General features: G+C 43.5%; 1 protein-coding gene across 2 annotated transcripts; it reads right to left on the reverse strand.

The window, feature by feature from the left end:
• Positions 1 to 3080: 3080 nt before the first annotated feature.
• Positions 3081 to 70963, reverse strand: LOC149450477 (cell surface glycoprotein CD200 receptor 1-A-like). 2 transcript variants are annotated; one of them, XM_089691878.1, is made up of 6 exons: positions 70778 to 70963; positions 24314 to 24619; positions 20341 to 20586; positions 13754 to 13844; positions 5346 to 5406; positions 3081 to 3263 (listed from the first exon to the last, which is right to left on the reverse strand). In XM_089691878.1, exons 1-6 carry the CDS (start codon positions 70827 to 70829, stop codon positions 3174 to 3176), a joined length of 846 nt encoding a protein of 281 aa, XP_089548004.1. In that variant the 5' UTR covers positions 70830 to 70963; the 3' UTR covers positions 3081 to 3173. The 2 variants fall into 2 exon arrangements, with proteins under 2 accessions (XP_089548004.1, XP_089548003.1); XM_089691877.1 differs by having other exon boundaries at positions 20332 to 20586.
• Positions 70964 to 108209: the final 37246 nt, after the last annotated feature.

Genomic DNA, 108209 nt, shown 5'->3' on the forward strand with positions numbered 1-108209 from the left:
ACGCAGCGCTTTACATATATATTGTACATTCACATCAGTCCTTAACCCTCAAGGGGTGCACAATCTAAGGTCCCTAACTCACATTCATACATACACATACTAGGGACAATTTAGACAGGATCCAATTAACCTACCAGCATGTCTTTGGAGTGTGAGAGGAAACGCATGCAGGAACAGGGAGAACATGCAAACTCCAGGCAGGAGGTGCCATGGCTGGGATTTGAACCAACGACCCTAGTACTGCCAGGCAGAAGTGCTAATCATTTAGCCACTGTGCTGCCCATTTATAATTCTACATGAATACATTTCTAACACATCACAGTGTACAGTACAATATAATTTTTCAGAAAACTCTGTACCTTTATCATAAAAAGCAATCATAGTCATTTAAACCCCACTCAAGAGGAACATCCTGGGAGATAAATTCAACGTTTCATCAGTTTAGGGAAAAAATGTCCTTGGTCTCCTCTGAGCCACTAATCACTACACAGACTGTTCATAGAAACTTTCTTGCATGTTGAGAGGCTACTGAACTGTGAAATGCAACATTTGTACACACATCCACTATGCATTCACTGGGATTTACAGTGTTGTGTTATCTATGGGCTAGCTTATTAGACCAGAATGGTCCCTGGATGATGCCTGAACAAAGATGGCTCCATCTTTCTGAAGTGAAAAGCAGAAGAAGTCATCATCATGGGAAGTACTGTGATCTCCGTGAGAGGTAATACATACCTGAAGCAATAAATGGGGAAAACACTGTTCCCCCAACCAGCCACCATAACATGTGAGTCAGGACTGGCCTCAGCCTAAATGTCTCCACCAAGGAAGGACGCTCCCTGATGTGTTTTGTCTCACCCATTGGGGTTAGTTATAGTCCTATGACTAATCCCTAGTGAGTGGGGTGAAATGTGTCAGGGGGCAAGGTTTGTTGGTGGAGACATGTAAGCTGAAGGTGATCTTCACTCACATATTACGGTGGTTGGTCGGGTTGGTTTCTTCCATTTATTGCACACATCACCTTAGAAGGGCATAATGACAACCTGTACCCCTTCACCTGTGGATCAAGGGAATAGAATCCCTGGCTTTGTACGGCCTTACAAACTTAGTCTAAGGTCGCAGTGACTACATTGGAAGCAGATATAAAGATAACACCTCCTGCGCTCTAGGACTCAAACCAGAGGTGGAGGAATCGAGGAACCTCAAAACAATTTTGCCAGTGCATGGAAGGATGTGCAGCTCTACAAGGCTGGGGAAGCCCGACTGATACTGTGAAGTGAAGCAAAAAGAAAGAGTGCACCAACCTTGCGCTTTAGCTCAGTAATTTAGTGATTTTATTTAATAAAATATATATACTCACAAACAAGGATGTAAAGCAAGCATTACAGATCCTCAAAGGGACAGGGTAGTGTAGAGCCAAGGTAAGTCATGTCGCGAGAGTAGACTTTCAAAGTGAGGCTGATGCGTTTCGAAGGGAGACCCAGTGACTACATATCTGGAAGTGGTACGTCTAAACACTATTTAGTATGGATCCACATCCACACTGAGTACAGATTTGGCAGATCCAGCTCATAAGCTTTGTTTTTGATTGCATTCATTAAATCCCAGATCCAGTCAATATTTTGGATTTAAAAAGAGCTAGAGCTTATTGGGGAGATTTCCCCTTATTTACCTTCCAGAACAGGAAGTGACAACCTCCTCCCCCCCCCCCCAACTTCTTGTATAGGCACTGCAGCAACAGGAGGTGAGGGTAAATGTCCACAATGAGTCCACCTACAAAAATGGAAAAAATTATATCCCCCCAAAAAATTAGCTGGAGTCACTGGTAAATAAAGATATTAATAAAGAACCATTGTAGCTTATAGTGTTATTAAACCTACAACAGTAAATCAGTCTGTATATGCAGTAAAGCATGCTTGTTATACTCACTGTGGAGCCTAAAGGGTTAATCATCTGTATTATTATTTTTTTTCATGTAAAGCAGGTCAAGGTTAGAACCCCCTTCAGCTTTACAGTAAATAGGGGCAGGACTGTGGATAAGGGGGTACCACCAGTCCTCCTGTACGGGGCCCAGGCCAGCAAGGGGGCTCAGGCAGGATAAATCGGATGTGGGCAAGGAGGGTGAGCAGCATATTGTGGTGGGCAATTACTGGAACCAATACCCTGTATGGCTCTCTCTGCAGCAGCTGAAATCTGGCTTCCCCACATGGAAGAAAAATATATTTGAAATATATTTCCCAAATATATTGACATATATTTGAAATGCTACAATTTTGGCCATATTCAATATATTTCAAAATATATTTCAATATATATATATATATATATATATATATATATACACCTTAGATTGTACACCCCTTGAGGGTTAGGGACTGATGTGAATGTACAATATATATGTAAAGCGCTGCATAAATTGACGCCGCTATATAAGTACCTGAAATAAATATATAAATATATATATACATATATTTTGAATATAGCCAAAATTGTTGCATTTCAAATATATGTCAATATATTTGGGAAGAATATTTTTAAAATATATTTCAAATATATTTTTCTTCCATATGTGTCTGCTCTCCCTCCCGCTGGCTTTCAGCTGCTGTAGAGAGAGCCATACAGGGGATCAGTTCCAGTAATTGCCCCCTGCCACACCCATGACCATCCCTGTACACCATACGTTTCCCCCTGCTGCCCAGGCCCCCCCCAGTGTGCCCCCACAGCTGCAGTGCTGCTGGCTTCCCTCCTCTTCTTCCCACTGGCAGCTGCAAGCACACAATAGGATCCTTCAGGATGGAGGGTGGGGGAAGGGTCCGGTAAATGTGTCACATTTACCAGCCCCTTCCTTTCCTGAATGAACACACCAATCACTCACTGTGTTCATTCATAACTGAAGCATTGTAGAATGTGTTTTTTTTTTTGGGGGGGGGTGACAGGCAGACCCTGTCAGCTTGGACTTCCACCAAGTCCCGGACAGACATAACCCCATCATGGGTTATAACCCTGCCCCACTCTGTCATAATCAAAAAAAGTTTTGTCTTTACTCTACTTTAATGGTTATCTTATGGAAACAAAACAAGTTTTAAGACAATGTCAGAATTTTTTTATTAATATCTCTAATATGTACAATTCTGTTCAGTTCATCCACAGTCCATTCTCCTCATTTCAGATGTTTAATTTAGCCGCGTCACCTTTAAAGACCCCCAGTACAAAACGTTCTCCCTCTGGGTATAGGTGGCATAAGGCTCAAATTCCTGCGTGTCCTGCAAAGAGAGGGGCAAAACGTTTACACAATGGTTTTATTTACAGGATGTACAGAAGTTGTAATAGTTTACAGAAATCATAAAGAGCAATCACCACGGGAAATGAGACTTTAAATGTACCAACGAGGACAAATGCATTTAAACCTCACATATCAACATACAGTGCTGTCTCCAAAAAATAGTAGTTAAAAAGAAATGGTTGGCTCAATGGTGACATCTTGGTCTACTATATTGTGTGTGTGTTTCAATGTTTGTTTGTACTGCTTTTCGCCTTGTACACTGGGGACGACTAGTATGGCCATTCTGGACAGGTACAGTATATACCACAGGCATTACTCACCTGCTTGGTCTAGATGTAAGCAGGGCTGGTGCTAGACTATTTTGCACGCTAGGCAACACCAGCTACTTGAACCCAAGAAGGATACTCCTTCTTCACAGATTGGTTGAAACACGGCTTACATGGCACCTCATTGTCTGGATACCCCTTCTTCACAGATTGAAGCATGGCTTATGTGGCACCTCATTGGCTGGATACTCCTTCACAGATTGGTTGAAGTATGGCTTACATGGCACCTCATTGGCTGGATACCCCTTCTTCACAGATTGGTTGAAGAACAGCTTACATGGCACCTCATTGCCTGGATACCCCTTCTTCACAGATTGATTGAAGCACGGCTTACACGGCACCTCATTGGCTGGATACTCCTTCACAGATTGGTTGAAGTATGGCTTACATGGCACCTCATTGTCTGGATACCCCTTCTACACAGATTGGTTGAAGCACGGCTTACATGGCACCTCATTGTCTGGATACCCCTTCTTCACAGATTGATTGAAGCACGGCTTACACGGCACATCATTGGCTGGATACTCCTTCTTCACAGATTGGTTGAAGTATGGCTTACATGGCACCTCATTGGCTGGATACCCCTTCTTCACAGATTGGTTGAAGAACAGCTTACATGGCACCTCATTGGCTGGATACCCCTTCTTCACAGATTGGTTGAAGCATGGCTTACGCGGCACCTCATTGGCTGGATACCCCTTCTTCACAGATTGGTTGAAGCATGGCTTACGCGGCACCTCATTGGCTGGATACCCCTTCTTCACAGATTGGTTGAAGCATGGCTTACGCGGCACCTCATTATCTGGATACTCCTTCACAGATTGGTTGAAGCACAGCTTATGCGGCACCTCATTGTCTGGACACCCCTTCTTCACAGATTGGTTGAAGCACAGCTTACGTGGCACCTCATTGGCTGGATACCCCTTCTTCACAGATTGGTTGAAGCACAGCTTACATGGCACATCATTGTCTGGATACCTCTTCTTCACAGATTGGTTGAAGCATGGCTTGCGCTGCACCTCATTGACGGGATACCTTTTCTTCACAGATTGGCTGAAGTTTGCAGGAGATGGCTTCAGCTCCAGCTAATATCATCCAATCCTGTCTGGGGACAGTGACGTCAGGACCCAGAAGTGATGTTTTACACATTGCTTCTGGGTCATTCAAGCGAAGTTCTGGCCCCCGCCCCCTCTCGATCCAGCGATGTGCACTGGAGTCTTGGCTATCCCGGGACTCCCTCTGCTCATTGGCTGCTGTCAATCAAGCCAGTGAGGCAATGAGAAGAGAGAGGAGGCAGGTCAAGCCGCGGCTCCGTGTTTGAATAGACACACAAAGCAGTGGGTGCCTCCATAGCAAGCTGCTTGCTGTAGGGGCACCCAACAGGAGGGAGGGGCCAGAAGTGCCGGCAGGAGACCCAAGAAGAGGAGGATCCAGGCTGCTCTGTGCAAAACCACTGCATACAGCAGGTGAGTATAGACATATTTGTTTTCTTTTTTTGTTTGTTTCTTTTTTTTTATTTAAGATTTACAGTCACTTTAAGCTAGATAATGAATTTCTGATCATGGCAAGAGAGATCAAAAAATTTACTTCCTTTCCAGGATTCTCATAAAATACACTAAAGTACATTCTGGTAAATCTCTTTCACCTTAGTCAGGCTGATAAAATCTGTAACAAATGGAAATGTTTTGCAAACTAACTTGCAATTTCACTTTCACAACTATCAATTTACCACATACCTCTGCAAAATAGTCCACTTGTTGCGGGGGAGAAGTGCTAAGTGACTTTTTGGAGCACGATCTGCAAATAAAATCCAGAATATGAAATGATTAATTTCAAGAGAACCATTAACGGCTTGGTTTCTGCAGGTCAAATGCAGCCAAATATCTTCTTTAGGCCCCATTCACATATGAGTGTAGCGTTTTCTGCATTTTGTTCAGACGTTTTGAGTTCTGGTGTGTTTGTATTAGCTAGTTAAGAAGAATTGAACCTTGGTCACGTGACAAAATGTGCGAAAGCGCATGAAAACACGCAATTTGTGCATTTCCATGTATTTCTATGGGAATAAAATTGCGCCAAAAACTCATCAACATGCTTGAATGGAGCTACAAAAGTAGCTCCAAAACGTTTTGAGCTTCAGGGGTTCTGCTTCTGTATTGCTCTGTGAACCATCTCCATAGAGCAATATTGATTTATTTCTCCCTGAGCTATTGTAGCTTCAAGCTTTGTGCTACAAAACACTCAGGTGTGAATGGGGCCTTAGTCTTGGATAGGGAAGGGTTGGAACCCCTGCTGGCATTCTATTTGTCTTCTGTTGGGAGATTTATTTTCATTTTTTCTTTGATGGGTGTCAGATAGGAAAGGAAAAGTAAATCTCCCCAGTGGAATTACAGATGGCAACAAATACATTTTTCTCTAGCTGATGAGTCTGTATACCCATTGGGGAAATTTCCCTACAATTCCTGTTTAGGGGATGGGAATCAGATAAAACAGAAACTAAAAAAAATATCTCCTCAATGGGGGCACAGACTAGAAGTTATTCAACATTTTATTGAGGTTCCAACCCTTCAAAAACTAATCATAATTTTAAAAAAAATTAGGCTCTAGTTCTTTAATTAGTATGATTGTGTAGGCTTACTAATAAATTCCCCCATATTTACTTTTATGTTTTTTGTCTGAGCCTGACACCTTAACTGGAATGTGAGTCGATCCCTAAATGTATGTAGCGCTACCCTCATAGGAGCCACTGAATTTGAATTGGGTCCCCCTAGGCAACACGCATTTTACACATTTTCTCACAGAGTTTCTCTAACAGTCCTTGAGCTTGTTTTTATTGAGGGTTAATAACTTATCATAACACGGTACAAAATGCAGATCAAAATTCAGCAACAGTCCCTTTAAGGAGTTCCCTTGCTGTATCTCCTCAGACCCCAGATGAACCTCTCCTCTTTCACCCAGCTGTCCTGAGTGTATCCCTGGGCAAGGAATTCCAAGATCTGCAGTTAAGTAGTCCCGGACGAGAACTAGCTGGGTATTGCACCTGACTGCCCTCTGCCTTCTCTGGCCCAGAGGGTGTCGAAATTCTCACACTGTCCTGTCCTGTTAGCTTGCTGGGTTGCAGCTGCTTTCAGGTCTTAGGCTTGGCTGGCTCCTTCCCTGCTGACAGGTTGTCCTCCCTAGGAGATGGTGGTACAGTGGAGATCCTTCCATCCAGCACCAGCCTGTGGGTAGGTTCCCCTCCCTGGGGCCCTCTCCCAGACTCCACACTCCAGCACCTTCCTTCAGGCCATCTTCCACCTGATTTCCTTGCTGCTCAGGCTCTTCTACATTTAAGGGTTACTCATGGACATCATGCCTTGCCTCCTGGGATTGGCCAAGTTCCCTTAAACATTCAAATCTAGACTGCCTCCCCTCCTCCGCTCCTCCTCTAGAAAGTTCCTCCAGTTTATAGGCGGGTGGGAGGGCTCCAGAAGCCCTGACCTGTAGAGCCTATCAGCCTGTCCTGAGTTAATCTTTCTACCTCACTCCCAGGCTGCTCATCCCAGGCTTCTAACAAGCCTCTGACTCACAAAATCCACTCACTAAACTAGAGGGCGCTACATCTGGATAACATTACATTTTTTTTTAATTTGGATGTCCTCAACTGACTCTGAATTTCATGGTTATTTTTGACAGTTTGGATTTCCAAAAAGCTTCTGACAGAAACAAACCAAAGGCTGCTCTAAAGATTGTTTCTGACTTTTCTGCTATTGCCTTGGCACTCTTACTCTCTACTGGCATACCCCAGGGTTATGTCCTGCGGCCCCTTCTGCTCATAATCTATGATCTAATCTTCTTCCTCTTGATCTCATATTTCATAAATGTAACATTCACTTCTATTGCTACGCAGATGACACCCAGCTCTATCTGTCCACTAAACCTGCAGCCACCCTTCCACCTAAATCCCTCGCTGACTGTTTACAGGAAATCAAATCCTGGCTCTCTTCTAACTTTCTCAAATTAAAAAAATTACAAAACTGAGGTTCCCCTCATTGGTATGTAATCCACTTTGCCAAAGCTTAACAGTTTTTCAGTTAATATTGATAACTCTACAGTCTTTCACTCCTCTCAGGTAAAGAGTCTGGGTGCCATCTTTGACAGCACTCTATCTTTCCAAGCTCGCATCAATAATGTTACTCGGTCAGCATATTTCCATTTACACAAGATTAACCATTTCCACCCGTTCCTCACAGTCAACAGTACTGCCGTTTTCATTCACAATCTGGTCACTCACTGCACAGATTACTGCAATTCCTTCTCTTTGGTCTCCCTCTCAAGTCCCTCCATAAACTGGAACTGGTTCAAAACTCTACTGCATCACCAGAACCCACTCATTTAACCACATCACTCCTATCCTTCAGCACCTCAACTGCCTTCTGGTCAAATATCGTATTGATTTGTGGATTCTGTTGCTTACTTTTAAGGTCATCCACAACCTCGCTCCTCTGTATCTTTCTGAGCTCCTGCACTTCAACGGATCCTCTCGCACTCTTACGTCTTCTTCTTCCATCCACCTCAATGTTCCATCCACCTGACCACTATCGGACTGAGGGCCTTTAGCCGATCTGCCCCTCGACTTTGGAGCACCCTGCCACATGACACCTGCAACATTGACTTCCTACCTTTAAATCACATCTCAAGACTCATCTCTTTAAGCTAGCACACTCTGTCTGACTTCATTCATTTGTTTTGTATTTAATGTTTATGTAATGTATATTTATTTACTTTTTTGTTGTTCTGTTGCTATCGTTGTAATGTGCCCTTGGGTGTTTTGAAAGGCATCAATAAATAAAACGTATAATTATTATTATTATTAATATTATTATTATCTTCACTGCCAATACAGCCAGTCACCACCCATCTATCTTAGTATCTGCAGTAGAATTTTCACTTAAACCACTGGGGTCATTTGAAAAAATGCACCCAGTGGTGGTCAGGATCACCCCCTTACAGGCTGCTTAAAAGATCACTGGCTGCCAAATGGAATTGGCCTGGAATGATGCAAGCACCATCAGAATGGAGGTCAATTAGACACAGTTCAAGGAACCCCTAGCAACCTCTGGAGCAGACATTTTCAAACCTCCTGTTTGAAAATGGCTGCAATGGGAAATTTGAATGAGCATTCCTACGAATTTTCATTCAAACACTGTCAATGACATTGGCTGGATTGTGGGAATGTTGCTTGCAAGCCTAGTGTTGCTACCTGGTTGTGGAGAGGACATCACTGCAGCTGATATCATTGAGCCCCAGGCGAAGATAGGGAGGAGAAAAATGATCATCCCAGGGGCGGACTGATAACTCATGGGGCCCCCGGGCAATAGGAGATCATGGGGCCCCTGTGTCCTTGCCCAAACTAAAAAAAGCCTATGAAAAAGGTAACAGGGGCATCTCATGGGGCCCCCTACTGACCCCGGGCCCTCGGGTAGTGCCCGAGTTTCCAAATGGTCAGTCCGATCCTGGATCATCCTATATGTTATTTAAAGGAACAGTATTGCTTGGTTGGGACACTGTTAAGGCAAGTATACCCAGGTTCAGAGGCATTTAAATTTGAGAACTCCAATAGGGGATGTGGGCCCAGACTCATGGGCCATTGGGAGAGGGTTTGCCAGAGACTGTTGGACCTCTACTTTTCATTGCTTTAGTCAGGACCCCCCTTAGTATAGGGATTAGGGGAAAAGTCATTGGTCCACCTGTTATTTACTGTATATTTGTTAAAGTGTCTATGATTGCTCTTTTGGTTGTTGATTTATTTTGTGTTGTTACAATAAATATTCACCCTTCGGCCTTGGTGTTTCAGAGTGTGTGGCATTGATGAGAATGTCATTGACATCCAGAGTCAGGGGATACTACATAGACCGGCTTAAACGTCAAACTGTTGCTTTGCCAAAAAGACTCACTTTAAAAAAATTTTAATCTCTTTTGGCAACCCAAAGCTTGGTCTATGCATGGAAAAATAGATAGTAGAATCAATTCTCAGGTCAGTTATTAATATTAATAACTGGTTAACATCAATTATCAAAGTGCTGTTTACAAGTAAAAGTTACTAAAAAAACATTTTGTATGTAGCACTACCCCCTTTGGGGCTGCTGGATTTGAATTGGGTCCCCCTAAGCTCTGCATGGCCAGACAACTCATTTTACACATCTTGCACACTGGAGTATTAAGAGGTTAAACTTAGATGGAGTCAAGAGGTACAGTATATGGGATGCCCAAGGAACTGTAGAGCTCGAAGACAACTCCTGAGAAATTATGTACAAAAATGTGGATAGTAACAATCTCTTCTTTAAAGAGCACTGAAGGCTCTTTGGTGTACTGTACTTCCTCAGACCCAGGTTATTCCTCCTCTTCACCCAGCTGTCTGAGGGTATTCCTGGGCAAGGGGGCCCAGCAATACTGCCAATTTAAAACAGTCACAGATGAGAAGCTAGTTGGGTATTGCACCTGACTGGCCTTTCCCCTTATCCTGCCCAGGGGATGTAAGTGTACTCACACTGTCCTTTGCTCTCAGCTTTGTGGATTGTTGGCTACCTGCAGACCTTTCACTGGGATGGCTCCTTCCCTGCTGCTCAGGATGTCAAGGAGATGGTGGCACAGTGGAGGTCCTCTCTTCCAGCAACCTGCCTGTAGGTAGGCCCCTGCCCTGGAGCCTCATCACAGGTCCACACTCCAGCCTTCCTCACTCCATGTTCCACCCGACACTGACCACTGCCCTCTAGGCTCTGTGATATTTGAGGATTATCTTGGTCACCATGCCCAGCCTCCTGCCAGCGTATTGGCCAAGGTCCCTCAAATATGCAGATCTGGACCTCCTCCCCTTCTGTTCCAGAAAGTTCTCAACTTTCTAGAAAGGTGTGGAGGGGGCTCCAGAAGCTCTGATCTGTTAGAGCCTCCCAGCCTGTCCTGAGGGGACCTCACTCCCAGGCTGACTCATCCCAGGCTGCTACTCAGCCTCTCTCTAAAAAAAAAAACATAGCTATCTAACCTAGAGGGAGTTACATGTCATTTAAAGTGGTAATAAATGTAATACTTAAAAGAAAGAAAAAACTTTTCCCCTGCAAGGCAATGTCATAATGTGCTAGTATGCATTGCATATTAGCACATTATGTGAAATCTACCTTAGCCCCTTCCCGTCTGGCCCATGCCAATAAACAGCCAGACAGGAGCGTTGCCTATGCGGGGTGATGTTTCTAAACATCCCCCTACATCCATTGCCTATGCGCACTCCCTGGGAGCGTGCAGCACCACGATGTCCCGATTCATGTGATCATTGATTGGTCAGTCAGTGATCACATGAACAGTAGTAAACAAGATCACTTACTGACATTATTGTTTACTACTTGTGAATTCTGTGAAAGATCACAGAGGTCACATGGTACAAGGCTATTCACAACAGCCTTGTACCATGTGACAAGCTCTGACCAATCACAGCTCACACGGTAATTCTCAATGGCAGGTATGCAGCCAGAGAGAAGGAGAAATTACTGCTTTTACAGCAGTGTAAAAGAAGAAAAAAAATCTTCATCACTCCTCACAAGTAGTATAGTGTCACTATGGTGACACTGTAATAATAGGGTGACGGTGTGTAAAAAAAAAAGTACATAATTATATATATATATACAGTTGGGCAAAAAAGTATTTAGTCAGCCACCAATTGTGCAAGTTCTCCCACTTAAAAAGATGAGAGAGGCCTGTAATTGGCATCATAGGGAGACCTCAACTATGAGAGACAAAATGAGAAAAAAAATCCAGACAATCACATTGGCTGATTTGGAAAGAATTTATTTGAAAATTATGGTGGAAAATAAGTATTTGGTCAATATCAAAAGTTCATCTCAATACTTTGTTATATATCCTTTGCTGGCAATGACAGAGGTCAGACGTTTCCTGTGTCTTCACAAGGTTGGCACACACTGTTGCTGGTATGTCGGCCCATCCTCCATGCAGATCTCCTCTAGAGCAGTGATGTTTTGGGGCTGTCGCTAGGCAACACGGACTTTCAACTCCCTCCAAAGGTTTGCTATGGGGTTGAGATCTGGAGACTGGCTAGGCCACTCCAGGACCTTGAAATGCTTCTTACGAATCCACTCCTTCGTTGCCCGGGCGGTATGTTTGGGATCATTGTCATGTTGGAAGACCCAGCCACGTTTCATCTTCAATGCCCTTGCTGATGGAAGGAGGTTTGCACTCAAAATCTCATGATACATGGCCCCATTCATTCTGTCTTGTACAGGATCAGTCGTCCTGGTCCCTTTGTGGAGAAATAGCCCCAAAGCATGATGTTGCCACCCCCATGCTTCACAGTAGGTATGGTATTCTTTGGATGCAACTCAGCATTCTCTCTCCTCCAAACACGACGAATTGTGTTTCTACCAAACAGTTCTATTTTGGTTTCATCTGACCATATGACATCCTCCCAATCCTCTTCTGGATCATCCAAATGCTCTCTAGCAAACTTCAGATGGGCCCGGACATGTACTGGCTTAAGCAGGGGGACACGTCTGGCACTGCAGGATCTGAGTCCCTGGCGGCGTAGTGTGTTACTGATGGTAGCCTTTGTTATGATGGTCCCAGCTCTCTGCAGGTCATTCACTAGGTCCCCCCGTGTGGTCCTGGGATTTTTGCTCACCGTTCTTGTGATCATTTTGACCCCATGGGTGAGATCTTGCGTGGAGCCCCAGATCGAGGGAGATTATCAGTGGTCTTGTATGTCTTCCATTTTCTAATTATTGCTCCCACAATTGATTTGTTCACACCAAGCTGCTTGCCTATTGCAGATTCAGTATTCCCAGCCTGGTGCAGGTCTACAATTTTGTTTCTGGTGTCCTTCGACAGCTCTTTGGTCTTCACCATAGTGGAGTTTGGAGTGTGACTGTTTGAGGTTGTGGACAGGTGTCTTTTATACTGATAACAAGTTCAAACAGGTGCCATTGATACAGGTAATGAGTGCATGACAGAGGAGCCTCTTAAAGAAGAAGGTACAGGTCTGTGAGAGCCAGAAATCTTGCTTGTTTGTAGGTGACCAAATACTTATTTTCCACCATAATTTTCAAATAAATTCTTTCCAAATCAGCCAATGTGATTGTCTGTATTTTTTTTCTCATTTTGTCTCTCATAGTTGAGGTCTCCCTATGATGCCAATTACAGGCCTCTCTCATCTTTTTAAGTGGGAGAACTTGCACAATTGGTGGCTGACTAAATACTTTTTTGCCCCACTGTATATATATATATATTAAAAACAGATTTTGAAAAATTACAATTTTTTTATTAAACTGATTTGGGGTATTTTTTTTTTTTTAACCAAAAAGATAACAATATATTTTGGCCAAGATTATGAAGAAAAATTATTTATGTGCAAAGAAAGAAAAACACTTTTTAAAAAAACATTTTGGTCTTTTTTAATTTATATAGCAAACAAATAGAAATCCCAGTGATGAATAAATACCACCAAAATAAAGTTTTATCTGTCTCAAAAAAATGCTAAAAAATTTCATATGGGTACAGTGTTGCATGACTGCGCAATTGTCATTCAAAGTGTGATAGCGCTGAAAGCTGAAAATTGTCCTGGACTGGAAGGGGGTGAAAGTGTCCGGACTTGAATTGGTTAAAACTAAGTCCTACAGTGGTGCGTTGTCACCACTGACAGCGCTTCCATCTTCACCCGCTCCTTCTTCCAGGTTTGCAGGCTCCAGCAGCTTAAATGACTGAGTCATGACGCATTCGCACAGGAGTCACTTTTTACGGCATGCGGCTCTGAAGGAACTGCACAGGCATGCCATTCCTTCAGAGTGCATGTGTTGTTGCTGCTTTACCAGTAAATATTTCCTAAACAGCTCACATATAGGCAGGGGCGGACTGACAACTCATGGGGCCCCCAGGCAATAGGGGATCATGGGGCCCCTGTGTCCTTGCCCAAACTCAAAAAAGCCTATGAAAAAGGTACCATGGGCATCTCATGGGGCCCCCTACTGACCCCGGGCCCTCGGGCACTGCCCGAGTTTCCAAATGGTCAGTCCACCCCTGTATATAGGAGATATTTGCAGTACCTATTGTAGGCTTACCTGTAGATAAACAGTGAAAAAACAGACTTTATTACCACTTGAAGAAATACCTGATTTTTTTTTGGTTCCAGTAGACGATACACAAGGCAGAGATGAGAAGGATGGCAATGCCTACAAGGATCCCGATCAACATCCAACTTACTGTAAAGAAACAAAATTGTACAATGATTGACAGATGATAAACGGAGAAAGTCAAAGTCAGGGAACTCAAATCTCAAGTGCCACTAAAAGGGAATTGTTTTTTCCTATAAACAACTGGTTATGTGTATTTTGCTCTCAGGAATTAACCACTTGACCTCATGATCAGGGTATTTTTTGCTATTCAGCACTTCTTTTTTAACTGGTAGTTGCACGGTCATGCAACACTGTACACAAATTAATTTTATATAATTTTTTTTCACACAAATAGGCCTCTGGACCAATTGGGTCTGCCTGTCCGTTTATCAAGCGGACCCAATCGGATGCTCCATTGCTCTCTATGGAGCGGTGGGTGTAAACAGACATGTGTCCGTTTGCACTGGTCTACATCTGATCCGACCCTGTCTGCTGAAAACAGACAGATTGGGATCTGTTTCCCATCCATCTGGGTGATCAGATCAGATGAGAGTCAGATGGAAACACAGGCAGCCCATTTCCACCAATAACCCATAGAGGACAGGGGGCTGTGTCCATAAGAGGAGCTGACACGGACCAGAAATGCCCGTAGCAAAAAAGAAAGAAAAAAATGGCTCAGGGCATACATGACTAGGCCCAGAATGGGGAAGGAGGAACAGAAAGGGTTAAGGCAGATCCAAGGGGTTTGTTTTTGATAGTGGGGGTATTTGGTTGGTGGAAGGTTGAGAGTAGGTGGGGTTTCCTGCACCTTAGGGTGGGGGGTTTCAGTGAGGGGGCGTCAGTTTGAGCTGGACGTCAGGAGTGAGAGCTTCCCTCCCGCCCTCCCTGTTTTTGGTGAGTATTGGGTCCCTCCAGGTAAAAGTGGGTTATGTTGGTTCCTGGGCGGTTGTTGGTCTTTGGAGGCGGTTCTTATCTTGGAAGGTAAAAACAATGGTGTGGGACCCATCGGTGGTATGGGATGCCCGGGGACATTCCCAGCTAACCAAGGTTTAACTGGAAGGTGGTGGTGCTGCACAGCGGACGGTATGGTTGTCTCCGAGCTGGTTGGTTGCGGCCGGAGGCCTAGTGTATATGGTTGTCCGCAGGTGCATTTCGGATTGTTTGGGGGTGACTTCGAAGACCAACAACAATTCTTTGGGTTTCTGTTATAAGGAATGGTTGGTGTATTTAAATTTGTGTTGTTAATAAAAAGCCATGTTGGCCATTTACTCCAAAATTGGTGTCATGTTTTTTGTAAGTATAGTTGGTTAAGGGGAAAGGGGGTTTGTACGGAACGGTCATGGTGGTAATGGGGAGTGGACAAGCCTATCTCTGGTGCAATAGTCATGTCATCCGCTTACTCGGCGGGGATCAGTGGGCAGGTCCCCCGATGAACTGCAGATCTGCTGATGGGTCCGCCCCTTGTGAAAGCGGCCGTAGAGCTTTTGGTGGTATTTGATCACCACTGGGTTTTTTAATTTTTTATATTTTGAAAAAAACAACAATCTGTTATAAATCCAATAAAATCAAATTTCTTCATAAATGTTGGCGAAAATGTATTCTGCAACATGTCTTTGGTAAAAAAAAAAATCCCAAGAAGTGTACATCAGTTGTTTTGTGTGATAGCGTCTACAAACAATGATACTGGAATTTATGCAGCTATGACACCATACTTGTTATGGAGTGATCAGTGACTAAGGTATACATACATGGATCAATTTTCGAAATATTTTTTCATTCGAAAATCGGACCTAAGAATAATCGGCCGATTTTAGCTCTGTTAGTAGGGCAATGTCACCGGCCAATTTTTGTGGTTCCTCCCCATTTTGTTTATTGAACATGCTGGAAAATTCATGAAAAACGACCAATTTTCGAAATCATTGGTGGCACAATCGGATTACAGAATGAACAATGTTTTCGATTGAAAAATCATTCAGAATTCGACCCATGCATGGCCTGCGTTACTATATAGTGTGACTGTGAAATTGCGGTGGGCAATCTGGCACTAACAGACACTGGTTGGGAGGGTCACTAACTGACTAGCTGACACTGATGTCGCTAGTGACACTAATACAGTGATCAGTGATAGTACTGTACAATGTACTCTGTACTAATGACACTGTCTGGGAAGGGGTTAACATCAAGGGGTAATCAAAGAGTTGACTTTGTGCCTAACAAGTGTAATGTGTGCTGCTTTTACTTACTGATCTGGATGCTTTTTCTCCCTGCTTTTCAGGGAGAAGAAACAGCCAGATTTCTGTTCTCTGTACACAGAACAGAACTCTATGTGTGAGATCTGACACAGCCAATTAGCAAGTTTCAGCAAACTCATTGGCTGAAATCTTCCAATAAACTTGTACTGTGTCCAATCAAAGCATAGGTCAGCATGGGCCAGCAAGGGGCATACAGGTGCATTGTCTGGCCTGCCTGTGTTGCCTGTTTGCATTAAATCTACTGTGGGCAGGTAACAAGTACTTAAATCAGAATCAGAATTTTTGTTGCCCCACTGTGATGGGAGTGACTTTGGGTGGGGGGCCCATGGAACACAGTTCACTTCGGAGGGGTGGGGAGACCCCTGTCCCAGCTCCCCATATCCCTCTTATGTGTAAGTCACCCTGTGCCTGTTAGGGGTACAGGGTGAAATGTCCTGCTATTGAGTAGACATGTATAGGGGGGGGGGGGGTTGTTCATTGTTTACTGCCAAGTGGTTGTCCCATTGTTCTATTGTGTCTTGCTTGTGAGCAAACTATTATGGGATGTATGTGTTTGTGTATTGGCTTGGTGGGAGGTGTCAGCTGTGTGTCTCTTGTTACTAAATGTATTGCCCCGCCCTGTGTATATATCTTGTGTCTGTGTTAAAATAAAGCAGTCCATTTCCTGTTTTATTACAAGTCTGGTGCTGTCTCGTCTTGTATGGTCAGCGGTGGTGTCCGTGGATCTGTGTTCGGACAGGGAAGCGGGAGTCTAACGGAAATACCCTAGTGCAGTCGGGGTCCGGTTCTGTTACACCCACTATGTAATACAAATGACAAATACATTTGACAAACAAACAAAATAAGTTAAAAAAAATATACAAGTAAAATAAAGTGATTCAAAAAAAGGTTCTGTGTTTAAATTTCATCTATAAAGTGTCAGAAGCAACCCTTCACCATCAGATCTTGATTGGATATAAGGCTTGGTTCGCATGTATACATTTTGCGTTTGATGCTTTCTCCAGTGCTTTTTGTTTTGTGTTTTTCTATAAGTGCTTTTGACACGTTTTTGATGCATTTTTACCGCGTTTTGCTCAGCTCTTGTTTTTTTTTGTTGTTAAAGTGGAATCTGTTTTGTTGCTGGGCAGAATAAAAATGCAAAACGCAAAACGTATCAAAAACACATCAAAAACGCACTTCAGCAGCTTCTCCATTGAACTCTATTGTAGCAAAAACGCTGCTTTTTGCTTTTAAAAAAGTCCCTGACCCTTTCCAAAAATGCAGCAGCTCAAAAAAAGCATTGTTGTGAACATGTTCCATAGGAAACCATGTTAAATGGACTGTAGTGCGTTTCTGCAAAAAGCCTACAATTTTGAAAGAAAAACCCTAGATTTTCGACATTTTGCTATTAACATCTTGGCGCTGACCGAACGCAAATGTGTGGCCTCCCGGCATCTGGGCCTAGACGCCAAGCAGCCGCACATTTGCGTTCTATTAAAAAAAACATATGTGCTGAGAGCGCGCACCCTGCGTACTCCCAGCACACATGTGCGGTACTCACAGAAAGGTCTCGATCTCATCTTTCGATCGGGACTTTCCCAATCATGTGACTGCCGTGACGGCGTGTCACAGCGGTCACATGACCCTAAACCTGGCCCCACCTCCCAGCTTCTAAAACCCTTGAAGGGCCGGGAGGCGCCAAGTGGTTAAATATGTCCAGTAAAAAAATTTTGAAAATCAAATTATGCCATTAATTTAGAATAAAATATATTCTGCTCCATGACTTTGCTAAAAAAATAAATCCCAATACGTGTAAATTAATTGGTTTACATGAAAGTTATAGCGTTTACAAATGTCGGTATATATATTGGAATTTTTTTTTTATATACTAGTAATGGTGACGATCAGCGACTTATTGCGGGACTGCGGCAAGCATTCTGACACGGGGGGGGGGACTGACTAACTGCCACTGACATCCCCAGTGACACCAATAGAGTGATCAGTGCTAATAAAAAGCACTGACATTGTACTAATGGCACTGGGCAGGAAGGGGTTAACATGTGGAGCGAACAAAGGGTTAACTGTGTGCTGTGTTGTGTTTTACTGTGTAGACATGCTGCTTTGTATTGCAATGCTGATACACAGCAGCATGTCCTTGCTGACAGGAGAGAGACCGGTGTTGTTTATAAACAGGTCTCTCCCCTGTCAGTGATACTCGGCGATCGCTGGGTGTTGGCGGGGAATCATTGGCTGGGATCCGGTGATCAACAGCTGTAGCCGCCAATGACGGCGCAGGTAGGTAGGTGCGCACGCCCCCTACCCAGAAATGCAAAATTACTTATATATATTTGCGCAGCCCTGCTGCCGTGTATCAGTATTTCTGCTAGGGCGGTGGGAAAGCGGTTAATGGATGTTGCTTTTAACTTTTAATTAGTATGACCATTTGGAAACTCAGGCACTGCTCGAGGACCCGGGGTCAGAAGGGGGCCCCATGAGATGACCCTGGTACCTTTTTCATAGGCTTTTTTGAGTTTGGGCAAGGACACAGGGGCCCCATGATCCCCTATTGCCCGGGGGCCCCGTGAGTTGTCAGTCCGCCCCTGTTAGTATGACATTATTGGGTTATGACTTTTAGCCCGGGTTCACACTTCTGCGGTGCGACACAGCACATGTGATTTGCACAGGAACCGCACCGCATTCCTGTGCAAATCACATTCGAATTCTGTGTGGTGCGATTTCAGCCATACATTTTGTATGGCTCAAATCACACAACATCAGCACCAAAAAGGTGCAGGACCCTTTTTTTAGTCTGTACTAGAATGGGATCGCATGGGTATTCACACCCATGCAATCTGATTCTGCACATCGCAATGCGTTTTGTGAACCGATTTCAGGGTGTTGTTAACCACTTTAAAACCGGGCACTTTTCCCCCTTCCTGCCCAGGCCAATTTTCAGCTTTCAGCGCTTTCACACTTTGAATGACAGTTGCGCGGTCATACAACATTGTACCCAAACTAAAATGTTATCATTTTCTTCACACAACTAGAGCTTTCTTTTGGTGGTATTTAATCACCGCTGGGGTTTTTATTTTTTGCTAAATTAACAAAAAAAAGACTGAACATTTTGAAAAAAAACACGTTTCTTTGTTTCTGTTATAAAAATTTGCAAGTTTTTTTTGTTGTGATTAGCTGTGATTGGCCAGGGCTAATCACATGACACAGATGGGCTGTGATTGGCCAAGCCTGTGCATGTGATCGCTGTGACCATTCACAGCTAGACATCTAGACAATAGCTAAAGGAAGCCATCCATTGTATACAACTGTCATGTGACCCGCTGTGATTGGTCACAGCAAGTCACATGGTACTGGCAACGGGGCCGGTACACAGATCTGTTATTGGCCGTGTCCGAGGTACACGGCCGGTGACAGATCTCGCCACAGCGCAGCCTTGTGGGCACACGCAATGCGGGAACCGGGAAGGACGTCATATGACACCTTACCGGAGGGACGAGAGGTTCACCTGGCCATCATTTGACTATAGGCCAGGTGGCAACTGGTTAACATACACACCCACAGCAGCTCGCATGAACTGGGCGCGAATATGATGCGGTGCGAAATTCGCACGCAAACCGGAGTGAATTCCGCCCCGCATCAGTGTGAACCCGGGCTTATGGTCAAGTGAGTGGCAGCTTTAGTCACTGTCCACAGGTAAGGAGGAGAAAAGCTTCATTTCTTGGGTTTGTAGGAACATGTCTTTGATTTATATGTGCTTACCGATCAGAGGCGTCCCTAGGGTTGGTGTCACCCAGTGTGATAACACTGGGTGACACCCCCTCCAACCATCCCCGCAGGATGGATCGGATCTGCAGTTTGAGCATAATGGATCAGACTCCGATCCATTATGCTCCCCAATCCGCAGATCCGATCCATCCTGCGGGGATCGTCAGCTTTCTTTACAACTTACCATTTCGTGGAGTGGGTCCAGTGTCACCCCGTATAGGTTGCATGCCGACAATGCACGCAGGTTGGTTCGGATCTGTGGATTGAGCATAATGGATCATAGTCCAATCCATTATGCTCCCCAATCTGCAAATCTGAACCAACCTGCGTGCATCGTCGGCTTGCTTTACAACTTACCTTTTCGTGTAGCGGGTCACCCCATGTGGTAGGTGTCACCCGGTGCGGCGCACAACCCCTGCACCTGCCTCGGGACACCACTGTTACCGATGTCACCTTTTATTGAAAAGGACAAATCATTTACCACGTTGGTGATGGAATGTGAAGGAAGAAGGCTGGATTTCTATGCCTGTTGGGGAAATCTAACATTCTTAACATGAACTCACCAGTTTTACCTTCTGATATAATAGACTGGCTCCAGAGATTCTGAAATGTGGGATGAGACACAAGGCACGTCACATTGCCTCCATCAGACTTATATGTGCTGGTCACTGTCCAGGTGTCACCCGAATCTTTAACTTCACTTGTGTTTATATTATCTGAATGTGGGATCCAGGAGATCTCTGCAGCCGGGAATCCACCAATGGCTCTACACTCCAGAGATCCATTACTGTTTATATGCAGAGACACAGAGGGCTGAGCTACAGGAAAAAAAAAAAAAAAAAACATTAATAACAGTCCTCCAGAGGATTTCCTGACCAGGCCATTTTTTGCATTACAGCATTGCGTTATTTTAACTGACAATTGCGTGGTCATGCAACGCTGCACCCAAATTAAATTTATGTCATTTTTTTCCCCACAAATTGAGCTTTCTTTTGGTGGTATTTGATCGTCTATGCGGGTTTTTATGTGCTACAAAAAAAATACCAACAATTTTAAGATAAAAACTGTATTTTTGACTTTTTGCTATTAAATATATCCAGTAAAAAAAAATTTAAAATAACATTTCACCATAAATTTTGGCCAAAATGTATTCTGCTCCATGTCTTTGCGAAAAAAAATCTCAATACATGTAAATGAATTGGTTTATGTGAAAGTTATAGCGTTTACAAATGGCGATATATATACTTGGCTTTTTTTTTTTTTTAAACTTTTGCTAGTAATGGCGGCGATCAGTGACTTATAGTGGGACTGGGGCATTCTGACACTGGGGGGAACTGACTTGGAGTCACTGACATTCCCAGTGACACCAATACAGGGATCAGTGCTAATAAAAAGCACTGACACTGTACTAATGGCACTGGGCAGGAACGGGTTATCATGTGGGGCGATCAAAGGGTTAACTGTGTGCTGTTTTACTATGTTCTGTGTTTGTGCTTCACTGTAAGCACACTGCTTTGCATGGCTGTGCTGTGCAGAGCCATACAAAGCAGTGGGCAGGAGCTGACAGGGAGGAGAACTGTTTTGTTTACAAACAGTTCTCCCCACCATCAGAGATGCTCGGCAATTACTGGGCATCGGCGAGTAATCACCGGCTAGGACTCAGTGATTGACAGCTGCGGCCGCGCATGTGGGGTGCGTGCGCGCCCCCTACCCGGAAATGCAAACTCATGTATATATATATATATATATATATACATGATTTTGCAAACAGCTGCCGCTCTGTAGCAGTATTTCTGTTATGGGGAGGAGCTGAAGCAGTTAAAGTGTTACTAAACCCCGGACCCTGCATTCACAATATCCGGTCTCCCACAGTACACACAACATGGAAACGCAAATATTTTAGTAAATATAAACTGCTAAATACCTTTTTTCATCAGCAGTTAGAGCAGTCTTGTGATTCTATCAGTGTCCAGCTGAGCACTGGTTAAGGCTTATAGGAGAAGTTTTCTTTCATTCTCCCCTGATTGTCCTAAGAAGCTGCATAACCTCCGACCCTCTTTTTGATTAGCCCTGTGCTGATCATCCTTCCAAAGGAAAAAAAAACCTCTCAAGCAATACACACCAAACTGAGCATGTGCAGAGTGAATCCACATGATATGTCTTACCAAGAGATAAGAGGGGGGACACTTGAAGAAGGGGAGGGGGATCAGAGAAGACAGGATGAAACAGCGTTTTCACTCAATGCAGAGGATTAACCCCTTAGGTTCTACAATGAGTATAACAAGCATGCTTTACTGCATATACAGACTGATTGTACTGTTGTGGGGTTAGTAACACTTAAATTAATTAAAACATTTATTGACTACATTATTATTGCTGCTAACCAGGGGTCTCCAAACTATGGCCCTCCAGGTGTTGAGGAACTGCAAGTCCCATGAGGCCTTGCAAGACTCTGACAGCCACAGGCAAGACTCCCAGAGGCAGAGGCATGATGGGACTTGTAGTACTTCAATAGCTGGAGGGCCGTAGTTTGAGACCCCTGCTGTTAACAATGGTGTATCTACAGAAATGTTCTGGCAAAAATAATGGACTGTGTCCTCTTACTGCTACCAACACCCTCACTGCACTCCTCTGGGAAACCTTGCCCCCCCCCCCCACCTCCTCACCCCTGTTTCTGTGTTTCAGTCAGCTTAAAGAGTGACTCCACTTTCATGAGGGAAAAAATAGCAAATAAAATAATAATATAGCATATACAGCTGTGACACAAGTCATATTGTAATTGAATGTTATTAAATATTACCTTTCCTTTTCAATCTGCAGCTCTGTAATTTTCGGTAGAATGTAATATGGCAACCTGGAGGTGTTCTGTACACAGATGGTATAAAGAACGCCCCCCTGAAATGTAATTTCCTGCTTGTGTGATTGGCTCACAGATTTTCCCAGAGGTCTGCACTAAGATACATGTCAGATTTTGGCATCCCCTGCAACAAAAATGTCATTTTTGGTGAGATAATCCCAAAGGGAAAACAAATCCAAAGAGATGCAGACCCTGCCACTTTCCTCATTAGAGCTTTGTAAGTGCAGCAGCTGATTGGTAATTATGAAATCACTCCCATTCACATTCACTTTACACATGGATGCTGACAAACAGCTATTTCGTCAGAATAGCAAAAGGTAGAAATCTGCAACAAAGTTTGTTAAAATCTGTGCAATGTACATACTGTAGATCATCCAGACGGGAAAGTTTTTTTTTTCTCAAAAATAGTGGAGTTACCCTTTAAAGCAGAACTAAACCCATCGATTTAACTGTTTCCCGAAACGGTCACAGTCAAGGCCTGCAGTGAATGACAAGGGTCACAAATGAAAATCAAATTGAGGCTGAGATAGCAGCTTCCTTGGCTGTAAAGGATAGGAGGATTTATTTCCTCTTTAACCCTTTTGCTACCAGAGCCGGTTTTGAATTTTTTTAGCACACATTTTTCCAGACCCAAACATGATATATTTTCTGAAAGCAGACACCTTAGAGAATAAAATAGTGGTAGATCCAATTGTCAGGATATTATCACAAAGGTCTAGGGAATGCAAAAATTCAGTAAAAACAGACTAAAGTCAATTTTATGGCAAACAAATGCAATACATTTCCCACATTTTTGATAAAAGATGAGATTGCGCCAAGTAAGTGACATTCCAAACTTTAAAGTGTTACTAAACCCACAACAAAAATAAATCAGTCTGCCATTTGTCAAATTTATTGTCAAATTTATTTCTATGTAAAGCAGAGTTCCAGCTGAAAAAAAAAAAAGTTAGCAGCTACAAAAACTGTAGCTGCTGACTTTTAAAATACAAACACTTACCTGTCCCTCGGTCCAGCAGTGTCCTCACCATGATTGGTTTTACCAGATATGATTATATTCATTTGTCCAATTACTTTTGGTCCCTTGAAGGCGGTGTGGCTACTCTTAAGAGCTGTAATTCCTAAACCCTTCCTTTCAATTTGGATGTACATACCCTCAAATTAAACCCGAGACTGCGCACTGTCAGCCCATATCCATTATAGAACTATAGCTTGAATATGTTTTGGTAAATACCTGAAGAATCTGTGGCAAAATATATATGAACCTAACTGTATGTGTATGTATGAATGTAAGTTAGGGACCTTAGATTGTACTCCCCCTTGAGGGTTAGGGACTGATGTGAATGTACAATATATATATTTAAAGCTCTGCGTACATTTTTTAAGTACCTGTAATAAATCATAATGAAAAATGGAACATCAACATTTTTTTTTTGCTTGCACTGATAGAATGATGGAAGTCAGCAGAGCTTCACCTCATTCATTAGGCTCAAGGGAACATTCCATTGCAAAGTGTAATTCCCTGCCTTGGGAATGAACAGCATATTTGCCTTGGGGAAGAATGGACCCTACTGTCTTTAATTTGCTCTATACATTTTGTTAAAAGTGAATTTAATTGTGTATTTTTGCTTGAATATTTGAAGGAGCGACTTTGTTTTTTGGAAAAGAAAAATTAATACGTTTCAAAACACCTAATACTTGTAAAATAGTTGTATAGATGAAGGTCCCTCTAAGAGATGACAGTTCACAGGTATAATTTCCTCCATCAGATATCTGGCTGTCCTGGATGGTCAGTGTTATATTGGTTCGTGTCATTCTTGTACTGCAGTTGCTGTATATCTGTGATTCTCCTTTCATGTGTGGACCATATGAGAATAAACACCGAGAATTACTGATGTGATGGATCTTCCATATAACTCCCGTTATTTGGTCTCCAGAATCCCCTCCACATTGTAGAACTGTAGAATCGCCTCTTCTCCCCACCACAACACGAAGATCTGGAATCCAGAAAATATCACAATCATTGTGTGTTGAATCAATCAATCACGTGTAATCACATATTCTAGATATTGATATATACCTATACCTAGAAAGTATCCCCATGAAGGTCTACAAGGCTCAGTTCACACTGATATAGTGCGGATTTGCACCTACTTCTGTGCACACGGATTTTGATGCGGTGTGGGAAACGCACAGAAATAGCTGCAAATTCCGCACCACATCAAAATCACACTCCGTTCATGCAAACCACTGCGGGTATGCAAGTTAACCCATTGCTGCCCGGCCTATAGCCAGATGGCAGCCAGGCGAACATGTGAATGCCTATGGTAGTGAGCTCTATAGGTCCACAGCTTGGGGTTCCCCAGGGCGCGGAGTCTAAGCCCCAGCCTGCTTGTTCACCAGGTCCCCTGATGGCGGGGATGGACTTGCAGCAGGCTCGCGGCCCCCAGGTACACCCAGCTGAGGTGGAGGATACCGCTAGCGGGAGCAGGGTGCAAGGGAGAAGACACAGGGAATCCAACGGGCAAGCCGAGGTCAGGACAGGCATAAAACAAGCAAGGTCAGGAACTAAGCCGGGGTTGGTACACAGATAGACAACATAGGAGTCACATTGGAAACACACGGGAGCTCCAACAACACGAAGTTGCTCAGGCAAAGTGGGACAGACTGAGCATGTCTTAAATAGACAAGCCAGCTAGCAGGCGGGCCAAGAAGTGATTGAAGGGAAGGACATAAAACCCAGAGGACAGCAGACGATGCCCACAGGTGAGCACAGACAAACACACATGTGAAGGAATCAAGAGCAGCAAGGAGGTAAGAGTAAACACAAGAGGCTGCAAGCTAACTTGTGACAGTATCCCCCCTCTTACGAGGTCTCCCCACTTTTTTAGAGCCAGGCTTAAGGGGAAACGTTTGATGAAAACAATTCTACCAGACGGGGTACAGAAACTTCAGTAGAAGGAATCCAACACCTCTCCTCAGGACCATATCCCTTCTAGTCAATTAGATACAAGAGCTTCCCTCTGCTGAACTAAGAATCCAAGATTTGCTTGACTTCATACTGATCCAAAGTACTCGCTATTGGGGAAGGATGACGATGAGGACGGGAAAACCTGTTGATGATATACGGTCTCAGAAGAGAAACATGGAAAACATTAGGGATTCTCAGATGTGAAGGGAGGTGAAGTTTGAAAGCAACAGAATTGACCTGGCGGAGGATGGTAAACGGACCAATGAAACGAGGAGCAAATTTCATAGAGGTATAGAGATGGATATTCTTGGTAGAGAGCCAAGCCTTGTCACCAGGGAGAAATTTGAGACTCACCTGGTGATAACAATCTGCAGCTACTTTGTAAGCTGACAGATGTAAGTTGTTGGAAACATTTGCCTCAGAAGGAGTAAGAATAGGAGAACATACAACAGGAACCTGGGCTGGAGCAGATAACACACAAGAAAAACACACAAGAGCTGCAGGCTAACTTGTGACAGAACACCTCATCCCTTTGGGTGGATGCCATATGCCACGCTTTTTGGAGCGCGCATTGCACGTGCCCGCAGGGCCGCGCTGTGGCGCGATCTGTCACCAGCCGTGTAGCTCGAACACGGCCGATGACAGATCTGTGTACCGGCCCCTTTGCCAGTACCTGACTGACCAATCACAGCAGGTCACATGACAGTTCTATATAATGGATGGCTTCCTTTCAATTGTATATAAGTGTGTCTAGCTGTGAATGGTCACAGTGATCACATGCACAAGCTGGGCCAATCATAGCCCAACTGTGTCATGTGATTAGCTGTGACCAAATCACAGCTAATGTAAGGGACCACCCGGCGGTACCACTAGCACTCCACTAAATAGGCGTTGCCAGAGCACGGAGTCTAAGTCCCAGGGTGCTTGTTCACCAGGGCCCCTGATGGTGGGGATGGACTTGAAGCCCCCCGAGACCAGGTCGTGACTACCGGGCAAACCCGTTAGTGGTAGTGGTATTCGCCGAGGGCTCCCGCGGGGAAGAGCCTGATATGAGGAGGTCAGAAGACCCCACTGGGAGGGATGGACGGATGGATGGATGGCTGAGCAGGTGCGAGGTCAGACAAGCCGGGTCGGTAACAGGGAGGACGGTATGGTACAAGGCAGCGGGCAGAGAATAGTCGGGTCACACGCCAGGTCAGCAACAGCAGGTCAGATCCAATAGGGGGCATTCAAGAGAGAGGTCAGGCAAAGCAAGGGTCAGGGCAGGAGAAATACAGCAAGGTCAGAGCACAATCCGGGTCAGCAACTTACAATTCACAGGTTCACAGGATACAGGATACAGGTAAGACCAGAAGGCACTGAATGACAGCTCAGGGCCATTTAAATATCCCGCCCTGCGCTGCCATTGCCCTGCGCGAACTCGAACGCCGCGGCCGGCCCGGACCTAGTGCCCGAGTCCCTGCACAGGGCAGCGCACTGCGCCTGCGCCGGGACCATCACGGCGGGGATTGAGGAGATCCCTGACATTGCCCCCCCCACGTGCAACCTCCGGATGCCCACCCGATCTCTCCACCACGGGTGATCGCGAAAAAACCTCCGGACAAGTCTGGGTGCATGGACATTATGGGCAGGTTCCCAAGAATTGCCCTCAGGGCCATAGCCCTTCCATTTGATTAGGAATTGGGTCTGGCCCCCCCTCCTTCGGCACTTCAGGATTGTTTCCACCTCAAATTCTTCTTCCCCTTCAACCGTTATGGCCTCCGGAGGTCTAGATTCTCGTTCAGGGAAGGCATCTGGGACCACTGGCTTCAGCAGGGACACATGGAAGACTGGGTGGATTTTGAGTGTGTCAGGGAGGACAAGTTCGTAAGCCACCTCGTTGACCATCCGCTTAACGCAAAAGGGTCCTATAAATTTAGGGCCTAATTTCTTTGAGGGGCAAAGCATCTTTAAGTTGGATGTAGACAACCAAACCTTCTCTCCGGGTCGCAACACCAGATCTCCCCTTCGTCTCTTGTTAAATTCCCTCTTGTAGTCTTCTTGGGCCCGAATGATGGCTTCCTGTAGCTTCTTGTTGTTCGAGGAGAAGAACGTCAATGTATCCTGTGTTCCTGGAATTGGGCATTCAGGGACCAAGTCCGGGAGGAAGGTAGGGTGAAACCCATAATTGGAAAAGAACGGGGACTGCCCCGTTGCCGAATGGCACGCGTTGTTGTACGCGAATTCCGCCAAGGGTAGAAGTGGTATCCAGTCATCCTGAGCAAAAGATGTATAGCAGCGCAGATATTGCAGAGACTTTCTGAGGGTCCATCACGACCCCCGCGGTGGAGATAATCAGACCCAGAAAAGTAATGCTAGACTGTTCAAAGCAACATTTGTCAGCCTTGGCGTATAAGCCGTGCTGCCGCAACCGCCCTAATACCCTTGCTACATGAACTCTGTGCTCCCCCAGAGAAGGTGAAAAAATCAAAATATCGTCTAAGTAGACGATAACAAAGACATCCAGGAAGTCCCTAAAAATGTGGTTCACAAAGTGTTGGAAAGTGGCCGGTGCATTGCACAGACCGAACGGCATGACCAGATATTCGAAGTGGCCAAAGCGGGTGCGGAATGCCGTTTTCCACTCGTCCCCCTCCCTTATGCGAACCAGGTTGTATGCTCCCCTTAAATCCAGTTTCGTGAACACCACTGCAGCCTTTAAACTCTGAAATAACTCTGGTACCAATGGCAGGGGGTAACGATTTTCAATCTGTAAACACCTGTCCTGTAATACGTTTACAGCTTGCGTAAAGGTAGCCAGGTGCCTACAAACTTCCTCCAGCGGGGAGGGTCCTCCTCGAGGCTCCGTCATGGCCTTCTGGTACTGTAAGGGACCACCCGGCGGTACCACTAGCACTCCACTAAATAGGCGTTCCCAGAGCATGGAGTCTAAGTCCCAGGGTGCTTGTTCACCAGGGCCCCTGATGGTGGGGATGGACTTGGAGCCCCCCGAGACCAGGTCGTGACTACCGGGCAAACCCGTTAGTGGTAGTGGTATTCGCCGAGGGCTCCCGCGGGGAAGAGCCTGATATGAGGAGGTCAGAAGACCCCACTGGGAGGGATGGACAGATGGATTGATGGATGGCTGAGCAGGTGCGAGGTCAGACAAGCCAGGTCGGTAACAGGGAGGACGGTATGGTACAAGGCAGCGGGCAGAGAATAGTCGGGTCACACGCCAGGTGAGCAACAGCAGGTCAGATCCAATAGGGGGCATTCAAGAGAGAGGTCAGGCAAAGCAAGGGTCAGGGCAGGAGAAATACAGCAAGGTCAGAGCACAATCCGGGTCAGCAACTTACAATTCACAGGTTCACAGGATACAGGATACAGGTAAGACCAGAAGGCACTGAATGACAGCTCAGGCCATTTAAATATCCCAACCTGCGCTGCCATTGGTGCCCAGCGGGCGGCCGCAGCTTCTACTGCGCATGCGCGAACTCGAACGCCGCGGCCGGCCCGGACCTAGTGCCCGAGTCCCTGCACTGGGCGGCGCACTGCGCCTGCGCCGGGACCATCATGGCGGGGATCGAGGAGATCCCTGACAGCTAATCACAAAAAAAAAAACCTGAATTAATCAATTTCATTCAGGTAAATGCTTGCTTATAGCAAAGTCATTCTTTCATTTTATTGAATGATTTATTGAACATTTTTTATATTTGATTTTTATTTTTTATTTTTTTCGCTATATATCAGATTGACTTTGTCCTTTATTTTCACTATAATATCATTCACTTATTTTAGCGCTGCACTTTCTATATATTTATCAAAAAGGAAAGCAGACTGCAGTGGACACAGAATCAACAGGTAGACACCAAGCAGACACCCCAGCAGCCTCCCTGGCCCTCTCCACCGATGTCAAGGGCCACTTCTGGCAGGACCAGGCTGCTGCGGCCCCCGACAGGACCCCGCATAGCATTACCACTGCTCGATCCCCGCATCACCCGTGGACGTTACCTCGTGGCCTGGCGCAGCCGCACAGCCCGAGGCTCAGGCGCCCCAGGTCTCCACCCGGGCAGCAGTAAACTCCTGAGGCTCTCTACAGCGTCCCCTGCATCCGAGTAAGCCATCTCCATCTCCATCCATCCTCATCTCCACCCCGGCGGTTTTCCCCGCGGACACCCACGGCCGTGTCACCAGGGGTCACCCATGGTCTGGTGCGGAGATTCAGGCACCCCGGCTCTAACTGGAGATTTAGGCACCCTGGCTCGAACTGGAGTGGGCCCATCTCCACCTGAACCCAGCAGATGAACCCGGCCTGGTGAGACCTGCCACAGCCTACCACGATGCGGCCTGACCCGGACCTGAGGCCCTTCTGTCTACCCCCGATGAGTACAGATGACATCCATCCCTCACTGCCCCGAGTCAAATTTTACCTTACAATCTAGAACTAACACAAATTGGAACTTGTAGCTTGATTCCAACTATGCCACTACTCCTCTACACCGGCATTGGGCGCCATAGATCCCCTGGGGCCAGTACCACCCTTGACCACAAGACACGTAACTGAACTCTACCGAACTTAAGCACGAGAACTCTAGCTGCAGGGAGACACAACTACGAAAAACTCCACTGCACACCGGACCATCTGCAATCAAGCACCCGGGGAAACTCTTCTCCACATCTGACTCCCACTCCGTTTACCTTTGGAAATGCCTCCTCTACTCATCCTTTTCATATTCCTCTCCTGCGTCCCAAAAATCTCTTTTCTCTGTCCTTCTGCTCCACCCAAACAACTGTACATCTCACCTTCACTGCTTTCATCTCCCTACTACTGCTCTCATCACCTCCTCCTGATACTCTACTCTCCTGCTGACCCGAACACCAGAACTGGAAGACATACACGCTCATATACATCCCACTCCCATGCAACCTTTCTCACCCTTCTTCTTTTCCTAACCTCTGGGGATATCTCCCCGAACCCTGGTCCTCCACTACCTCGCCCACACACAAGACATCCTCTCTCTTCCGTGAACTGCCGCAACCCCCTCAATCTTATATCTGTCCCCCTGCTCCCCAAAACCACCCTCTTGTTCTCATGCGCACTCTGGAACGCTCGCTCGGTCTGCAACAAGCTCAACTCCATCCATGTCTCCCGCTCCCTTAACCTCCTAGCGATCACCAAAACCTGGGTCCAAGCAACAGACTCTGCCTCCCCCGCAGCACTCTCCTATGGAGGCCTCATCTGGACCCACTCACCCAGACCCAGCGGTCGGAAAGGTGGTGGGGTTGGTTTGCTTCTGTCACCACTGAGCACCTTCCGAGTCCTCCCTAACCCTCCCTCTCTATCCTTCTCTTCCTTCGAGACCCACTGCATCCGGCTATTCTCCCCAATCTCTCTAAGGATTGCAGTGATCTATCGGCCTCCTGGACCCGTGTCCCGCTTTCTTGACAACTTTGCCGCCTGGCTACCCTTCTTTCTCTCCTCTGAGCTACCCACTATCATTCTTGGAGACTTCAACATCCCTATCAACATCAATAACCCGGCTACATCCCAACTCTTCCACATAACCTCTTCTTTTTCACTAGCACAGTGCTTACAGTCCTCCACTCACTCTGACGGGAACACTCTTGACCTTGTCTTCTCTCACCTTTGCACTCCCTGCAACCTCACAAACACCCCCTTTCCTCTCTCCGATCACAACCTCATCACCTTCTCCGTCTCCTCATCCTCAAACACCTATCCCTCCAAACGGCAAATAATAACCAGCAGAAAACTCCGGAACTGGAACCCTGCTCCCTTCCACTCTGTAACTGACCAACTTTACAACAGCATCCATCCCCTGACCTGGCCACCACTGTCTACAACAACTCGCTTTCAGCCGCTCTAGACTTGCTTGCACCCCCAACAACACGAAGCATTAGGCCCCGACCGATACAGCAGACCGACCACACTAGAAACCTAAAACGACATAGTCGTGCGCTGGAGCGACTATGGCGTAAAACCAAATCCCAACAAGCATTCACCTGCTATAAATCTGCCTTCTTAATGTACACTTCATCCCTTCACGCTGCCAAACAAGCCTACTTTGTTACCCTCATTAATACCTTCTCCTCCAGTCCTCGCCGGCTCTTCTCCACTTTTAACTCTCTACTTTCTCCACCTCCACCCAGTACCTCACTTACCACCCACGAGATTGCTAACCACTTCAAAAACAAGATTGACCCAATTCGTAGGGACTTCGCCACTGCTCAGACACCCACCCCACTTAGCACTCCTCACTCAATAACCCCCTCAACACTTTGCTCCCTTGACCTCACTAACACCGAAGAGGTCACTAAGATTTTCTCTGAAGCCCGCCTCACCACCTGCCCCCTGGACTCTGTCCCCTCACAACTCCTGCGGTCCCCCTCCTCTTCCATCCTATCCTTCCTCACTCACATCTTCAATCTTTCCCTCTCCACCGGTACTTTCCCTTCCCCTCTAAAGCATGCGCACATCACTCCCATACTTAAGAAACCCTCCCTGGACCCCACTGACCTGAACAACTTAAGACCCATCTCCCTACTGCCATTAACCTCTAAACTCTTAGAACGCTTTGTCTACAATCGCCTGAGCTCCCATCTCACCGACAACAACCTTCTCGACCCTTTACAGTCCGGCTTCCCCCCCCTACACTCCACCGAAACTGCCCTACTCAAGCTCACCAATGACCTACTAACCACCAAAACCAATGGCCACTATACTATACTCCTACTACTTGACCTCTCTGCGGCTTTTGACACGGTTGACCACCCCCTCCTCAAAAAACTGCACTCTCTTGGCCTCAGAGACTCCACTCTCTCCTGGTTCTCTTCCTATCTATTGCAGTGCTCCCTCAGTGTTACTTATAACGCTGCCACCTCCCTTCACTCCCTCTCTCTGTTGGAGTCCCTCAAAGTTCTGTCCTCGGACTCCTCCTCTTCTCCATCTACACCTCCTCCCTTGGCCAATTGATAAACTCCCATGGCTTCAACTACCATCTCTATGCTGATGACACACAAATCTATCTCTCTACCCCTCACCTCACCCCCTCAGTCTCCAATCGCATCACCAGCATACTAAGTGACATATCGGAATGGATGTCACTCCACTTCCTCAAACTCAACCTTTCCAAAACTGAGCTCCTAGTATTCCCCCCATCCCGTGCCCCCCCCGACTTCTCCATCAAGATCAACAACACTATCATCAGTCCATCCCCCTCACTACAGGGTACTAGGTGTAATCCTAGACTCCAATCTGTCCTTTCAGCCCCAGGTCCCATCGCTGACAAACTCATGTAGACTTCACCTCCTCAACATCTCCAAGATACGACTGTTCCTAACCTTGGAAACCACTAAGCAATTCATCCACTCCCTTATTATTTCACGCCTTGACTATTGTAACTCCCTCCTCACTGGCCTACCTCATCGCAGGCTATCTCCACTCCAGTCCATCATGAATGCTGCTGCCAGACTCATTCATCTTACTAACCGCTCTGTATCTGCAACCCCTCTCTGCCAGTCCCTCCACTGGCTTCCAATTGCCCAACGGATAAAATTCAAAACACTAACACTGACGTATAAAGCTGTTCATAACACTGCCCCTAATTACATCACTGACCTTGTCTCTAAATACCACCCAAACCATACTCTCCACTCCTTGCAAGACCTCCTACTCTCTAGCTCCCTTGTCAAGGGCTTCACCCGTCCTCTGGAACTCCCTACCCCAATCTATCAGGCTATCGCCTACTCTGCTCACTTTTAGACGCACTCTGAAAACCCATCTCTTCAGGGAAGCCTACCCCGCCCCCAGCTAATACTGGAATCCTCTACTCTTTCTACCACTCCATCCCCCACAGCTAATTACCTTTTGTAACACTATCCCCTCCTTTTTCTTTATGTGCATTGCCCCTTTCACATGTATTCCAAGTGTAGGGAGCTGCTGTTTCCTGTAGTGCCTGTATCTGTATGTATCGCCCTCCACTAGCTAGGATGTCAGCTTAAATTTAGTTGCTGGCTTCACTGTAGCCATTGGAGTAGTGATCTATTATTTTATCTGGTCAAGGCTCCCTAATCTGGGTGTTTGATTTTTCACCATCTGCTTCTGGAAGAAGCTTCCAGAAAATAGGGCATGGAGAGTCAAAGTCCAATATGAATATTTTTTATGTCCCAGCTGTTCTGTCTCTCCAATCTAAGCATTGAAAGTGTGATCTCTGTAACTTACAGTTGTCATGAGATAGTGATAACTCCAATCTTAGTTGAATAACACAGGCAATGATTCGATCGGATGACACCTTGTAGATCTTGTGAAGTTTATTCCATAAACTGAGAGAATTTTACAACAATGAACATCGGATAGGTCAAAAGATCATAATGTGATCTGTTTCCATAAGACATGAGGCATGAAGCTGAAATGCATTTCTGGGAAAGAGGGTGGGCTATCTATACAGCAAAACTAAACCAGAGGAATGGGAGGAGCAGAGACAAAATACAATCAACACTTAAAGGTATATGACAGTCATGTGAAACATGACACCAGCCAATCCCTGGAAGGAGGCATCCAGAAGCTGTCTGGGGAGGTGTCAAATGTTTGGGAAGCCTTGCCGGAGAGTTCCTCCTCTGCTAGGAGAGTTTTAGTTTTCCTGGGACTGCTGCCCCTGGGAGGCAGCTAGAAAGAAACAAGAATTGCAGCCTGGGCCATGGTGGGAGCTGAGCCGAGGGCCTAGAGAGGATTGCTAAAAGGAGTGTTTTCTGGGGAGCAGTGCTTTGAAGCTCTGGTCTAAAGAAGGGTTTCTTATCTCCCTCAGGCTGGATTCACACTTGAGCGTAGCGTCTATGAGCATTTTTCGTGTGTTTTTGCTGCACGACTTTTGCACGTTTTTGCGTGCTTTAATATAGCATTTTTCAGATGTTTGTGAGCTTTTTACAACTTATTTGAGCCTCAGGCGACTTGGAGTGGAGATATGAACCATGTCAAGTGAGAATAATTATTTTTTTTCTTCTCAAGCATTTTGGAGCTTCAAGCTACAAATTGCTAAGGTGGGAATGGGGCCTCACTGAGGATCTACTTGTGGAAGATGGGTGGCGAACATCTCCTGGGACATTGTGAGAATGGACTGATATGATCATACTGTCTTGTTTAGACTTGTTTATTTAGTGATGTGCCTCATATAAAGTCCCTCCGGCAAAATTAATTGTGTTGTGCAGTGCTAACTTTTGTGATCTGGTGCACCACTTTTCGGCACCAGATCACAACCCATTCGTTTTTTGAGGATTACCTGATGTTGGGACTTTAGCGTGTACCTGCTGCTACAAACATTTCTGTTAAGAAGCTTGTTCTCCTGTTGATTGCTACTATTGCTTTGAAGTGTCTTGAAATCCCTCTCCTGTTTCAAGTTATTCAGCAATAAATTCTAAAAAGACATCCTCTAGACTGAGCCTGTATTGTCGGTGTGCTTGGAACTGTGCTTGTGGATGGAAGCCTCTGTACTATTGTGGGAGAATCGGAGATATCCTGAGCGGCCCCTCTGCAGGAGGGAGCTACATGTAAATAGCTGTTGTTTGGCAAGCACTTGCTTATCACGGAGTTAGTTAGGCAACCCCTCTTGCGGCCCTGCCCACCCTATACCACTGGCTGTCTTCAAGCCCTTTGCTAGAGCACAGCACCATTCCCTGCATGAAGAGAATGGAGACTGAATCTGTTCCACTTCTCATCCTAGTCCATTTTCTCACCCCACACTCCAGCTCCCAGCATGGAATGCTTAGCAACATTGCCAGTTGGCCATGGAGCTTGGGGGTAGCGTCAGGTAGCCTAGAGTTCTTCAGATCACCAATGTTGGATGTCTGGGCACTGGAGTGGTCACCGCTGCACTAGATGGGGAACCATGAACACCTAGGGAGGGGCTGTCCCCTTGGAGGATACAACTAAATTCTGGACACCCACCCACCTGTAGGAGGGCACACTGGCTGGCACTGGTGGTGGCATGGACTGGAAAATCCAGGAGCTCTAAAACTATGTATTGCAAAAAAAGCATGGCTTGAAAGGGGCACACTGGGACTTTGAATGCTATCATTAGCGGAAAGCCAAAGGTTTTCTATACCTAGTGGTGGGGGGAGTAGATAGGTGCAAAGTGGCATGCAGGGGCTTGCAGTATATATATATATATATATATATATATATATATATATATATATAGGTACACATGCACACTCACCGGCCACTTTATTAGGTACATCTGTTCACTTGCTTGCTAACACAAATTTCTAATCAGCCAATCACACGGCAGCAACTCGAGCAAAACCGAGCATCAGAATGGGAAAGAAAGGGGATTTAAGTGACTTTGAACGTGGCATGGTTGTTGGTGCCAGACTGGTTGGTCTGAGTATTTCAAAAACTGCTGATCTACTGGGATTTTCATGCACAACCATCTCTAGGGTTTACAGAGAATGGTCCGAAAAAGAGAAAATATCCAGTGAGCGGCGGTTGTGTGGAGGAAAACACCTTGTTGATGTCAGAGGTGAGAGGAGAATGGGCAGACTGGTTGCTGTGACATTCAGATGGTAGGGTCAGATTTTGGCGTATATAACATGAAAGCATGGATCCATCCTGCCTTGTATCAATGGTTCAGGCTGGTGGTGGTATAATGGTGAGGGGGAGAGTTTCTTGGCACTAGCAAGGTGGACCTAATAAAGTGGCCAGTGAGTGTATATCATAGAGTTTTAAAACGTGCAGAAACTGTTTGAAGAACTCTTTTTTCTCTAGTGTTGGAGAAAAGTCAAATCTAAGGGAAGTTACTGCACAGATGCTGGAAGCGCAGTAAAAGATTTCGGACTGTAAACTCAGAGGAGGCCACCATCAGGAAGAGGTATATGGGAACCTGAGTGGAGAGATTGTAGTTTAGGTTACATTAGGGACTGAGGATTTGTTTTTCTTTTTTAAAGGTGGATATCCTTAAGCAGAACTAAATACTCTCTCCTCTGCTTCTTCTTTGCTATTTTTTTAATTGTTCCCCTACTACCATTCTGTCATAGGCCACAATGACATGTCCCTCAACCTGCAGCTTCCTGGAATTCTTGCATCTTACCTCCCAGGGGGCTGCAGAATTGGCACACAAATCTGGATTGGGCAGTTTGGAGAGCAGGCCAGGGGTGGGGTTGGTGCGTCATCGGAGCTGGTTGTCTATACCTGGAAGAGGCAGTCAGCTAAAGAGAACCAAGATGACGGCGCAGGACCCGCTGTGTGACACCTGAACAGTGGATTGCAATGCGACAAAGCTGGCTTTGGTGTGCTGGTAAGTACACTGCTAAAAAAAATTAAAGAAACACTTTGAAAACACATCAGATCTCAAATGGGGAAAAATCTCATGCTGGTTATCTATACTGATGTGAACTGGGTGATGTGTTAGGAATTTAAGGATGCCCCATCGTTTGAGGGAAATGAAAATTATCAACCTACAGAGGACTGAATTCAAAGACACCCCGAAAATCAAAGTGAAAAAATGATGCAGCAGGCGAGTCCATTTTGCTGAAATTTCATTGCAGCAACTCAAAATGGTCCTCAGTAGTCTGTATGGCCCCCTTGTGCTTGTATGCATGCCTGACACCGTCGGAGCATGCCTCTAATAAGAGGATGGATGGTGTCCTGGGGTATTTCCTCCCAGATCTGGACCAGGACATCACTGAGCTCCTGGACAGTCTAAGGTGCAACGTTGGATGGAACGAAACATGATATCCCAGAGGTGTTCTATTGGATTTAGGTCAGGCGAGTGTGGGCGCCATTCAATGGTATCAATTCCTTCATCCTCCAGGAACTGCCTGCATACTCTCGCCACATGAGGCCGGGCATTGTCTTACAACAGGAAGACCCCAGGACCCACGACACCAGCGTAGGGTCTGATAATGGGTCCAAGGATTTCATCCCGATACCTAATGGCAGTCAGGGTGCCATTGTCTAGCCTGTAGAGGTCTGTGTGTCCCTCCATGGATATGCCTCCCCAGACCATCACTGACTACTCACGACCAAAATGGTCATGCTGAACCATGTTACAGGCAGCATAACGTTCTCCACGGCTTCTCCAGACCCTTTCACGTCTGTCACATGTGCTCAGGGTGAACCTACTCTCATCTATGAAAAGCAGAGGCCAGTGGCTGACCTGCCAATTCTGGTGTTCAATGGCAAATACCAATCAAGCTCTATGGTACCGGCAGTGAGCACAGGGCCCACTAGAGGACGTTGGACCTTCAGGCCACCCTCATGAAGTCTGTTTCTGATTGTTTGGTCAGAGACATTCACACCAGTGGCCTGCTGGAGGTCATTTTGTAGGGCTCTGGCAGTGCTCGTCCTGTTCCTAGTTGCACAAAGGAGTAGATACCGGTCCTGCTGATGGGTTAAGGACCTTCTATGGCCCTTTCATTGGCCTCCACCTGTAAAATCATTCCTGTTTTGGGGGTCGTCTCATTTTTGCCCATCTAGTGCACCTGTTGTTAATTTCATTAACACCAAAGCAGTTGAAACTGATTAACAACCCCCTCCGCTACTTAACTGACCAGATCAATATCCCAGGAGTTTCATTGACTTGATGCTAGACTCTGATTAAAAATTGTTCCTTTAATTTTTTTGAGCAGTATATATGCTTTGAGGAGAACACAGCAATACAGGTAAGTATAGAAAAATCATTGGGGTTAGTCGGGAGAGTTAAGTTACGCTTTAAACACTAGTTAAGTTTATTGAATATAATAGTAGGGTTTGTCAATGATTGCAATACAGTATATATTTATATTTTAATCATGTATTTCAATAAATGATGTTTTAATTTTAAAGAAATTATCTAGGATTACAATAATTTTCATGTTGTGAAGCACCTTTAACCACTTCCTGTCAGGCTGTTGTATATAAACGGCCGGACGGTGGCAGTGCAGGGTTGGGTGGCCATTTATAAACGTCCTCCCCGCACCCTGCTTGTGCGCGCTCCCTAGGAGCGTGCAGCACCGCGATCCGGTGCCGTTGTGTCCTTCGGACACAGAGGAACACGGATCGTCGGATGGGACCTCTGTATGAGGTCTCGATCATGTGATCATTGATTGGCCAATCAGTGATCACAAGCAGAGTAGTAAACAAGATGTCACTTGTGACATAATTGCTTACTACGTGTGAAATCTGTGAATGATCACAGAGGTCACATGATACAAGGCTATTCACAACAGCCTTGTACCATGTGACAAGCTGTGACCAATCACAGCTCATTCAGTAGTTCTCACTGGCTGCAAGAATGCAGCTAGAGAGAAGGAGAAATTATTGCTTTTACATCCTTTATGGGTGTAAAAGCAATCAGTAAAAAAAAAAAAAAATCTTCATCACCCCCCACAAGTAGTACAGTGTCACCATGGTGACACCGTACTGCTAGGGTGACAGTATGTAAAAAATAATAATAAAGAAAAAATAATATTAAAAAAAGTAAAAAAAAAGTTTTAAAATTATAATTTTTGGTTATAAACTAACTTGGGTTATATTTTTTTTAATAAAAATATAACGGAATAAATTTTGGCCAAGATTTATGATGAAATACTATTTATCTGCAAATTGTATAAGAAAAACACTTTTTTTCAAAATTTTTGGACTTTTTAATTTACATAGCAAAAAAAAATAAAAATCCCAGTGGTGAATAAATATCACCAAAATAAAGCTTTATCTGTCTCAAAAAAATGCTAAAAAATTCATATGGGTACAGTGTTGCATGATCGCGCAATTGTCCTTCAAAGTGTGATAGTGCTGAAAATTGGCCTGAACTGGAAGGGGTAAAAGTGTCCGGACTTGAAGTGGTTAAAGTCCCTTCATTTTTCAAGATATCTATTCATTAATATGGGATGTAGGCGCAGACCTCCATATAGCGACAGCCCATAATACCAATCTATATATTTGGTATTTATTCTCCTGTTACATTAGTACAATATTTGTTAAAAAGGGCTGATGTATAAGGTGTCTTTAAATTCTGGGGGGGGGGGGGGATTGGGGGTTCTACAGGCAGATCCCAGCCTCATCTGGAGGTTCTAGACTCAGTTTCAGTTACAGTTGTTGTACATGTGTTCTGCTGCAATAATGAACCCCATGGTGTCCCTGATACTCAGGAAATGCTTGTAGCTCTTGCAAGCTGCATTTGATAAGTGAAAATTAATTTCTGTGTCATCCTGAATCTAGAAAACAGAGGAGTCCCCTTTGTACTGTTGCCTACAGAATGAACTTTTTTCAAAGACACCATCACACTGAACCTTCACATCATAGGAACTGTAAAGTCAAGAAAGAAAAGGATGTGTAAATGCTTGTCATGTCTTCTACTGACTCAGAACACTTTTTCATATTTCCTACCTGGGACTTCTGCTTTCTATTTCAGTAACCATTTATGCACATCAGAGAAGGCATAATCAGTCTTTCACCTCAAGTACAGGCGTACCTCGTTTTACGAATTTAATGCGTTCTCCGGGACATTTCGTATTGCGATCAATTTGTAAAATGACATGCGGTTTTCCCATAGGAATGCATTGAAAACCAATCAATCCTTTCCGGAGGTCAGAAAAAAAGTAGAACAAAAAGTTTTTCATCTGTTCAGAACTCTTTATAAAGTGCACTGTAACTGACTCCCGGTCACCATATAAGGAAATGAGGGGGTCAAGGTAGTTCTTTTGTTCTGGGAGGACGTCATATGATGTCCTCCCACTCTAACCGCGCATGCGCGGCTCTGGGGGCACGCAGCACAGTGAACGGTGGTGTGCTGTGTCCCTTGGACACAGCAGATCACCAATCAACGGAAAGAGCTGAAGACGTCAGCTCGGTCATGTGATCAGCTGTGTCCAATCCAGGGGCAGACTGACCATTTGGAAACTTGCCCAAGGGCCCAGGGTCAGTAGGGGGCCCCATGAGATGCCCCTGGTACCTTTTTCATAGGCTTTTTTGAGTTTGGGCAAGGACACAGGGGCCCCATGATCCCCTATTGCCTGGGGGCCCTATGAGTTGTCAGTCCGCCCCTGGTCCAATCACAGCTGATCGCATATAAATAAGGAACTGTTGGTTATCGGCATTTCTCTCCTCTCGAGCGGTCACGCTGACAGAGGAGAGGAGAGGAGAGCCGGTAATCGGCATTCCTCAGAGGGGACATGTACACTGATCATCAGGGCACTGATAATCAGTGTGCCCTGATGATCAGTGTAGCCCCAGTAGTGCCACCTGTCAGTGTCCATCAATGCCAGCTGTCAGTGCTCATCAATGCCACCTGCCAGTGCCCATCAGTGCCACATCAATACCACATATCAGTGCCTACCAGTGCACATCAATGCCACATATAAGTGCCCATCTGAGCTGCCTTTCAGTGCCACCTATCAGTGCCACCTATCGATGCCAGTCAGTGCCACATATCAGTGCCAGTCAGTGCCGCCTATCAATGCACATCAGTGCTGCCTATCAGTGCCGCCTGACAGTGCCAATCAGTACTGCCTATCAGTGTCATATATGAGTGCTGCCTTTCAGTGCCCATCAGTGATGCCTGTCAATTCCTATCAGTGCCACCTACTAGTACCTCCTCATCAGTGCCCATCTGTGCCGCCTATCAGTGCCCATCAGTGCCGCCTATCAGTGCCCATCACTTCAGCCTCATTCGTGCACATCAGTGAAGGAGAAAAATCACTTATTTACAAAATGTTATAACAAAAACTAAGAAATGTTTTTTTTTCTTCAAAATTTTCAGTTGTTTTTGGTTTGTTTAGTAAAAAATAAAAATCCCAGAGGTGATTAAATACTATCAAAAGAAAGCTCTATCTGTGTAAAAAAAAGGATAAAAATTTCATATGGGTACAGTGTTGCATGACCGCGCAATTGTCATTCAAAGTGTGACAGCGCTGACAGCTGAAAATTGGCCTGGGCAGGAAGGGGGTATAAGTGCTCGGTAGGCGAGGGGTTAAAGGCATAAATACTGTAAAGGGACATGATTAAAAATGAATTCGTAAATGCATTGAAAACCAATCAATCTGTTCCGGAGGTCAGAAAAAAGTAAAAAAAGTCTTATTTGTTCAAAACTCTTTGTAAAGCGCACTTTAAAGGCATAAATACTGTACAGGGACATGATTAAAAAAAATTGTACATGCATTGAAAACCAATTAATCCGTTCCGGAGGTCAGAAAAAAGTCAAATAAAGTCTTCTGTTGAAAACTCTTTATAAAGTGCACTTTAAAGGCACGGGGCGGCGCTATAAACCTCCCAGGCGCAATGCATGCTGGGGAAACTTACTTCGTATTGTGAAAAAAATTTGTAAACCGAGGCATTATTTTCCATGGATTTTCATTCATAAACCGAAAATTACGTAAAATTAACCGAGGCATTTGTAAACTGAGGTACGCCTCTATATGTAAACCCTCACCTTGTAAAACAACCCATTCAGTTTAAAATAGAAATGGCAAATCACTTGTGTATACATATAAAAAAAAACACTATAACTACCTTTTTTTTCCTTCCTTTTTGATCACATACCCTCGGTTCTCAGCTGCATGAGGATCTTAGAGAGCTGGGGGAGGAGAAACAGCAATACACTAATCTTCGCAGTGAATGGCTGTGCAGTGCAGCCAGAAAACTGACCACGCTGAGATGGATGTGCTCTACTGCCTAGTGAGGTCAGTTTTTAATAGGAAAGCAGAGGGACTGGCAGGAACACCAGGGATTTCACACAAAGGAAGCAATAAAAAGAGAACAGGAGACTTTTTCATACAAGTACATGCTACAGCAGGCACATATCAGGAATGTGAAAGCCTGGGTTGACATATTCTTTAGGTAAAAAGGTGAGGTTGTATATGTGAAAAGAAAAGTCCAACTTTGCGTGTCTAATCTGCATCTATGTCACACGTTACTTTTCACTACTACTACTCCTTTCATGCTACTTTATCTCTATGTTGATGAGCACAAGAGCACCTGAATATGTGCTTAAAGTGGTAATAAACCCAAAAGAAAACATTGATTATGTTTCAGTTTACCAATTCTTAGATGTAGTGGCTGTATTCATTTTCTTTTTTAGGTTTCCTTTCTTCTATTTTCATCTGGTGATGCAGCCAGTAAATCTGTTCTTTTTCAAAAGAATAAGCTCTCCAGCAGAAATTTATCAGTTACAGGGATGAGACAAACCATTTACCACTGACCACTGCGGTGCTTACAATGATCAGCTGTTATGTATTCATTTAACATCTTTATCATGAAAGGAAAAAAAACTGTTTGCCGTAACTGAGCTTGAGTTTGGCTTCAATTTGTTAATGTATCTAAATCTGCTCGTATATTTTACACTCCCCTCCCCCAGATTAACAATGCTGCTGTCCTCTGTGCTCCCTGTGCTCCTTCATCCAGAGTTGGGGTGCTCTAATAGAGGAGGTGTGTTACTGGCCAGATCACCTGGTGAAAAAAGAGGGAAAAATGGTCCAATAAAAAAACTTAATGCAGCCACCACATCTAATGATTGGTAAGCTGCAATATATATAATTTTTGGTTTTGGGTTTAATATTACTTTACCTTGAACAGAAAGTCTACAATAAAATCCATAGCCAAATAGGTCCATGTGGACGAAGAAGGACAGCAGGCTTGGATAGTTGAGTCTTATTACGGGCACAGGTCTCAGAGACATCAACAAAGTCTTGAGTGCCAGAGTGAAGGGAAGGCCTTCAAAGGTCTCTAGAGACAATCACAAGAGTCTGCTTGAAGCTGGGGTGTCCAGCAGGTGAATTATGGATTTTCTGCAGCACTTGAAGGTGCAAAGAAAGTGGGACAAACAGAAGTCTCAGGAGGATAGTTAGTGGAGATTTGGTTAAAACAGGTAATAACATTTCGGAGAGTTTCATTAAAGTGGAAAGGAATAATATGTTCCATTCATCTCCCTTTTTAAGTGGACTGGCTTATAAATCCCTCTCAAATCAAGTTTAGTGAAGATTTTTAGCACCCTGAATTTGAGAGATGAGTTAGGTGATAGGTAGTGGATAACGATTGAGAACAGCAATTTTATAAAGTCCACAGTGGTCAATACAGGGTCTGAAGCTTCTATCTTTCATTTGCACAAAAATGAATCCAGCCTGTAAATGGGTTAAAATAAGCTAGATAGGCACTACCCTAGATGGGAGGGTTGGGGTTAACCTAGATCCCAGGTTTTCGTTAGGCAGGATCTTTGGGTTCAACCCACTGCTCCTTTGGTTATAAAAAGGGACACAATGTTTTACAATGGTATGTTTTGTATTGCCTGTTGTGATTTGACCCGTCTGCGACACGGGAAGCGCCTTACCTTGTCCGACCTTGGATTTCCATCTGTACATGTATCGTTATGAATGCTTTCTTCTAATAAAAATCTTTTTTGGAAAAAAAAAATAAAAAGGGACAGTGGTTCTAAGCCGAGAGCCCAGGGGAAAAAAAGAAGAGGACAAGCAGCTGGAGAAAGAAGGAGGTTCCTTGCAGACCCCCTGGAAGAGTTTGAGAGCCTTGCGGCTGTTCCATCAGCATGTTCTGAGAGATATAAAAGCCATCCAGCTTGGGGTTCGACCCGAAGTCACTGTAAAATGCCACTTTTGGGACCTGGATATGCAGAGACTCTACCTTTGCAGGTATACCGGGACAGAACTTAAGCTTGAGTTATGATTAGGGATTAGGAATGCAGAATATGACTGTTCTGTGGGGTCGTTGGACTTTGTATGGACTATTCAAAGTAAAGTGTTGAAACTTTGCCTTCTGCCTGGTCTTAAGTCACTTAAAGGAGTGTAAGTAACCGGCACAGTTCTACTTTGAGTGTTCAGTTTGGGTCACCAGCACATGGGGTATGAAGGGTGAGCATGTTAAGAGTCATCGTAGTGTGAATTATACATGTAGTTGCAATGAGCAACGAAGGTACAGTCAGTCAAAGCAGCCTGTCTGAAATACCTACCTGTCATAGGTGGAACTGCATCTAGCTACAAAGGAGATGTTATTGGCACCTCCTATGCTGAATTCTGCCATAGCAATCGAGCTCCCCTGCAGAGGTCTCCAGAGGTTCAAGAGATACAGTTAAGTGCATGGTGGAGCCCACACTATGTGTATGGCGGAGCTCCATGCTGCTACTAGGACAGGTAGTAGGAAAACATTGGACAGTTGGCTATGGTCAGTATTCGGCATGGCCCATCTAATTGCAAGTTACCGTGGGAAGATGTACATTTACCTGGGGCCTCACAGTTAACTGAATAACAGTGATAGTGTAAAAGTGCTTTGTGTTGTTCATCTCTAAGTGTCAGAGGCCCGCCTTGAGGTTGAGTATTCCCTAACGGCAACCTCAGCCTTGTCCCAGGGCATTGATGAAAACGGCATGAGAAGCAAAGGTACCCCATGTGTGTTGAAAGTGATCCGGTACCTATTGTAGCCCAAAAGAACCCAACCCAGGGGTAGTCCTCTGATGTGGCCCAGACCCAGTTAATGGGGAACACAGAGGAAGGTCCATCATCAGCTACCTACCCCTCGCCCTACCGACAAGCCCCTGTAGGTGAAGTGGAAGGGCATACAAGCTCTTTTTCCAGGTTTTCCTGAGTACCGTATTTTTCGCTCCATAAGATGCACTTTTTTCCCCCCAAAAAAGGGGGGAAAATGTCAGTGCATCTTATGGAGCGAATATGGAGCGGTCGGTCCGGTATTTCCACCGCCGCCATGTCAGAATACCGGGCCGGCCTCTCAGCTCTGCAGCGGGACCTTATGGAGATGACTGTTGACATTTGGGGAGGTGGGGAGTGGGTACCTGAATTTGACAGATACCCGCTCTTACTTCCGCGGAGTTGTTCTTTGATCTTACCTGTTCCTCTATCCAGCTGTCTTCCCGGCTTCTGTAGTGTGGGCGCTGGGCATGACAGCCGGGTGCCAAGTGCGCATGCGCAAGAAGCGCTGCTTTTTGTGAATGGTAAGGCGGTACCTGGGACACATGACAGATCCCAGAAGCCGCCGGACCAATCACAGCGCAAGAGCTTCTCGCCCATGCGCACTGGGCATCCGGCTGTCATGCCGAGCGCCAACACTACAGAAGCCGGGAAGACAGCTGGATAGAGGAACAGGTAAGAGCGGGTACCTGTCAAATTCAGGTACCCGCTTCCCCCCCTCCCCAAAGGTCAGCAGTCATCTCCTGTACTGTGTCCGCAGTCTCTGGTCATCCCTGTACTGTCCGCAGTCTCTGGTCATCCCTGTACTGTCCGCAGTCTCTGGTCATCCCTGTACTGTCCGCAGTCTCTGGTCATCTCCAGTACTATGTCTGCAGTCCATTAGTTCAGAATTTTTTTTTCCTGTTTTCTGCCTCTAAAACTTAGGTGCGTCTTATGGAGTGAAAAATACGGTATATTCTTGCATGACTTTATTCTCAGAATTAGAGAAGGAAAACATTCTGTCACAGGTGGACAAGAGTCAGGCAGAAGTACAATAGCACAATTGTAATTGCTGTGTGGGGGAAGAATGCCTTTGGAGAAGACATCTTGAAATGCAGAAGAGTAGGAAGGCAGATCTTTAAAGCGGAACTACCCTGCATCACTGCAAACAAACCAAAACTCTATTTAATTCATTTTTAGAGTCCACCCATATCATTTCTGCCCGTGGCTATCTTGAGTAACGGCATATTATTCATATAGCATTTACTTCCTGGAATCCATCTACTCATAGATCAGGTATGCAGGCAGGAGTGTGTGCTTATCTGAGACAACCCCTCCTTCCCTCCCGAAGACTCCTGGGATTTATTACATCATTTGCCTAGGTCTGGAAACTAGGAAGTAATTGAAGAACTGTTAAAAAAAGGTAAAGCAAGTATATATGTTATACTTTCTTATCTATTAATGATAGCACTATAATAATCATAATGCATGAAGGTAAAAGAGCTGGAGCCTTTAACCATTAGCCGCCCAGCCTATAGCAGTTTGGCGGCGGCAAAAATGCTTCACCTTTCTGGGTGCACGCCATTTGGCGTGCTCCCGCACATGCGCAGTTCACGCAGTTGCAGAGCCGCGTACTTCGGACACGGCCGATGACAGATCTGAGTACCGGCCCCCGTTGCCAGTAGCATGTGACCTGCTGTGACCAATCACAGCAGGTCACATGACAGTTGTATACAATGGATGGCTTAATTCATGCCATCCATTGTATACTAGTGTCTAGCTGTGAATGGTCACAGCAGGTCACATGCACATGTCATGTGATTAGCTGTGGCCAAATCACAGCTAAGCACAAAAAAAAAAAAAAACCTGAATGAATCGATGTCATTCTGGTAAATGCTTGCTTATAGCAAAGTAATTATTTGCTATAAGCAAATTGTGTAAAAAAAAAAAAATACTGATCACTTCCCCAAAGTAGTACAATGTTACTATGGTAACATTGTACTGCTTTGGTCATAGTAAAATATGAAAAAAAAATCTTAAAAAAAAAAAAAAAATGTAATAAAAAATTAAAAATAATAATAAAAAAAAAAATATATATATATATATTTTTTTTTTCATACTGTCACCAGTCAGTGTCCCTGATCACCACCATGCCAGTTATATGATGACGCTGTACTGCACTGGTGACAGTATGTAAAAAAAAATAGTGAAAATAATTTTTTTAATTTTCCAAAAAATTATGACAAAAAAAATACAACTTCAAAAAACTCGCCATGCCTCTTATGAAATACGTCGGACTGTCTACTTTGAAAAAAGGGGTCATTTGGGGGATATCTGTACTGTTCTGACATTCTTGGACCTCAAGAAATTAGATTGGCTGTCAGTACTTCAGGATTGATCAATTTTCAGATCTATACCATAGTTTGTGAACTCTATAACTTTCCTACAAACTAAAAAATACATCCTAATTTGGGTTATTTTCACCAAAGACATGTAGCAGAATACATCTCGGCCTAAATTTATGAAGAACAATTATTTATTTACAAACTTTTATAACAGAAACAAAGAAAAATGGGGTTTTTTTTCAACATTTTCGGTCTTTTTTTGTTAATTTAGCAAAAAATAAAAACCCCAGCGGTGATTAAATACCACCAAAAGAAAGCTCTAGATGTGTGAAGAAAATGATAAAATTTTAGTTTGGGTACAGTGTTGTATGACCGCGCAATTGTCATTCAAAGTGTGAGAGCGCTAAAACGTGAAAAATGGCCTGGGCAGGAAGGGGGTAAAATTGCCCGGTATTGAAATGGTTAAAACCACTTTAAGATTTTACTGTCATATTACTTAATGAGTCATCTCAGTAGCATCTTTGATCTCTGCTTCTGTTTGTGGGATAACATACCTATAAAACATACTGTGTGCAAATATATATATATATAGAGAGAGAGAGAGAGAGAGAGAGAGAGAGAGAGAGAGAATGAATATGAGTTGGACAGGCATATGGAAAACCAGGTTAAACCGAAAACAATCCCTAATATGATGTTGGAACCCCTTTGGCATCCAAGAATGCCTGAATTCTCCTGGAAATTGACAAATATAAGTCTTGTATGGTGGATAATGGAATCTGATATCACTTAATGCAAAACATATTCCAGTTTTCGCAGAGATGCTGGAAGTGGAAAATGAGGCCAAGCCTTGTTCTCCAAAATTGACCATAGTGGCTCTATGGTAGTGAGGTCTGGCAAATGCTGCTGTCAGGGAAGGTGTGAGACTTTACCTGCATGCTTGTCAAACCACGATTTGACAACACCAGCTGTGTGAATTGGAGCATTATCATCTTGGTAAGTGGCACTGTCTTCAGGAAACCATGTCTGCACCATGGGGTGCACATGGTCAGCCAAGATTTGTACATAGCAGTGTCTCTACCTTTCAAGGTGATGATGGAGCCTGCAGAATACCAAGATATGGCTGCCCAAACCATAAATGAGCTGCCACCATGCTTTACCATTGGCAAAGGACAGTCCTGATCGTAAGCTTGGGATTGTGTTTGCCACATGTAAATACATTCGGTGGTTGGGAACTGTGTGAACCTCTGAGAACCATTTTCTTATTCCAGGTCACAATCCTGAGCAATGTTCTTTTGTCTGTTTCGGTCAGTTGACTATGTGGATCGTGCTTATGCTTATCAGATGACATTTTCCCCAAAGCTGTATATGCCTTCATGACCTTTGATACTGTACCTTGCAATATGGTAAATAAATTTGGCAACTTCAGTCACAGAGACACCAGCTAAGCGGCACCAACAATTTGCCTTCTTTGTATTTCAATAGTTTTTATTAGTTTTAATCAGTATAAAACAGAGGCGACAAAACATGCCCCCACAGGGGCTATCAATTGCACTGAAAAACATAATAATAAAAGAAAAACAGTGCTCTAACTTCAACAAGGCAGAAAGTACGCCCACGCAGGGGCTATCAATGGCACATAGGTTACAATGACGGTAATGAAATTCTAACTGCAATTAAAGGCAGCTGTCCACTATCACCCAAAAAACTAACAGAAATGGAAAGAAAGAAAGAGAAGAGAAATAAGAGAAAAAAAAAAAAAAAAAGAAAGGAGAAGAGGGGGGCAGAGATCCAAGAGCGCCACCATCAAACGCCAGTGCCTAACGCCATTACATCTCCATACTAGCCAAAGGAAGCGTGGGAAAGGCATATTGCAACCATGGTTCCCATATTTTCGAGAATTTACATTGGGAGTCGTTGCATATGCTCGACATCTGTTCATTAAGCATCATATTGGTCATACGATCCAGCACCCCCTGAAAAGGGACAAACAAACTCTTCCAGGCCTGAGCAATTGTTCTGGTGGCCGACAAAAACAAATAGGACGCCAGCTTTTGCTGATGAGCCAAGAGACCCGGTATGGGGCAATGAAGCAAGGCATACCGAGCATCCCGGCGTATGGATAGATGAAACAACGTGAAAAGGAGGCCAAATACACGAGACCAAAAACGGACCAGTCTCGGGCATGACCACCAGGTATGCAAGACATCGCCACGATGGCCACAACCCCGGAAACATCGATCACTACAAGCGGGATTAGCCTGGGCCAAACGAGCCGGAACCCAATACCAACGAAACAATACCTTATAGGCTGCCTCCAGCGTGGTGGTATTGAATGAGCATTTAGCTATGAGTGACCAGGTCCTATTCCAGTCCTCCGGATCCACATCCACTCCCAGGTCACGCTCCCACTGAACAACATATAAAAGAGAAGTATGCGACGAGCGTCTGTTCAAGGTTGCATAAAGAAGGGAGATAAGGCCCGGGGCGCCCGGGCGCTGCTGGCAATTTGCCTTCTTTGAAGCTCAGTAAGCTCTGACATGACTCCACATAACTAGCAGCGCACGCTGTGAATGACGAAAGTGAGGCTTCCCGCCTGTTAGCTAGGTGTCTCATCACACAGCGAAAGCAAAAGAATGTTACATCACCTCCGCTATCAATGCGTAACATGTCATCACTTTCACACCGGCAAATCATGAAGTGTTTCCGTATTTTTGTCCAACCCCCAAAACAGTGCATTCTTAAAGACCTCCTTCACTTTTTTCAATTTTGTTATGTTGCAGCCTGATACTGCAGTTGTTTCAATTATTTATTTTTCTCATTATTCTACATTCAGTACTCCAATATGATACGGTGAAAACAGAAATTTAGAAATGTTTGCAAATGTATGAAAAAGTCAAAAAGTCTGCAGTTTATTACATCCTGTATTCAGTATGCTATGATTGTGATGTGTGGTCTGGAGATGTGATTATAATTGAGGATTTTAAATGTAAGGGATAGGTCCTAAAGTACGTAAGCAAAGTTTTTAGTAGACATCTCTTACATCGATCTTCCTCTTCTTCTGCCGCCTCTCCCCTCTGCAGCTGTTATGGGCAGTACCAGCTGTCAGAATAACAGTTGATAATTGCTTTGTATAACTCAAAATGCAGCCGCATTAGTCTGCACGTGTCATTGAGTAAATACAAAGAATTAATTTATTGTTTCATTGTATTTATTATTTCGATCATATGTAGCTCAAAACTGTGACGTCTGAAATGCACATAACATCACTTCACAACCTTAGAAGTTACGTTTTTATAAAATAAAATAGATTTCTATTTAAACCCCAATAACCCTTAGTTAACCCTAATCAGCTCTGATAAGGCCTTACCCCCCTTCTTCTCCCCTTAGATAATATTTGCTGGGGATTTCTTTATTTATAATATATATATATGTATTGATCCAGCCCTCAAAATCATAGGAATCCCCTCCATGGACACAGGTGTATAAAATCAAACACCTAGGCATGCAGACTGCTTCTACAAACATTTGTGAAAGAATGGGTTGCTCTCAGGAGCTCAGTGACTCCAAGCGTGGGCCCGTGATAGGTGGTCACCTGTGCAATTAGTCCATCCGTGACATTTCCTGGCTATTAAATATTCCACGCTCAACTGTTAGTGGGATTATAACAAAGTGGAAGCAACTGGGAACAACAGCCACTCAGCCACCAAGTGGTAGGTCACGTCACATGACAGGGCGGGGTCAGCGCATGCTGAAGCACACAGTGCGCAGAAGTCACCAACTGTCTGCAGAGTCAATAGCTAAAGACCTCCAAACTTAGTACGGCCTTCAGATGAGCACAACAACAGTGCGTAGAGAGTTTCATGGAATGGGTTTCCATGGCCGAGTAGCTACATCCAAGTCTTACATCACCAAGTTCAGTGCAAAGCATTGGTGTAAAGCATGCCGCCACTGGACTCTAAAGCAGAGGAGACGTATTCTTTTGAGTGATGAATCACGCTTCTCTGTCTGGCAATCCGATGGACGTGTCTGGGTTTGGCGGCTGCCAGGAGAACGGTACTTACTGACTGCATTGTGCCAAGTGTAAAGTTTGGTGGAGGGGGGATTATGGTGTGGGGTTGTTTTTCAAGGGTTGGGCTTGGCCCCTTAGTTCCAGTGAAGGGAACTATTAAGGCGTCAGCATACCAAGATATTTTGGACAACTTCATGCTCCCAACTTTGTGGGAAGAGTTTGGGGATGGCCCCTTCCTGTTCCAACATGACTGCACACCAGTGCACAAAGCAAGGTCCATAAAGACATGGAGTAGTCAGTTTGGGGTGGAGGAACTTGACTGGCCTGCACAGAGTCCTGACCTCAACCCCATAGAACACCTTTGGGATGGATTAGAGTGGAGACTGCAAGCCAGGCCTTCTCCCCCGACATCAGTGCCTGACCTCACAAATGTGCTTCTAGAAAAATGGTCCAACCTTCCCATAGACAACCTCCTAAACCTTGTGGACGGCCTTCCCAGAAGAGTTGATGCTGTTATAGCTGCAAAGTGCGGGGCCAACTCAATATTGAACCCTACGGACTAAGACTGGGATGCTCCAACAAATACCAGAAACCAGCGCTCAAATCTTCTTGACGCACAGAAAACACAGAATCTAGCACTCCCTGAGGTGCCATCCTTGATAGAGCGGGGAATCTTGACACGGGAAAAAAAGAATAAAACTCTCCTCGTGCATAACCGTGATATATAGGAAATTTACTGTAAAATTACAAATTTATAGTCACAAACCAAAAAGGTCATAAAAACAGAGACAAGGAGCCAAAGATGACAATGGCGGACAGCGGAGGTCCTTGGGTATAAAGTGCTAACACGTTTCGGGAGTTGAAGAGTCGGAGAGTGCGCCCTGTTTTATTTTTTTTTTCCTAAGACTGTGTTGTGGACCTTTTGAATTATGTCTCAAAAATATGACTTTATCAAGACATAATATTATATGACAAACAGCTCAGTATAGCCGGATGCTAAGAGTTAATTTTGTCTTGGTTGAACCCTCAAGGATTCTAGTTAAGAAATGGAGAATGGGGGAAGTGAGTCTTTTCCAAGACAATAAGACTGTTTGGACTGTCAACAAGGACTATTTGTATATTGAGGTTGAGAAGAATGCATATACAGAAAGTCAAACAAATAGCCAGATAGGACTTCGACTTTCAAACATTTTAACAATAATGAGACGGGAACTCAACTGGTTGAAAGCTTAACCAAAACTTGCAGAGTGTGATGAACCAACAGACCTCTGAAACTATTACAATATACTATTGTTCACCAAGGGTGAAAGCATTAACAGTTGTTTACCATGATTCCAATACAAGAGCCAGGCAAACAAAGAGTTTTTCCCTACACATAAAAAATGTTGGTTCTAAAACAAAGAGGTGAAATTCAGGACATTTAAGCCTAAAAATTGACTGTATATAATTACAAAGATATATTACAAAAACATATTATAAATAAGATGTTATAGATTTTACACACCACTAAATATTCAGCAATGGGAACTATATATCACTAACTTGAGTATTGAGATGATGGGAAGTAAGATGTATTATAAACTAGCATTAGTTACATGTCTTATCAAGAAACAAACAGGATGGTATTTCAAGAAGGAATAACTGAATATACACCTATATTCCATGGTCCCTATTTAGAATATTATAGGTATGATCACTTATATCTGGAAAAAGACGTATATTTGATTCCTGAAATTACCTTAAGATTCCACCCAAGGTGAGTCATCTCAAATACTCAAATTGTTCTATGATACATGACCGCCACCTGGCGGGCAGGTGAGAAATAGCTTATGTACACACATTTCTCAACTAGCCAATCAAGAAGCCTGGTGGGAAGGTATCTTAGAACAATGGATTAGTGGATATAAAAGCCCTTGTACCTTTAACAAAAAAAGGAACCTCATGAAAAAAAAAACCTCATCAGAAGACCTCATCAAGAAAAACTCATCAAAAGAAAAGACCGCAGCAAAAGAAAACCTGACTGAAGAAGATCTCTGCTGAATAACTACTCTTCCATCTTTTCAAACTTCCTAAAACTTTACTAAATTTCTAAACCTCTATCCTTATAACTTCCTACATTCTCCCATACTAAATACCTATCACTTGCCCTATAATATCAGTCTAAAGGCGTTCCACTGCCAGCTAAATCCACGGGAGAGTTGCCTAGTCTGAATGCCGGGTGCGGTGAGATTGTTTATTTGATTTTGTATTACCTATTTTCTCTGTTGTGTGGAATCATAAAATTACCTTAGTGTATCACAACAATATTGGGTAGTTAGATATATGTAGAGAGATCCTGTTTTACTGTTAAAAATTGTTTGTTGCCATATTAAAAATTGTTTCATATTTCATAATTTATTGAATATTAATAACCAGAGTATCATATATCAAGGGCTTGCTTCTTGCAATCCTATGGCCACGGCTTGTGAGAATATAACCTTTGAGATATTCGAAATTATTAATTATTAATAAATTTAATAAATAATCAGATCATTTAAAATTGTGATATTGATGTAATTAGTTAGAAACCTTATTATTGTGTTTTACATTGGTAGGATATATTTTTGATTGTGTGTACCAATGTTCATTTATCACCAGTCTTTTGCGTTTCGTGTTAATATATATATAATTTTTGTACATAAATAAATTTTTATATTTATCTATTATAAGGCAAATTTTGTGTGTATGGTACGAAATCATATTGGCTAAAAGAATTCAAGGTATAATAATAAGTGGTGATCAAATTATCAAGGTGTCCAAATTATTGGTTTACTAAATATTTGCCGTATTTTAACGGCTGGAGGCACTGTAATATTTCATCTAAGGGAAAGGGACACGCCCTTTATAAATAAAATATATCCTTACATAAACCACCACAGGATAAATTTGGAGGCGCTGCTGAGAGCCATAGAAATCGTACCATAATACAAAACGCACTGGTGATTGTATATTTGTACACTTTATCAAACATATATTTTGTATCAAAATGGCATCCAGTAATCACGGATCCACCTCTTCCAAGCATAACGAGGAAAATATGGCGGCTCAAGGCATTGAGCAGGAAGCTATGAAGCCAGCTCGGAAAGCTGCCGGTGCTTGGCAGAAGTATGTTGAATGTGAAGTAATAGATTATCTCCGCAAGAGATTAAGTTTGGGGGATAGCAATAATGAATTTGTGGATGAAGAGAAAAAGCAGGCTATGAGTACCTTTGAGGACCTGTTCAACCAAAAGGGCCAGGTTGTTGGGTTTTTAATAGCATTTGCTGGAGCAGAAAGTGATAAAAGCCGTGACAGACTTCTCCTAGAAGCTTGGCCCATGTTATGGTTTATGACCGCTGGAGCTGCCCAGCGGACCATGACTCTAAGGGAGGAGTTGTCAGAGGCCCGCCTCTTGTTAGAAAGCAAAAATCAGGACATTGAGTCTTTGAAAGGGAAGCTTGGTCATGCCGGTATTCGTTTAGACGAATCCCAGAAATATTATGATAGATTGGTCGGAGACTTTCGAAGTGCTCAGGACCTGTATGAAAGAAACTTTCAGGAATTAAAACAACTTCAAGAGAAGTATCAGGACTTAAAAGATGAGGTGGAGTACTTCAGATCAGAGAGGTTATCTCCTGTCAAAATTAAAGTTCACCCAGGGGATAAGCATGACCAGTCAGAACTTACCTTGATAAAATCTGAGCAGAAAACTCTGGAGGAGCAGATTATGAGGTTGACGGCCCAAATAAATTCTGGGGTCCAAAGACGGACCAACCCAGTCAAGCCAGAGGCTGATGAGCGGAGATACCCGCATCACAGCGAAGTATCTGATAGTGAGGCAGGGTCAGAATATAGGTCACCTCCTAAGCTTTTAAGATACACTCCAGAGCGCTCAGAAGGAAAGTATGAGGTTTCATATAGGCAGGAAGGGAAATCCCAGTGGTCATTCAGGAGATATGACACCCCAAAGGTCATTAAGTTCCTGAAGGACACTGTTCCTATGTTTTCTAAGAAAGGGTCCCTTGAGATCACCGAACACATGAAAACATATGAACAGACGTTAGAGATTCTGGGCATTAGAGATGACCACACAAAAATAGAATTGCTGCCATGGGTGTTTGAAGAGAAATACCGGCAATTCTTTGAGACCTTGAGGGCCTATTCCAATCAGTCCTGGAGAGAGGTTAAACATAAGTGCCACATGGAATTTGGGCCTTATAAAACTGTAACCTCTGCCAAGGCTGCGGCCTACAATTTAAAGTGTGGTCCTCACCAAAGCCCTGCAGAATTTCTGGCTGTCCTCAGAAATGCCTATTTCCTGGCTGAAAAGGATCCCAATCCTAACCAGCCAGAATTCAAGACACTATTCTATGAAGCATTACCTGCTTACATAAAATTGGGACTTGCAAAGGATTACAGAAAGGGATGCTCTCTTGATTGGTTGGTGAGAGAGAGTGACTATTTATTCTCGATCCAACAGTCCAGTGAGGGCGGGATAAAAAGAGAACCTCAAAATAGCCCCAAGATAGTAGCAGCCACTACCGTTTCCCCTCCAAATCCAAATTTGCAGGCAGAGAAGAAATCATATGCGGAAGTAGTCCGTGGGGGTAAAACCAATGGTTCCCCTAGATTTGTACCTCAAACCCAGCAAGTGAAGGAGGTCCATAACTTTGCACCCCAAAACCAGTGGGTGAGAAAGGATAGACAAAAGCCAGGGAACTACGGTAGTGGAAGTGAGAAGAATAAAAAGTATGGTAAGGGTCAGTATAGTGATAAGAATCAAAGGAGTCAATGGTATCCTCGGAGGTTCTATTATCCTCGCCAAAACCAACATGGGAATTTTTATGGGAACCCCAATTTCAACAGGAACCATAATTACAATAAGAATCCCAATTTTAATAAGAACTCCGACTTCCAAAGATTTCCTCCACGCCAAGAACACCCTCAAGCTCAAAGGGGGGAAACAGTACCCCAGGCTCCCTTTAATAACAGGGAGACCCCAAAACCTCAGAGAGAACAATGGCGTCGGGACCAGAGCAGTAGTTCTGACTCTGAGTCTCATTACCAGTCCCGTCCAAAATACAAGCGTAAGTATAGGAAGAGGGAGAATCAACAGAATGACTCCTCTGAGCGTATTGGACAAATAGAGGTACAGGTCAGCAAAATGGCTGAACAAATGGACAGGCTTGTCACTCAATTTTCATCCAATCCTTTTTTAGGAGCAGCTCCTGTGACCAACCAAGGGTCACAGAATTAACAGGCAACCAAGCCTTAAACCAACAGGGGAGAACACATGATAGGAGATGTGTGCCCCGTCCCTGACACGCCTACTAATGGAGAAGCTAGTTCTCAGGCAAAGGGGGACCATTTGTTGGTTATTAATGATTCTCCTGCTTTTCAGTGTCCATCTATTGCCCCTAATATAGTCGCGGCATCGGAAGTCGTCGGGATTGACAAGCCAGACGGAGCGCCAACTTCTAGTTGTGCTTCTGTCTTGAGACAGTCCAAGAATCCCACCAGGGAGGATAAGGGTGATGTGTCCACCACATGCGGTGAGATAAGAGCCAGTCATAGGTTATTGAAGGGCCCACAGATCTTCAACCACACTAATTTCATGTGTGAGCTGACTGAATCTGATGGGAGATATTATGCCACAGTACAGGTGCAGGATGCCAGTGATCTTTCTATTGTCGGCCTAATAGACACTGGATCCCAAGCAACCATCATGTCACAAGAACATTTTGATAAAGTGGCGAATGTCATGCCCACCAAGCCGAGACTTAAAAGCTTTGACAGCTCATTGATTGGTGTAGGTGGAGACCCTTTACAAGTCATGGGTACCGCCTGGCTTAAACTGAAACTGGGTAATAAGGAACTGAGACACCCCATCATCATTGCTAGCATCTCCCAGCACCACATGATAATTGGGATGGACTTCCTAAAAAGGCTGAACACGATAGTTGACTGTGTGAACCAAGTACTGTGGTCACAGGTAAATACCCCGATTAAATATGGGAAACTTAAAACTCCCCATTCCCGACAACACTGCCACCTGGTGGAAGAAAGGCCTGGATCATTAGAAATCCATTTCAGGAACAGTCAACTTCCTGATGTAACGGTTATCAAACCTGATGACCATAACCCTATCAGAAGAGATGAGGAACACATTTTTAGAATTCCCCAAGATAAAATAAAAGATATCTCCCTCCAAGATAACATCCTTACGATATCTTTTCATCAGGAGGATAAACCAAGAAAAGGGGGAGATCATACCCAATTCTTGACAGGTATTGAAAGGGTTAACAGCGACTTGTTTATTCCCATCCGGATAAATGGTCTTAATAGGTCAAAATATGCCAAACTAGATTTGAGACAGGAACACAGCTTTGTAAGCCATGGGTTGATAAAACACCTGACCGAAATGGAAATGATCCGTTTCTCCACACCTCAACGTCATTGGATTTCAGACTCCATTGATGACTCTGATGATCACAATTCAATGGCTAGGTGTCTCTTAAACGTCACTGTAGGAAACAAAACAGCCACCCATGTGTTCCTAGTCTTGGATAATCCCCAAACTAAAATTTATTTTGGCAACGATGTATTACATCGCTTTGCAATGCAAGTCGACCTAATTAATGACTGTTTATGGAGTCGACTAAAGGGGGACCCCGAAAAATACCAAAATCTGGACTTAGCTTTAAAATCCCAGCAACAGATGCCTTATGCTGTTGAAGTCCAGGTAGCCCAAAAGATTACAATTCCTAAGGGCATAAATAACTTCATACTCCCCATCCAAGTTAAAAAGGGACATAGACTGAAGGGGTCAGATGCATTGGTATGCCTCTCCCATAAAATGCAGGGGGAGGGACTGAACATTACACACACGCCCCTAGTCAACACACATCAATCCCCGATGTACATTTACGTACATAATCTGTCCAATCAGGACATCGTCTTACCCAAAGAGACCCTTATTGGTCTAGCGGTAGAGACTGAATATTATACCTTTGGGGTCACTAACCAGGTGATTGGACTCATCCCCGATGAATATTTGTCGGAGGAACAATTAATTGAACAAACATTCCATTCATTACCAGAGGGTATTTTCACCATAGAGTCCATTTATCCATTCAATTCTAAAGATGGCACCTGTCGAATCGAAGAGACATCAATTGTCTTTGATCACCCAATCAAAGAACAAGAGTACCCCAAAGAACCTGGATGGCAGGAGAACACACACACACATCACATACCCAATGACCTCACCACGAAACTTGAAGAGGCATATGAGATAGGTCAGCCGGAAAGCTTTCCTGGATTCAAGGAGTTAGTGGAAGAGATGGTGGCCCTCGCCGATGCATGTGCCAGTGATCTCGACCGACAATTGCTCCGAGAGCTTCTCCTTGAATTCCAAGAGATCTTTGCCAAGGATTCTTACGATTGTGGGACTACTGACCTACACATCGCTAGGATCCAAACAGATCCAGATGCCCCACCAGTATTTGTAAGACAGTATAGGTTACCATTAGCTTCCTATGAATCTCTAGCTGAGATTATCAGGAAGTTACATGAAAGGGGTATAATTCGGCCCATCCACAGCTCCTACAACCACCCGATCCTGGGTATCTTAAAACCCAATGGACAATGGCGTCTGTGCGCTGACCTCCGTCAGCTAAACAAACGTGTGTACATGTCAGGATGGCCTGTCCCATACATAGACCAATGTCTCGCCCAGCTCCAAGGATCCCAAGTTTTCACAGCCTTGGATTGTGCACAGGGGTATTGGACCATAAAGGTGAGTGAGGAAGACCAATACAAACTGGCTTTCAGTTTTGGGAATCGACAATATTGTTGGGTGAGAATGCCTTTCGGATTCATAAATTCCGGACATGAATTTGCTGTGTTCATGCACAAGGCCATGCCAGACGCCTTCGAAAGGGGGACGTTGGCATATGTGGACGATATCCTGATCAAAAGTACTGATATGGCCAAACACATTACAGAACTTCGGCATGTCCTGGGCCAATTAAAAGCAGCAGGAGTTAAACTGTCCTTACAAAAAGCCCAGTGGTGTCGCACGAAGGTAAACTTCCTAGGCCATGAAGTTACTGCTGAAGGTTTGAACCCACAAAAGAAGAAAGTTGAGGCGGTTATGAACTGTAAAGTCCCTACTAACCTTAAAGAATTGAGATCATTCCTAGGTATGGTAAACTACTCGCGTAAGTTTATTGATAATTACGCCGAGATAAGCAAGCCACTGCTTCACCTACTGAAGAAGGATGTCGAATGGTCGTGGGGTAAGAAACAGGAGGACGCCATGAAGGAATTAAAGGAACGTCTCACACAAGCCCCGTGTCTCAGATATCCCGAAGGGGGTAAAAATTTCTATCTAGAGACAGGGTTTACGCAGGTAAGTATGAGTTCTGTTCTTTACCAGAAACGTGATGATGTCAGTAAGGTGATTGCCTATGCCAGTAAAACTTTGTCCCCGGTTGAAGTAAAGTTCAGTGACTGTGAAAAAGCTCTATTGTCCACCGTGTGGGCATTACAGAATTTCCGCAGTTACATTCAGGGAGAGAGAATCATTGTTGAAACGGCACACCAGCCTTTACAGTATTTAAAGAGTGAACGTATCAAGGGAGGAAATGTGTCTAATAGCCGCATCACTGCTTGGACTTTGTCTTTGCAAGGGTGGCCTCTTGAAATTCGGTACAAACAGAACAAGGAAAGTCCAGTAGCCCAGGGCCTAGCCGAGCTCCATGATTGTTCCGCAACTACGCCTGCTATGGAGGCCCCGGACACTGACTTTCTGGAAGAACAACTGTTCTCTCCCTACAAGGTTTATGATGAAGAATACTGTAAACAGCTGCCGTGTGTATATGTGGATGGTTGTGCTTTTCATCACAAGGATGGGGAACAGCTCCAACTAGTGGCAGGTATTGGAATCGTTTGGACCCAAGGTGTCACCCCAATTTCTGTGGGATACAAACTTGGACCAAAAAGCAGTCAGGTTGCTGAACTTACTGCAATCCTTAGAGCAGTTGAGATGGCTATAGAGTTCAACATCAGAGAGTGTGCCATCATAACCGATTCCAATTATGTCAGGAATAGTTTTGTGGAGTATTTCCCTAGGTGGAAGCGAAACAACATGAACAAGAGTAATCACAAACCCATGAAACATGGTAAGCTCTTTTGTCACATCGATGAACTGGTAAGGTCCAATGATATCACCCTGCACTTCAAGAAGACCAAAGGCCACTCCAAGGTTCTAGGTGCCGAGAAGGAAGGGAACGATCTGGCCGATTCTCTAGCCAAGGAAGGGGCAATCACCGGTGAACTGTTAGACATTGACCAATTTTTAGGTACCGTACAGGTTGAAGCGGTCACCAGGCAACAGGCCAGAACAGCTGGTGATCCAAATGCATTACAGTGGAGTCACGATTCTCCTAGTGAGGATTTAATTACTGCCCAAAAAGAAGACCCAATAATTGGCTTGTTTTATAGTCATATGGAAGATCCCAACCAAAATCCCATAAATAAGGAAGTATGTAGTGGGAAGGAGGATTTACGTATCTTAATGAAATCCAAATCCCAATTCTCTTTATACCAGGGATTGTTGATACGAACCTCAAAGGGTGGCGTACAACAATGGGTCGTCCCACTTAAATTTAGAGGTTTGATGCTACAGCATGCCCATGATGCTCCCACTTCCGGTCATCGTGGAGAGAAGATCACGTATGAGATCCTGCGGGATTATGCCTACTGGCCTCATATGTTACGTGATGTGAAGGAGTACTGCCAAGGTTGCCTAATATGTCCCCAATTTCAACCTACCAAGCCAACTCACAGAGCACCTCTCCAGAAGAGGGGGATATGTATGCCTTGGTCAGACCTTCAGATGGATTTTATTGGGCCCGTAACAAAATCTTCACGAGGAAATCGGTATATGTTAACAGTTACATGTTTATTCACCAAGTATGTCGAATGTATACCAGCACCAAATAATAGCTCCGAGACATGTGCTGCATTGCTAATAAATCATGTATTTTCTCGTTTTGGTCTCCCACAGAAGATAGAGTCTGATAGAGGATCGCACTTCACTAGCGAAGTGATGGCCAAATTGTGGAAGATTTTGGGGGTTAAAAGGAAATTGCATATCGCCTATCGGCCAGCCTCTAGTGGTGGTGTAGAACGATACAATCAGACCATCGTTAATGTCCTTAAAAAATTTGTTAAGGAAACAGGCAAAGATTGGGATGTCAAACTCCCGCTGGTCCTGATGGCGTTGAGGGCTACTCCGAATACAGTTACAAAAATGTCATCTTTTGAACTGATGACAGGTAGACGGATGGTACTGCCCCAGCACTTATTGTATCGCACTACAGATCAAAATTTGATCAATGCTACCACCACACACCAGTACATAGAGGATTTACGTAAACATCTGCAATATGCTTTTGCCTTTGCCCAGCGAAATTTGGAAAGAGCTGCAACTAGTGCGAAGACATACTATGATCTCAAAACCTCCAAGAAGGAATATGAGATTGGTGACAAAGTCTATCTATACAACTTTGCAAGAGACCAGATCAAGGAACGGAAATTCCTTCCATCTTGGAAAGGTCCGTTCTCTATCATTGATAAAATCTCTCCGGTCGCATATAAATTGCAGGTTACCCGGTATGGTGAAATCAGTGATAGATGGGTGCACATCAACCAATTACGTGCTTGCCATCCAAAGTCTCAATTGCAGTTGTTGGAAGACTAACCCACCAGTTCCTATCTGGAGATATTGAGATCATTATTAAATTTCCTTTGAACATATAATTCATCTTTTGCCTTACAGGATCCAGTAATATAATTTTATGTATATCCAATACTTAAACTGTTCATTTTAATAATTTAGAAAGGAAGGCCCAGACGATGACTAAACCGGCGATCGGAGTTGTCAATGACCAGACCCTAGAAGGAAGCTATAATGTCCTGTGGGAAAGACCAGATGCCAGAGATCGATCCGGAGACGATAACCTGATGTCCCAGGCCACCAAGGGCCAGTCCAGAGGAAAAGACCCGCCTAGGAGACCGTCTACGAGACCTGTCGTGCGGAGGACCCATGGACCCCAAGGTGGATGTGCCAGGCCAGGCCGGCCTCATCACAAGACCAGGATCGTCATCAGAAGTGTCCATTTAAAGACGCCGAGTCAAGTTGAGGACCAACCAGCATCACCGCTGCCATTTTATTATAAAAAAAAAAAACAAATTATTTTTTTTTATTATTTCATTCACTTCACCGGAGAAGACGAACGATCACTCTAACCAAAAGTCCCACTCATGTTTTTCGATACAGACACCCCTCTACACGTGCCTGTACCCCAAAAAAAAGGGGGATTTGTTGTGGACCTTTTGAATTATGTCTCAAAAATATGACTTTATCAAGACATAATATTATATGACAAACAGCTCAGTATAGCCGGATGCTAAGAGTTAATTTTGTCTTGGTTGAACCCTCAAGGATTCTAGTTAAGAAATGGAGAATGGGGGAAGTGAGTCTTTTCCAAGACAATAAGACTGTTTGGACTGTCAACAAGGACTATTTGTATATTGAGGTTGAGAAGAATGCATATACAGAAAGTCAAACAAATAGCCAGATAGGACTTCGACTTTCAAACATTTTAACAATAATGAGACGGGAACTCAACTGGTTGAAAGCTTAACCAAAACTTGCAGAGTGTGATGAACCAACAGACCTCTGAAACTATTACAATATACTATTGTTCACCAAGGGTGAAAGCATTAACAGTTGTTTACCATGATTCCAATACAAGAGCCAGGCAAACAAAGAGTTTTTCCCTACACATAAAAAATGTTGGTTCTAAAACAAAGAGGTGAAATTCAGGACATTTAAGCCTAAAAATTGACTGTATATAATTACAAAGATATATTACAAAAACATATTATAAATAAGATGTTATAGATTTTACACACCACTAAATATTCAGCAATGGGAACTATATATCACTAACTTGAGTATTGAGATGATGGGAAGTCAGATGTATTATAGACTAGCATTAGTTACATGTCTTATCAAGAAACAAACAGGATGGTATTTCAAGAAGGAATAACTGAATATACACCTATATTCCATGGTCCCTATTTAGAATATTATAGGTATGATCACTTATATCTGGAAAAAGACGTATATTTGATTCCTGAAATTACCTTAAGATTCCACCCAAGGTGAGTCATCTCAAATACTCAAATTGTTCTATGATACATGACCGCCACCTGGCGGGCAGGTGAGAAATAGCTTATGTACACACATTTCTCAACTAGCCAATCAAGAAGCCTGGTGGGAAGGTATCTTAGAACAATGGATTAGTGGATATAAAAGCCCTTGTACCTTTAACAAAAAAAGGAACCTCATGAAAAAAAAAACCTCATCAGAAGACCTCATCAAGAAAAACTCATCAAAAGAAAAGACCGCAGCAAAAGAAAACCTGACTGAAGAAGATCTCTGCTGAATAACTACTCTTCCATCTTTTCAAACTTCCTAAAACTTTACTAAATTTCTAAACCTCTATCCTTATAACTTCCTACATTCTCCCATACTAAATACCTATCACTTGCCCTATAATATCAGTCTAAAGGCGTTCCACTGCCAGCTAAATCCACGGGAGAGTTGCCTAGTCTGAATGCCGGGTGCGGTGAGATTGTTTATTTGATTTTGTATTACCTATTTTCTCTGTTGTGTGGAATCATAAAATTACCTTAGTGTATCACAACAATATTGGGTAGTTAGATATATGTAGAGAGATCCTGTTTTACTGTTAAAAATTGTTTGTTGCCATATTAAAAATTGTTTCATATTTCATAATTTATTGAATATTAATAACCAGAGTATCATATATCAAGGGCTTGCTTCTTGCAATCCTATGGCCACGGCTTGTGAGAATATAACCTTTGAGATATTCGAAATTATTAATTATTAATAAATTTAATAAATAATCAGATCATTTAAAATTGTGATATTGATGTAATTAGTTAGAAACCTTATTATTGTGTTTTACATTGGTAGGATATATTTTTGATTGTGTGTACCAATGTTCATTTATCACCAGTCTTTTGCGTTTCGTGTTAATATATATATAATTTTTGTACATAAATAAATTTTTATATTTATCTATTATAAGGCAAATTTTGTGTGTATGGTACGAAATCATATTGGCTAAAAGAATTCAAGGTATAATAATAAGTGGTGATCAAATTATCAAGGTGTCCAAATTATTGGTTTACTAAATATTTGCCGTATTTTAACGGCTGGAGGCACTGTAATATTTCATCTAAGGGAAAGGGACACGCCCTTTATAAATAAAATATATCCTTACATAAACCACCACAACTGGGATGCCAAGTTCATGTGCGTTTAAAGGCAGGCGTCCCAATACTTTTGGCAATATACAGTAGTGTATATATATATTAGAGTCTGGGATTATTAGTAACTGTGGTAATGCTCCAGAACTATATAAAAAGATGTTTTTAAACAAACAGGACGTCTTTAGTTTTTCAAAGGTAAATTAACGCAACAGTTTAACCTACAAACAGAAAATGGCTTAATTTCAGCAAAACAACAAAATAAGAGTCTGCTTATCTACAGTACAATAAGAAAAAAGTGTTTCAGCAACACAAAGCTTTTACCGAGAGAAAGTATCACCCAGTCCAAGCACAATTCAAAGTGTCGCTAAACCCATGACCTTGTATACACTATATCTGGTCTTCCCGGACCCTGCATTTACTATATCTGGTCTCCCCGGACCCTGCATTCACTATATCTGGTCTCCCCGGACCCTGCATTCACTATATCTGGTCTCCCCGGACCCTGCATTCGCTATATCTGGTCTCCCCGTACCCTGCATTCACTACATCTGGTCTCCCCGGACCCTGCATTCACTATATCCGGTCTCCCCGGACCCTGCATTCACTATATCCAGTCTCCCCAGACCCTGCATTTACTATATCTGGTCTCCCCGGACCCTGCATTCACTATATCTGGTCTCCCAGGACCCTGCATTCACTATATCTGGTCTCCCTAGACCATGCATTCACTATATGTGGTCTCCCAGGACCCTGCATTCGCTATATCCGGTCTCCCTGGACCCTGCATTCACTATATCTGGTCTCCCCGGACCCTGCATTTACTATATCTGGTCTCCCACAGTACATAGAAGTAACAAGACTGCTATATACTGCTAATGGGAAAAGGTTTTTAGCAGTTTATATTTACTAAAATAATTGAATTTCTATGTTCTATCAGTGTCCAGCTGAGCACTGGTTAAAGCTTGTATGAGGAGTTTTCATTCTCCACTGACTGTCCTATGAGGCTGCATAACCGCTGACCGTCTGTATGGACAGTGCTGATTGGCCCTGTGCAACTAAAATGCACCCTCCCCTCCAAAAAAAACTCTCCAGCAATACACATCAAAATGAGCATGTTCAGAGTGCTTCCTAGGGCTCTGTACTATCAGCAGATGGATTGGGGACAGTAACAGAAGGTGAAGATCAGAGAAGACAGGATCAAACAGTCTTTTTACATAAGATAAGAGTGGTCCAGCGAGCGCTAAAGCAATGAAAATATAAGCAGCTGATACACTAAAAGGAAACCGTAAAACCTCTCAAGCATACAAAATAAAAGAAATATATAAAAAAGTGCAACGCTAATGAACAATATGTTTATAATGAATCTGAGGCTAACCACAACCTCCAATAAAATGAGTATAAAGTCTAGAGAAATAATGTCCAATAATAATAACAAATAGATTAAAAACGGTGACTTCGTTACTCCCAGTGAGGCACACACTAGATATCGTGTAGGAAATATAAGAAATGCGCACTCACCAGATGCGCAATATGAAAGCGCAATAATAAAAGCCAGAGGTCCCCTCTTGTCCTATGGAAGGTGCAGCTCACACTGGGCAGGCTTTCTCACAATAATGGTGCCTTTAGAGGTCTTCTCTACTGATGGGGGCTGCGGTGGGGGTCAGCACAAATGAGTCACTCTCCTCTGGGCCTTGGGGTAGTCACCATAGGGTCCTGGGGGATTAAATGCTCGGTGTGGAGCAGAGAATAGTGGCCATAGTGTAGTAGGTCAAAATCTCAAATCTTTATTAGTAAATCAGAGTAGTAAACATACATAGAAAGAACTTGCCAGTAAAGTATATGTAAGTCATACAGCAAAACTGTTCAAGTCACTAACCAGCTGGGTAGTTATGGAGGCCACCGGACCTACTTGATCCGTTGGCGTGTGTGGCAAACTTGCTCATCAGAATTGGAGCGGAGTTCCCCCTCAACCCTCGTTTTCGTGTTCTATCTGTTTATCTGAGGCATTTCTCAAATCACTCCTCACATCCCCCCTGCATTCCTGTGAGGCAAAGGTTATCTTCTGGCAGATGGTGTGGGGGACAACCAGGAAGACATGAGAAGTGGAGCCAGCCAGTCTACAAAGGTGTCACTTTTATCACCCAAAACTATGTAGGCCCACTCATTATCAAACCAACCAGAATAAGTGCACAGTCCTCAGATCAAATGTATGGTTCACATCACGGGATATGAGCTGGTAGTTTAGTGTAGGGTTTCCCAATGACCACTCCCAAGTCAGAGCCCCTTCCCTTCCCCTGAGAGACCTATTAAGAGAGTTAGAGTTTGTGACACACACACACAGGGATCTCCGAGCAACATCGTAACAGAGGAGATCAAAGAACCTTTCGGCTCACAACTTGAATTTGCTAAAACCAGGCAAGGCAAGTAACTTACCCTGTATTTTCTCGCTATTCTGTTTGCTGTGTCTTTGTATACATATATATATATTCTTGTGTCATCTCTGTAACTATTTATTTGCATCTGTTTGACTCTGTTAGAAATAAATCTTTCTTTCTGAAAGTGTTAAACTGTTTCTAAGCACTTACTTGCAATTCACGAATCCCTGCCTTTGAAGAGACGCTACGGTTTGTCATATATCTCTGTATAGCAAGGTCCGCGGGCCGTGCTATATAGACCAATATTTCAATCATTATAGTGTATATTTAGTAACGGGAGTTTCCCAGTCTCCGACAAAAGTGGTGGTGGCAGTATAGGGTTAGTTGCGTAACTAACCTGACCCAGTAACAAGCGCATCCAGGCTGCAGGCACCGATTGTAGTCCATTAGCTGGGCAATCGCTGTGTAGGGTGCAGCTGGGTGGGGCCTTGTTACGCGCGTCACACCGCGGTTTTGGATCGGCCGGCCCTTCGGTCACGAGTTTGGTGAGAAGGTCTGGGGTCTGACGCCGTGGGCGTGACGTATTACTGTTAGTCGCGGCTGGGCGATTGTCGCCTGTTGGTGGCGGTGACCGCGGGTCGTGACAGCGTGACATCTCAGGCGTGTGTGGTTCCTCCTTAACACGTTTCGCACATCAAGTGCATTCTCAAAAGGGGTCATGCCTTTTTACACAATGCGGAGGATTAACCCCTTAGGTTCCACAGTGAGTACAACAAGCATGCTTTACTGCATATACAGACTGATTTTACTGTTGTGGGTTTAGCAAAACTTTAGGCAACTCCCAGCAGAACACAACAGTTATGAAGTTTTTTAGACACTTGCCCACTCTCACTATTCCACACCTCTTGTCTTTAAGGGCCTCTTCCTGGTGATAGGTTAATGCATTTGGGACCGGAGTCCCTGTAGTGAAGGTTGGAGGATCTTTCCCACCCAAAAAAATGTCTTTGAGCCTCTAAATTCCGGGTCCTAAATGAGGAAATGAACAACTTCTGAGTACACCAGTTGCATACAATTCACCCCCCTTGGGTGAAATATAGTGTTCATCCAGGACCCATCCTTGGTGTCCTGTACAATAAATCATATATATATATATTATTATTATTATACAGGATTTATATAGTGCCAACGGTTTGCTCAGAGCTTTACATTATAGCGGGAGACAATACAGTAACAATACAGTTCAATACAAGAGGGATTTGAGGGCCCTGCTCCTTGGAGCTTACAATCTAGGAGGGAGGGGTGAATGGTACAGTAGGTAGTCACTGTGGGGGATGGAGTGGTTGCAAGAGTAAAGGATTCCAGAATTAGCAGAGGGCAGGATAGGCTTCCCTGAAGAGATAGGTTTTCAGTGATCGCCAAAAGGCAAGTAGAGTAGGTAATAATCTGATAGATTGGGGTAAGGAGTTCCAGAGGATGGGTGACGCCCTGGAAAAGTCTTGGAGATGAGCATGGGAGGAGATGAGGGAGCTAGAGAGTAAGAGGTCTTGTGAGGAGCGGAGAGTACTGTTTGGCTGATATTTAGAGACAAGATCAGTTATGTAAGTTGGGGTAGTGTTGTGGATGGCTTTATATGTCATTGTTAGAGTACTGAATTTTATCTGTTGGGCAACTGGGAGATAGTGGAGGGATTGGCAGAGAGGGGTGGAGGCCAGTTGAGGGATTGGCAGAGAGGGGTGGCAGATACAGAACAGTTAGTAAGGTGGATGAGTCTGGCAGCAGCATTCATGATAGACTGAAGAGGGGATAGCCTGCGATGAGGTAGACCAATGAGGAGGGAGTTACAGTAGTCAAGGCGAGATATAACAAGGGAGGGAATAAGTTGCTTAGTGGTTTCCGAGGTTAGGACCGGTCGTATCTTGCAGATGTTGTGGAGGTGAAGTCTACATCATTTTGTCAGCGATTGGATCTGGGGCTGGAAGGACAGATGGTAGTCTAGGATTACACCTAGTACTCTGGCGTGAGGGGATGAACTGAGGATGGCGTTATCAATATTTATGAAGAAGTCAGGGGAGGGGGCACGGGATGGGGGAATACTAAGAGCTCAGTTTTGGAGAGGTTGAGTTTGAGGAAGTGGAGTGACATCCATGCCGATATGTCGCTTAGTAGGCTAGCGATGGAATAGGTGCAGGAACTCCTCCCTTCTGAGCGACCCTTTTCTCCGCCCCCTATTCTCCTCCGAGCACTGTCCCGTGGTTCCACCTCCTACCCACCTCCCAGTGCTGCCCCTTTTAGAGAAAACTGAACCAGGTACTATGTTATGGTGCTAAGTAGTTTGGAATTAATGATAACAAGAAAAGCAGTAAAATAGATCCCATAAAGCCAGCAAAAAAAAAACCGCCCCCGGCAACAATAGATACCCCCAGCAACAAAAGACCCCCTGTAGCATCAACAGATCTCTAAACCCTCCAGCAGCCAGCAATAATAGACCCCTCCCTCAACAGTAGATCCCTGACAGCAACAAATGGCCCCCTCCGATACATAAGACCCCCATAGCAACAACAGATCCCCCACCAGCAACAATAGCCCCCACTCAAAAATAGATCCCTTCCAGCATCATTAGATCCCCTAGCAAGCATCAACACCCCCTAGCAACAACAGATCCCCCACCAGCAACAATAGACTCCACTCAAAAATAGATCCCTTCCAGCATCATTAGATCCCCTAGCAAGCATCAACACCCCCTAGCAACAACAGATCCCCCACCAGCAACAATAGACTCCACTCAAAAATAGATCCCTTCCAGCAACAATAGACTCCACTCAAAAATAGATCCCTTCCAGCAACAATAGATCCCCTAGCAAGCATCAACACCCTCCAGCACAGCCCAGCACCCCTTGCCATCACATATATCCAGTGCTGGAGGTGCCAGAACTGCATTTCCCCACGTTCCTGTCCTGTATATATGTGTGTGTTTTGTTTTTTTTTTAAATTTTGATGCACTTAGTTACTTATTTTGCATAACAAACAAATGCACAAAATCAATGTATTTCTATGATTTTTAGGATCACAACTCCTGCCAGGTTTTCACTGCTAGCGAGGGTTTGTTTAAAAAGTTTTCCCCTCAACACCTGTTCTAATGACAATGGCTTCACCATACAACCCTGCAACAGGGACACCGATTTTAGCATTCCTCGTTTCTACATTTTATTTCTCTGTGTGTTCCATTGCAGATTCTTTTTAACTTAACTTCTAGACTGTAAGCTCGAAAGAGCAGGACCCTCGAACCCCTCGTGTATTGTTTTGTCACTGTATTGTCTCATGTTCTGTCCCCCACTATAATGTACAGCGCTGAGCAAACCTTCTGGTGCTATATAAATACTGTATAATAATAATAATAATAACTTTCTGTAGAACAAAGCCATTGTCACTGGGAATGGAAAGAAGGAGAAATATTCGCAACAGAGTCCTGGACAACAATAAAAACCTGTCAGTTGTTCTAATCCTTCCCCACTCTATCCAAAATCTAAAATAAAAAGACAATTTAATCTCACTGAAAAATTGTAAAAATCATGCATACAAATATCTATCAGCAGCCACTGAAAACATGTTCTAAATGGAACAGCCCTTTAAGCCTCTCTTCACACTCGTACAACACTTGGTGTGGGGCTATCAAGGCTACGTGAACTTACCTGTTGAGAGAGTATACCCACAAACACACAATATCAGGAGGGGAACGATCATGTTGCTTGCAGTCAATGTATTTCAGGCTTAACACTGAGGATTAAAGCAAAAATATCTTCCTTTATTTTCCATGGTCGGTCCAGCTCCACAACAGAGGGTTTAACTGCTCAACTTTACGCTCTCTCTGCTGAAGAAGTTCCTACTTCCAACACCGTTCACTGAAACTTCCTGTTGTCTAACTAGAGAAGTTTTTCATTGTGTTAAACTAGAACACCCCCCCCCCCCCCGAGGGTTTAAAGTAACTCTAAAGGTACAGTTGTGTTCAAAATAATAGCAGTGTGTTGAAAAAAGTGAATAAAGCTCAAAATCCTTCTAATAGCTTTTATTTCCATCCACACAAATGCATTGGCAACACGACAAATTCTATTCCAAATCAAAACATGAAGAAAAATACATCAAATTTGTGTTGTTCCTCTAAAAAAATTGAAGAAAAGTGAATATTAGATTGTTCAAAAAATAGCAGTGTTTGTATTCTTCTTTACAAACTCAAACATTCACTATATAAACTGAAAAATGTTTGAAGATTTTGCTTTCCTTTGAATGACTTCATGAATATTTGGTTGTAGTCGCACTGTTTCTGAGAACTGCTGTACATCTGTGTTGCATGGAGTCACCCAACTTCTGGCCCCTGTGATCAGGTATTCCAGCCCAGGATGATTGGACCACATTCCACAGTTCTTCTCTATTTCTTGGTTTTGCCTCAGAAACTGCATTTTTGATGTCACCCCACAAGTTTTCTATTGGATTAAGATCCGGGGATTGGGCTGGCCACTCCATAACGTCAATCTTGTTGATCTGGAACCAAGATGTTGCACGTTTACTGGTGTGTTTGGGGTCGTTGTCTTGTTGGACACCCATTTCAAGGGCATTTCCTCTTCAGCATAAGGCAGCATGACCTCTTCAAGTATTCTGATGTATTCAAACTGATCCATGATCCCTGGTATGCGATAAATAGGCCCAACACCGTAGTATGAGAAACATCCCCATATCATGATGCTTGCACCACCATGCTTCACTGTCTTTACAGTGTACTGTGGCTTGAATTCAGTGTTTGGGGGTCGTCTGACAAACTGTCTCCGGCCACTAGACCCAAATAGAACAATCTTACCATTCACACATGGAGCTGTGGCTTGGCCCTGCCCCCTCTCTCTTCTCATTGGCTGACTGGCTGTGATTGACAGCAGCGGGAGCCAATGGCTGTCTCAGCCAATGAAGAGACAAAGGCCTGGGACAGCCGAGGCTGTCCTTTACATCAGTGGATCGCGACGAGGCTCAGGTAGGTATTGAGGGGGCTGGGGCATGGCCGGATCTAGGTGGGGTGCTGGAGTGGGCTATGCCCCCCCAGATTCCAGTTGCAAGCTTTGAATCAGCTGACCAAAAATGCCCAGTGTCCGCAAGCAGGAAGGCTGACACAAGCCGTAATACAGGAGGAGAAAGGGGAGAATAATGGCCCATTGTTGGTATCAGTGGATGAAATAGTGCCCCAAGGGCAGGATAAAAGCAAGCAAAGGGCCACACTGGCCCCAGGGCCGCAGTTTGGAAATCATTGCTCTAGGCTTTTAAAAACAATCAAGCACACAGTAACGTTTTCTGAAACAGTTGCAACTGCTTCGAATCAGCAGACCAAAAACTCCCCAGGGTCCGCAAGAAGGAAGACTTCTTGCCCTTGGGGCACTATTTCATCCACTGATACCAACAATGGGTCATAATTCTCCCCCCCCTGCTGACATCAATTACAGGGAACAATTTCCCCCAAAAGACCAACAATGGGTCATTATCCCCCCCCCCAACCGGGCATAATTCCTTCCAATGACACAAATGATAGGTCACTGACCTTTCCACTGACACCAAGGATAGGACATTTTTTTTCCCACTGATGTTGGAACCCTTTGAACTCCCAGCGGCCACAGTCTGGCCCCCCTAAACTGGCCCTTTGTTTAGAAAGTGTGGAGACCCCTGGCCTAGAGGAAGAAATGAAAGCCGAACTAGGAATTGGATGTATTTTACTGGTGAAAAATAAATGCTAGTTTGGTTTGCTAGCTTTATGTTCTCACAAACCAGCATTATCATGGGAGTTGTTGGGGTTGCATGAGATCCAGGGACTATATGGAACCACAACGTGCTAATCCAAATGGCCAATTGGTACCATACGCCCCCAAGAATTAGCATTTCCCTGCAGTGCGAATAAACAGCCGATGGTGATCTACCACGGCCAGCAGCCAGTACAAATCAATGACAGGCGCCACGGCTACTTGCAATATAGTGGCTATATGTGGTTAGGGTCAGATGATTCAAAAAGTTAATGTAATTACTTGTGAAACGCAATCGCCTGTTCATACCCACTGCAGGAAAACACTGATTCCTGGGGATGTATAGCCCAAATTGGCTGTGAATGAGCCCTATGCGTGCAATGCAACAATAAAGGTCAGAATTTGAAGAGGTTCCAGGGGTAATGGTTTATTAGCGCACATGTCATACATATGACTCTCTGGGGTTTATTTACTAAAACTGGAGAGTGCAAAATCTGTGCATGGGAGCCAATCAGCTTCTAACTTCAGTTTGTTCAATTGAGCTTTGGCAATAAAACCTGGAAGCTGATTGGTTTCTATGCAGAGCTGCACCAGATTTTGCACTCTCCAGGTTTAGTAAATCAACCCCACTGTGCCGCAAGATAAAATGATTGCTGTACTTCACTGTCTTTAGAAGGAGTTCTCCTTTAAAGGGATTAAACTTTGAAAATTAAAATAACAAACACGTTATACTCGCCTGCTCTGTGCAAGGTTTTTTTTTACTAAGCAGCCCCGATCATCCTCTTCCCGGGTCCCCCTGCTGGCTCTCCTGGCTCCCCCCCCCCCCCAAGCAGTCCGCTTGCTATGGGGGCACTTGTGTATTCTTGCTCCCAAGCCCTGCTCTGTCTGCCCATTGACATGCAGAGCATGGCTTGGCCCCGCCCCTGCTCCTTCCTCACTGACTGTGATTGACAGCAATGGCTTCCACTTCCGTGTCTCAGCTAATGAGGAGGGAGAGAGTGGAGAGAGCTGCTGCTCTCATGCACAGCTCTGGATTGAGATTGGGCTCAGGTAAGTATAAGGTGGGGCTGGTGGAGGAGGGGGGGGGGGGGTTGACTGCATGCAGAAGGTTATTTTACCTTAATGCAGAGAATACATTAAGGTAAAAACATTTTTCCTTTAGAACCACTTTAAAGTTGAACTCCAGACAGATGTAAAAGAAAATACCAGCAATTAATACAATTATTTCGATAAAAAAAACAGTAAGTCAGCTCATCAGGCTGGCTATACTATCTGGCAGGGCTGTGTGGATCTCAGAACTGGATGGACAGAAATGCAATTACCTTGGCTGGTAAAGCAGCTTCACTTGTTGTATTTTAATGGTTTATTTAGCTTTTAGATTGGCGTTTACCTTTAAATGGGCGGCACAGTGGCTTAGTGGTTAGCACAGCTGCCTTGCAGTAACTGGGTCATGGGTTCAATTCCTGACCATGGCACCTCCTGCCTGGAGTTTGCATGTCCTCCCTGTGCTTGTGTGGGTTTCCTCTGGGTGTTCTGGTTTCTTCCCACACTTCAAAGACATACTGGTAGGTGAATTGGCTCCTGTCTAAATTGTCCCTAGTATGTGTATGTATGAATGTAAGTTAGGGATCTTAGATTGTACACCCCTTGAGGGTTAGGGACTGATGTGAATGTACAATATATATATATGTAGAAAGTGTTGTGTAAATTGATGGTGTTATATTAGTACCTGAAATAAATAAATGTCCTTCCCAATACTGCGCTAACACTTCACTGCTGATAAGGTGTCTACTGCAATCATACTGAACATCTAAATTAAAATATGTACACATATATATATATATATATACACACTGGGGCTATTTGTCTGACTCTTACACATCCTATATAGACCTAATGTGGTGAGGCCACAGGAAGAGCTTTATGATGCTCACTCTTTCACCCAGATAAATGACTCTTTAGCTGCACTGACATGTAGCAGTGATAAATGGCATATACTGCTCCTCGAATCCCCTACTTCTGCCAATCCCATAGCTCTTGGGTTCATGTAAACTGCCCATAAGATATGTCCTTCTTTCAAGAACTCATTCCCTACTCTACTTCTGACACCTTTGGCCTTTCTGCCTCCCACTCTGCTCTTCCAACAGCAGCACAGTCCCATCTGGCTCAGTAGAGATTTACTTACTGATCGGCACCAAATGTATGCCCAGGGGCGGACTGATCATTTGGAAACTCGGGCACTGCCCGAGGGCCCGGGGTCAGTAGGGGGCCCCATGAGATGCCCCTGATACCTTTTTCATAGGCTTTTTTGAGTTTGGGCAAGGACACAGGGGCCCATGATCCCCTATTGCCTGGGGGCCCCATGAGTTGTCAGTCTGCCCGTGTATGCCCATCCCATCCTGGAACATTAGAGCTATGAATAATGTATAGGAAAGGTGTTTGTGTGTGTTTCTATGCTGTGCCCTATATGCTCCTGAACCCCTGTACTGTGCCCTGAGCTTGGATGGGGTGCAGGTCCTGTACAGTGATATGAGAACACTCTTCACTTTGGCAACGCTTCTTAGTTCATTCCCTCCACTAGCAACTATAGGAATAAGTAATTCTTCAGACATTAACCTCCTTAGCGGTATTCCCGAGTGTAGCTCGGGGTAAAATTTCAGTACCAAGAGCGGTAACCCCGAGCTACACTCGGGCTTACCATGCGGCGTTGCTCAGGGGGTCCCTGCAGCACTTACCTTGTTCTTCGCTCCCGCGATGTGTCCCCTGCAGTGTCCCCAGCCATCTCCTCCGGCCGATGCCGGCATCCGGCTTCTGTGTTCCGGTCCCTGTGACGTCGGGACGTACGGGCGCCGAAACCGGCGGCAAATTTGAAATTTTTAAAAAATGTCATTTTTGCTGTCATTGCTGTTTCAATGCATTTCACATATATTTTGTCCCTACTGCTTTGTCCGGCGCCCTGCCTGCATTTTGAATGTTCTTTCTGCCTGGAAACTGAGAAAAGTCCATGGCGTCCAAAAAGCGTCCCTTTACGTCAAAAGCGGTTTTAGAGCAGCGATAGTAAATCAGAACCACTTGCAGAATTGAGTGATAATGATTCGTGGGGGAAATTCGTCATCAGACACTGAAAACGATTTTGCGACTTTGCTCAGCGATGTGCGAATTTGCCTCTGTATTTCAAATTTCAGTGTTTTTGGTTTGATTATATTATTGAATTAAATTTATTATTATTATATTATTATTTGTTAGGATTATTTATTAAATTATAATTTATGATTTCGTGTTTCAAATTTTATCATCCCCGGGATGTTTACTAGACTCTTGTTCGGACAGATTTCAGTGAGTTATTCCTAAAAATTACAGGCCTACAATAAAAAACTACATATTTCCATGCAAAAAAATGGTACCGCTTTTAGCACAAAAAATCGGAAAGAATCATACCGCCGAGGAGGTTAAAAGAATGTCCCCCATTTGAGCACGCTTTGGCACTGATGCACAAGGGATAGTAGCAGCACACAGTCACTAGGATCCTACACTCAGGTCTGTACTCACAATGTCCCTGGATATTTGGATGCCTTTTTCCAATATCAGTCAGACATTTCACGTGTGAACTCTCCAGACCAGATCCTCAGTAAAGTCCCTTAGGGCTCATGTACACTGCAGCTGATAAACTCACGTTTAGGAGCTGTTCAGCTTTTTTTTCAGCAGCCTAATGTTTTCCTATGTGTCCATGTACACATCTTCATTTACAGTCATTTACAGGCAGTTGAGTTGACAGTCTTTTTTTGAACGCAACAAACTTGCGTTCGAACGTCAATTTTATCAGCGTTTCAAATGCAAAACGCTTGTAAACGCTGCTAAACACGTCTAAACGCGGCAAATCGTGTTTATAAGCGTTTGCATTTTAATTTTCTTTAAACTCTTCCAGTTCCCAATACTGTCCAGAGCCATTTTTCACCATGAAAAATGCATGCAAAGAGTTTTCAAGGTGCTCAGATGGACCAAACACTGAACACAGGATGTTCCTACCAAGCTTGTCACACATTGTAATGACCAATTCACACCTCAGACCTCTCCCACCCTTGGAAACAAAAGATATGTTATTGACCATTCACACCTCAAATTCCTCATGAAGACCCCCTGCCAGGTGGCCTTGTTGACTCCAGGAGACACCTTTCCCACCCTTGGAAACAAAAGAAATGTTAATGAGCAATTCCCACCAAATTATCTCAACACATACTGCTGTCTCTGCTTCTACTGTGTGTATTTCTCTGAAACAGTCTGAAATAGTTAATAATTTACCACTTTTCAGTGCATTCTGGGCATTTGGGAGGTTCTCCTGTGCTTAGCTTTAAAAAACGCTTCTAAACGCAAATGCGCATAAATGCGTTATGCAAACAGACGTTTTTTAACCTACGCTTTCCAGCAGTCAGTTTCCATCGTTCAGAAACGTCCCGTGTACATGGGGCCTAAATCAGTTCAAGCAAGTTTCAGCAAACAGGCCCTCCACCTCTGTTTTAGCTGGGACCTTGATGAGCTCCTATAAGAACTTCAGCTGAACTGCCCAGACAGGAAGCAGCCCTTCAGGCTGGAAACTTCTACTGGACAAAAACTGGGCTGCCTCAGGCCCCAGACTATTTATGCACTTCTCAGCCCCCCTTTCTGGGCATCTGTCTCCAGGGATTGGCTGAGACCACATGTATATTCACACTGTGGGTTTGTCTCTTCCAGCCCATTTTATTCCAGAATCCTCCAGAAGGCAAGGGGAAGCAGTCAAGCCTGCAGTCAGTGAAGCCTAGAACAGCCCAAAGCAATCACAAACTGCTCCACTGATTTCAGGGGGGGGGGCAATAGGACTAAATTTACGTAACTTTTCTAGCAACCTATCTTTGAGGCACCAGCTAAACAAATACATGAATAATTTTACCAATGAACAGCATCTTCTTAGCTGTGTTTCTGTCCTTAGGATAAATCTTCCTCCACATACTTTACAGTATTTTAAAAATTAAATGTTACATACCGTATGTAGAGTGCCTTGAAAAAGTATTCATACCCCTTGAAATGTTCCACATTTTGTAATGTTACAACCAAAAACGTAAATGTATTTTATTGGGATTTGATGTGATAGACCAACACAAAGTGGTCCATAATTGTGAAGTGGAAGGAAAATGATAAATGGTTTTCAAAATTTTTTACAAATAAATCTGAAAAAAGTGTGGCGGCATTTGTATTCAGCCCACTGGAGCCAATACTTTGTAGGACCCCCTTTCACTGCAATTCCAGCTGCAAGTCTTTTTGGGGATGTCTCTACCAGCTTTGCACATCTAGAGAGGGACATTTCTGCCCATTCTTCTTTGCAGAATCGCTCAAGCTCTGTCAGATTGGATGGAGAGCGTCTGTGAACAGCAATGTTCAAGTCTGGCTACAGATTCTCAACTGGATTTAGGTCTGGACTGTGACTGGGCCATTCTAACAGATGAATATGCTTTGATCTAAACCATTCCATTGTAGCTCTGGCTGGTTGTTTAGGGTCGTTGAACCTCTGCCCCAGTCTCAAGTCTTTTGGAGACTCTAACAGGTTTTCTCTGCAACATGATGCTGCCACCACCATGTTTCACGGTGGGGATGGTGATGTGCAGTGTTAGTTTTCCACCACACATAGCGTTTTGCTTTTGGGTCAAAAAGTTAAATTTTGGTCTCATCTGACCAGATCACCTTCTTCCACGTTTGCTGTGTCTCCCACATGGCTTCTCACAAACTGCAAATGGGACTTCTTATAGCTTTCTTTCAACAATGGCTTTCTTCTTGCCACTCTTCCATAAAGGCCAAATTTGTGGAGTGCATGACTAATAGTTGTCCTGTGCACAAATTCTTCCACCTGAGCTGTGGATCTCTGGAGCTTCTCTAGAGTTACCATGGACCTCTTGGCTGCTTCTCTGATGAATGCTCTCCTTGCCCAGCCTGTCAGTTTAGGCGGACGGCCATGTCTTGGTAGGTTTGTGCTTGTGCCGTACTCTTTCCATTGTCAGATGATGGATTGAACAGTGCTCCGTGAGATGTTCAAAGCTTTGGATATTTTTTATAACATAACCCTGCTTTAGACAACGTTATCCCTGACCTGTTTGATGTGTTCCTTGGCCTTCATGATGCTGTTTGTTCACTAGTGATGGGCTGAACACCCCCCCCCCCTCCCCGGTTTGGTTCACGGTTGAACATTCAAAAGGGCCTAAAGTTCGACTCGAACTTGCAAATTAAAAAGTGCCATTTTGAAGGCTTATATTCAAGGTACTGGCCTTAAAATTGGTATGAGGACTCTGGTACTGCCCTGAGGGACAAAAATCAGTGAAAATAAAATTTTCAAAAAGTACCATTTTTAAAGGGGCAGTCATTTTTCATTGCTTAAATTAAAAAGTTTTTTTTGAAAAATTCCTTTAAATATCATACCTGGGGGGTCCGCTTAAACTACCTGTAAAGCTGCACATCTGCACAATGTATAGAACCTGCTGCTGCATGACTAACATTTTTGTTTTTTAAAATGAAATGTTTATAAAAATAAAAACAGCATTTATACCATTTTTTTTATTTAATGTATTTTTTTCTTATATTATTTTTTTAAATGATTATTTTTTATTTAATTGTTTTGCTTTTTTCAGAGAGAGTATTCTCCCCTCTGTCTTATATAGTGTGGGGTGGATACTACAGTTGCAAGAAAAGGTATGTGAACCCCTTGGGATTACGTGGAGTTTTGCATGAATTGGGTATAAAATGTGCTCTGAACGTCATCTAAGTCACAACAATAGAAGAACACAGTCTGCTGAACATAATACTACACAAACATTAGATGTTGCCATGGTTTAATTGCACATAACATGTAAACATTCACAGTACAGGGAGGAAAAAGTATGTGAACCTTTGGACTTAATAACTGATTGACCCTCCTTTGGCAGCAATAACCTCAACCAAACGTTTCCTGTAGTTGCAGATCAGACCTGCACAATGATCTGGAGTCATTTTGGACCACTCCTCTTCACAAAACTGTTTCAGTGTAGCAATATTCTTGGGATGTCTGGTGTGAATCGCTCTCTTAAGGTCATGCCACAGCATTTCAATCGGGTTGAGGTCAGGACTCTGACTGGGCCACTCCAGAAGGCGTATTCTGTGCTGTTGCAGCCATTGTTTTGTTGAATTACTTGTATGCTTTGGGTCATTGTCCTGTTGCATCACCCATCCTCTGCAGAGCTTCAGTTGGCGGACAGATGGTCGTACGTTTTCCTGCAAAATGTCTTGATAAACTCTGGAATTCATTTTCCCATCAATAACAACAATCTGTCCAGGCCCTGAGGCAGCAAAGCAGCCCCGAACCATGATGCTCCCTCCGCCATGTTTTACAGTGGGGATGAGGTTTTGATGTTGGTGTGCTGTGCCTTTTTTTCTCCACACATAGTGTTGTGTGTTCTTCCCAAACAACTCAATCTTGGTTTCATCTGTCCACAGTATATTTTGCCAGTAGTGCTGTGGAACATCCAGGTGCTCTTTTGCAAACTTCAAACGTGCTGCAATATTCTTTTTGGACAGCAATGGCTTCCTCCGTGGTGTCCTCCCATGTACTCCATTCTTGTTTAATGTTTTCCTTATTGTAGATGTGTCAACAAAAATGTTAGCATGTGCCAGAGATTTCTGTAGGTCTTTGTGAGGTGTTTGACGGGCGAACAGTTGGTGGTGCCTTCACACCATAACCCTTCAGAGTTATTCTTGACGAGTTGAGGATTGGTCCCTGCTCTAAAAATTCTAATTATATGCACCTGTCATGCAGGTGCAGAAAAATTGGGCCTTGGGCGTTGGTGGTGGCTGAACACTGTAACGCCTCACAGTTACTATTGCTGAGCACAGGAATAGGCCCTGCTGTTAAACATTGTTAACAATTAGAGAAAAATGGTGAAAAATTGAAATTACATGCTCCTGTGAAACAGGTGCTGAAAAATTGGGCCTCCAGCAGCACTGAATGTCCAATCAGAAAGCATTCTGGATGCAGGACAGGCCAGTAGCTTGATGGCATATTGAGCAAGTTCTGGCCAGTGATCCATCCTCAAGACCCAGGAGCCCAGTTGGAAAGGTCTCCAAGTCTGCTCTTGCCCCTAGAAAATTCTGCACCACATGATGCAGACACTCCCCATGGGTGCTTAAACCTAACAGTGCTGGGCGATGAGGACTAAAGAACTGTTTATAGGCATCGGTCAGCCAGCTGCCTTCTCCACTGCTCTTCCTTTGACAGAACGAAGCTTCAGAAACATGTTCAGGAAAGGGTAACCTCCCATTGTCTGGAAAGGTGTTACATAAATGTTTTTTTCAAGGTGTCCTCAAGGTGTGTCATCCTCTGCTCCCTCTGCGAAGACTGGATGAGCTCTACAACTTTACCCTCGTAACGTGGATCAAAGAGGGTTGGCAACCAGTATTGATCCCTCTCCTTGATAACACAAATGCTTGGGTCCTTACACAGAATTTGCAGAATCAGGGAGCCCATGCAGTGTAAATTTGAGGAGGCAGGGGATTCTGAGTCCTCTGGGTCACTGAGGATGACATTGTGAGGAACTACCTCCTCCCAGCCTCCTATTACTCCTGGCTTGGTTTCTGGGGACTGAAAACCGCCCTTTGAAGACTGCTGAATGTGATCCTCTACTTCCCTACTGCTGCATTCCTCCTCCTCCTCTTCCTCCTCCTGCTGTGTGTTATGTGGCCCTGCGGGAATGGTTTCTGCATAAAAGGGGTCTTGAGAGGACAGGAAATTCTCCTCTTCCTCCCTCTGTTTTGCCTCAAGTGCCCTGTCCATGATTCCATGCAGCGTGTGCTCCAGCAGGAAGACTAGAGGGATAGTGTTACTGATGCATGCAGTGTCTTGACTCACCATCCTTGTGGTCTCCTCAAAAGAACCCTGCACTCTGTATGTAGCACACTCCTGAACCCTGCACTCTGTATGTAGCACACTCCTGAACCCTGCACTCTGTATGTATTACACTCCTGAACTCTGCACTCTGTATGTATTACACTCCTGAACTCTGCACTCTGTATGTATTACACTCCTGAACTCTGCGCTCTGTATGTAGCACACTCCTGAACTCTGCACTCTGTATGTAGCACACTCCTGAACTCTGCACTCTATATGTATTACACTCCTGAACTCTGCACTCTGTATGTAACACACTCCTGAACTCTGCACTCTGTATGTAGCACACTCCTGAACTCTGCACTCTGTATGTAGCACACTTCTGAACCCTGCACTCTGTATGTAGCATACTTCTGAACCCTGCACTCTGTATGTATTACACTCCTGAACTCTGCACTCTGTATGTAGCACACTTCTGAACCCTGCACTCTGCATGTAGCACACTCCTGAACTCTGCACTCTGTATGTAGCACACTCCTGAACTCTGCACTCTGTATGTAGCACACTCCTGAACTCTGCACTCTGTATGTAGCACACTTCTGAACTCTGCACTCTGTGTGTAGTACACTCCTGAACTCTTCACTCTGCATGTAGCACACTCCTGAACTCTGCTGTAAGGGACCGCCCGGCGGTACCACTAGCACTCCACTGATCGGATGTTCCCAGCGCACGGAGTCTAAGCCCCAGAGTACTTGTTCACCAGGGCCCCTGATGGTGGGGATGGACTTGGAGTACCCCAGGACCAGGTCGTGACTACTGAGGACACCCGTCAGTGGTAGGGGTATTCGCCAGGGGCTCCCACGGGAGAGAGCCAGGTATGAGGAGGTCTGGAGACCCCGTTGAGAGGGAGGGATGGATGGATGGATGGATGGCTGAGCAGGTGCAGGGTCATACAAGCCGGGTCGGTAACTATGGGGACGGTGCGGTACAGAGCAGCGGGCAAAGAATAGTCGGGTCACACACCAGGTCATCAACAGCAGGTCAGATCCAATAGGGGGCATTCAGGAGAGAGGTCAGGCAAGCAAGGGTCAAGAACAGGAGAAAACAGCAAGGTCAGGGCACAATCCGGGTCAATAACTTACTTTAAACAGGTTCACAGGTTCACAGGATACAAGAGACCAAAAGGCACTGAATGACAGCTCAGGGCCGTTTAAATATCCCGCCCTGCGCTGTCATTGGTGCCAGGCACGCGCCCGTGGTCACTACTGCGCATGCGCGAACCTGATTGCCGCGGTCGGCCAAGTCCCGGCGCTCGCGTACAGGGAGGTGTACTGCGCCTGCGCCGAGCCCAGCGGCGCGGCGATCGCCGACATCTGCACTCTGTATGTAGCACACTCCTGAACTCTTCACTCTGTATGTAGCACACTCCTGAACTCTGCATTCTGTATGTAGCACACTCCTGAACTCTGCGCTCTGTATGTAGCACACTCCTGAACTCTGCACTCTGCATGTAGCACACTTCTGAACCCTGCACTCTGTATGTAGCACACTCCTGAACTCTGCACTCTGTATGTAGCACACTCCTGAACTCTGCACTCTGCATGTAGCACACTCCTGAACTCTGCACTCTGTATGTAGCACACTCCTGAACTCTGCACTCTGTATGTAGCACACTCCTGAACTCTGCACTCTATGTAGCACACTTCTGAACCCTGCACTCTGTATGTAGCACACTCCTGAACTCTGCATTCTGTATGTAGCGCACTCCTGAACTCTGCACTCTGTATGTAGCACACTCCTGAACTCTGCACTCTGTATGTAGCACACTCCTGAACTCTGCGCTCTGTATGTAGCACACTCCTGAACTCTGCACTCTGTATGTAGCACACTCCTGAACTCTTCACTCTGTATGTAGCACACTCCTGAACTCTTCACTCTGCATGTAGCACACTCCTGAACTCTGCACTCTGTATGTAGCACACTCCTGAACTCTGCGCTCTGTATGTAGCACACTCCTGATCCCTGCACTCTGTATGTAGCACACTCCTGAACTCTGCATGTAGCACACTCCTGAACTCTGCACTCTGTATGTAGCACACTCCTGAACTCTGCATTCTGTATGTAGCACACTTCTGAACCCTGCACTCTGTATGTAGCACACTCCTGAACTCTGCATTCTGTATGTAGCACACTCCTGAACTCTGCGCTCTGTATGTAGCACACTCCTGAACTCTGCGCTCTGTATGTAGTACACTCCTGAACTCTGCACTCTGTATGTAGCACACTCCTGAACTCTGCACTGTTTATGTAGCACACTCCTGAACTCTGCACTCTGTATGTAGTACACTCCTGAACTCTGCACTCTGTATGTAGTACACTCCTGAACTCTGCGCTCTGTATGTAGTACACTCCTGAACTCTGCACTCTGTATGTAGTACACTCCTGAACTCTGCACTCTGTATGTAGTACACTCCTGAACTCTGCACTCTGTATGTAGCACACTCCTGAACTCTGCACTCTGTATGTAGCACACTCCTGAACTCTGCGCTCTGTATGTAGCACACTCCTGAACTCTGCACTGTTTATGTAGCACACTTCTGAACCCTGCGCTCTGTATGTAGTACACTCCTGAACTCTGCACTCTGTATGTAGCACACTCCTGAACTCTGCACTCTGTATGTAGCACACTCCTGAACTCTGCGCTCTGTATGTAGCACACTCCTGAACTCTGCATTCTGTATGTAGTACACTCCTGAACTCTGCATTCTGTATGTAGCACACTCCTGAACCCTGCACTCTGTATGTAGCACACTCCTGAACTCTGCACTGTTTATGTAGCACACTCCTGAACTCTGCGCTCTGTATGTAGCACACTCCTGAACTCTGCGCTCTGTATGTAGCACACTCCTGAACTCTGCACTCTGTATGTAGCACACTCCTGATATCTGCACTCTGTATGTAGCACACTCCTGAACTCTGCGCTCTGTATGTAGCACACTCCTGAACTCTGCACTCTGTATGTAGCACACTCCTGAACTCTGCACTCTGTATGTAGCACACTCCTGAACTCTGCATTCTGTATGTAGTACACTAAGGGGGGTGTTGTTGATGATGTTGATGACGAGTGGTGCGATGGGGGCGTAATAAAGTTCCTGCACCTATTCTATGAGAAATAAACCCTGTAATCTTAGGCCATTTACAGATGCATTTGAAACTGCTCCCTTTCTCCTGCTTGCACTTGAAGAAAAAGCTGCATTTAGTTTATAGGCGGGGTCAGGGGAGGAGCCAGGGGTGAGGTCGAGGGTGGAATCAAAGGGGGCCCCCGCCAGGTGGGCTATATGGGGCCCTATGATTTCTAACAGTGGCCCTGCATTCATGCACCCTTGAGTATAACACTGCCTCCTGGGATGTGTAATTCGGACATTGTTCTCATTTGGACAGGGAAGCAAGGAGTGTTGGGCTGCAGATCAAAAAAGCTACAAAAAGTTTCCAAAAATTGAGGAAATGTTCTCCAATGGTGTAAGAAGAAAGGGGAAGGAAATAGGAGAGACAATGGTTTGTGTAATGGCTGAAGGTTCACATGGATTGGTTGCACAATATTAGTTGAAAACATAAGACTGACGGACAAGATTTGCAAACCCTTTTTGGCTCGTTCACACGTGCAGCCATGTTGAACCCCAGTTTTGTTGCCCTCCTATAAAATGTTGCATTTGGTAGGTGTTACCATCGCTGAATGAGACCAACTCTATTGGTCACTCGAAAACCAGCATTTACAGGGTCAACTCAGATATGTCTCCTCCTCATTGCCTGTTAAAAACCTTAAAAAAGTGATCCACTGTGGATTTCTATTCAGAGGGTCCACAAGGGCTGTGGGGCATGTGAGCAAGCCCTTCCTTAGGTAAAACAGTTAATATATGTAAAATTCCAATGTGTCTCTAGCGGTTTGTCTGGAGTTTCATGATATATCAGAAGAAACTGAAAGTGATGTTTTTCCACTGCTGATTACTCATCGACTGAAAAGACAAAGCGTTGTTTCACTGTGATCTTGCTTCCCCTGTGACATAAAGAAAGATGGTGGATGGAAGGAAAGTGGTGGATCAGTTGAGAGGATGTTGTTCTTAGCTGTGCACAGAGTGTTGTGTATTAGCAATATTAGATATACTGCAGGATAATAGTTGTTAGCCGCAGCCGTGTTGTCTGTAACCACAGAAGAAATACGGTCAGAGCTGAGAAGAACAACCTGCCCGCACTGCTGGTATAGAGAAGCAGAACAGGATATGTGACTCCTGAAGTGAGAAACCGACTGTTTACTGACTTATGTAAAAACCTTCATATATGGGAAATGTAACAAACCCTTCCTATGTAACAAGTGGTGAACCCTTTCTCTGCCAGAGGAGCTTTTAAATGTATATGCACACGCCTAAAAAACATTTTAGGTCTTAAGATTACTTAAAACACCAAAACATTACATAATGTATATTTCCTGAAAGTGATACCCTGGAGAATAAAATAGCCGTCGTTTTTAGGTCACACAATTTTTAGTGTGTTTTTCAAACGCAAAATTTCTGAAAGAAATACACTAAAGTTCATTTTCACCCAACATGTCAACTGTGTAAATAGATACCCAACATGTCACCCACCATGTCAACTGAGTAAATAGATACCCAACATGTCACCCAACATGTCAACTGAGTAAATAGATACCCAACATGTCACCCAACATGTCAACTGAGTAAATAGATACCCAACATGTCACCTGACATGTCATCTGAGTAAATAGATACCCAACATGTCACCCAACATGTCAACTGAGTAAATAGATACCCAACATGTCACCTGACATGTCATCTGAGTAAATAGATACCCAACATGTCACCCAACATGTCATCTGAGTAAATAGATACCCAACATGTCACCCACCATGTCAACTGAGTAAATAGATACCCAACATCTCACCCACCATGTCAAGTGAGTAAATAGATACCCAACATGTCAGCTGAGTAAATAGATACCCAACATGTCACCTGAGTAAATAGATACCCAACATGTCACCTGAGTAAATAGATACCCAACATGTCAACTGAGTAAATAGATACCCAACATCTCACCCACCATGTCAACTGAGTAAATAGATACCCAACACGTCACCCAACATGTCAGCTGAGTAAATAGATACCCAACATGTCACCTGAGTAAATAGATACCCAACATGTCACCCAACATGTCAGCTGAGTAAATAGATACCCAACATGTCACCTGAGTAAATAGATACCCAACATGTCACCCAACGTGTCAGCTGAGTAAATAGATACCCAACATGTCACCTGAGTAAATAGATACCCAACATGTCACCCAACATGTCAACTGAGTAAATAGATACCCAACATGTCAACTGAGTAAATAGATACCCAACGTGTCAACTGAGTAAATAGGTACCCAACATGTCACCTGAGTAAATAGATACCCAACATGTCACCCAACATGTCAACTGAGTAAATAGATACCCAACATGTCACCTGAGTAAATAGATACCCAACATGTTACCTAAGTAAATAGATACCCAACATGTCACCCAACATGTCAACTGAGTAAATAGATACCCAACATGTCACCTGAGTAAATATATACCCAACATGTCACTCAACGTGTCAACTGAGTAAATAGATACCCAACATGTCACCTGAGTAAATAGATACCCAACATGTCACCCAACATGTCACCTGAGTAAATAGATACCCAGCATGTCACCCAACATGTCAACTGAGTAGAGTAAATAGATACCCAACATGTCACCTGAGTAAATAGATACCCAACATGTCACCTGAGTAAATAGATACCCAACATGTCACCCAACATGTCAACTGAGTAAATAGATACCCAACATGTCACCTGAGTAAATAGATACCCAACATGTTACCTAAGTAAATAGATACCCAACATGTCACCCAACATGTCAACTGAGTAAATAGATACCCAACATGTCACCTGAGTAAATATATACCCAACATGTCACCCAACGTGTCAACTGAGTAAATAGATACCCAACATGTCACCTGAGTAAATAGATACCCAACATGTCACCCAACATGTCAACTGAGTAAATAGATACCCAACATGTCACCTGAGTAAATAGATACCCAACATGTTACCTAAGTAAATAGATACCCAACATGTCACCCAACATGTCAACTGAGTAAATAGATACCCAACATGTCACCTGAGTAAATATATACCCAACATGTCACCCAACGTGTCAACTGAGTAAATAGATACCCAACATGTCACCTGAGTAAATAGATACCCAACATGTCACCCAACATGTCAACTGAGTAAATAGATACCCAACATGTCACCTGAGTAAATAGATACCCAACATGTCACCCAACATGTCAACTGAGTAAATAGATACCCAACATGTCACCTGAGTAAATAGATACCCAACATGTCAACTGAGTAAATAGATACCCAACATGTCACCTGAGTAAATATATACCCAACATGTCACCCAACGTGTCAGCTGAGTAAATAGATACCCAACATGTCACCTGAGTAAATAGATACCCAACATGTCACCCAACATGTCAACTGAGTAAATATATACCCAACATGTCACCCAACATGTCACCTGAGTAAATAGATACCCAACATGTCACCCAACATGTCAAGTGAGTAAATAGATACCCAACATGTCAAGTGAGTAAATATATACCCAACATGTCAAACTTTAAAATGGTGTGTTCCTGTGAAACGGAGACGACTGTTGGCACGCTAAATGTTCCATAGGCAGTGCTATAAAATCCCCTACAAGTCATCGATTTACAGCTCACCGTGAATAATGGTCGTGATTATCGTGATTGATTTGGATCTTCACTTGGGGACAATTTTTTTATTTATTTATTTATTTATTTGATGTATTTTTCTCTTCTTCCTGTTTTTACCTCATCACTATTAATAGCTTCAGCTGATTATACTGCATCTTAGTGATGTTCCAATATATTGAAATGTATTATTTATTAAAAAAACATTCACTGGATAGATTTTTAATTGATATTCTAAAGTTATTTTCAATACTGGGGCAGCACAGTGGCTCAGTGATTAGTACTTCCACCTGGCAGCACTAGGGTCATTGGTAGAAATCCCAACCATGGCACCACCTGCCTGGAGTTTGCATGTTCTCCCTGTGACTGCGTGGGTTTCCTCCGGATACTCCGGTTTCCTCCCACACTCCAAAAAAGACATGCTGGTAGGGTAATTGGCTCCTGTCTAAATTGTCCCTAGTATGTGTATGTATGAATGTGAGTTAGGGACCTTAGATTGTACACCCCTTGAGGGTTAGGGACCTTAGATTGTACACCCCTTGAGGGTTAGGGACCTTAGATTGTACACCCCTTGAGGGTTAGGGACCTTAGATTGTACGCCCCTTGAGGGTTAGGGACCTTAGATTGTACGCCCCTTGAGGGTTAGGGACCTTAGATTGTACACCCCTTGAGGGTTAGGAACCTTAGATTGTACACCCCTTGAGGGTTAGGGACTGATGTGAATGTACAATATATATGTAAATTGATGGCGCTATATAAGTACCTGTAATAAATAAATAATACATTCCAGATTTAAAGTAGAACTCCAGTCAAAACATTGTAGTTGAACATGATAGATCTCTGTGCAAGAGAGTGTTAGACATTTGTAAGCTTTTATTGCTGTCTGTGTCTGGATTTCCACTTTAACCCCTCACCCTCCAGAGGATTTACCCCCCTTCCTGACCAGGCCATTTTTTGCGTTACGGCGCTGCAATACTTTACCTGACAATTGCGCGGTCATGCAACGCTGCACCCAAATTAAATTTACATCCTTTTTTTCCCCACGAGTTGAGCTTTCTTTCGTTGGTATTTGATCGCCTGCGCATTTTTTTTAGTGTTTGCGCTTTAAAAAAAAAAGGCCGAGAATTTTGAGAGAAAACAATATTTTTGACTTTTTGCTATTAAACATGTCCAGTAAAAAAATTTTAAAAAATCTAATTTCGTCACAAATTTAGGCCAAAATGTGTTCTGCTCCATGTCTTTGCTGAACAAAATCCCAATATGTGTAAATTAATTGGTTACATGAAAGGTATAGCGTTTACAAATGGCGGTATAGATACTGGAATTTTATTTTTAACTTTTACTAGCAATGGCGGCGATCAGTGACTTATAGCGGGACTACGGCCGACAGTCTGGCACTGTGGGGAACTTACTTGGTGTCACTGATATCCCCAGTGACACCAATACAGTGATCAGTGCTAAAAAAAAAAAGCTCTGACACTGTAGTAATAGCACTGGTCAGGAAGAGGTTAACATCTGGGGTGATCAAAGGGTTAACTGTGTGCTGGGAGTGTTTTACTAGGGGGCGGGTTGTGTGTGTTTTACGGTAATCCTACTGCTTTGGATGGCTGTGCTGTGCAGTGTGACGGAGCTGACGGAGGAGGACTGTTAGTAAACAAAGCAGTCTTCCTCCCCATCAGCGATCTTTGGAAATCACCGGGCGCCGGCGAGTAATTACCGGCCGTGACCCGGTGATTGATAGCCAGGGCCGCGAATGGAGGCACAGGTAGGGCGTGCGTGCGGCGCGCATGCGCCCCCCTACCTGAAAATGCAAAATCATGTGTATATATACGTGATTTTGCACACCCGTGCTGCCCTGTAGCAGAATTTCTGCTATAGGTAGTGGGGATGCAGTTAATAAAGGACTGCCTCCTGTGTTTACATTTACACTTTTTTGGGTGAATGAGTAGGGGTATTGTGTACCCCTACTCATTCACATGGGGGGGCAGGATCTGGGGGCCCCCTTGTTAAAGGAGGCTTCTGGATTCCGATAAGTGTGGAGTCACTATGCACATGCTCAGTTTGGTGTGTATTGCTAGAGAGGTTTGTTTTTTTTCTTGGGAGCTTGCATATGATCAGTACAGCATTGTCCAATCAGAGATGCTGCATGTTCCTAGTGCATAATGAAAACTCCTCCTGCAAGCTTTAACCAGTGCTCGGCTGGACACTGATGGACTCTGTTGGACTCTGCTGATGAGGAAAGGTATTTAGCAGTTTATATTTACTAAAATAATTGTATTTCCATGTTGTGTGTAGTGTGGGAGACCAGATATACTGAATGCAGGGTCCGGGGAGACCAGATATAGTGAATACAGGGTCCAGGGAGACCGGATATAGTGAATGCAGGGTCCCGGGAGACCGGATATAGTGAATGCAGGGTCCGGGGAGACCGGATATAGTGAATGCAGGGTCCAGGGAGACCGTATATAGGGAACGCGGGGTCCGGGGAGACCGGATATGGGGAATGCAGGGTCCAGGGAGACCGGATATAGTGAATGCAGGGTCCGGGGAGACCGTATATAGTGAATGCAGGGTCCGGGGAGACCGGATATAGCAAATGCAGGGTCCGGGGAGACCGGATATAGCGAATGCAGGGTCTGGGGAGTTCAGATATAGTGAATGCAGGGTCTGGGGAGACCAGATATAGTGAATGCAGGGTCCGGGGAGACCAGATATAGTGAATGCAGGGTCCGGGGAGACCAGACATAGTGAATGCAGGGTCCAGGGAGACCAGATATAGTGAATGCAGGGTCCGGGGAGACCGGATATGGTGAATGCAAGGTGCAGGGAGACCAGTTATAGTGAATGCAGGGTTCGGGGAGACCAGATATAGTGAATGCAGGGTCCTGGGAGACCAGATATAGTGAATGCAGGGTCCGGGGAGACCAGATATAGTGAATACAGGGTCCAGGGAGACCGGATATAGTGAATGCAGGGTCCCGGGAGACCGGATATAGTGAATGCAGGGTCCGGGGAGACCGGATATAGTGAATGCAGGGTCCAGGGAGACCGTATATAGGGAACGCGGGGTCCGGGGAGACCGGATATGGGGAATGCAGGGTCCAGGGAGACCGGATATAGTGAATGCAGGGTCCGGGGAGACCGTATATAGTGAATGCAGGGTCCGGGGAGACCGGATATAGCAAATGCAGGGTCCGGGGAGACCGGATATAGCGAATGCAGGGTCTGGGGAGTTCAGATATAGTGAATGCAGGGTCTGGGGAGACCAGATATAGTGAATGCAGGGTCCGGGGAGACCAGATATAGTGAATGCAGGGTCCGGGGAGACCAGACATAGTGAATGCAGGGTCCAGGGAGACCAGATATAGTGAATGCAGGGTCCGGGGAGACCGGATATGGTGAATGCAAGGTGCAGGGAGACCAGTTATAGTGAATGCAGGGTTCGGGGAGACCAGATATAGTGAATGCAGGGTCCTGGGAGACCAGATATAGTGAATGCAGGGTCCGGAGAGACCAGATATAGTGAATGCGGGGTCCGGAGAGACCAGATATAGTGAATGCAGGGTCTGGGGAGACCGGATATAGTTAATGCAGGGTCCAGGGAGACCGGATATAGTTAATGCAGGGTCCGGAGAGACCGGATATAGTGAATGCGGGGTCCGGGGAGACCGGATATAGTGAATGCAGGGTCCGGGGAGACCAGATATAGTGAATGCGGGGTCCGGGGAGACCGGATATAGGGAACGCGGGGTCCGGGGAGACCGGATATAGTGAATGCAGGGTCCGGGGAGACCGGATATAGTGAATGCAGGGTCCGGGTAGACCAGATATAGTGAATGCAGGGTCCTGGGGGAGCAGATATAGGGAATGCAGGGTCCGGGGAAACCAGATCTAGTGAATACAGGGTCCGGGGAGACCAGATATAGTGAATGCAGGGTCCGGGGAGGCCAGATATAGTGAATTCAGGGTACGGGGAGACCAAATATAGCGAATGCAGGGTCCGGGGAGACCGGATATGGGGAATGCAGGGTCCAGGGAGACCGGATATAGTGAATGCAGGGTCCGGGGAGACCGTATATAGTGAATGCAGGGTCCGGGGAGACCGGATATAGCAAATGCAGGGTCCGGGGAGACCGGATATAGCGAATGCAGGGTCTGGGGAGTTCAGATATAGTGAATGCAGGGTCTGGGGAGACCAGATATAGTGAATGCAGGGTCCGGGGAGACCAGATATAGTGAATGCAGGGTCCGGGGAGACCAGACATAGTGAATGCAGGGTCCAGGGAGACCAGATATAGTGAATGCAGGGTCCGGGGAGACCAGATATGGTGAATGCAAGGTGCAGGGAGACCAGTTATAGTGAATGCAGGGTCCGGGGAGACCAGATATAGTGAATGCAGGGTCCTGGGAGACCAGATATAGAGAATGCAGGGTCCGGAGAGACCAGATATAGTGAATGCGGGGTCCGGAGAGACCAGATATAGTGAATGCAGGGTCTGGGGAGACCGGATATAGTTAATGCAGGGTCCGGAGAGACCGGATATAGTGAATGCGGGGTCCGGGGAGACCAGACATAGTGAATGCGGGGTCCTGGTTTAGTAACACTTTAATTGCGGAATACATTTACAGCAATTATTTATTTCCTTCTGTGAATTGAGTTTAATGCCTGTTCATGCTATATTTTCAGTGTTTTGCTGTAAATACTGCAAAACAGTACAGTGAATTGACAGTTTCAGGATCACATGCGATATTTAGGCAACATGTGTCTGGACACCTAAATACTGCATGTGTGATGGTTTTGTGAATGGAGCCCGCTGTCATAATGGAGCTTATTTGGGCACATTATTTTATAGGGCGACAACGTTGCAAGTTACCAACAAACATGCAATCACGTCTGTGTTTTAAAAGCTACACAGTAAGGAAGAGTGATTACTTTGGGTTCCTACATTTTGTACTGTAGATCAGAGGTCTCCAAACTTTCTAAACAAAGGGCCAGTTTACTGTCCTTCAGACTTTAGGGGGCCGGACAGTGGCCATTGGGAGTACAAAATATCCTGGCATCACTAAAAGTAAACAATGCCCATGTTTGGTGTTAGTAAAAGGAATCATGCTCCATCGTAGATGTCATTGGGAGGAATTGTGCCCCATTATTGGTGTCACTGGGCCCCACTGCTGGTGTCATAGGCAGGATTTGTGCCTCATCATTGGGAGAAATCACGACCAACCATTGATGTCATTGGGGGGAATCGTGCCCCATCACTAGTGTCATTGGGAAGAGTTGTGACCCATCGTTGATGTCGTGGGGCCCCATTGTTGGTGTCAGTGGGAGGAATAGTGCCTCATTGTTGGTGTCACTGGGCCCCACTGCTGGTGTCAAAGGCAGGATTTGTGCCTCATCATTGGGAGAAATCACGACCAACCATTGATGTCATTGGGGGGAATCGTGCCCCATCACTAGTGTCATTGGGAAGAGTTGTGACCCATCGTTGATGTCGTGGGGCCCCATTGTTGGTGTCAGTGGGAGGAATAGTGCCCCATTATTGGTGTCACTGGGCCCCACTGCTGGTGTCATAGGCAGGATTGTGCATCATCATTGGTATCATTGGGAGAAATCATGACCCATCATTGATGTCATTGGGAGGAATAGTGCCCCATTATTGGTGTCACTGGGCCCCACTGCTGGTGTCATAGGCAGGATTGTGCATCATCATTGGTATCATTGGGAGAAATCATGACCCACCATTGATGTCATTGAGGGGAATCGTGCCCCATCACTAGTGTCATTGGGAAGAGTTATGACCCATCGTTGATGTCATGGGTACCCATTGTTGGTGTCAGTGTAAGAAATAGTGCCCCATTATTGGTGTCACTTGGCCCCACTGCTGGTGTCATAGGCAGGATTTGTGCCTCATCATTGGGAGGAATCATGACCCATCATTGATGTCATTGAGGGGAATTGTGCCCCATCACTAGTGTCATTGGGAAGAGTTATGACCCATCGTTGATGTCATGGGGCCCCATTGTTGGTGTCAGTGGGAGGAATAGTGCCCCACCATTGGTGTCATTGGGAGGAATTGTGCTCCATCACTGGTGTCATTGGGAGGAATAGTGCCCCATCGCTGGTTTCATTGGGAGGAATTATGCCCCATTGTTCGTGTCAGTGGATGAAATATTGCCCCAAAGGCCAGATTAAAGCATGCAAAGGGCCACATCTAGCCCCTGGGCCACAGTTTGGAGATCAGTGCTGTAGATTATGGTGCTTTGTGCGCTGACTGCAGAACAAGCATCACCACCTTCTTTTATATTGTATATGTTATACTACCACCTTGTGGATGACGTGCAAATTAACCAGGACGGAGGCAACCTATGAAACAGCTGGCATACGTTGACAATTAAGTAGCTTAAAAGATATTGAAGATGCTTTTAAATTCGGGAGCAGAAACAAATATATTTATTTAGTCCGAAAGTGTAGAGGAATTATATTGCAGTTCACAAAAACAAACACAGTGGATGATCTTGGGATGGAGCCACCTTCCATGTCTGAAATATCATACCCCAGAATACAATTAAGTTACCCCTAAGCAAACAGTTTATTCAAATTACATGAAAAAAAATATTATGAACAAAATTGTTTAAAGAGGAACCCCGGACACAGAAAGCAATTAAATCTCATAGAGATATTAACACCCACTTAAACAAAGAACATGTTTTGACTGGAGTTCTGCTTTAAATCTGGATTTTATTTGCTATTTTATTTGCTATTTTATTTTAAAATATCAAATAAAAACATCCAGGAAACAATATTTATAAGCTGCATCTATTAACAGTAAAATATACCAGGGATGAAATAGGAATATGAGTGTATGTCCACATAAAGTCTACTGTATTCATCAGTAATCTATATCTAGAAGCCGATGCGTTTTTGGGTAAGGGGTAACAAGCATCCATTTTCAGGGCTGATTGGTCATTTTCAAGTAATGGTCATCAACAGCACAAAAAAAACATTTTTTTTTAATTAAAAGAAATATACAGTATATATATATATATATATATATATATATATATATATATGAAATATATTTTAAAAATATTCTTCCCAAATATATGGCCATATATTTGACATGATACAATTTTGGCCATATTCAATATATTTAAAAAAAAAAATATATATATATATATATACTGATATACTGTATGTTGAAATGTGTTTTTATTACAAAATATATGAAAAATAACATTTTGGAATGCATTTACAAATATATATACAAATATATGAAATGTTAAAAAGACTTTTTTATATGTTAAAACAATCTGAAGAATATATTTTAAAAATATATATATTTTTAAAAGTATGTTTTTTTAATATATTCTTCAGATTTTTTTTAACATCAACAGCACAAAAAAAACATTTTTTTATAATTAAAATAAATGTACAGTATATATATATATATATATATATATATATTTGAAATATATTTAAAAAATATTCTTCCCAAATATATGGACATATATTTGACATGATACAATTTTGGCCATATTCAATATATTTAAAAAAAAAAATATATATATATATATATATATATATACTGATATACTGTATGTTGAAATGTGTTTTTATTACAAAATATATGAAAAATAACATTTTGGAATGCATTTACAAATATATATACAAATATATTAAATGTTAAAATGACTTTTTTATATGTTAAAACAAATCTGAAGAATATATTTTAAAAATATATATATTTTTAAAAGTATGTTTTTTTTATATATTCTTCAGATTTTTTTTAACATCAACAGCACAAAAAAAACATTTTTTTTAATTAAAAGAAATATACAGTATATATATATATATATATATATTTGAAATATATTTTAAAAATATTCTTCCCAAATATATGGACGTATATTTGACATGATACAATTTTGGCCATATTCAATATATTTAAAAAAAAATAAATAAAAAAAAAAATATATATATATATTGATATACTGTATGTTGAAATGTGTTTTTATTACAAAATATATGAAAAATAACATTTTGGAATGCATTTAAAAATATATATACAAATATATTAAATGTTAAAATTACTTTTTTATATGTTAAAACAAATCTAAAGAATATATTTTAATAATATATATATTTTTAAAAGTATGTTTTTTTTATATATTCTTCAGATTTTTTTTAACATCAACAGCACAAAAAAAAAATGTTTTTTTAATTAAAAGAAATATACAGTGTATATATATATATATATATATATATATATATATATTTGAAATATATTTTAAAAATATTCTTCCCAAATATATGAACATATATTTGACATGATACAATTTTGCCCATATTCAATATATTTAAAAAAAAAAAAAAAATAAAAAAAATATATATATATATATATATATATATATATATATATATATACTAATATACTGTATGTTGAAATGTGTTTTTATTACAAAATGTATGAAAAATAACATTTTGGAATGCATTTACAAATATATATACAAATATATTAAATGTTAAAATTACTTTTTTATATGTTAAAACAAATCTGAAGAATATATTTTAAAAAATATATATATTTTTAAAAGTATGTTTTTTTAATATATTCTTCAGATTTTTTTTAACATATAAAAAAGTCATTTGAACATATATTTTTACATATATTTGTAAATGCATTCCAAAGATGTAGATTTGTATTTTTAAAGATATACAGTATATTTGAAATGTATTTTAAAAATATTTTTTTATATACAGTTGCAAGAAAAAGTATGTGAACCCCTTGGGATTACGCAGAGTTTTGCATGAATTGGGCATAAAATGTGCTCTGAACGTCATCTAAGTCACAACAATAGAAGAACACAGTCTGCTGAACATAATACTACACAAACATTAGATGTTGCCATGGTTTAATTGCACATAACATGTAAACATTCACAGTGCAGGGAGGAAAAAGTATGTGAGGCCCTAGCTTAATGACTTCTCCCAGAGCTAATTGGAGCCAGGAGTGAGCCAACCTTGACTCCAATCAGTGTGATGATATTGGATGTGTTGCTGACAGCTGTCCTGCCCTTAAAAAACACACACCTGTTTTGGGTTTACTGGTTTCAAGAAGCACTGTCTGATGTGAACCATGCCTCGCAGAAAAGAGCTCTCAGAAGACCTACGATCAAGAATTGTTGACTTGCATGAAGCTGGAAAGGGTTACAAAAGTATCTCCAAAAGCCTTGATGTTCATGTGTCCACGGTAAGACAGACTGTCTACAAATGAAGAAAGTTTAGCACTGTTGTTACTCTCCCTAGGCTTGGTCGTCCCGTAAAAATGACTGCAAGAGCACAGCGCAGAATGCTGCATGAGGTAAAGAAGAATCCCAGAGTGTCAGCTAAAGACCTACAGAAATCTCTGGCACATGCTAACATTTTTGTTGACACATCTACAATAAGGAAAACATTAAACAAGAATGGAGTACATGGGAGAACACCACGGAGGAAGCCATTGCTGTCCAAAAAGAATATTGCAGCACGTTTGAAGTTTGCAAAAGAGCACCTGAATGTTCCACAGCACTACTGGCAAAATATACTGTGGACAGATGAAACCAAGATTGAGTTGTTTGGGAAGAACACACAACACTATGTGTGGAGAAAAAAAGGCACAGCACACCAACATCAAAACCTCATCCCCACTGTGAAACATGGCGGAGGGAGCATCATGGTTTGGGGCTGCTTTGCTGCCTCAGGGCCTGGACGGATTGTTGTCATTGATGGGAAAATGAATTCCAGAGTTTATCAAGACATTTTGCAGGAAAACGTACGACCATCTGTCCGCCAACTGAAGCTCCGCAGAGGATGGGTGATGCAACAGGACAATGACCCAAAGCATACAAGTAATTCAACAAAACAATGGCTGCAACAGCACAGAATACGCCTTCTGGAGTGGCCCAGTCAGAGTCCTGACCTCAACCCGATTGAAATGCTGTGGCATGACCTTAAGAGAGCGATTCACACCAGACATCCCAAGAATATTGCTACACTGAAACAGTTTTGTGAAGAGGAGTGGTCCAAAATGACTCCAGATCGTTGTGCAGGTCTGATCTGCAACTACAGGAAACGTTTGGTTGAGGTTATTGCTGCCAAAGGAGGGTCAACCAGTTATTAAGTCCAAAGGTTCACATACTTTTTCCTCCCTGCACTGTGAATGTTTACATGTTATGTGCAATTAAACCATGGCAACATCTAATGTTTGTGTAGTATTATGTTCAGCAGACTGTGTTCTTCTATTGTTGTGACTTAGATGACGTTCAGAGCACATTTTATGCCCAATTCATGCAAAACTCCACGTAATCCCAAGGGGTTCACATACTTTTTCTTGCAACTGTATTTTGTAATAAAAACACATTACAACATACAGTATATATATATATATATATATATATATATATATATATATATATATACATATACATGGGAGCAGAAACAAACATGTATATGTGTGTATTTTTATTTTATTTCTTTTACTTTCATTATACATTAAAAAAAATTAAAACATTTTTTTTTATTTGCACATTTCTTTTCTTCAAGAAAATCCTCCAGAATGTAGAACACAACGAGTGATTATACTGGATATTTAACACTTCTTAGCTCCGTAGTTCACAGTTCTGTTACAGTTGAATTTCTAGCGGTAGGTCTACCCACCCATATCGATTAGGCGCTGGTCTTCTACACCACAGAGAAAGATGAACAATTGTTATTACTGGCAAACAGATACAAATGTTTTTTTTTTCTTTGTACTACATTAAAGTGAAGAAAACAAAAACAATATATATTGTATATAGTCCTAACTCAAAAAAGTATCTTCTATTAGTCTCAGCTTTTTCAAATCTCCAATTTTTTTTTTGCTGCTGTGATCTGACTTCCCTTTAGAGGGTGCTGCTGTATGTAGATCCACATAGCCACCCTCTCCTTTTTGCTCCTGAGACAGACTAGGAGTAGGACAGCCCACTGTCAGCTATCGTCACACAGCCGGTCCAGGCTGATCAGATGGTCAGGATCCACCCAGGTGCCTGTACTGGCACCTGGCTCAGCCTTTCAATGATCTGCTGAGAGCCTGAGCCAGTCCCTCTCACCCTCTCCACAGGCCAGCACTCCAGTGAGTGCTGGAGGGGAGAGCAGAGAGCCGTTGACTGACAGTCCCGGCTCTCTGCTCAGAGCAGACGGGGAGAACTGAGCAATCACCAGTGTTTGATCTCTCAGTTCTCTGGGTAAAGTTCAGATCCATGCTGCAGCCATCTAGGTGAGTATGATTTTTTTTATTTTGTTGATTTCCACACTTCTCTTTTAAAGTTCTTATTAATAAATCCGAAGTGTTTTATGAAATTCTGATATTTTGGTAAAATCAATTGGTATCAATGAGAAATGCTAAATAAAGGTGTTTTTGGTGGTGTTTAAGAGTATAAGGGGCTTTAAAACAAAAAAATACCTTCACAACAGTGTGCCTAAACACCCATGTAGATAGCTCCAGTTTTTCCTTTGGGTGCCAACCTTTTCAGAAGATGCCTCCGTGATGTCCTGGAAGTGACGAAACACATAGGGGCGGGAACGCATTTGGTCTATAGGCCGCTTCTACAGATTGGAACGCATGCCGACTGCCACACTGGAGCAGTGGCGGGCTATATATTAATCGGCAGATGATTGCCAGATGCCAGCGTGGGCACCGGAGATTGTGTTTTTAATCATTTTGTTTAACTTGTTGGTTTTAATATAAATGGATTGCGCTATGAGATCCTTCTCTGCTTGAATCCTTTCTTGCATGTGAGCTGTCTTATGGGCCTAATCATAGAGGTTGAGACCAGGAGAGAATTGCCACACACACAGCAGAGCTGTAATACAAGCATTGCAGACCTACCTTGATATAGGCTAGGGTGGTCATCTTCGTTTGGTGAGTGTGGTCCCACAAGGGCAAGTGCACTTATTTTGCACAGAGTGGCGTGCTGGCGGTGGAGAGTGTGGCACTTTATTATATATAGAAGAAAGAGCACTTTTCAAGCACCTTTTGAGCACTTTGCGAGAGGAGACGTTTTCCTGGCACAATTTTGGACTATTTCAGTATTTTCACTGACCATCAGAATTTGTATATATTTTTAATTTCATTTTATTTATCAACATTTGTATTTTTAATTTTGGTATATTCAGTATTGGGTAAGCGCAGCTTTAAAAAAATATATATGAGGCAAACATAGCTGGGTTTGCATCAAAGCAGTGTGACCGAACATTACTAAAGTTGTCAAATGTGAACCCCTATGAAATCATTGGGAGCCAAATGCTAGAAAAAAACACTCCCATTTTCTAAGTTCATTGGCAAGGAATTATCAAACAAATGGCATGGTAGGCTGAGGAGCAGTACGGGACAAGGGGTGGCCAGGAGGAGCAACTGCCCTAGGTGCACTGAAGCAAGGGTGGTACACAAATTCTACAGCACATATTAACAGTGGGGGAGGGGGGTGCAGTTCTGGACCTTTGCCCTTGGGGCTAGATAACCCTGTCCAAGTACTGAGGCTGGATACTTCCCTGGAGACCATGTACCAAAGTAAAAAGAGAAGTTTTTTTTTTAAATTCCCCACATGGAAGAAAAACATTTTTTAAATATATATATATATATACATATATATAGATAGATACATACACACACTGTATGTTGAAATGCATTTTTATTACAAAATATATGAAAAATATTTTAAAAAATATTAATACATTTTAAATATACTGTATGCCTTAAAAAATACTATATTTTTGGAATGCACTTACACATATATGTAAAAATATATGTTAAAATGACTTTTTTATATGTTAAAAAAAATCTGAAGAATATATTTTAAAAAAATATATTTTTTAAAATGTGTTTTTTTAAATATATTCTTTAGATTTTGTTTAACAAATAAAAACATAATTTTAACATATATCTTTACATATATTTGTAAATGCATTCCAAAAATATAGATTTGTATTTTTAAAGATATACAGTGTATTTGAAATGTATTTTTAAAAATATTTTCCATATATTTTGTAATAAAAATGCATTTCAACATACTATATATATATATATATACTGTTAAAATGCATTTTAAATATATTGAATATGGGTATGGGAAGAGATTGTAATGTATAAAAAAAAAGGTATTTTTTGGAAATTTAATGTGTTTTAAATACTGTTTGTATAGTAGCAAAATAAATATATAAATAAAATAAAAAAGATATATTGAATACGGCCAAAATGTTAGCATTTCAAATATATGTCAATATATTTTGGGAAGAATATTTTTTAAATATATTTCAAATATATTTTTCTTCCATATGGGTCTGTTTGGCTGGAAGCAGTGATTTTTAGTAACATCAGGAAGTGAACTAACAGAACATTCGGACCCAACACTCCCTAGCTTCAAAGGGGTCATGAGGGTCACCGACACTTTTTCAATTACTCTAACCTGCTCTTGTACCAAGTACCTCATTAGCCCCATGTACTAAACTATTGAAATAAAAGCTGTTATTTTGCAAAATCAGTTTTACCGAGGTTATTCCTCCCATTCCCGCTAAGACTAGAAAAATGAGGACCTGTGTGTAGCCATTACCCTTGTCATGTGAGGACAGGCCTAACATAAAGATGCTTCCATGATGGCCCTGGAATTTAGTTGCATTACGCACTAGCACAAAGACATATTTTTCTAACTATCATGCAATGATTTGTACATTAGCTGCTCTTCCATTGTGAGGAAAGGAAATAAAAACTGTAATTGGTCATATTGAAGTAATAGTATTCTTCTCATACAGGTATTACCTTGGTCTTGAGTTTGCACTACAGGTATATGAGAGTCATATGAAAAGACAAATGAAGGAGATGATGGAAAGAAACAACTAAAGGCAAAGGAAACAACACAGGGTTACTGTCATCAATTATAACAATGTTTATAATCTTGTCTAGACTAGTTATCTCAGGCATCTGGGAATGCTTTCCGAGGGAACACATGCATAGTTATATAGTTAGTTTGGCTGAAGAAAAACAAAAGTCCATCCAGTTCAACCATAAAAAAAAAAGTTATAACCCTATACTCACAGTTGATCCAGAGGAAGGCAAAAAAACCCAGCAAAGCATGACCCAGTTTGTTCCTGCTGGGAAAAAAGTCCTACCTGATCCCCCGAGAGGCAATAGGATATTCCCTGGATCAACTTTACCTATAAATGTTATATCCAGTTATATTCTGTGTATATAGGAAATAATCCAGGACTTTTTTTTAAAGCAATCCACTGAGCTGGCCAGAACCAACTCTTGAGGGAGTCTATTCCACATTTTCACAGCTTTCACTGTGAAGAAACCTTTCCGTGTTTGGAGATTGTTTCTTTTCCTCCAGACATAAAGAGTGCCCCCTTGTCCTCTGTGATGATCTCAGGGGGAATAACTCTACACCGAGTTCACTATATGAACCACTGATGTATTTATACATGGAGATCATATCCCCCCCTTATGTATTATACATGGAGATCATATCCCCCTTATGTATTATACATGGAGATCATATCCCCCCTTATGTATTATACATGGAGATCATATCCCCCCTTATGTATTCTACATGGAGATCATATCCCCCTTATGTATTATACATAGAGATCATATTCCCCCTTATGTATTATACATGGTGATCATATCCCCCCCCCTTATGTATTATACATGGAGCTCATATCCCCCCTTATGTATTATACATGGAGATCATATCCCCCCTTATGTATTATACATGGAGATCATATCCCCCCTTATGTATTATACATGGTGATCATATCCCCCCCCTTATGTATTATACATGGAGATCATACCCCCCCTTATGTATTATACATGGAGATCATATCCCCCCTTATGTATTATACATGGAGATCATATCCCCCCTTATGTATTATACATGGTGATCATATCCCCCCCCTTATGTATTATACATGGAGATCATATCCCCCTTATGTATTATACATGGAGTTCATATCCCTCTTATGTATTATACATGGAGATCATATCCCCCCTTATGTATTATACATGGAGATCATATCCCCCCTTATGTATTATACCTGGTGATCATATCCCCCCTTATGTATTATACATGGAGATCATATCCCCCCTTATGTATTATACATGGTGATCATATCCCCCCCCTTATGTATTATACATGTAGATCATATCCCCCTTATGTATTATACATGGAGATCATATCTCCCCTTATGTATTATACATGGAGTTCATATCCCTCTTATGTATTATACATGGAGATCATATCCCCCCTTATGTATTATACATGGAGATCATATCCCCCCCTTATGTATTATACATGGAGATCATATCCCTCCTTATGTATTATACATGGAGATCATATCCCCCCTTATGTATTATACATGGAGATCATATCCCCCCTTATGTATTATACATGGAGATCATATCCCCCCTTATGTATTATACATGGAGATCATACCCCCCTTATGTATTATACATGGAGATTATATCCCCCCTTATGTATTATACATGGAGATCATATCCCCCTTATGTATTATACATGGAGATCATATCCCCCCTTATGTATTATACATGGAGATCATATCCCCCTTATGTATTATACATGGAGATCATATCCCCCCTTATGTATTATACATGGAGGTCATATCCCCCCTTATGTATTATACATGGTGATCATATCCCCCTTATGTATTATACATGGAGATCATATCCCCCTTATGTATTATACATGGAGATCATATCCCCCTTATGTATTATACATGGAGATCATATCCCCCCTTAATCTCCTCTTCTCAAGAGAGAATTAATTCAGTTCCTCTAATCTTTCCTCATAGCTGATCTCCTCCATGCCTTTCCATGGTTGCCCTTCTCTGTACTTTCTCCAGTTCCCCAATGTTCTTTTTGTGAATTGGTGCTCAAAACTGAACTGCATATTCCAGATGAGGTATTACTAATGATCTGTACCGGGGGAAATGATATCTCTCTCTCTGGAGTCTATACCTCTTTTAATACAAGAGGGGATTTTGCTCGCTTTAGAACCCGCAGCTTGGCATTGCATGCCATTATTAAGCTTGTGATCTACCAGAACCCCCAGATCCTTCTCCACCATTGATTCCCCCAGTTGGACCCCCCTAGTATGTATGATGGATGCATATTCTCAGCCCCCAAGTGCATAACCTTACATTTATCAACATTAAACCTCATTTGCCACATAATTGCCCAATTAAACAGAGCATTGAGGTCGGCTTGTAAGTTGGAGACATCCCGTAAGGACGTTATTCCACGGCACAGCTTGGTGTCATCTGCAAAGACTAAAATGGGATTTATAATCCCAGACCCTATATCATTTATAAATATATTAAAAAGTAAGGGTCCCAACACTGAACCTTGGGGTACACCACTGACACCCCTAGACCATTCAGAGTCTGTGTGTGGGGAACTGTGTCAAACGCTTTTGCAAAATCCAAGTATACCACGTCCTCCGCCAATCCTCTGTCCAAGTATACCACATCCACCACCACCCGTCTGTCCAAGAATACCACGTCCACCGCCACCCCTCTGTCCAAGTATACCACGTCCACCGCCACCCCTCTGTCCAAGTATACCACATCCACCGCCACCCCTCTGTCCAAGTATACCATGTCCACCGCCACCCCTCTGTCCAAGTATACCACGTCCACCACCACCCCTCTGTCCAAGTGTACCACCGCCACCGCCACCCCTCTGTCCAAGGTTTTGCTCACCTCCTCATAAAAAGAAATCAGATTTCTTTGATAACTTCTGTCTTTCATGAATCCATGCTGTCTGTTGCTTAAAATATTTTTTTTCCAGCAAGAACTCATCTATGTGGTCTTTTATTAAACTCTCCAGTATCTTCCCAACTATAGACGTTAAACTAACAGGTCTATAATTACTTGGTAAAGATTTTGACCCCTTTTTAAATATAGACACCACATTGGTCTTACGCCAATCCAGTAGTACTATGCCAGTCATTAAAGAGTCCCTAAAAATTAGAAACAATGGCTTTGAAATGACAGAGCTCAATTCTTTAAGGCCCCGTGGGTGTATGCCATCCGGTCCAGGTGCTATATTCACCTTTATTCTGTCTAAATATTTCTAGATCATATCAATTGTGAGCCAATGTGGATCATCTGGAGCTGTGTCAATACCATGCCAATTATGGACAAGAGCTCCCCCATGCTCCTTTGTATACAGAGAGCTGAAGAAGATATTTAATACATTTGCTGTCTCTTTGTCCCTACTCACCCACTCTAGATTATCTTGTAAAGGGCCTACATGCTCGGACCAAACCTTTTTTACTATTAATATATTTGAAGAATTTTTGGGTTTTTTTCCTGCTATCTTTTGCAATCTGTCGTTCGTTGGTAAAGTGTTCATGCTTATGAACATCAGTCAGGAAATGGAAGACCTGGAAGTAAGTCCACCTGGGAAAAGGGCCTAGTTTATTAATTTCTAGAAGAGTTTGGAGTGAGCAGAAAGTGTGTTGAGTAAAAAATTCACTCGCAGGCAGTAAGGGCAACATTCACTGAGCCTGTAAGAAGCAGGGCGTAGGAAGAGGAGTAAGGTTGGTTTTAATGTCAGGTGATAGTCAGTAGGATGTGGGATACAAGGGTTGCCAAGCCAGGGCCAAACTTGCAGTGGATGGGCATGAAGGACTCCTCTAGTGTTACCCAGTCTTTCATAGATGCTTGTGCCCACCAGTCTATTGCATGTGTCAGATGTCAGGCCCAATAATATTTTGGAATGTCAGGGAGGCTAATGACCCTGGCAAATTTGGCCAGCATAAGCGTGTTATGTTTCACTCTTGGGCTTTCATTATGCCAAAGAAAGGATTGTATTTTCTTTCAAGGGTGGCAAAAAATTACAGGGCAATAAGATCGGAATGGTATGAAAATGGTATAATAGGCGAGGTAGTATGTTCCTTTGAAATATAGCTAAACCACTGAACCAGGTAAAGTGTACTTTGTCCCAGGAATGTAAATCAGAGTGGATGGCGGTTGCCAGTTTTGCAAAGTTAAGAGGGCAGAGGTCAGAGAGAACAGATGGTAGCTGTATCCCCAGGTATTTAAAGGAGTGTGACGACCATTGGAAGGGAAAGTTGCATTTGCATTGGGTAACAATGTCAGGAGGTAACGTGATATTTAGGGTAATTTATTTTATAGTTGGCGATCATCTGGAAAGCATCCAACACTTTGAGAAGATTCAGAAGGGAGGTTATAGGTTGGCTCAGTAAGAAAAAGTAGATTGTCTGCAACCAATCAGCAAGCAGAAATGATGTGCTGTAACCTCTAACAATTAATCAGTGAGCCGTAATGTGTACTGTAACCTCTAGCAACCAGGCAGTGAGCGGTAATGATATGCTTTAACTTCTGGTAACCAGTCATGGTCACTGCCTGATCTGCTGCAGTAAACTGATTTTGAGTCTAGCTGCTATTTATTTTATGCCTCGGGAGGGAGACCAAAGAAAATGCTTGCCCAGGGTCCAATCAGTATTAAAGCCAACCCTAGAAAGAAGGGACACTGATTGTCCTGTGCTGGTTCATGTGTGGTGAGTCTCCGAGGGGCACCGGGGCTGGGCGGCAGGCAGAAGAGTGGTGTGAGGGGAGCCAGGGAGCGGCCATGAGACTCCCGGAAGAGAGCTGGGATTCTGAAGAGCTTTGATGGTGAATCTCTCTCCTCTCTGGGAAAGGGGGGCTCTGATTTTTTGTGTTGCCTAGGGCAGCACAAAACGTAAATACAGCACTGGTAAAAGCAGCAACTGCTCTTTCTTGTGAACTCTGCCCCCCCCCCCACCAAGGTAGAACCGGGAACATAGTTAACTGTAACCCTCCCGACTGTGGCAGCATAAAACTTTACTTGCCTACAAGTATTTTCTGAAAGCAGAGACCCTGTAGAACAGTGTTTTCAACCAACGGGCTGAGACACAGTACTGGGACTTGGCCTCTCTCCTCCTGGGCTCCCGGCCACATGCACATCCTCTAGCCTCCCACTGTGTCTCCCAGCTGCTATAGTGCTACTCAACTTCCCATATTGTGGCACAATGTCCCCCAAACTCTCACAATACCCCAAGAGCTCTCAGTCCCCTCAATGCCTGACAATCTCCCACTGTGCTCCCCCAGCCCCCACTGCAGTGCCCTTCAGAGACCTCCAGCCCCCTTCAGAGACCTCATATCCTACAGTTGCCCCCAACTCCTCCAGAAACCTCATTCCCTACAGGGTCACCCTCCAGAACTACCATCCCCCCACAATGACACCCAGCCCCATCCAGAACATTCCACTATTTCAATGCATCTTTTGTATTCCCATACTCTCTGGTCTCTTTGATGCATTGGCTGGGCTGTCTCTGATGTGCTAGCTGGGCTGTCTCTGATGCGCTGGCTGGGCTGTCTCTTTGATGCGCTGGGCAGGTTGGTCTCTTTGATGTGCTGGGCGGGCTGTCTCTTTGATGCACTGGCTGGGCGGTCTCTTTGATGTGCTGGGCTGTCTATTGATGGATGGGACTGTCTTTGCTGGACTAAACTGTTGCTTTGCTGGATGGGGCTGTCTTTGCTGGACTGAACTGTCTCTTTGCTAAATGGGACTGTCTT

The sequence above is a fragment of the Staurois parvus genome, unplaced genomic scaffold, assembly GCF_062004578.1.
Source record: "Staurois parvus isolate SC_StPar_1 unplaced genomic scaffold, SC_StPar_1.0 ptg000574l, whole genome shotgun sequence".
Classification (NCBI taxonomy): domain Eukaryota; kingdom Metazoa; phylum Chordata; class Amphibia; order Anura; family Ranidae; genus Staurois; species Staurois parvus.

Coding starts and splice junctions, on each gene's coding strand:
- LOC149450477 (XM_089691877.1), bottom strand. CDS start 70,829: ATGATCGTTCCCCTCCTGATATTGTGTGTTTGTGGGTATACTCTCTCA. Junction 13,845..20,331: donor TATATCAGAAGGTAAAACTG/GTGAGTTCATGT, acceptor GTTTCTTTACAG/TAAGTTGGATGTTGATCGGG. Junction 3,264..5,345: donor AAGTGGACTATTTTGCAGAG/GTATGTGGTAAA, acceptor CTCTCTTTGCAG/GACACGCAGGAATTTGAGCC.